This window comes from Lampetra planeri, chromosome 12, assembly GCF_965212315.1.
Source record: "Lampetra planeri chromosome 12, kcLamPlan1.2.h2, whole genome shotgun sequence".
NCBI lineage: Eukaryota > Metazoa > Chordata > Hyperoartia > Petromyzontiformes > Petromyzontidae > Lampetra > Lampetra planeri.
This window is the reverse complement of record NC_136118.1, coordinates 10473220-10616245: the sequence shown is the minus strand read 5'-3', so window position 1 is coordinate 10616245 and position 143026 is coordinate 10473220. Positions and strand designations below refer to the sequence as shown.

At 43.1% G+C, this 143026-nt stretch overlaps 3 protein-coding genes across 9 annotated transcripts; 2 read left to right on the top strand and 1 right to left on the bottom strand.

Annotated features, from left to right (window-relative positions):
* The first annotated feature begins 34088 nt into the window (after window positions 1-34088).
* Window positions 34089-42944, top strand: LOC144721674 (uncharacterized). The gene is made up of 3 exons (XM_078599508.1): window positions 34089-34475; window positions 37250-37354; window positions 39396-42944. Exons 1-3 carry the CDS (start codon window positions 34438-34440, stop codon window positions 39619-39621), a joined length of 369 nt encoding a protein of 122 aa, XP_078455634.1. The 5' UTR covers window positions 34089-34437; the 3' UTR covers window positions 39622-42944.
* Window positions 42945-67271: 24327 nt separating this feature from the next.
* Window positions 67272-88625, top strand: LOC144721673 (lactosylceramide alpha-2,3-sialyltransferase-like). 6 transcript variants are annotated; one of them, XM_078599505.1, is made up of 8 exons: window positions 67272-67384; window positions 67951-68025; window positions 80065-80202; window positions 81956-82079; window positions 82586-82959; window positions 83169-83355; window positions 84672-84830; window positions 85690-88625. In XM_078599505.1, the coding sequence occupies exons 3-8, from the start codon at window positions 80174-80176 to the stop codon at window positions 85975-85977; spliced, it is 1161 nt and encodes a 386-aa protein (XP_078455631.1). In that variant the 5' UTR covers window positions 67272-67384; window positions 67951-68025; window positions 80065-80173; the 3' UTR covers window positions 85978-88625. The 6 variants fall into 6 exon arrangements, with proteins under 6 accessions (XP_078455631.1, XP_078455632.1, XP_078455630.1 ...); XM_078599506.1 differs by lacking the exon at window positions 67951-68025 and having other exon boundaries at window positions 67289-67920; XM_078599504.1 differs by lacking the exon at window positions 67272-67384 and having other exon boundaries at window positions 67927-68025.
* A 15572-nt stretch (window positions 88626-104197) lies between these two features.
* Window positions 104198-142539, bottom strand: LOC144721672 (fibroblast growth factor receptor-like 1). 2 transcript variants are annotated; one of them, XM_078599499.1, is made up of 7 exons: window positions 141818-142539; window positions 140391-140542; window positions 122079-122351; window positions 110475-110615; window positions 109540-109905; window positions 108274-108627; window positions 104198-107637 (listed from the first exon to the last, which is right to left on the bottom strand). In XM_078599499.1, the coding sequence occupies exons 2-7, from the start codon at window positions 140464-140466 to the stop codon at window positions 107081-107083; spliced, it is 1767 nt and encodes a 588-aa protein (XP_078455625.1). In that variant the 5' UTR covers window positions 140467-140542; window positions 141818-142539; the 3' UTR covers window positions 104198-107080. The 2 variants fall into 2 exon arrangements, with proteins under 2 accessions (XP_078455625.1, XP_078455626.1); XM_078599500.1 differs by having other exon boundaries at window positions 110526-110615.
* Between the last annotated feature and the right edge of the window lie 487 nt (window positions 142540-143026).

The following is a 143026-nucleotide window of genomic DNA, read 5'->3' as shown; positions in this document are numbered from 1 at the left end:
TAAACATCGCCACTAGGTAGACAAAGGCGGCCGGGCGTGGTGTTGGGCACCCGCCCCCTCGTGTGCTGTGCCTGCCTTTATAGGTGCTCCCTAACAGCACTTGCCCATATAGTATGTTAAGGCTATACAGGGGGTCTTTGTATGTATGTTGCACGATACGTAGCTAACTGTGCTAATCGGAGGTGGCTCAAATTAACCCGCAAAGAGACGGGCAGAATTGTACTTGTACTTCGCCCACAATAGCAATGAGATTAGTATACAATTTAGTTTTATTATTTTTACAGGGACTCGTCGTTTAGGCGGAGTGCTCTTGCCAACAATGTTTGACACCCAGTATCATTTAAAAAAACAATTCCAGTGCAGTAATAAGAAATGCGCGTGACATATCATACATACAGTAAGTTTGTAACCTTATTTCGTATTCCTGCGCACAAACACGCATGCATACAGAGGTTACAGTCGCTGTGTGTGTGTCTGTGTGTGTGTCTGTGTGTGTGTGTCTGTGTGTGTGTCTGTGTGTCTGTGTGTGTGTGTCTGTGTGTGTGTGTCTGTGTGTGTGTGTGTCTGTGTGTGTGTGTCTGTGTGTGTGTCTGTGTGTCTGTGTGTGTGTGTGTCTGTGTGTGTGTGTGTCTGTGTGTGTGTCTGTGTGTGCATGGTGCGGCAAGGTGGGGAGCACAGATTGAGATGGGGATGTATGTACAGTTATGGTGAACTTCTTTCATACCGTACGTAGCCAATCGTACAAGTCGGAAGGTGCTGGGGAAGGACAACAAACTAAACACAAAAAGCAGTTCTAAAGAAATGAGCTTTCAATCTGCCAGCGCAGGACTACAAGCCTTTTCTCAGGTTGGCTGACAAGGCGATGTTGAATAATTCATCGTTGGCAGGACCTTTCCCGGCATGCTGTGGAGGGAGAAACCCCAGTAGCTGTTACGATCAGTGTGTCACACATCCCCCGTATAGCCTTGGGCAGCCTGTGAGGGCAAGTGCCGTCAGCGAGCACCTAAGAAGGTACACGAGGGGGTGAGTGGTCAGCACTACGCCCGACCGCCTTTGTCTCCCCAGTAGCGATGCTTAGACAACGCACGAGGTACTCATTTGAGGCTGAGTCGACCTACGGGAAGTCCCAAGACCGGCTCATTACCACGCAAAGACACTTGAGAAATTACATACTCGCATTAATATATACACACAATCACATTGGCATTATAAAAAACAAATATTAACAAATATACAACTTATTTCAGCCACAGAATGGCCTCTTGCATGGGGGTTGTTTCCCTGGCAGCTGATTGGCTGGAGTAGCGGGAGCGATTATCTAAGGTCCAGCAATGTGCCTGATTAACTAAGTCCGAGCGTAGGCCCGGCTATCTGCACACGTTTAAACTATTTACTCAAGGGGATCTGACCAATATATCACCGACTTGTAACGTGAACACACTGGGGCATGACTCGGCTCGCAGATAGAGCGCTCCTCTGCCCTCACTCACTACTACACAGAAGGACCACGCGTTGTGAATCTTGCATCGTTTTACACACCGCAAAATAATGTTCGTAAATTCATCAAATATTCACCATTTCAGCTTTGATCGCTTTAATTGTGTTAAAGAAGATGCACGCGTGATTCGCATTATCTTATCATTCAGGATGGTTCGACATTTCAATGTCAAATGTCGGAGCAACCTCGTGCACGCGAATCGACGTCACAGTACCCCACGTGGTTCCGAGCTGTGAGTCACGTGTTGCCCGTCCGAAGCGAACCACGACCAAGCGGTGACCCCCCCCCCCCATTCGATTCTCTAAAACATCGAATTTTAGTTTTTTTTTTAAGTAAAGCTTGTTTCAAAAAGAAATTAATATTAAAAGCAATAGACAAATGTTAGGGTTCAATTAATTGGGGGTGAAAAGGTATCCGGAACCGCTCTGTACAAGTTGTGTTTGATATTTGCTGCAGACGTGCAATACCGAAACACTCATCAGCTAGAGGGCGCGATCATCCGCGCGATTTACACCGAACACAACCACACGCGTTCCGTACGATAATAGCGGTGGTGCCGCAAGTTACTTTTTAATGGGAATATAAACACACCCGCACAAACGTACACAAATACACAGCGAGCCACGCACACTTTTAAACGATGTTTTTATACTGTGAGTTGGCCTGTTGTGGACGAGTGAGTCAGTCAGTCTGGGAAAAAAAACTGGCAGGGCATCTTGGCGTTTGTAGAGTTTGTACGCTGGCCAATTCTACGTTTTAAAAAAGAAAGGAAATTATTTTAACATATGTGGGTGTAGGTATTGGTTACTTAAATCAAGTTAAACATTTCTAACTTGATTTGGCCCATGGAATCCCCTCCCACCCACCACCGTGCAGTTCGGTGAGCAACAAAAGCACATTACTTAGACTGGGACCTTTCTTGATACTCGCAAAAAGCTATCCCATGACAAAGCTGGTCACCCCGAGTTACACATTCTCTGATGCATGCAATGTCGTTGTGCCGTTCGCCTTTTGGCCTTCTCTGGTCTGACACTGGTGAGACTCGACCACGAAGAAGGTTGTCTCTGGTGTAGGCCAAACAGTTTCAAAGACAATATTATCAGAGCATGTTTGTTCGCATGTTCACCACAAGAACGTGTGGTTGATGCAGACTTGATTCCTTGCAAAGGGTATCTATTTGGCGTTTGAACATCTTAACACTTGTTTCATTGCCAGAAACGGTAAACACTATTCTTATTTTTCATATTCTTTAGACTCACAGCATTGCAACGTACGGGTGGTAAGGAGGCTGGACAGCTCCCTTAGAACAAGTTATGGTTTAGAGGGACAGCGATTCTCAATGATTAAATCAGAGACCACATATTTGACCACGATGGATGAGGTTGTAGGCTTCAGCGGTGACATCAGCTACTGTCTGAAACCTGTGGTTTAGCAATGCTGGGTTGTTTTTTGTGCAACATTCCTGGGCTGCGTCTGAATTGAGACCACAGTTATGTAACTGTGTGGAGAGTTTTCCTCCCCACCACCCCCAGGGGATATTATTGTTTGTCAATTCCTCAGGAGCCGCAGCTTAATTACAACAATCACGGCTATTGTTCAGTTCCTCCCTTGGAGGGATGCCTTAATTAGATGACTGTTAACTTCGAAGGGCAAAGTATACGGGAGGGAAAGAGTTGCATTGCACGCTGGACGGTAGTTGTCAACGTTGAGCTCACGTTTGTTGAATGATGGATTGGTGGCCCGCGCATAGTTTGTCAATTACAGCCTCTACGCTCATCCTCTCTGCGTCCCCCATTAAAAAGGAATGTACAACACTTTAAATTGTTCCTTTCACTTGCCTTGTTCACGACCGAATGGTGACGACCATTTGACTTAGACTCAAGTGTTCTCGCGTTATAGCTTGCTTGTAAAATCCGTAAAAATGTTATTCGTACGTTTATCTATCATGTATTAACACATTGTAAGAAATACATTATGGTGAATTTTGTATATTATTTATTTGAATACTATTCACAAAATTAGTAGCATTTAAATGTTGATATCATTCGACTTATTTTAATAACAATAAAATAATAGATCGTACGTACTGTATTGATGTAAACACCTAGAATTTGTTGAGCATGTGGTTACCCATTAAACTTAAAAATATTGGCGTATAACCATTTGTAATTCTGAGTTAATGTGTGCTACGACCGATGTGCAAAGCTCATTTCACTTGTTGGTGCTTCAGGACTTGTTTGTATACTCGTGTGAAGCGTAATATCAAGTCATGAATGACGACGACGACGATGATGAAAATAATTTGGTAGCTGCGTGTAACAAAATCTGAGAAGCCGTGCAATGCACCGCATGCGTGCAAATCGGAGGAAAGCGGCTCTCTCTGCCTTAGCCGGCGTGACGCACAGAATCGCGGCAGGTGTTCGGTGTGGCCGTGACCTCGCGTCGTGACGAGTGCAACGTACACAGAAACGGACAAACATTCGCTGAGAATTAGTGCCGACCATTTGGGTCTGGCATGCGGTGGGAACCGCGCTTCGGCAGGCCGGGGGGTGGGTGGGTGGGTGGTGGGGGTGAGATAGTCGGAACTCCTCCGGGGACCTCATAGTTCTGCACAGGGCCCACTTGAGAGACGGGTCACCTTGAGCGAGTCTCAGAGAAGTGTGGGACTCGCTGCTCATGGGCTGGTGGCACGCGGGGGGACAAATCTGTCTCCACTCCGAGCGTCCACCGCTCTCTCTCCTTTGCTCGACTCCGCAATTGTTGGCATATTTGTAACTTGAGCCCTTTGTTGGGACTTAAGGAGTGGGTTGTACCCGAAGAGTCGCGCGCACGTGCACGCGTCTCTCCGTGTTGTCGTTGTTGTTGTTAACGCCACGTGTTCACGAGGCGGCGATAGAGAGTCGTTGCATGGGCATTTGTTTCCACATATGAATGAAATATATTATCGGCCTATTGGCTTTCCAGTGCAATAGTATTCAATCTTGATTTTCAGCTTTCGTGACTGCAGGAATCCATACTCTTTGATTCTATCGGTAAAGTCACGTAGGTATAAAATAAAATAGATCACGACGTTTCGGGCGCAACACAAGCGTCCGTCATCAGGTGGGAAAGCTTGGTCTGCTAAAAGGTTTGAAATGGGTGTAGCCCAAGGGTCATAAAGAAGTGGCTGTGGCTAGTGATGTTAATGCAATAGTAATCGGCAACGGTTGTTGCCGAAAGCAAAACCACCGACTGGTTTGACCCTTCTGAGTCTAACCGGCAGATTCAGGCTTGTAAAAAAATTGCTGCCGAATTGTTGGATGTTATTGGCAGGAGCGCTCTGTAGAATGTATGGGATCCCATTCAACGCAAAAGCAAAACAACGTATAGTTTGTGTATAATATTGGAATTGCTGGAACCAGGAAGTATTTAACAGTCTTTGGAAAGTGCGCCATGAAACAATGAAAAAAAGTATTAAGTTGCAAAAACGATTTCAAAGAATATCATCATCAGCCAAAATCAATCCACTGCTGGTAGGAGACATCCCCAGGCCATCACGAGCACACACGGTCGCGCCAATTCCGTAATCCGTTCGTGCACGAGCTCATCGCATCGCTCCGTCTCCGCGAAGGTCGTTCTCTTGGGCGCTCTCCTTCATTTGGCGATTCCGTCACCAGCCTTGTTCGTCAGCCATCGTGCTTCCTCACTCAATTTGCTTGACACGTCTCCAATGTGCTCTTGCGTCCTGGTCCGCTTGCTCCTCTTTCCTTCCCTCAGTACAATTCCATGCCTCCATAATGTAGGGGTTTTGTTTGGGTTAGATCGCGTATTTCACCCTAAAAAAAAACTATATTACGGATGATATCGGTCGCGAAAGCCTACGTGTTAAAATTCCATGCCTATGTGTGCACTTTTCAGCTTCCATTACCTTTCTAAGTTACATTTTTTATGCTCCATATACCATTGCTGGCATTTGTGCAAAACTTAAAGCGTTCCTATTCCTGCACAATGATTTGCTGTTTTTCATTTTCAGCGACATTCAAATTTATATAAATATACCACCCTGCTCTCCCCCCCCCCCCCTCTTTATATTGATGTGGATTATCACAGGAGCATAAACATCTACGCCATTGCCTTCACTTACTGGACTGTCAACTATTGTACGACCAGATGATATTCGCCGCAATGCAGCAGCAGCAACACTTCACGAACTGCACCGATCAGCTGTCGACCCAAACCTGCCAATAAACGATGATCTCAACAACATGGCACATGATCTCAACAACATGGCACGTGGTCTCAACAACATGGCACATGGCACATGTTGTTGAGATCACGTGGCACAGACTCTGCGTGACGCGACTTTGGGCATCGAAACGGTGCGAACCAATTCGTGGGATTTAATCGAATGTGCCCCTTTAAATACCGGCGCAGCGACCCCATCACCACACTACACTGCCCGGCTTCCATCTTCCACGAAAAACACGGACAGCTCTGAACTGGAATCAACGCACAAGTGGAGAATAATTTAGATTATCTCCTTTTTGCGACTGTGGCTATGAACACCAAACCATGGACTGCATCTAACTGCACATTACCCCAAGTAAATATATGCAAGGCGGTTGATCTGCAATTCCCCAACTCTCAGACAAAGCAATTGTATGGCTAAATCACTTGGAACTGAATCTCCAATCGTTGCTCTTTCATCGGCCACACGAAATTAATATCATAATTTTTGTATAATTTGTCTGCATCATTGCATGTCCATTGTGTATCCAGCTGCACTTGTGTACAACATCCAGAACAGCAGTGTGTACAGCCTCTCAGAGTGTTCAGCAAAGTAATCACCAATAATAACATAATAAAAATAAAACATAATAAAATAATATTATTTTATTATATAATATTAAAATATTATTTTATTATGTTTTATTTTATTTATTTTATTATTTCCATTCTACGTGACTTTACCGAAAGAACCAAGAAGATGAATCCCTGCAGTCACGAAAGCTTTAAATCGAAATTTAATCACCAATAGTTCGGGTTCGATAAAGTGAAATACATTGTGATTAAAACCATGATCAATAAAATATAAAGTAGCTTACATGGGAGCCAAATAAATGCAACGTACATCCATTTGCGCGTGTAAGAGTCAACGTTTTACTCACGTTACATTTATGGTAATGGCGCAAGCAGAAAACCTAGAAATGTGACGAAATAAAGACAAAATACAAACGAGACGGTAAAAAAACAAGACGAAAAAGAACAGATCCTTGAATCAAAACACGGTCTTGAATCATGACAATGTGTCGAATCGCCAGGGCAAGTGAGGGGCGCAGTGGAGGCGGTCGGTGTGTGGTAAATGCTGACAGCTTCAGCATCCACCATCAAAACCATCGCTGCAGAAATATAATTCCACCCACGAATCGAAGGATAACAGCTCCGGTCTCGATAATCCACCTCTATCCTCTCTGATCCTGGTCCTGTTACACAAGGCTGGGGAGCCTGGCACCCCCCTCTGCTCTGAGACCACTCATCAATACCCTCCCCTTGGGCTCTCTTTGTAGACACTCTTTGCACTCCGGCATCCTAACCACCAGTGGGGTCACGTAGTCCCTGCTCTCTGGTAAACAGGCTACGTCTCCCCGGCACACGCTGGCTCGTTGGGTTGCCCCACAACAGCTGTACCCGCTGGAACAGCTGTAGTGTTCAACTAGACAGTCCACGACGGGTCCAGGGCTACACATGATACTCTTGCAACACGGGTCTGTTGTTGGTACACGCTTATTGTGACTCTCAGTGCACCGCGTGATCCTCGCACATTCAGCAGTTATCCCCGTCGTTATAATAAAGGGTAAGCTAAAAGGAAACTGTTTTTTTTAAATATATGTTTTATCAGGTAAGGCCCACTGAGCTATTCAGCTCTTTTTCAGAAGTGGCCTGGCCACAAATGATAGCTCAACGAAGTAGCTTATCGTGTGGAAATGTACAGCAGCCAAAAACTAAATGCATGTTTCTAAATGTGGAGGGAAAAATCAGAGGACCCGGAGACAAATCCACGCGACCACCGGGACAGAGAGAGAGAGATGTCCAAACTCCAAATATACAGCAGGCGTCAGTTTCGGGATTGAACCCACGACCTCCTGTAGACCAGGCGAGGTATTTAACATCTCGCCACCGTGGCGCCCTGATCCAGGTGTTTGTCTTTCAGTCTCTCGGTATAATTCTCAGCACGCACCTCTCCTTGCTCCTTTGCGTGCTTGTCAGCTTGTCCACATGCATTGTAGCAGATTCTAGAAAAGACAATTGAGTTCAAAATATTACCATGTCTGGTTTTGTAGACTATGAGAAAGCACTTGATTCAGTTAAAAATATGGAGCCATCTAAGCGCTCACAAACGTTGACCCGAATAGAAATATACCGATATTATCAGACTAATTTATAAACCTGGAACAGCTACACTGAGACTGCAAAAAGAAAATAACAACATTGAATCAGAAGTCGGGAACAAAGAGATAGACTCACTGAGTTATTCACAGTGACACTTGAATATTTTCTGAAACGTATGTTGTCGAAATGAAGGTGTAAAAATAATTGGTAAAAGTACCGACTAACTCAGATTCATTGATGCTATTGTCATTGTAAACCCAATGATAAATGCAGTTACAGGATCTTTTTTCAGAATGCAGAAAGCTGTAGAGTTGGGATAATGATAAACACGAGCAAAATTAACGTCACATACAACTGAGAACACGTTCATTGAGAACAAAACCAAATTTTGGAGGGACACAACTGCAAAACACTGCAATTAATATATCTAGTGCAGTTATTAAGTTGGTGGGGCTCAACATTCTGAAAATAAAGAAGAGTCCTTTGTAGAAAAAATATTCTTGGTTCTTTCAATAAAGTCACATAGAAAATAAAATACAATTAAAATATAAATACAAAATAAAACCAATAAAACCACGACGTTTCGATCGCAACACAAGCGGTCTTCATCAGGCGGAGAGAAGATGAAGACCGCTTGTGTTGCGATCGAAACGTCGTGGTTTTTTGCTTTAATTTTGATTAAAAAAATTATTGAAATTGTATTTTAAATTTTCTATCTACGTGACTTTACCGAAAGAACCAAGAATATGAATTCCTGCAGTAACGAAAGTTTTAAGTAAAAAAAAACATTTGAAAATGAGAAACAATATTTCAATGTGCCTAAAAAACAAAGCTTTCCATCACTGCATATTACCTGCCATGACATATGGATCAGAAACATGGACTCTTGACATGAACATAAAACACAACATGAATATACATATCATGAACGTTAACATTTAAAAAAATGGTTTTGTTTCACCAGCCAATCTCTTAGAGTAGCAACAATTTAGTACAAATCTTATATAACGCACTATACTGGATAGGTAACGAATAATCCCACTCACAAGCCCCTGCTCAACTCCCGAGCCCGCCGTGTAAGTAGACGTTACAGCAGCAGCACTGCCACGGGCGATATCCCAAATCGAATTAAGATACATTTGCCATCTTGCTAATGCCGGCACACTTATCATTCTTGGCTGTCTTGTTTGGCTTAGCCGGCCAGACTTTGTTTTCACCCTGCGCACATTACGGTGCTTTTAATTTCAGAGCCATTCCACCCCCACCACTCGAAGGCCAAAGCCCGTCTAGCCCCCCCCATCCCCCCCCACACTCCCACCTCTAAGGGACGTCGTTCCCCATCCGCAAACCCAAACGAAGAACCGCCGGCAAATCACGTGAACATCTGGCGTTGAACACAAAGGGGGTTTTCACACGCTCTCCCCAGGTCTGCATGTAGGGTTATTTCAAAACGGGGTAAGATGAATCCGTGCGCTCTACCCCCCCGTCCCCTCCTTTGACAACCCATCTTCCCAAACCAATGCAAACCGCAGGCAGTGCACTAAATAAAGTAGCCCCCACTGCTCGTGCTCTAACCGCAAACGCGTCACTTGCCATGTGTTATGTTTTATGTGTGGACACTTGTGCTAGCGTGCGTCCCGTGCGTTGGCACGTGTGTGTGTGCGTGTGCACGTGTGTGCACGTTTGTGTGTGCACGTGTGTGTGTGTGCGTGCGCATTGGTGTGTGGGAAGCGGCAGCGTGGCGGTCGGCACGCTGCGCTCAAACCCGACCACCCGAGTACGATTCCCGCTCACGATTAACACCAGTGACGAGTATATAAAACAGTGCTGGGCCTCCCCTAGGTTGTCTCAGCCTTAAAAAAATTAGTACCTGGTTCGGTGTGAAAATATCAGCACTGGGGTGACAAATACGACCGGGGCCGTGCTCGCTAAGAGTACTTGCCCCATCACTCTGTTAAGGATATACGGGGGATCTTTGCATTGATGTGCTGCATGCGTTTTTGAGTACGTGCCGCGCCGTATGAGTGCGCGTGTGTGTGTGCGCGCGTGTGTGTGTGCGCGCGCGTGTGTGTACGCGTGTGTGTGTGTGCGCGTGTGTGTGTGTGCGCGCGTGTGTGTGTGCGCGCGTGTGTGTGTGTGCGCGTGTGTGTGTGTGCGCGCGTGTGTGTGTGTGCGCGTGTGTGTACGCGTTTGTGTGTGTGCGCGCGTGTGTGTGTGCGCGCGTGTGTGTGTGCGCGCGCGTGTGTGTGCGCGTGTGTGTGCGCGCGTGTGTGTGCGTGCGCGTGTGTGTGCGCGCGTGTGTGTGTGTGTGCGCGCGCGCGCGTGCGTGCGCGTGCGAGAGCGTGTGAGTGCGTGCATGTGTGTGTGTACATGTGTGTGTGTGTGTGCGCGCGCGCGTGTGGGGAGCGTTGGTGTAGCGGTTAGCGCTACGCTGCGCTACGAAACCGGAGGCCCGAGTTCGATTCCCGCTTACGGCCATCACCAGTAACGATTATCTAAACCGGTCCTGGGTCTCCCCTAGGTCGACTCAGCCTCAAATGAGTACCTGGCGCGATGCGTAAATATCGCCACTAGGGAGACAAAGGCGGCCGGTCGTGGTGCTGGCCACCCACCGCCTCGTGTGCCGTGCCGGCCTTCATAGGTGCTGCTCGCTAACAGCACTTGCCCCAACAGTCTGTTAAGGCTACACGGGGGATCTTTGTCTTGTCTTGCACGATTGGGAAAGGGCTGCAGAGAGGACGCAGCTGTCTCGGTGCCGCAAACAGCAGCAGATGCGGCCGTCAATCGTCAAATATATTTCTTTTTGAAATATTCAGAAAGCCAGTGCCTGCGAGAGAACGTCAGACAGCCCACGCGTGCCTGCCACCAAAGTGCTATACGCCAATAATATACATTTGTTTGTAGATGCTTGAATGCGTAAGGAAAGTTCATTTAAAGTCCCCCGTGTGTAAACTGTTTTGACAATTTCCCACGACCCCCTGTTGTACTGCCGTGAGATGAAGAAGACTCATAGATGGACGACAGGTCACGTTTACAGAATAAGAGGGACTACAATTAAAGTTTTACGAGGATATCTTTGAAGATTTTTTTTTCTCTCTCCAAAATGTGGTGCACATCGTGCACCTCCATGTATTGCACAATCTAATTGAAAGTTGGGACTTGTTTAGCTTCAGACAGCATTTACATATCACTATCAGTCATCACAAGGCCACGAATTACACAAATGCATTAATAATGTATTTAGTATTTACTATATGACGTGTGTGTGCAGCATGATCACACCATTCACGGGTATTTCAAAACGTTGTGTTGTTAACTGCGATGGGATAAAGTTCAGGATAAGTAACATTTGTTTTATTGAGTATTGTAACAATTTTTTTTGAAACAATAATTTAGCTCTGATCCGCACATTAATACAAGTAGTCAATCTATTACTGTTTTTATTTCGTATAATTATACATTACATCCCTTGTTAAATAAATATTTATCACTCTTTGCACATGAAAGCTAAAGTATTTTTATGCAAACCATCGGCCGCACGGTCTTCTGGAAGTGCATAATTTCAGCAGCATTGATTCAAATGCAAGAAAACCTTCGACAAAGTTCTGACATTCATTATCTCATCGTTAGAGACAGCCTTGCTTGAATTAATTCTGCAGAATTCACAGATGTTATAGGCAAGGACCCTCTCCTTTGAACGAGAGAGATTATTTCACTATCTTAGCACGGGGATGTTTCGCCAAAGTTACGGTCGTCCATAAGTCCAGTGTGGACATTTATATGATAGTATCACTTTTAGTGACAAAGTGTGAGTGGTACCATGTTATTTACTTCATCAGTAAAAGTGGATTGTGTGATACATTTTCAAATGAGTGAACTATCTCTTGAATTAATTATGTTGCCCATTAAATACATCTGTAGCACTAAAGTTTTGTCAATTCAGGCGGTACCAGTTTTTGCTCTGGTCCCGAAACCCGACTTCGTAACAGCATTTGCAAATATAGCTCCAAATGTGACCATAACACCAGCATGTAATAGCTGGTTGCCACAAATATTGCCATTGGAGCTTCTATATTACAACCGCACAATTTAACAGATGGCATGCCTTATTTGATCATTTTTCCACAGCACAGAGCAAAGTGACTGTGGTTGAATTTGACCCTCTGAACTCTGAACACAAATCCAAATGGATTAACTGGTGGGCCACATCGTTGACTTTACACGTCGTACGTACATTATGTTTAAGACGACACGGCATTACACCGCAGTCCAAAAATGAAGCCACTATAATATTATCAATGTCGGAGTGGTGGCACAGCGGTTGGCAACGCTGCAGGGAGTTTTTGATTCCGTGGCAAACATCTTTGGCGAGTAATATCGGAATCAACCCTGGACTGGCCCTTCACCGACTCACGATCGCCTGCGTGGTGAAGTATGCATAGACAATTCTAGATTTGAAGCTTTCGTGACTGCAAGGATTCATATTCTTAGGTTTTTTTCGGTAAAGTCACGTAGGTAAAAAATTAAAATTAATAAAAGTAAAATAAAATAAAAATCACGACGTTTCGGAGGCAACACAAGCTTCCGTCTTCAGGTAATCTCTCATTTACTTGATACAGCTGTCGTGACTGTGACGGTTCCACCTGAAGACAGAAGCTTGTGTTGCCTCCGAAACGTCGTGATTTTTATTTTATTTTACTTTTATTAATTTAAATTTTTTACCTACGTGACTTTACCGAAAAAACCTAAGAATATGCATAAACAACCCCAGTCATTGACATAACATAGCGTGGCCTTCATCCAGCAGTGGATTGACAAAGGGATGTAAACTTGCACTGTCATGAATAACACAACTGTTACTCAAAATAATGGTTCTATTTTATATGCTGTATATTAGTAGTGGTTTGTTTATAAAAGTGCACACTTATTTCTCAACAAATTAAAACCAGCGCTCTCCCAAAAGCACAGTAATTTTCTCGGGCACACCACAGCTTCACACTAACTCTTTAGAAGTTTATCATCTGAAGCTGCCTAAATATAAACTATTTGGCTTTTGAAGTGAAACAAAAAAAAAACCTACTGTTCTGTATATATGGACAGTTTAAATGAAAGGGCCATTTTTTTGTTCTGATCACTTTGAAAAGGACATCAGAAGTGGCTCACTGTTTTCATGGTCAAGTAAACAATGCCCCCTTTGATGTTACAGCTCAGCAGGCAGATTAGAGAAGTACCCAAGCGTGTGCCAAGCATGCCAGTCCAGGCTTAGCCGGGGATTTCTCGAGCTCTATAGGGTGATCGGTGACACGGCACATACCGTATACCTTTATACACAGAGTAGATGCAATCATCGCAGCAATATCTTCTTGGTTCTTTCGGTAAAGTCACGCAGAAGGGAAATAATAAAATAATACAAATAAAACATTATAAAATTTTATTATGTTTTATAATCATCATATTATGTTTCATTTTCATTATTTTATTATTTCCCTTCTACGTGACTTTACCGAAAGAACCAAGAAGATGAATCCCTGCAGTCACGAAAGCTTTAAATAAAAATCGTAGCAATAGTTTCATGAGAGACAAACTCCTGAAAAGTGCTGAACTGAAAACCACAACCAACCTTTTTTTATATCCATAATAGGGCTTTTTGGGTTAGATCACGTTAATATATAAATGTGTCGTTAAACCCGCCACCACCCGACATAGCCAATTAATAGGTTTTGTCACGTAAAAAACATGTCAATTTGTTACTAGTACAGCACACCGGTGTGTTGGAGAGTAAACTCACAACATTTACAATTCGAGGACGACGTTTCGCCAGTAATTACAACTCACATCATCAGACGACAGGCAGAGTTGTGGAGAAATCCTCCTCTTTCGGACTTAAATTTTGATAAGCTCACAATGATTCAGTGAAGACTTGGATTGAGTCATATATACAAGGTCAGATTGAAATCTATAAATATATACTTCTTTAAAATAATAATCATCATCAGACATGGTCTGTACGCTGCTGGATGAATTCATTCCCATGTCATTGCTATCCCTCATAGTCTTGTAATGTCACGATACATTTGACTCCTGCACATAAGGTGATCTCATCCTTACATCCCCCCAGTGATCATGCTTTTGGGCGCATTTTCATATTTTGCTGCCATTACCAGTCTCGTTCTTCAACCGTCACACCCCTTCCAGCGATGGAAAAACGAAACAATTTTTTTTAATTCTGCCAGATAAGGTCCCAACTGAGCTATGTGGCTCTTTTTCAGAAGCGCGCTGGCCACAAATGATAGCGCAACGAAGTGGCTTATCGTGTGGAAATCTATCGCCGCCAAATACTCTAAGCGTATGCTTCTAAATGCGGAGGGAAAAACCGGAGGACTCGGGAAAAAAAGCCACGTGACCACGAGGAGAGAGACACGCAAACTCCAAATATACAGCAGCAGGCGTTACAGTCACGATCGAGCCCACGGCTCCTGCATGCCAGGCAAGCGAGCCTATTTACCTTATTTGGCAATCAATATGTCTCTGATCATTGTTTTTTTACCCTTTTATCTGGCAACAAAACTGACACCTTTTTTTACAAGGAGTCATGTTTGAATTGACCACAATACCTGCGGTCGGAATGCAAACAAAAAACACAACTCTGATAATGTATGCAACTGATAATGTATATAAAAAAGTGTCAGTTTTGTTGCCAGATAAAAGGGTAAAAAACCAATTATCATATTTTGCTACTGGCAAAGGAGGTTCCAATGGAATATTTCTCTGATTTGCTTTTGTTACCTGATTCAGTGTAGAAGAAACGCTCTATCCTGCTCTTAATCTCATATTTATCTGATCATTTTGGTAACAGTCTGCCTTCATTAATATTCTATTTATCAGTTGTATCCCTTCAACAATAATTGTCTTTGCTTGTAAAAACTATATTACATTACTCTATTTTGCTTTGTGATTACATTGAGCCCATCATTTCCTGTCGGTCACTGTAATTGTTTGTTATAACGACGATGTCGTTAGCATATCTGAGATTGTTTATACAAGGTGCTTCAAAAAAATGTTGGTGCTTAAAAAAAATGTTTTTAATGAAAAAAGAACGGATAATACACCGTCACATGATACTAAATGTATGTTAATAGCTTGAAAAGGTCAGAGTCTCCACTTGTTCGCCATCATTGTCAGAACATGCCTGGAATCTTCTCCAGGTGGTCTCTGGAGCCCGGAGGTATGTTTATTGTGGTTATTGTTGCTAATTCTCAGAAGTGTAAAAAAAAATTTAAGCACCCTGTATATTCAAGATTTACGTATATGCTTTGATTTTTACAATATTTTTTGGGAAAATGTCTTTTAATGTCACCTTGATCAGCTTTGGTCTATATATAAATCCTGCCTGACTCATCTTCTGACTTGTATTTTGTTACTTGCTTCATGTCATCTCATTGTCGCTGTATAATCTGGATATATGGTTTGAATTATGACCATATTTTTTAAGGCCTTGGTTTGTGATCATAATCCTCATCGGCCATGGTCAATCCACTGCTGGATGAAGGCCTCCCCAAGTCATCTTCACCTCTCACGATCCCGCAATGCGTTCCATTCCTTGGCTCCATTATAATGTTTTTGTATTCATCCTCACCATTGTCCATCGTTCCCTTTTAGCGACGTTTCCAAGCCCAATTTTCTTCATAACTTGCATGATATCGTTAACATGCATATCTTCTAGATTTGAAGTTTTCGTGACTGCAAGGATCCATACTCTTTGGTTTTTTCGGTAAAGTCACGTAGGTGAAAACTAAATAAAATAAAACAACTAAATGAAATCACGACGTTTCGGAAGCAACACAAGCATCCGTCATCAGGTGTGACTGCTCCAGCAAAATTACAGTTGTACACAGTAATTTTGTTTGTGTTGCTTCCGAAACGTCGTGATTTAATTTAGTTGTTTCTTTTTTTATTTTATTTTGTTTTCACCTACGTGACTTTACCGAAAACAAGTATAACCCGTAAAAACAAAGTTTTTCACTGTAAATCCTTCATATGCGTGGCGGCTAGAGTCCTTTCGTCCTCTGGCTTGAGATGGCTGCCACCTATGGGTCAGATGATTGCATTGCACCATTAAGCAATTGGTAATTAAATATAATATTTTTGTCATAAAAAGTGTAAAATTTTGGAAAAAAATTTTCACGAACATTAATTGTCACGCACAACGAGTCTGTGTGCAAAATGTCAGCTCGATTGGATCACGGGAAGTGGGTTAAAAAACGACCGAAAGATTTGCACGGTCGTAAGCAAGCAAGCGAACTTAATATAAAGGATTTAAAAACAAAGAGTATGCATATCTTCTTCGATTTAAAGCTTTCGTGACTGCAGAGATTCATCTTCTTGGTTCTTTCGGTAAAGTCACGTAGAAGGGAAGTTGTATTTGTATTATTTTATTACTTCCCTTCTACGTGACTTTACCGAAAGAACCAAGAAGATATGCATATCTTCTTTCATACATGTGTTCCTCTCTCTCTAAATGTAACTCCACAAACTGTTTGCATCACTCCGTGCTGCTTTGCACACTTCTCAGTTTTTGGTCTCTTGTTTTTGTTTGTTAATTACCGTATTCCTGAACTATTCGTCATAGCAAGTAATATACACCAATCAAGCGCGTTCTTCTTGAGGCAACTTTTCTCTTCATTATCAAGTCAGATGTATAGCATCACTCGAACCTGCTCCCATTCACCCTTTTATTTATAGTGTTTTTTGTGTATCGCAGTTCACTATTTAAACGTCGCAGTTCAATATATAAACTTCAAATCTAGAAGTAATATCGCAGTTCGCGTTCAATAAATACCCCACGTGTACATAATACGCCCTATATAAAGTTGACGTAGCCACTACAACAGCCAACGGAATCAACAACGGCAAATGACAGAACTCAATAGAGAAGGGTGCAACGTGGAGCTTAACGAGAGGAACAATAAGGTGACGTGCACGTCCGCGAAAACAATCGATGCTCCATTCAATCGCACAACGAAATAGTTGGATAACTTCAGCTGGAAAGAGAGTTCTGATTAAAAAAAAAATGTTTGTAAACGTTAAATATTGACGAGACACTTGAATGTATCAAACGTATTTATTATGCAATGGAATATGACCTCTTTGAAAACTAAATATATCTCTTATATAACTTACTCCTGTGTGAATATACAGCAATAGCTGTTTTATTGCTCGCAGTATATTATCTCATATACATTTATCATATATACTGTACATAGCTTTCATGGTGACCCATCATTTAACTTTTGGATATCGTTCTTACAGAATGGCCGATACATCTGTTGCGTTAAACCACGTGCATTCCGGCCTAACTTATGTTTTGAAAATGACCAACCTTAACATCAACTCGTCTCAGCTTGCCAAAAGCAAACCCTCCCGCGTTCATCAAGAACTGTTATCATCGTATCATTCTCTACCCACTGCTAGACAAAGCTCTCGCAACGTCGGCGCCTTTGCCACTGGTCGCTTGCAGCTGTAACTCGCCTTGTCGCGGCGCGGGTTGAACTCTACACGCGCACCCTCTCGGCTCTGTGCAATCGGAGTGTGCGCATTTTTTGTACGTGCAGAATGTGAACTATCTGTATGTTACTATCTATGAGCTGTGAAAAGAGAAAGGGTTGCTGTGAGGTGGGGGCGGGCTGGGGGAGATGTGTGTGTGGGGGGGGGCTGCATGACCTGCACGTGACCTGTTGTAGTGGAAGGGGGGGGGCACTTTGGGTGGAGGGGGCGAACGAGTCTGAAATAGAAGGCACTGAAGGAACAAAATATGGTGGAGTGTTATTTATTTATTTATGTCCTTCATTACTCTCTCATATTTTTTATTCGTCTGACTGGCAAAAGGGGGGGGGAGGCGGCAGTGACGGGGGAGGGGGGGGGCAGTAATGTAACCCACACCGAGCCCTGACGCGTTTGGCAGCTAAAGATAGCAGCAATTAGAAGCCTCACCCCTGCCACTCACCCGTCTGTGGAATTTAGACTGTGGACAAGAGGGCCCTCTGTGTCTGTGGCGGGGTTGGGAGCGTGGGGTGCGTGTGGAGGGCTGGTGGCTGGCTGGCTGGCTGGGAGGGATGTTTACCGTGTGGGCTTGGTGAAATTGGCCAGGTCGCTGAAAATGTACGGACGTGTTTCGTCGGGGGGGTGTGGGTGGGGGGGCTTTCATATTGTTACGTTATATTTAAATAATTAAGACAATTACCAATGCAATGTATTATTCGATTGAGCAGCAGCATTGGTAGCCTAATCGTTTATATTCTTGGGTCTTTCGGTAAAGTCACGTAGATAGGTTCAAAGAAAATAACCAAAAATAACAGAAAACTACGACGTTTCGATCGCAACACAAGACGATCGAAACGTCGTAGTTTTTTGTTATTTTTTGTTATTTTCTTTGAACCTATCTACGTGACTTTACCGAAAGACCCAATAATATGAATTCCTGCAGTCACGAAAGCTTTAAGTCAAGATTTAGCCGAATCGTTCTTAAGTAATAATGATGCAAGATATATATTTGAAAACGCTTTACGGACCTTTGTCAAGCATCTGCTCGTTAAGGTCCCTCCCATGCTGTGTTGCTATGAGGGTTGTTTGACATACTTCACCACACTGGCAAGTGCAGGATATCACTCACGTTCGATGCTACCTGTGATTGGGAATCGAGCTCCATTCCACTCGAATGATGTTAATCCAGCGACTCGTATCCACGTCTTGCCGCATTGGGGCAATGTTGACTTAGCTCCTTTTAGTAATATTTAACAAATCAGATAAATTCAACAAGTTAGTGGTGTTACGTATACATTTTTGTATCATGGTGTAACCTATTGCAATCTGGCAAAAAGTAACGTATTCATAGGCATGTACAAACATGATTTAATTTCACCCTATTGGTGATGTCATTGCATGCAGTCGACTGTCACAACTAGTATTTTTTGCAAAAGCTCATCAAAATCATTCAAGTTTTGGGTGATGGCCCTTCTTATAAATAGGAAGTGTTATTCAAGAATGTGTTGAGTTAAAAATATATATAATTTGTGCGTGTGGCACCACTGCAGTATCACAAAATATATATATTTTTACAGGGTACGTCATTTTACGAGTCGTTGCCATGTGCCAAGTGAAATTTTCACTATTATAAAATCATCATCATCATCACCATCAAAAGAAAGAACACGACACTGTGGACAAAGGCATTTATCCCTTCGCTCGAACCAACATTTGCCAAACAGATTTGTCACGTGGCTCAGCGGAACGCCGGGTGACCGGAGCGCACACGGGGAAGGTTTGCGAACTCAAATCCTGATTGGAGGTTGACTCAGCCCCATCGTTCCTCCCAAGTCAACACAATGAGCACCGCTCTGCGGGGGGGAAATGTCGATGGTCGTGCTACAGCGATACTTGCTCTCCACCCCCTCCGCCCCCCGCCATAGCAATGTGGAATTTCCACCACTGTATCAGGGGCTGTAAGCGGGAGATGAGCGCCGTGTTCGTGATCATTTGAGCACGAAAATCACTTCGACTTCTTGACTATTTTGACCCCAAAATGAAACCTCAGAAAAAGGGCGTTCGCAGCGCACCGATACAATAACACCGCGCGCTGTGCGGGTGCGCGAAAGGCGGAGGACGTCGAACAAATCGCGTTGAACAACTCCGAGGCGCGGGATTGACCGTGAATATCTTGGGCGTCTGACGGTGGTTCCTGGCTGTGTCTGGGCCTCGGGTGGGGCCCAGCGAACGTCTGAATGCAAACAGCAGCTGTTTGTGCGTGGGAGTGCGGGATTGACTTCCTGCACAAGTGTCCGCTATTTTGGAAGAGCTGCACCGAGTCTGGCTCAGGTTTCCCAACCCTCCCCAGCTCAAAAGATGTGGAAAAGTTGTCGTCCCCTCCCTGTGCAATGTCCCACACACGGGCCGCTGTACTTCGTCCTAGGCACGTAGGTAGATAAGTGTGAATGTTGTTGTTGTTGTCAATTAATCGAGCCTTTGACTGCGTGTCTCCAACACCGATTTGGGTACACGCGATCCGGAAACGCTGTGGGGTAACTTAGAAATGCCGAACATATTCACGTGTGAACATGGTGTTTTGTTACAATTGATTATCACTCGAACAATGCCTCTTAAATACTTAATGTACAGGTTCTACAAAAAAAAATGTTCTTAAGAGGTGGAAGGTTTTTCCCTCTCACAGAATTATCACAAGTCATAATATGATTCAGCACGCGTAGAATTACATTTATATACATTAAGAGGAACACGTGGGTTAGAGAACATGCCCAGGTTATAAACAATTCAAAGTGTCAAGAAAGGCAAGTTGGCTTGGGCAGGTTACATCGCTGTGAGGGTGTATGGTTGATGGTTAATATTAATGATGGAGTGTCAGCCAAGAGATGAAATGAGTCACAGAGGATGCCCGTTGTTGGGACAGAGTGATGGAATCTGCCCCTGTGCAGGTACGAGGTGCATTGTGGAATCGCAGGGCCATGAGGGATGGTGGTGGCTTATGGAGGCCTTCATCCAACGATGGATTGACCATTATATATTTATTATCACGCTTGTTTATCCGGGAAAGGCTTACTGGGTCCTAGATTTGAAGCTTTCGTGACTGCAAGGATTCATATTCTTAGGTTTTTTCGGTAAAGTCACGTAGGTAAAAAATGTAAATTAATACAAGTAAAATACAACAAAATAAAAAATCACGACGTTTCGGAAGCAACACAAGCCTCCGTCTTCAGGTAAAACGGTCACAGCCACGACAGCTGTATCAAGTACTTCCGAAACGTCGTGATTTTTTATTTTTTTTATTTTACTTTTATTAATTAACATTTTTTACCTACGTGACTTTACCGAAAAAACCTAAGAATATGGCTTACTGGGTCTTAAGACTCTATGTTTGGGAGGACCCTGCCAAGTTTCTACAGTAGGGGGCGACATCGATATCTGTCATCCTCATTGAGTAATTTTCAGGTAATAATTCTAAGCATCCGGATTTTTTTTGCCCAATACCAGTTACATTTTATGATTGTTTTAGTTTAGCTGTGGTTAGAAGACCGGAGAATCTGAAGGAAACCCATGCGGAAACAGTGGGGGTTGAAACCAGGCACCTTTTTGCTGTAAGGCACAAATATAACCACTGTGCTGCCTTGCCGACCAAAATAAGTTACCGTTGCTACTGCTGCTGATGGTTTGATTCAAAAAATGTTTTTTGATGTATGGTGATTAAAGGAGACTATCTGGTGGCTGAAGGGTTTTTGTCAACACATTCTATGGAAATAGAGGATGTTTACGCCTGTGAAAAGATGCACGTGTCCTTAACTTGAGAATCAATATTTATTAATTAATATATATCGAAACGTCGTATTCTATTATTTAATTTAATTTATTATTTTATCTTTAGACGTGACTTAACCGAAAGAAACAAATAATAATTCCTGCAGTCACGAAAGTTCTAAAATTAAGATTGAACCACTTCTACGGGGAAGTTTTAAGCTTATCTTTTTTCTCTCTCTCTGGCGACTTGTTTTCTCTGCCTGTCCTCTCTTTAGATTGTTCACACTTAAATTCTAACTTAGCAATCTTTGAAATACGTAATCAACCAGGCTATGCGTTAATTGTGTGTTGACCGACCCTCTGTGTTGTATTACATTACATTTCGATATTTTACTAGGTTATTTAATTTTAGTGTGTCCTTCTGATTTTCAGGCTTGCTTGCCGTGCCATCGCATTCGCAGCACCACGTCTGTTGACCACTCATTGATATGCTAATTTTTTCTCTAACCCTCCTCCCTCTCTCTGCCTCCGCCCCCCCCTCTGTCTATTTAAGGCCACCACACAGAGACGATCACCCCTCTCTGTTACCTGTGTTGCTCTCGCTATGTATCTTGGTGATATCTGTCTGCTAATATGTCTGTCTATAGTTTTCTGGTTAGATTTTATGTCGCTATTTCATTATACCTGATGATGATTGCTTGTGTTGCAATCGAAACGTCGTATTCTATTATTTAATTTAATTTATTATTTTATCTTTAGACGTGACTTAACCGAAAGAAACAAATAATAATTCCTGCAGTCACGAAAGTTCTAAAATTAAGATTGAACCACTTCTACGGGGAAGTTTTAAGCTTATCTTTTTTCTCTCTCTCTGGCGACTTGTTTTCTCTGCCTGTCCTCTCTTTAGATTGTTCACACTTAAATTCTAACTTAGCAATCTTTGAAATACGTAATCAACCAGGCTATGCGTTAATTGTGTGTTGACCGACCCTCTGTGTTGTATTACATTACATTTCGATATTTTACTAGGTTATTTAATTTTAGTGTGTCCTTCTGATTTTCAGGCTTGCTTGCCGTGCCATCGCATTCGCAGCACCACGTCTGTTGACCACTCATTGATATGCTAATTTTTTCTCTAACCCTCCTCCCTCTCTCTGCCTCCGCCCCCCCCTCTGTCTATTTAAGGCCACCACACAGAGACGATCACCCCTCTCTGTTACCTGTGTTGCTCTCGCTATGTATCTTGGTGATATCTGTCTGCTAATATGTCTGTCTATAGTTTTCTGGTTAGATTTTATGTCGCTATTTCATTATACCTGATGATGATTGCTTGTGTTGCAATCGAAACGTCGTATTCTATTATTTAATTTAATTTATTATTTTATCTTTAGACGTGACTTAACCGAAATAAACAAATAATAATTCCTGCAGTCACGAAAGTTCTAAAATTAAGATTGAACCACTTCTACGGGGAAGTTTTAAGCTTATCTTTTTTCTCTCTCTCTGGCGACTTGTTTTCTCTGCCTGTCCTCTCTTTAGATTGTTCACACTTAAATTCTAACTTAGCAATCTTTGAAATACGTAATCAACCAGGCTATGCGTTAATTGTGTGTTGACCGACCCTCTGTGTTGTATTACATTACATTTCGATATTTTACTAGGTTATTTAATTTTAGTGTGTCCTTCTGATTTTCAGGCTTGCTTGCCGTGCCATCGCATTCGCAGCACCACGTCTGTTGACCACTCATTGATATGCTAATTTTTTCTCTAACCCTCCTCCCTCTCTCTGCCTCCGCCCCCCCCTCTGTCTATTTAAGGCCACCACACAGAGACGATCACCCCTCTCTGTTACCTGTGTTGCTCTCGCTATGTATCTTGGTGATATCTGTCTGCTAATATGTCTGTCTATAGTTTTCTGGTTAGATTTTATGTCGCTATTTCATTATACCTGATGATGATTGCTTGTGTTGCAATCGAAACGTCGTATTCTATTATTTAATTTAATTTATTATTTTATCTTTAGACGTGACTTAACCGAAAGAAACAAATAATAATTCCTGCAGTCACGAAAGTTCTAAAATTAAGAATTAATATATACATATTGGTCGCGAAAGCCTACGTGTTAAACTGATTATATGCATTGTTACAACCACAATTGTTACGATTGTAGTTCATTTATTAAACACAATTTACAGCCATATTGACATGTTTAAGACCAAATGTATACATAGTGCTAATGAAAGAGAGATGTTTTAATGCTGCAAGCGAATTTAATGTAAATATTACTAATAATGCTAGTTTCTGCAACGTGGTCAAGATGCAAGTTACGATAATTAGCAGGGAAACGTATTTTATGTTACATTGACACCATGAAACAACAAAGTGTTTAGAAAGAGTAGTATGAGTCCTGGGTGCTGCCGTGACTTCTTATGACCCCTGTAAAGCCCCTTCATGACCCCATCTGAGGTCAGGACCCAGGAGAGCTCTTTCAGTCAGCAGTGCAATGGGCTTACAACTGTGTACCCGTGTTCTGATGTTGCCTCTTCCTCCAGCGCGTTCTGTTCTAATGTTTTCTGTTCATTCGTATGCATCACTTTGATGTTATTGCTCTTGTTCTGTGCTGATGCAGGACGGATCTCCCTTGCAAATTATCTTGGTAACTGCCTAGATGGGATTTTCCATGTAACAAGCGTTGAATCTGAATGTCATTGAAACATTGGACTCATTCCTTGCGGGTGTCGAGGTGCCATAACCTGCTTGTGTTGAATCTATGCTGCTTAAATCATTTACTCCAAGAAGGCCTTGCCGCTGGTGGGATATCTAAAAAAAATGCATTTGTTTTACGGGAGCGAGGGAAGGTGTCTCGTCTGCTTATTTGTTCAGTTACTTAAATCTTCCACAATAACGCTAATGATTATTTTGTCTGAACTAATGTGTGGGGCCAGTCTCCCTACAGAACAGCCCATGTGGTGACCACAACGGTGGTTGTTCTATGGGGCAGCCACCATTGTCTCTACTCTGCATTTAACTCACTTGATGATCACTTTGGTAAATCGGCAGTTAAGTAATTTATCCAACGAAACACTGCTTTTAATTCACTATACCACGGAAGACAACGTATATAAAGGATTCGGGCGCTATGGTGGCGAGATGTTAACTACCTCGCCTGGTATACAGGATGTCGTAGGTTCGATACCGACCCTGACGCCTGCCGTATATTTGGAGTTTGCGGTGTTTCTCTCTCTTTGTCATCATCATCACGGTGGCTATGAGATGTTAACTACCTCGCCTGGTATACAGGAGGTCGTGGGTCCAATCCCGACTCTGACGCCTGCTGTATATTTGGAGTTTGTGGTGTCTCTCATCATCACCACGGTGGCTATGAGATGTTAACTACCTCGCCTGGTATACAGGAGGTCGTGGGTTCAATCCCGACCCTGACGCCTGCTGCTGTATGTTTGGAGTTTGTGGTGTCTCTCTCTCTCATCATCATCATCACGGTGGCTAGGAGATGTTAACTACCTCGGCTGGTCTACAGGAGGTCGTGGGTTCAATCCCGTCCCTGACGCCTGCTATATATTTGGAGTTTGCGGTGTCTCTCTCTCTCTCATCATCATCATCACGGTGGCTAGGAGATGTTAACTACCTCGCCTGGTCTACAGGAGGTCGTGGGTTCAATCCCGTCCCTGACGCCTGCTGTATATTTGGAGTTTGCGGTGTCTCTCTCTCTCTCTCTTTCTCATCATCATCATCATCACGGTGGCTAGGAGATGTTGACAACCTCGCCTGGTCTACAGGAGGTTGTGGGTTCAATCCCGACCCTGACGCCTGCTGTATATTTGGAGTTTGCGGTGTCTCTCTCTCTCTCTCATCATCACCACGGTGGCTAGGAGATGTTAACTACCTCGCCTGGTCTACAGGAGGTCGTGGGTTCAATCCCGACCCTGACGCCTGCTGTATATTTGGAGTTTGCGGTGTCTCTCTCTCTTTCTCATCATCATCATCATCACGGTGGCTAGGAGATGTTAACTACCTCGCCTGGTCTACAGGAGGTCGTGGGTTCGATGCCGACCCTGACGCCTGCTGCTGTGTACCTGGAGTTTGCGTGTCTCTCTCCCCGTGATCGTTTGGATATTTCTCTGGCGCCTACGGTATTCCCTCCACATTTAGAATCAACGTGCATTCAGATTATTTGGCTGCTAAAATATGTCCACGTGATGATAAGCCACTTCGTCGAGCTATCATTTGTGGCCAGGTCGCTTCTGAAAAAGTGCTATGTAGCTCAGTGGGCCTCACCTGGTAAAATAAAAAATAGTTTAGTAGTTTATAGACTACACTGGTAAGTTCCTTTATTGTGTTTTCCCCTTCAGGGTTAATATACATTTTAATGCATATGCCAGTATTTCCCATTGCAATGTGCTCAAACGGCGGCCGAGTCGCACGTGTTTTGCCGCGTGCCTGTTCAGTCAACTGCACACAGATGCGATCTGAAGCAGCAGCACTCCGAGTGAGTCATCTAGGAGACAATTGGGCACTGGGCTACCAGAGGGAGGGGTGACATCACCAGACAGGCACACCGCCTCGCCTTGGGGTGACTCATGCAGAGAGCTCTTGGTCAAACATTGCACCAACAAAAAACTCTCACGATAAAATATTTTTTTTCTCATACTTTACATAGCGTCTAGAAATGGGATTACATAATACGGGGCGTTTGTTCTAACAGGAATTATACAGCGATAATTATTAATTCGGCTGATTTAAATATTTTTTCTATTCGTGAAATAATCGGAAAAATAATTAGTTTAACAATCTGCGTATAGAATAGATTTAAATCAATATTGTTTGAATACCAAAATGTGAATTCCAACTGAAATTAACATACCTGTCAACTCCTTATCAGTGCCTATCTTATTACAGACCAATTCAGACCTTATTGGTCACCTCGGGCCCTTATAAATCTCAACGGTCATCCTACAAAATCCCATCACAAGGGAGAAACACAAACAGACACAAAAAATGTGCCCGTATTGAAACGGCTTTACGCCGTATGGACCTGAAAACTCAATTTCCCTGTGCACAAATACGGGGTAAACCGTATGGGTTGACAGGTATGAATTTACCGCTGTTCTCTGAAATCGTCATACGTTCGAACTTTAAATTATAATTACATGTCCACAAAATATTTGAAACGTTGAAGCTAAAACGGGATTACATTTTGAACGTTTTTCTTATCTCCCCGCCAATATCTTAAGCCCTACTTATGACTACGTAAGTGCCTCTTTGAGGTCTTTTTCTGAAGTACTGCTGAGATCTGGGGGGAAAAATGATTGTTTTTTTTATTAACATGGTACATGAAGTCATAGTTTAAATCTCGTTGTTGCTGCAGTAAAGAGTACACACGGAAAATCACTTGGGAGTTTTGTGTTTGAGCAGCACCAAACTTACAGAGTGCAGTGTCAATGAAGGCATGCGTGTTAAATTGCAATACACTTTAGTTTCTCACTATAATAAGTGATTCACAACCTTAAATCTGTCTGCTTCACCTGGCCACCATCATTTGAATCTACTCCACTGCATTATTAACAAACAAAAAAACTTAACACACTCGTCAACACTGCCTTTTTAAAAATGTGTTTTCATATACTTAATTGGCAATGTTTTGTGGCATTATTCATAGCATTTGACGAGTTTCCCAATGTTTAGCTAAATATTTTATTGGAATATTTGTAATCTGAGAAGATTTTGTGACAAAAATAAATGGATTTACCGTCATGTAAGTAATATGACTCTTCAAAAGGCACATGGATATATGTCCGCTATATCTTGAAACATCATATTTACTTCATTAATATTGTAATATTGACATTAGGGGGCTATTTTAAGTGTTTGTCTGTCACACTATACAAACTTATCACGAAATACTTCTGGCTTCCTCTCTCATTCATACAAGTGACGAAGCACAGTTATAGTGTTTATGTTGTAATGGTTTAAATTGGGCATGAGTACTGCACGACTATTCTGCAAACCGGCGAAACACTACTTGAAGAAATTGATGTATGCTTGGCAAAGCACCTTCCCAAAGACCAATTACTATAAAAGCAGGCAAAGACTGCTTACTTATCTTAATTAAAATTCACTAATGTTGAACAAGCCAACTCTTCCCTTCTCCTGGGAATGGGTCCAATTTTGCAAGGCAGGTTGTAAAAGTGAAGGGAGACAGACGTGTATTCCCACTAGCTGCTCTGGAACGAAAACATATATATTTTGCCAAACGATGATGCTGATGAAATTCATAATCATCGTCGTCAGCCGTGGCCTCAATGTCCAAAATGTCTTTCCGTGGTGGTCGTCCTTTCTGGAATGATGTCTCCTTTGGCAGGCATTCCAAACTAAACACATTTTAGTTTATTTTACCAGGTAAGGCCCACTGAGTTACGTAGCTCTTTTTCAGAAGCGACCTGGCCACAAATGACAGCTCAACGAAGTGGCTTCTCATCACGTGCACATTTATAGCAGCCAAATACTCTGAACGCACGTTTCTAAATGTAGACGGAAAAACTGGAGGGCCCGGAGAAAAATCCACGCAACCACAGGTAGAACATGAAAACTACGAATATACAGCAGGCATCAGGGTCGGGATCGAACACATGACCTCCTGTATACCAAACTAGGTTAGTTAACATCTCGATCATTGGCCAGTTCTGCTGCCTAAACCGAGGTTTGTGCACCAACGAGGAATGCAAAGGCCAATGGCTGTTTCACTAAACCACCCAAAAAATTAACGATGCATAAATGTAACTGCTGATAAGTATGTGGTGTTATTGATATTTAGGGGCGCCCTCATCAGATTAGACTCTTATTTATCTGTCTACACTAGAGGTCAGAATGATTTGGAAATTATATTTGTCCGAGCAGCTTAAGCATTGCAATACTGAAGCTGGCAAAGGGCCCTCACTTGACATCATCTTCCTGGCATGCTGCCACTCGCACGTGGGCGTAGCCAGCACATCCATCAAAGCGATTGGCTTATTTTAAACAAACACACACAAAAACACACACACTGATGGTGCTGCAGTGATGGACTGTGGACAACTACGATTTATGCAACACGCACTCTATATTCGGCGAACACCGTATTTCCACTTTTCGAACCCCAATACTCGTTTTTACCAGGTACATTGGCTCCTAATTCATGGTCCCAGCTGCGGGGTTTGTGTGCAAATGTTTGATTTCCTTGATTCACACACAAGTGTGGACGGATGGAGGGCGGACAGACATATGGAAGGGCAGGTCTGATGCAACGATTGCAAATGTCACAGCCCTACGTAATATTGTAGCGGATGCCAGCGAGACAGGATGCTATGGAAAGAAAACATGAATTATTATTCTCATGCTGAAAGGACACTTTCCAACTATTTGGTAGATGGCTATGATAATGTCTCAGAATGTGTGGCTGGCTGAACAATGTATAACACGGAGCTTGCCGTTGATTCCGCTACAGATATGTTTAAAATATAAATATCCCAAAGGATTGTTTGTGTGCGTGTAATTAAATAGTTCACATTTCTCTACCAACATGCCTTTTTTTCAGGGATAATTTAATTTTGTATTTATTTGCCAGCAATTTGGAAATCATGACGGAATCGCTTTGGCTTCCGAGTCACTTGTAGTTCAATCAAATAACCCAGCGTAAACATTCCATCCACAGTGTAGACACTTTATTTTTCCATTGTTCAAGGGCTTTTTTCGGCAGCTGGCGTCTGATGTCATCATGACCTCACCAACCTCCCCAACCTTCCCAACCTCCCCCCCAGCAGCGAGTAACTTTTGCAGGTGCAGAGGACCCGAAGGGGGTTATGGAGAGAATCCAAGTTGACCCGGCTTGACATTTCCCAACTACAGCTTCGTGTAAAACAACCCCTAAAGCACATTAGCTAATCCTTCAATTAATTTGTAACATGATTTTGATTGTTTTTTTAAAGCATATTTAACAAACATTTCTGAATAAGATATAACATTTAAAAAAATACAGCACTGTATTATAATACATTTAAATCCTTGTTTTTAAGGCATATTCTTTTATGTTATAACTAACTTGTTTTTATCATTATCATCCCCCATGAACTATTCAATGCTGGCGGAAAGCCTCCCCCAAGTCATTACAATGCAACAATCAATCTATCTCCTTCACACAAGCTGACTTCATCACACGGTCAACATACTCACAGGTTTGGCTGTTTTTATACCGTGATCCTTCAGTGAGGGGTTGTTTGACCATACTTCACCACGCTGGTCAGTGTGAGTTAATTGATGGCGTAGGCTAGGTGATATCACCAGGGCCGGATTAAGGTGCTTGTAGGCACTTCTGTTTCGTGGGCCTTCAGTGATAATTCTCTAAAGTTGATACTGCTGCTGCAGCCCCGTGTGACTGCTATCACTGCTGTCACTCGCTGGTTTTGACGCGTAGGACAACAACGCCGCCTTTGTCTTCCCGTGCACCGCTCTCTTTTGAGAATGAGATCGTGCAAAAAGCACCATTTGAAGATTGTTATTGGTAATTTTGCGATGAAAATCAATCTGGAAAAGTTCATCTCCGGTGTTAATTTCTCTCACCTTTTGAAAAGAAACCTATTGTCATTGACATGAACTCTGCCTATTTGTATATGCACTGTGCCTATCCTTGCTCTGTAAATATATTTATTCAAGAAGATATCTTGGTTGAAAAATAATTATCATACATACAAACAAAAAAAACATGGCAAAATATTGTTTTCGTAGACCCTGGATATCACTCACTACTGATGAAAGTCATGGCCGGGAATCAAACTCAGGTCGCTGGTTTTTTTTTAATGCCGCAGTGCAATATCCACTGCGCCACCACATAAATATAAAACATAACTCTTAAACCTTTATCTATCCTTTACCGCGGTGCATTTGTCAATACGTTACAGGTTGGTGTGTAGAGTAGAGACGATAAAAAAATCACGTAGCAATACTGCAACTCATGCCTGCTGTTGCGCAATCATCAGTGCAATGTTTGCCTGGATGCCTGAGGTTTACGCCTTATTGGAAGTTCGGAAGAATGTGAAGAACCCCCCCCCCCCCAAAGCGCACCAGGCGACCATCTAGCAAGTGCCACGCGCCGTAACAGGAGATGTGGTGGGGTGGGGTCGTCTGACTCCTGTGTGTAATGCACGATTTTCTTGAAAGGAAAAGACTGCTGCCCTGGAATGATATCCTGCTGGATAAAAACAATTACTTCTTGCGGACGTAGGAAATGACAGCGGATTACTGACGATGGGGTTTTTTCTGTAAAGGATGACACCCCCTACCCCTCTGGAATGTGCACGTGTCAAGCGTTCGTGTTAAAAACAATGGAAGAATTAACGTAAGCAACAAAAATCAAATCCGGATACCGGGGATATGGGTCATTTCAGACAACATTTGTGACAATTTGTTTGCAGTTTTTGTGTGACACCCTCAATACTGCGGGTGTTTATATATTATTCTTTGTTGTTGTTTATAATGCATTTCAACTCGTCCACGTTTCTGATCCGTGCCACAGCTGTCAATATCCAGTTATTGAAAATGTTTCTCCCTTCGGACACAGTGGCACAGTATAACTGCTTTTCACCGTCGTCATAACTCAGTTTTCCGAAAGCACTCGACCGCGCTCTTGTTTGCATCTTCGTATCGTCATATTTCGTGGCGTTAATAAAATAAGGGAATGCATCCAAAACCAGAGACATCACGTTTTGACTCCTGTATTAAGTAAAGTAAGTATGCTGAGACGGCGCACGTCACTTGAGAAAGGGATGACGACCGACGGACGAGGCCGGTGATGGAATGACATTCAAAGCAGAGAATGAACCTGAGATGACTACAACCACGAAGAAGACGCAATTGAGATGACTTTATGGACAGGGCCACAAGGGATAGCGACTGCATGGGAAAGGCCTACATCCATCAGTGGATCAACAACGGATGATGACGATGATGATGGAATAGGTGGTTCTACCCTGGGACTGTTGTTTTCGCTGTCGTGTCTTTTTTTCGCACAGACACTGGATTACCCTTTGACTCTGGAATAAAACAAAAAATCTTACCAGCATTCAAAACAGTCAGGACGTGTTTACTTTGTAAAAGTCCATAATCATAAAAGATGCATATAGTATTTACATTAATGTGCACTTTAATGCTTGACTTGGTTTAAAAGGTGAGCCTCAATCCGTGCTTACAGACCCTACCGATCCGCTACTCTCTTAAATATTGCATTGTGCAAATATTGACTTTGATATTGAACAAATGTACGATAGCTGTTTACAGTCCTGTTGTTTCTAAGCCGGCGATGTCTAATGTACCACACATCATCTTTCATCTCCGAAGAAAGTTAATCACAATTCCATACGTTCGTAGGTTATGCAACAACTCGTTCGAGTAATGCCTTAATAATAGTCTACACATTATACACGTTGCCCCGTGGAATTTACACACTTTTATTTAATGAATTCGTTTAAAGTCTTGTTTGTTTCGTGATGTTCACTGTCAAGCAGGCTCGTGGTAATGGGATAAAATTAGGTCGATGATAAATACAAATTAAAACGCAGCTCACGCAAGACCTTTAAAATACGTTCACTTCCAGCTGCTTATATATACACTGCTGAGGATTGCGAAGAGACTGCACACACATTTTAGATGATGGAATGCGAAGTCAGGTACTGAACTAAATCATATACCCATCCGATTTTTGAACAAGAGCACCTTCTTTATACGTTTTTGTATGCGCGGCGTGGAATTATTCTCAATGCTGTTTGCAACTCGCAGTTATTGTTTGGAAGATTAATTCCGCACTTTCGTTTGTGCATTAAAAATACGATGTCTCTAATTTGCAAGGCCATTTACGTTTTTTTACACTCAATATGATTTAACCTGCTTATGCCCCCTAAGCCACGTGTTCCTTTGTCTATTTCGCAGTGAAATTCCAAGCATGCAACTTTCCATGCTTCTTTGATGATTTTTTAGCATTTGTTCCATTTTCTTTGCCAGTGCCCATATTTCCATCCATATGTTATAACAGCTAGTATACACTCCTGCAATAGTAACCGTCCTTCTTAAGATACATTTTCATTGTCAGCTTCGCCTTTCCAAAAGCACTCCAACTTCCTCTGAATAGCGTCTTGATATCATCACATTGGTGCCGGTCTGCCTTCAATGATTGTCAAAGGTACATACGGTCAGTTCGCCTGCAGGAGCAGAGTGGATTGTTGCATCACCAGACTGGGTGATGGCGACGGCTTGGGGAGGGGCCTTCATCTTGCAGTGGACAGATCATGGATGATGATCATTTGTACGGTATAACATTTCTGGTAGTCTTGTGTGGCTTTAAAACAGACGGAAACAACGATTTTTAAAAAATAGTTTGTTTAGCCTTACAAAAAGCCAAACATTTAAATATTTATTCTATCCGTTTTTGAAGACGTGTTACAATCGCAAGCAGACAGGACACGCATAAACACATAGGACTCACCCAACTACAGTTGGTGCTGAATATGGCTGTTAAAGGGGCTCTGTTACTATGTATATTTACTTCTTACGGCACCTGCAAAAAATGGAGCGATGTGATACTTGACAGAAAGCGAAGGACGTGGTGGTTTATCCTCTGTGTTAAATGCAGTACGAATACCACCGTGCAGACATAATGCATCACATGACACTTTTTATAGCAGCTTCACGTTTCTCCTGGGCTACTTGATGCATTCATGAAGAGTTGTATCATTTGTTTTTCTACCATGATCCTTCAGTGAGGGAATCAATATATACATTATAATCACGGCTGGGATATAACTCAGTTGATCGAGGAGTAGATTTATCAGTAGTCAAATCGTGAGTTCAAATTATGGTCATTGGCAACTCGGCACAAGATCCCTGTTGACTGATGAAATGCAGTGCCGGATTATCCTCGTAGCACAAGTAGCTACATATGCTACGGGCCCCGCACTTTTAAGGGCCCCGCGCTAAATGCTTTCAAGCTATCAATTCCGGTTCAGTGATTCTGCACTTGCTCTATTACTATAGTACTATACTGCCTTCAACTTTTATGAACGACTGGGTGTTTAACGTGAGCGATTTGTCGTATTATCTGACTGTATAGCAAATGAAAAAATACAATTACTTTACTATGCAAGTAAAAAAATGCGTTTTAATATGAATGTGTTTTATTTTATTTAGGGCCCATTTATAACATATGCTACAGGCCCCGCACTAGCTTCATCTGGCACTGATTGAAATGCCTACCAACGGGTAAAGCTTTACCACATGGTGGGCATCCACAGTGAGTGTCTTACGAATATCATGGCACCCACCATAGGAATGTGGAATTTCCACTACTATCTCTGAAGCACCAATGAAGACCCTTGCCATTTGAGTATCGAGACACTGACCTTATTAAGTTAAATACACTGTGAACTTTACAGCCTTTAACATTAATTTACATGAATTAGTTTAATTAACACCGTGTTAATAAATACCCGTTAATTAAAGAGTTTCAGTCAGTGGCTGGAATTGCGAAGTGGTGTATAATTATGGCTGGTGTGGCGTATCAAATACCGGATAGTGAAACGCCGGGGGAAGCTTTCTCTGACCAAGCATTACCTAACACCAGCGCACCATCATGTCCCAAGCCCCCTCCTAGATTCAGGTGGTGACATCACCCCGTAATTCTGAGCGGGTGATGTAAGGGACCAGCTGATTGAGCAATTAGCATAGAGCGGAGAGCTTGGGATGGCTTTAGCGAGCGGAGGGGGCGGCTGAAGGCGATTTGAGAGGGGAGGGCGGGTGCGGTGGATGGGACGAGTGGGTGGGTGGGTGGGTACGTGGGTGGGTGGTGTTGTGGTTTTTCTATGGGGTGGGTCAGGTCGGTGTGGAATTGCAGCTGGCACGGCGCTCACAGCCAGCCCCCCCTTATCCATGCAGACAAAACTCACAGGCAAGTCCCCTGCAGCCTCCAGTGTGAACGCCGTCCTCCTCCCAGGCACGTGTGCCGCATGCTCCCTGCCCGCCTGTGCACGTGGCGAGCTGCCCGCGTTTACCGGCGCGTTCACTTCAGAGTTCGCTTTCTCCCGAGCTCGGCGGTGTGGCCGCTCGACCTAATACCACCTCCCACGCACCTTGCTCAGTCGTGAGATTCCGAAAAATATATATATAGCTTAAGCGTAGAGGAAGCATCCGTCAGTCAGCGTCACCACAACCAAGCTCACCTTCACGCAAGAATGGGTAGCATGAAGTGGAGGGTGAAAGTTAAAAAGAGGTGAGCATTTTTGATCTTTTGTCAATATTTGTCGTGCCCGTTTAACCTCGCACCCTCGCATAACTGCCAACTGACGTTTGCCATACACGGGTTGTTGTTACGCATTGTGCAATGGAAAACCAATTGTGAGATCAATCAGCTGCAACTCAATTGCACTTTGATATTGACATGATCCTGGTACGGTAACGTGATGTAGACTGTAACGAAACGAATGGTATCTTTTTGATGAATGGTATCTTATTTTAAGCGAATGTCAAATATCCGACGTAAGAAAAAACAATATATCAGTGCCTCGTGGTGCATAGTATTTTCTCAATATTTCTGGCCTCTCCATATCTCTGCTATGCAGAAGGCCCTTTGCCAGAAACGTCGCCTGTCATATGCGTGTGTCCTCTCCAGAGATGTGGTGTGGATGAATGTTTGGAATATTTAATCTTTGTACTTTTGCCAATTTAACTGCTGGTGAGAAATGTACGGTTCAATCTGGAAATAAATGTTCTGTTGTCCCGTCGCATGTCCAAAAAGTCTGAATAATTTAATATGAAAATTGTAAATTTTGTTGGGAAATCTAAAATGAAGATATTTAGTGAATTCGCAATCGGTAACACGCTTTGATGGTGCATTACCTCATAGGGTTGGCAAATTGTGTTATTACAAGTATTTAGAAGAGTCGTGTAAAGCTTCATATCAGTGTTGCGTGATAATGTTTTTCTTGATTGTGTTTTAGAGATGAAAGTAAAAGTTCACATTATTTCACGAGTACGTTTCGGAGAAGTAAAATACACTTTGATCATTCAAATACTCTTTTTTTAAACACGAAACACTGTGTTGTATCTCATCCTGGAATACTTGCACGGTATAGTAGCGATGTTAAAAGAGCTTTAAAGACGTTTTAAATACCTGCACACGGTTAATTAAACCCATGCACACTGCAGTAAATGTGTAGACAGATGATTTTACTTTGCTGTGCTATGTAAAGTAAATGTTATTGATCATAATAAAACAACTCTCACATCACATTCACCAAGCGATGTATCCAGTGGTTTCATTTAAATTAAATTGTCGAGTAATTGGATTAATTTAAACATGATTCTTGCTATTGTTTTTGACAAAAGCATCAATATGTAATACAACACGTACTTACTATTGGATGTTTACTTCTAACTTATGTTGTTTAATAAACATGACAGGGATTTTCGAAATTCAGGGTCGGACTTATGTTAAAAAATCTGCCTTATTATCATTGTGGTGAATGCAACGGTCACTTGTAACCTCAGAGGTCACATTAAACCATACGACATGTGAATAAAAATACATTCTCACGCACATCACAAGATTTGTTATCTATTGATTAATCCACATGTATATCAAGTAAATTCCTACTGCCAGTTACGCGCCCCATTGCTGTTACTGGGCAAGTGTCAATTAGTCTCAATGGGCTTTTGCCTGCTCGCAAAAAAGGACTTACTTGACTTTTATGGACCATGAAAAAACCCGTAAAAACCTTGTTCCCTCTCTTTTGAGAGTGAGCGAATACCGTGCGCATGGCAAGTTTTAATGGTTATTGTTAAATAAAGTCTTGTTTAAGCTTCGTGAAGCATTGAAAGTTTGGTAACGGGCACATGTATTTTATAAAGACAGGTTTGTAAACTAAGATAGTGGCAATTGATATCATTAGCACAAGACAATGATGTAGAGTATTTTGTAGATTACGTACAAGGGATTAAAGGGCATCACACAAAATCGAGTAACAGGGTTCACTTCATACTCTTTGTTTTTTTCGGTAAAGTCACTTAGGTAAAAAAAATATATAAAATAAATAAATGAAAAAAATACTAAATTAAATCAATTTTTTGAATATATTTTTTACCTACGTGACTTTACCGAAAAAAACAAAGAGTATGAATCCTTGCAGTCACGAAAACTTCAAATCTAGCAACAGGGTTCACTTCCTCAATGTTTCCTCTGGACATAAGAACTTACATTTAAGAAGGAACTCCAGAGCGTTATTACGTATGAGGACTGCTATGTAAGAAAAAGATGCCTACGATCTGCAGTAATTCCAGGATGATGGTAGCGATGAATGGGATGATGGCTATTGAAAATGTGCAATGATGGCATTTTTCGGGAATCTTTGGTTGACGCATAAATAGTCTACTGGAGAACGTGCGTGGAATTTAGTGAGATAAATCAGCCCAGGGCTCTGGAATCAGTATGACTTATGGAGCAAACACACATAACTCATCATTGGAGGCAAGTGCCATCATACAATACGCAATTACGATGTGTTAATTGTGTTTAAAGAATAAGCCACTTATTTCAATCATTTTTTTCCTGACTTCAATGTGTAAAAAACTTAACTTTAGGGAACATTATTTTGAAACAGCAAATTAATCAGTATGGATACATACTATGCGTAGTCAAATTCATAAAACATTTGCGATAAAACAGAAAATGTTCAACATCTCAGAATGTTTCACTATAAGTAGTGTACATATAAGAATACTCAAGAATTTTTTAAGTAAACTAATACGCTGCATTTAGGAACGTACTATTCAATATCAGTGCCAAAACTTGCACCATCAATGCATTCCAGAAATTATATTGCAATGAGATATTATTCTGTAATTAATTGATTATATAAACCTCAAATTTACACGTGCATGCGACCATGTTTATGAAAATTTAGTTAACAACGTAAAAATATTAAAAATATATGCGCAGAAATGATATTGGTAGAATGTTAATTTCTTTGGCGTTTCACTTGGTTTCAGAATATGCAAGAACTCAACCAATGAAGAGCACGTGATTATGCAGAAACTTAAAGAAAGAACGCCTCCAAATATGGAAATAGAGAAAAACAAGATGAAGAAAAAAAGGTGCTGTCATCATACACAGACACAAACACATCTTTGGAAGTGCATTTCTCGATACACTTCCAACATACAGGCTCACAGTCAGCAGTAATAAACACGTTGGGCAAGTCATTGATGTAATATGTAATTACCCCTTTTGTCAATCCGCTTCTGGATTAAGGCCTCCCTCACATCGCGTTATTGTTTGACCATACTTCACCACACTGGTCAATTCTGGTTGGTGAAGAGGAGGGGCTCCAAGCCCCTTTCAGATATTCACTCAATACTGATGTTAGCCGTGGCCGAGAATCACTTCACCTCAGTTCAATATAATTGAACTTGAACGTCTTCATAGACAAATAAAGAACTTGGTTCCCGTTGTTTCCGTGATCTGCATCATGGGCAGCGATGGTTGACGTTTTGGATATGTAGTCATTCAGCATGTTTTCGCTGTGTTTGCAAGGCTTAAACCATGAGGCTAATAAAACACAGCAATAAATACAACTGATCTGATTTGATGAACCAACAATTCTGGAACACGACACACACAGCATCTGTGGAATGGCCGAATCTGAGTGACTGTTGAAAATAAAAAGGTAGTCTCCTATTCACTTAGTTTTCCTTGAATATCGATAGATGGAAGATGTATACACTGCAACAGATTGTAAACTGATTACAAAGGCTTTAAAAAAAGTATCGTTAATTCTCAGAAAGTTTTGATTTTATAATTAAATAGTCCAATATCCAGAAAGAAAATATGAAAATAATAATTTACAGCCCTTTAATTCTAGATTTGAAGTTTTCGTGACTGCAAGGATTCATACTCATTGGTTTTTTCGGTAAAGTCAAGTCGGTAAAAAATTAAAATAAATTAAATCACGACGTTTCGGGTGCAACACAAGCGTCCTTCAGGTGGGGATTTAATTTATTTTAATTTTTTTTACCGACGTGACATTACCGAAAAAAACAAAGAGTATGTTACAGCCTTTTGTGAAATCACGGCTGGATGAAGATCTCCCCACATTGTGTCTGTCACTCACGGATAGTCTTTGGCCATACTTCACCATGCTGGTAAATTTGGAATGGTGAAAGTGAAGGGCCCGGGACTGGTTCAGGAAATGACCATTTGATGTTGTTACCTGCGGCCGGGAGTCAAACACAGCCTACACAGGTCTCCCGATTCACACCGTCATGGGCCAACCACTACTCTGCAGTTCCACCTCGCATACAGTACCGCAATCGTTTTAAAAAATATAGTTTTGGCCACATTTCTGTGTATTCACTTTAAAAGATTTACCAGTAATGTTGCTGTGTACCGTATCGTTGTTCTTTATATATATTAGCATTACTACATATTGTATTGTCTTAACAAGACATTGCAGCGTGCATTTAAGTGTCACTCACAGATCGTAGTTCCATTTCATAATAACGTTAACTCATGACGTAATGCTGTTTTTCCACTACATGGATACAAAAATATTACTGTCGTATAGAATAATTGCACAATTTAAGTTACAGACAATACAAGCTCACAAATCCAATAACAACGGTCAAGTTCCTTACATCCTCCCCGCCTCTGTCCACCCAGCAGTATAAATAGGTACAGCACATACTCCTTGGTTCTTTCGGTAAAGTCATGACTTTACCGAAAGAACCAAGGAGTATGGATTCCTGCAGTCACGAAAGCTTCAAATCAAGATGGGTACAGCACATTTTAGTCGTTCGGCACGTGGAATGTGGTGGGTGAAAGTGTGGGTGAAACAGCCTCTTCCAAGCATCGACAGGGAGGCTAAAATACCCTTTCGTGTGGCCCTGTCGAGCTTCCTCTAGCCACCACCGTAAATGAGCAAGTAATTTTAGGGCGGCACATTTACCCCAACATCTCGTATCACCCATTACCCATTAAAATATTCTTACATAGCAGCGTCCATTTTTTTTGTTGCTATCTCAAAGTCTGAACGTCCATTTTTTTTTCTTCTGCTCCTCAAATTATAACGCATACAACCGTCTGGTACAAAAACAACAAACTAATCGGCGTGCATTGTCGCATCCTCCGCGGTGCCAGATTCATAGTGAGAATCAAACGGAGAAGACGGCAGAGCCAGGAGCAGCCGCCCCCTCCTGCCCGGCCCGCGGGGGTCGACCCGAGCGAGAGGAACGGCCGTGCCCAGCAGGGCCTCTCACTCTTCCTTCGCATCCTTGCCTCGCTCGTCACCCGGATGCCTCCTAACGCTGGCGCCTTTCCAAGCCCCCCGGCCTCCCGTGCTCGCTTGTCCCGGAATAGGGGCTAGTGCAACGCGCCGTCGACAGACTCGCGCAGAACAACAACAACAACAAAAATATCAACGCACGTACAAGTACCGTAGCTGTAAGGGTGTGGGAGCAGTGTCAGTGTGGTCAACAAAATTGACATCGTGTGCCCAACAATGTATTTGCCAGGAAAACATGGCAAATGAGCTGGTTCGTTGAAAGTGTTCACCCCTAAGTCAAATACTCAGTCTCTCCTATGCGAATGCGGTGTCCCACTTTAGGATTAAAATAAATTACGTTTAATTTATTTTGTAAGCACTGCAGCGCCCGCCATGACACTGAGAGGTCAAAGGCATAGATATTTCTGGAGTGTTAATGATCTATGAAATTAGTGGCCAAGGACTACTGATTAACTCATAACAGGAAATACATACTTAAGATATACCGTAGTATTCTTTGGGTCTTTCGGTGAAGTCACGTAGATAGGTTCAAAGAAAATAACAAAACATTACAAAAAACTATGACGTTTCGATTGCAACACAAGCGTTCTTCCTGATGACAAACGCTTGTGTTGCGGTCGAAACGTCGTAGTTTTTTTCTTTGAACCAATCTACGTGACTTTACCGAAAGACCCAAATAATATGAATTCCTGCAGTCGCGAAAGCTTTAAGTCAAGATTTACATACCGTAGTGTTATGGTTAAAACATTGAATGGACAACGTTTACGAATTACCATTTTGTGAGGGTAAATCATAAGAATGCTACGTTGCATTTCCATTTGAAAAAAAGTTGAAACATTTCATAAACACATATATAGAACCATAATAACAACAACATTTGAATAAATAATTGTACAAAAAGCCTATCTTGCCATTTTAGTATCATAATGTATATGTAATACCGTTCATAAAATGTTCTACACAGACAATTTCTAACAATAGCTGGTTTCTCTTGTAATATAGTGCCCAGAAAATATAGCTACGTTCATGGGTTTGACATGCACATAGCTTAGAAAGTATTGTATAGTAAATGAGTATTTGATCAAGGCTGGCACTTGATCCTAGCTAAAATCTAAATTAAATAATTTTATTAGAGTAGTGTTCGTGAACGATTACATCTGATGATGTGGAAGAAGGGCTTGTGATAACGGTGCAAATGCCTCTTGAAGACAATGGGCAGTTAGCACACACTGTTTCACACCTCTTGAAAATACATCTCATCAAGTAAGATGTGAGGCATGCAGTAACCCTGGGGGTGCCTTGTCTTTTCAAATTACTTTTAAGCTTAATATGTGAGTAATGTGAAATAAAATAAACTATATGTGCTTGGTGCTCGTTGTATAAAAACCCCCTTGTATAGTAATGTAATGTGGTTGACTTGAACTGCATTCTGAGGTGGGATGTCAGCGGAAATGGCCCTGCTTGCATGAATTCATCTGAACGCGATGCAGCCTCTCGCATTCACACATCAACAACGCGGTGTTTGACTTCTGCCAGTGGCTCTTATCTCGAGATCTTGGTCGCTAAATCAGGTTTCGCACATCCGTCAACCAGCGGACGTCTGAAGAGTTTAAATCGACGTATAAATGCACTGTTTTAGCTCGTAAATATAAGAGGTGGTCGAAGTTAACTAATTGAAAAACTAATTTCTTAAGCACTGATTTTTGTCATTGTCCTTCCCCCGCATCTCCGATTAGCGTTGGTTGGCTACGTACGGTGCGAAAGAAGTTTTAACATGTATAATTACGAAGTGAAATGGTTCTACAGTATTGAGTGTAATTCCTACTCTAGGCAACACGATTTAAATGTATATAATAGCGTAATACACCACAGGAGTTGAGGAACCTCTTTGGCACGTACACTGCATTAGAATGCAGTCAATTCTTTGTCTCGAGCAATTTCGTGTCCATCTCAAACCAACTGATCGGGTGAAGCAGTGCGCCCGACATGACCACCCATAGCACGTTTTTAAAACGTAACAAATTGCGCAATTTTCGTCAATGTTGATTGTAAAGCCCCGTCTCTCGTTACATGTTACTGCCAGCGGGCCGACCACTGTAAAAATATATCTATATATATACCAGAACACACACACGGTGTGCTCTGGTCACTACCAGAACCATTTACCAACCATGAAAATATTAGCTTTAAGAACAGATGCATAATAACCGATATAATGACTGACGGAGCATCTGTGTATACATCACACGTTCGAAACACCGCCCCAAACGTCCAGTTTGTAGATGCCGCTCATGCAAGACACCAGAGGCTGTACACTATACGGGGGCCCCACCGTGCATCAAATAAAATTGATATTTGCAGTGGCTACTGTAGGCATAGAGAGAATGCCGCGGGCTTTTATATGGGTACGCTTAGACTGTGGTTACATTGAGTCCCCTAAACATATGTAAATCCGTTTTTGGAGTGATTATGGACTCATCTTAAATGTGGTGTACGTTTTCACGTAGTGCATGACTTTTGTTCTGAAAAATATATTTGAAGTAATCATATCAGTTCAACATTGTCATTGTATGTTACTCATTAATGTGCATTGCAATAGTAATTCTCATTAGAAATGTTCAAAGGCACGGTTCAACTTTAAAATCACGGTACTCTACTGTGGAGGTGTTTAGCGTTTGTGCTGTCTAGCTCCCCGAAGCGTTTTCGAGTTGTACCACGTGCTGTTCGACATGCTGTCCGACGTTTCGCACCACATTCTGGGGCCTTCAAGAACTGACGCTCATACCTGTCAACCCCTTATCAGAGCCGATCTTATTATAGACCAATTCAGACCTTATTGGTCACCCCGTGCCCTTATAAATCTCAACGTTCATCCTACAAACTCCCATCACAAGGGAGAAACACAAACAAGTCTATTTTTTGCCCGTATTGAAACGGCTGTATGCCGTATGGACCTGAAAACTACATTTCCCTGTACAAGAATACAGGTAAACCGTATGGGTTGATAGGTGTGCAAGCTCCCAGCATGTGGCGCTGAGAGCGTCAGTGTTGTTCGGTATAACGTATCGGATGTCCACCTGAAACTACTTTGGAGAACGACGCTTACCTGTCTTCTGACAATTGCTACGGCTCCCACAAACGGATATTTTTAAAACGCAAAACAAACCCAGTGCTCAGCCTTTTCCTTCATTTGTTTTGACAAAAGTAAAATCTGTACATTTCTACCGGGCCTTCGTATGTTGGGTTGTACAACGACGCGATTAGAACTGCATGTAATCTGCCATGTGTGTGTTTGACGGACATGCAAACATCATGAAGCAGGCTTCCTGATCAGTTTTTTTAATATTTAATTTTATTACAACAAGTCATGATTATATGGTAAACAATAAAGTTTCTATATGCAATATCACGTTTTATTGACGTTTTTTGTCCTGTTGTTTGGTTCTCATTAACTTTATTCAGATATTTGCCTTACATTTGTAAATGACATTATCTGCAATCTACTCTACACACAATGCAAAACTGTTAAAACTACTGTACATATTTGCCCTGTTAGTTTCGATATTTATGAAGGATATCACGATGATCCTCTGCATTTTCTGTAAAAATTGAGATTAACAAAACTACTGTCAAGCAATAAAATGTGTTAAAAGGAAATGCACACACATATACCTGCATCCCTGATGGTTGTGCAACTTAAACTTTATAACTATCACTGCATGAAGGAACAAAAACCCTAAATACATTTTCAAATAGTGGAATTGAATTCATAAAACGTTAATGTACTCCATCTTTGAAAAAAATCCCCCTTATACATCTGACAAAGATATATTTTGCCTTTCAATTTATAACCGATGCACTTAGCTGAGCATATCACGCAAACTCACACCTGAACAATAGCCAAGCCGTTTAGGGGCGACGTGCCAACCCGAACTACATGATGAGATTTGTTTCCAGTTATTACGATCGGAATTTGACCGTGTTATATTTAACAGCTGCGCGCCCCAGACAGCCAGTCTCGGCGCACAGAAGGCGACTGACCGGCTCCGCTAATCTCACAGTCTTCGGGCCCCCAGCTCCATCCATCGGTAACTGAGCCAGAATATTGAGTTACGAGACGTTCTGCTGGGCCGGAGCCAAGAAATGTTGGATGGGTTGCGAGCCTTCTTTTCCCCTGTTTGCTTTCGCTCGGCTTCCGTCGCGAACGCCAGCATTGTTGGCAGTTTCCTTTTTTTTGCTGTTGAAGCCTTTAACTTTGTGAACATAAACCTTTGCAGTGGATGTCATGAAGTTATTCCCAAAGAGCTTTTATTATTATTGTTGTGGGGAGGTGTGTGCTGTACACGAGACTCCCTGGAGAAGGATGGCAACATGCAGAAAGAGTTTAATAATAATTCGACTTGTCAATCACTTTTGCTTTTCAGGCCAGCTTTGTGTCCACTGTGACCAGTAGTCTCTTTTTTTCTTTTCGGCTTTGGGTCTTTGACTAGGAATCTTTGAGGCTCTTCTCACGAAGCTTCTCTTCGAATGTCGTCTGTTTGTAGGAGCATTCGTTTTCCCAGGCGGACCTGGGTACTGACGGGGGTGCGGTTTGAACACTGATCCAAATAAGAACCTCGTTACTACCCCCACACAGCAGACCCCTGGTTTTATCCCCGCCCCCCCCCCCCAGGAAGAAGTGGTCCACCCTCAACAGGTTCAGGACCGGTCACGGCCCATGCCTCGCCAACCTCCACCGATGGGGCATAAGAGCAAGCCCTGCTATGTGCCTGTGGAGTGGAGAAAAACATGCAGCACATCCTAGATGGCTGCTCAATCCACAAACGCAGCGGAGGCTGACTCACCCTCAACACAGCAGGACCGGTAGTAACCGCTTGGCTTAGGGACTTTGTATTTGCTAAATAAAATGTTGTGTTGTTGAACGGAGACTAGGGCAAATACATCGTACACGAACAGCAAAAAGTTTCTAGTGCCAAAATAAAAAATAAGTAGATTTTTGGTTTAGTTAAAACTCAATAAAACGTAATATACTGGGGGGAAATCCAAAATGCAATGCAAACCACAGTTTCAAATGAAGCATTATTTTATATTTTGAAATGAGGATGTAAAAAACTAACATCATTGACGAGTGATATCTTACACTGGTCCTTAGTCCTATCACCAATCAGCAATTACCAGCGTGGTAAAGTATGGTCCAACAACCACCATGACGAACAACTGGTTGGGTAGGTCCATATCCAGCATTGGACAAATGGTTGTAAAACATTAAATTTAAATACATGTACAATGAAAAAAAGTGATGAGATGATAAATTAGGATCGAATTTCATTATGTATTTACATGTGCATGTACAGCCTCTCTGCCTATCCATTCCTGGCAGGTTCATGGGAGTTGTTTGACCATACGTGGCCACACTGGTAAGTATTGGTTAAAAGAGGAATCCCCAGGACCGGTTCATATATCACTAACCACTTACGTTGGCATTGGCCAGAAATCCAACTCAGGTCGCTGGGTTCATAGTGGAGTGCAGAAATCGTTTCGCTTATGCGGTGTGCTTTCGTTAAGTTGTCCCCACCTGAAGAAGGACGCTTGCGTTGCGCCCGAAACGTCGTGATTTAATTTATTTTATTTTTTTACCTCCCCACCCAGCCCCTCCTCACCCTCTCTCCCCACCCAGCCCCTCCCCACCCTCCCCTCCCCACCAGCCCCACCCCACCCTCCCCTCCCCACCCAGCCCCTCCCTCCCCACCCAGCCCCTCCCTTCACGACGGACGGAGGGACACAATAATCCCCTGTGGGCTGGTGTAACCAGGAGGTTCCTACCAGTATTATTTCCCTTGTACGTGACTTTACCGACAAAATCCAAAGAGTATGAAACAAAAGCCTAACAACACTTTCAGTGCACTGAAAAGATAAAAAAACGACTCGGAGAAAAAGGCCATTGCGTCAAATGTAGGCCATTATGTACTTGAATTGTTGAATGTGTTGAGGGTTTTTTGTTATCAAAAGATCGTTTGACGATTGGGAACACTTGGGCAAAATTGCCGAGAGAGACGAGGTTACCGCATTTGCTTTCGAGACAACTCGGTCAGGATAGCGTAAAGTGAGACGTGTGGAGTTTAAATTATCACGTCTGTTCAGCAGAGGGTATTATCCTGAGCTGAGACATTAAGCAGATTGTATTCTCGACAGTTGCACAACACAGCAAGCTGTTTATGTTGTATCTCAGTAGATTCAATGCTTGCCACATGCTCTACAGTGAAGTCGTATTTCAAGAATGTACATATACGCTTGGCTAGATGACGTAGTCGTTTGTAAATAACGTAATTTATTTGAAACATGTACTATTAGCCACACGAGGCGCTGGTAATGGACAACACTCAAATGAACCCGAACTGTAATCTTACTTTAAGGATCGAACTATTTTTTACATTAATGTACACATTTCTTTATCGTAAGGTTAAACGCCACCGAATGTTGTAAAACTATTTATATCATACATTGTTAAAAAAAATTTCCCCCTCGAGATTGTTTCTCAGAGCTGTAAAAGACGTTTTTATTACTTAAAGAAAAATGCATTGTAAATTATTGTATGTAGCATTCTTTAATTTAATCTTTACTTTGCTTGACGAACAAGAAAAACGCATGATTGTGAATTACAAATAACCTTAAACTGAGTACTTGAATAGGGTTTAAAAAAAAGTGTCCACAGCAGTGTTTCGTTCTCCTGGTCGTTTCACAAAATTGCCCCTGGTGTCCAGAAGATGAATGCAGGCAATGATGAATGGGCATTGACATCAGCTTCTTTTTCTGTGATGTGAAATCACCGCAGTGTAATGATGCTCAGCTATTTCCACGTGACACACGACATTAACCCATGCCTTGCCTTGCAATCTGTGCATGTTTTACTGGTGCACAGGAAACACGAGGCACACACGCACTGGTTTGTATGATTATTCATATTTATAACAAATCGAGTAACGTCATTAAAATAATTACTACACTGGCCAACCAATAGGCAACGCTCCAAGTAGTTATTTTTGTTGATTGTCTTGAACCATTCTATAACATCGAGTGAAAAACATCTTCTTGCTTCCATAAATAAGCTTACAAACTACAAAATTCATCACATTTACCCACTTCCTAAGTGAACTGAAGGCACTGGATCACGTGATCACTTCACGTCAGTCTGTCCATTTTGCACAATAAATGAGGCTTTGGGGAGTGAGGAATGTGGAGGACAATATGTGAAATCTGTGAATAAAGCGAACGCAAACGTTGGGTACAACACGGATGATTAGCATTGGGCCAATTATTAATGTCACGGGCATTACTCAGTGACACCTTAAAGCAGTAATGATGAAGATGAAGCACTCGTAAGCTCAGGATGGAGGCCATTAGCATGCCTGATTCGTGCAGGTTGAGTGACCCCTTTTTAAAATGAGGGAAAAAAGGACTCTGCATTACTGAAAACAAGTGTAGCTCATTTAACATCTCCACAGGCCTATTATCGAACTGTCAAGACAATGTAATGGAAATGAAATTCTGGAGAACGGTTCAATTTGATTGTCGATGATCATTGACAGAGAACGGCTTGACGACGACGTCAGAGATTGGTGACAAAAAAGATGTGGCACAACTTGAGTCCAGTGGCACAAGACAGAGGAAAGTGGAAACAAATGACGACATTTGCACAGGACACCTATGGGGTTATTTGCCCATGGATTGTGATGATGATGACAGGTGCGGAGTGGATTTTCACATCGCAGAACCAAAAGATGGCGAATGCTGGCGGAGGACTTCATGCAGCAGTGGATTATGGCTCGTGATGATGATATTAGACACACGCATGGTAATTTTAATTGCCACTTTCATTTGAGGCCAGTGGAAAAAATGGGTTACAAAGTAAGCAGAAAATCAGATGAATCAAAAGCAATATCACGATACATGTCACAACCTGACATTATTTTGACTCCGCATACAACATTAATAAACTGTATGTACAATAATGTCGATATTGTAGTTACAGGTAACTGGCAGTTGGTCATGCGTCGTGGCCTGTGATCTGCAGAAATCATTCATTCCACAAGGGGGCGATACATACCCACCATTCAATGCGCCAATAAGTCAACGCTTCACTCTTGTGTGCCCGAAAATGACTCATTAATTATTATTGTGTTAAAATGAGACGGGGAGAGAGTTGACACTTCATGAGCGTATTGTGCCATGGAACCTTGCCACCTGGGTTCGATTCCCAATGAGCTACATCAGAACCGGTCATGCCCCTATGCCGTACTGAAGTAATACCGAACAACCTCCATCACCGACGGTGTAGGGGAACCCTTCAGCCAGCACTGCATTGGCATGGTTTGTAAGTTATGATACGATTTGGAAGAAAAAAATCCTTTCCGTCATTGTTATTCAAACACTGTATAATTTCAACAATGATGGCTTCCAATGAGCTGTTTGTCTTAGGCATGCCTTCGGCATTGAGGCTGGACACTGGGTTCCGAATATTACATCTATTAAGGTCGCCACGGCCACGAGGGGTGGTGAGTCATGTCAAAATATGATAATTTAGTGAACGCCATGCACGGTTCAGTACATACCAAGGCCGTAATTGTAATATATTCAAATATTCAAACATGCTCAAAATGTCCCCCCCCCCCCAATATATTGCTATAAAATAGATTTATGTTTATATGATTGTGGTTATGGTTGCACTTTATTAATCCCTCACCTCTGCCATTACACAAAATGAAACAAGAAAAGGTATAGAAGAAAAAACAGAACAATGTAATACAATACACTATTTGACATTATTGTAAAAAATAAAAAGTCCATCCTGTGTGTTAGTGAATGTTTTGGTTTTTAGGCAGGAAATTCGTTTTCAAATTTAGATTTTTTTTTTCTGGGGGTGACCCTCAGACCCCCTGGAAGATTTGCCCCCCCCCCCCCCCCCCCAATGTTGACTCCATGGCTATGGCCTTGGTACATACCGTACTCCGTATGCGTTACAATTAGTTGAACAATACATTTGACGTTGAATCGTAGGGTATTTATTAACATAGCCCGAAACTACACTTCGGGTATTTGGCAAATTATATGCTATAAGATTTACGCGTTATAACCCAAACAACCTCTATTATAGATTATATTGGTCGCGAAAACCTACGTGTTAAACCGCAATAAGATTTATTGGAGGCTCAAGGCTCAACCGGGGGGGTGTGGTGGGGCACATTTTGCGAGCTCGAAGCAACCCAAACATCCGTCATCCACGCCCAAGTTTTGCTGAACAACGCTCACAACTCAACCGCTCCAGCCCCATCCACAGCAAGTGTGGCCTTCTCGCACTCTACGACCCGGGCCCTGCACGCTGGCCAAGGAAGCCCTTGCCCATTTGCTCAATGTCACGAGTCAAGTGGATGCAAAAAGAAAAAAACGGACAAATTATTCGAGACACCAGGATGGCCTATCTGAAAGCGGGACTATGCAGGACCAATGGAGATTACTTGGTAGCCTCGGATAATAGAATTCGTTTACTATGGCATAGTGCCGCTCTCCAATGCATAACTTAAAGTAATCATTAATGCCATTGTAGTTACCCTATATAACACAATATATTAGCAGACATTACGTTTCCTTCATGTATCTATCTCCACATATATATTGGAGTAACTCTTTCAGCAGCAATGATTCAGTACAACCAAACGTACTGAAATGGATGATCTTTTCCGTATAGCAAACTACCGTTATAAGACATGCTATGGGTGAATCATTCACAGTTTATGCTCACAAGTGCTGGTCATATGAATGCACCACCAACGTTTGCCACCAAAAGGGCACTTTAAAAATGCTGGCTGTATTTAAACTATATTTAAAAAAAAACTAAAAACGATGTTTTATTTAACTAGGTAAGACCGACTGAGCTATATAGCTCTTTTTCAGAAGCGACCTGGCCTCAACGAAGTGGCTTGTCACGTGGGAATGTATAGCAGCCATTCACTCGAAACACCAGTGGACCTGGAGAAAAATCCACACGACCACGGGGAGAATATGCAAACTGCAAATATGCAGGTGTCAGGATCGTACCCAAAACCTCCTGTATACCAGGCAAGGTAGTTAACATCTTTGAACCGTGGCACCCCTGTATATTTCGTGCACTGTATTGGTTGTGCATGTTCACATGAACATAAAGAATGTTCAAATTGTTTATATAATTAATTAATTTAAGGTACGATTATAATAGTGATTGGACTGTAGTGAACTGAATAGTTTACAGTGCAAAAACATATTAATGTTATGCCCTTTGTCAATCCGATTGCTGGATGATATACTTCCTATTCTGTGGTGGTTACTACGGTGGTTTGACCGACCATACCGAAAACCATGCTGGTCAATGCATGTTGAAGGTGGGTGGCAGGTAAGGCGTGGTGGGGAATACAAATCAAAAGGCCAGGTTTATAGCAGTGCACTAAAAACTATGTCCATGTAACTGCAGTACACATAAGTAGCATGCACGAGTAAATGCTGTATTGTGAGACTATTCTCTGAAATATAACGCAAACTAATCTTGGGAAAGAGACAAGATTACTACTACCTGCTTTACTCTTTGGGTCTTTCAGTAAAGTCACGTCGTTTCGATCGCAACACACCTGCTACACCTCCCATAAAGGACGTAAAAAGCATTCTCTTTGAAGATATCCGTACAAGGCCATATCATGGTGAGCAGCTTCATGTTTGTCTGAAACACACCCAGTTATATAATATGGATTTCCATTGGTATTTCTCAAGAGTGTTTAAATATTACCGAAGTAACCTCTAGAGCATGAATGTCGCAACGTTCAAATTACAACACGTGTTTTTTTTTAAGTACGACACGCCATAAAAACATTGACAATGCTGATAGGCAACATTTCAGTTTTTATTTATTAATTTCAGTATTTAGTTAATCCCAAACGAAGGCCTCCTCATGGCCACGTAGAGGGTAACGGAGTTGTTTCATAATTATTTCCTTAGGCTAGTCGAATGTGGGTTGGTGAAGGTGTGTCGGTTGGGACTGGTTCAGGTTTAGCCGTAGCCAGTGAACAAGCTAAGGTGACAACGGGTATTATAGCAATACGGGTCACATCTGTTGCATGAGAAACCACAACTACAAACTAAAACTAAACGATGCCAGGTACCAGCCAACTGAACCATAGAGTATTTTTTTTTAATCAGAAGCGACCTGGCCACAAATGATAGCCCAACGAAGTGGCTTATCGTGTGGAAATGTATAGAAGCCAAACTAACGTGAACGGCAATGTGGATGTACGTCACTTCACTTGCAATGTGTTCACAATAAAGCGACTCACGGAAGGTCACGCACAGAACTATAGCTCTAATTGCTATTTTAAACAATAGTTCATAAACAGATACGATAGTTCATGTATAGTTACACAGTTTGACCTTCGCATTGACCACGAGGTTATTATACAGTCGACTTTGACTCCCGTATTATTTCCTCCACGGATGAAAATACAGGGCAATGTACTGCAGTACAAGAAAGTACATACTGTCTGTTACGTCTTTAATGTAGGCGGATGAAGTACTGCACAGCACGTTATTACAGTTACAAGTATACAGCATTGTAGATTAATAGAATGGGTCGTCCATAAATGACGTCACGCGATTTTGGACGATTTTTGACCCCCCCCCCCCTCGTCACACGGCGTCACAAAAAGTCAGAGCCCCCTTCAAATATGACGTCACAAAGCTCTGCTCCCCCCCAAAAAAATGCTTCAAATCGCTTTAAACTATTGTCATTGTAGTGCGTATTTAATGTGGCGCTGCACTCTGATGTTGTAGGATAATTTTTTTTATCAAAAAGTATATTTAATTAAGTAGAACGTGTTGTCTATATTTATTTAAAGTTGCGCATTTTGATGTGACGTCACATTTCTCAACCCTCCCCCCCCCCCCAGGTGCGTGACGTCATTTATGGACGGCCCCTAAACCAATCGCTCTTTAAGAACCTGAAATAAGATCGTTCTTACCTAGGCTGACCTTTGAGAAATATTAAAGTAATTTTCCGATTACAGTTTTGCAATCATTTATAGAATGCACCATTACCCTCCATGGAGAATATTAACAAAAATGTTTTTTTTTCACACCAGTCCCTGAATATAGCAGCATGCGGGAACACCTTTCGTGCAGCAGCACTTTTCCATTCATCTGCTTGACAATGGCGAACCTATGAGCCTATGGGAAAAGCTTCTCTAAAGTGAAGTGTTATTTCGTGTTACTCATGGAAATTTAGTTTTTTTTTTACTCTCCGTGAATCTGCAAGAGAGTATATTCCTAGGTTTTTTCGGTAAAGTCACGTAGGTAAAACATCAAAATTAATAAAAATAAAATAAAATAAAAAATCACGACGTTTCGGAGGCAACACAAGTCTCCGTCATCAGGTGGGACCGTCACAGCCGGATTAGCTGCATCACGGTCCCACCTGATGACGGAGACTTGTGTTGCCTCCGAAACGTCGTGATTTTTTATTTTATTTTTTATTAATTTTGATGTTTTACCTACGTGACTTTACCGAAAAAACCTAAGAATATGAATCCTTGCAGTCACGAAAGCTTCAAAACTAGAACTGCAAGAGAGTAACGATGAATCAGCAGAAAATGTCCCCACCAAGGACCGCACATAAATAGTGTCTCGTTGGTGAATTACCTCACTGGCTAGGGTAGACACTTAAACAACCAAAGCTTTGTTGCAAAAGTGTTTGTATTGTTATCGAGATACCCATGGCATAAGATACCGGTGAACATGTCTCAGACATTCTAAAAACAATCGTTGGCTTCCTTAACAAGAGCTTAAGTTAACATTTGACGTTCCGATCCATTACATAACTTTGTATCTTTTGCAGTGTTTGTTTTATCGGCCCTTAGGTGTGCCTCTTTGGATTTTTTCCACTGCTTAGTCAGGCAGCGAGGATAATATAGATAATAAAAATGTGTACATTCTTGATCAGCTAAGAAAGGGAATGCTGGGGTGACACTATTACAGCAGTTGAGATTGGATCATAAACACAAACGTGCAACGAAAAATCAATTACGAAACCCATGAGTATGAAATCATTTCCCAGAAGCTAAATATTGATGGAAAAGCAAAGACATATTAATTGTGCGGAAACATTTGTTGCTCCCTTGACATGACATTGCTTTAAAACAAGCTCGTGCTGATTGTGGTGACAATATCCAGGTGGTAAGGGAGTTCCAACGGAAGCATGAATTGGCACAGCAGGCAGATTGCTTCCTGTGCTTAATTGGCCATCAGGAAAAGCTATCAATGTGAGTCAAATGTATGGCGTGATATTTGTTGCTACGTTTGATTTCGTATGCCGCATATGTTTGATTGTCGACAATATATTTTCAGCGCATCGTCAATCATCACAGCACATTACGTAACGTCTTGAATACTTTGTCGACGACTGAGGCTGGATATTGAAATTTTGACGGAAACCACACGTGGAACAGCAACTCCATTGTTCCAAACACCACGAACACTTGCAGGGCACGAACACAGTGTAGACGACCAGCCTTTTGTCACACATCTATCCTCCTCCCCCCTCTCCTCTTTCACGCCAATATCAATTTTCTTGCACCCCCCCCGCCGCCCTCGGCGCTGCAATATCTCCTTTTCCACAACTTCATTGCCAGCAACCCTTCTGGAACGATTCGTCTTGGCGTGGGCCCCCTCGTCCTTGTGTCGTGTCCCTCCCGCACGAACTGCCACACGCACACACGGAACACGAGAATCTTGTTTATAGCCGAAACGCGCATTTTTGTTTTTTTAAACAGCGTTTGGCAATGTGTGGACTTTGCTGTGTATAACTAATAAAACGCAGCAATTATTGGTTCGCGATAGTTAGTTGCGGCTGTGTGCTCTGTGCCACACCGCAGCAAGGCAATCGATGGCACACGATAGCCAACCAGACTTTAACACACACGTTCTAGATTTGAAGCTTTCGTGACTGCAAGGATTCATACTCTTAGTTTTTTCGGTAAAGTCACGTAGGTGAAAAAATGAAATAAAAATTAATAAAAAATAAAATAATAAAAATCACGACTTTTCGGAGGCAACACAAGTCTCCTGATGACGGAGACTTGTGTTGCCTCCGAAAAGTGGTGATTTTTATTATTTTATTTTTTATTTTATTTTAATTTAATTTTTTTACCTACGTGACTTTACCGAAAAAACTAAGAGTATTTAACACACACACACGTGTACAACAGTGGCGTGCGTTGTGTTGTCGAGTCTCAAGGCGCACGATAAGTAGCAGGGCGCCCACAACATTGCTCCTGCAGAATGTCGAGTGGTTTTAAGGGGTACAGGGGAAGAAGAAGAATGAGAAGGGGCTGCAGGAACGAGTTGCCCGGTGCCCTGCAGCCTCAAGCCCGTGATATCAGTCGAGTTTTCCCTTTCTCCATGATGGGGTTAGCTAATCAACAGCGGTGGCAGAGCGTGGTAATCAATGCGCCTTCCTTGCTGGCCGTGCGATGCCGTTGTATTGATCACACAGGCGTTGGCTTTCAGGGTACGTGTGTACCGTATTGATCACACAGGTGTTGGCTTTCAGAGTACGTGTGTACCGTATTGATCACACAGGTGGTGGCTTTCAGGGTACGTGTGTACTGTATTTACATTCGCTGAAAGGCGGGGCAAAATGACACAATATTTTGACACAGTATTTATTTTCAAAATAACCCGATCTACCCTTTGTCACGAGGAATGCGAAATACTATGCGTGGAAAAATGATTGAGTGTTTGCCGAATAAAAGCTTGTTTCATAACTTTTTAGGCCCTGTTGTATTGTTTCAAAAGGGTCTGTCTGGGATGAATACAAAAGAGCGAACAATTGTGCCCTTTGGTGCTGTGGCCATTCCTCTGAGGATGCCTTTTGGAATTCTGTCCAAATTCCTCACCGGCAAATGTTGGGCCTGCAGAGCAAATTAAGTTCTCACATTCTCAGTGAAATCAATCCGAGCGGTTTGTGTGTGGGGTGGTGGGGGGAGGTGTCACCTACCAGTAATGTTTTTTAATGATGGGAATAACGTGTATTCTTGGCAAACATTTGTCCGTAATAAAAGTGGCGCTTAACGTGTAATGATGCGCACGCGATCCTTTTGTTGACGTACACGCGGCGGCTGTCACGTGCCAGGTTCGGTGTCCACTCTGGTTTCATGCAGAGTGGCAACGCTGCAATCATAAACCAGTAGGCAAGTATATATATAATATTATTAAATAATAACACTCCAAAAAGACTACGCTCCATAAATGAAACACGATTCGTCTATAAAGAGCAGCACAGTAGAAGGGAAATAATAAAATAATACAAATTTTACATAATAAAATACAATTCTCACGGCGTTTCGGCCACAACGCAAGCAGCCGTCCTCCGGTGAAGAACAGGGCTGTCGGAAAGACAGCGTCTGAATGCCTTTCCGACAGCCCTGTTCTTCACCTGAGGACGGCTGCTTGCGTTGTGGCCGAAACTTCGTGAGAATTGTATTTATTTGTATTATTTTATTATTTCCCTTCTACGTGACTTTACCAAAAGAACCAAGAAGATGAATCCCTGCAGTCACGAAAGCTTTAAATCGAAATTTAGCAGCACCGTACTAACGTCTGCAAAATACAGCAGTGGCAATGCTGCGGTGGTATAATCTCGATTGGTGGTATAATGGTTATCTCACTAGATTTGCAACCCAGAGCTCGCCGATAATTTCAACAATGGACATTTGTCGTCAAAACACCCCGCCTGAGTCTACCCAACAGTATAGTTGAGTACACACAGTTATACTATCAGCAGGTCGTGTGTGGTGGGGTTACGTGTGGGTTCTCCCCTTCTCCCCAAGTCGTTTGGCCAGCATGGCAGTGAAGGCGAACGTACCCTTTGAGGAGCTTTCCTGGAGCAGAGGGCCCTTTCTGTCCGCAGAGAGGACTGGGAGAGTGACAGAGAGGCACAGAGAGAGAGAGAGAGAGCCATAGAGAGACATTGACACAGACATAGAAAGACACAGACAGGCATGAAGAGACACGCGGAGAGGTGAATTCCTCTCCCTCATCCTTGTCCTGTGTGCAAGACTGTGTCTTGGGCAGCCCCCCTCATTAGTCGATGAAAACGGAAGAATAGTCTTTCTTTACCTTTTCTGCTCAGCTGCCAATGTGTAAAGAGTTTGACGAGGTACAGATATGAATTGCCTGTAAGCGACCACTTTTGAGCGTTTTTTTTACACTTCGTTTCTTATTGATGCTGTGTTTGTTTTATTCCACAAAATAACACCATCGTTTTTTTGGCCATATCTGCATTGCAATTTATTTGGCAGATTAAAATTAGTATTTTTTTTATAAAGCTGGCTAGTCGTTTTTAATTAAAAACAATTTCAAACGGCGATTATAATTTGCTATTTTTTATTTCGCTCATCTCGTCTTGTTTATTATTGATGTATTTTACTGTGACTTGTTGCGTATATTGGTGAAGCGGAGGTGTTGTAATTGCTGTTGATAAAACCCGAATTAAGAGCGTATTGGCTCACAGGGTAATTCAAAATAAACTGAGCTGAGTAACTGAATAACTGAACTGACAATTAAACAGGTGATAAAGAGGTTCAACGACCACATAGATTCCTCTCAAACATGTTTTATACTGGAAAAAGGCCTCCCTCCTTGTGATCAGACGTACCTCGTGTTGTTTAATACCTAAAGAGAAGGTTTTATGATCCTGAATAGGATTATAATTTAATAGTCTACAAGGAACACTTTTTTTTGTATTTAGGGTTATGTTTGCATGTCCGAGAATGACTATGGAGCATTACAAAATCTTCAATCGCAAATTCACCTTTGCGGATTACAAAACAACAACAACAAATAAGGCAAATATTAATAATGATGGGCTCAGAGAGATTAAAACAACCATTAGAGTAGACTGTGGTCACAGGAGGACTAATCTACATGCCCATTTAGGCATGAAGTTTGCCCCTTGCTTCCATCCACTCCATGGCAACGTGCACTCTCATGTGGCTGTTAACCAGTCACGCGGTCTCCTCCTATTGGCTAATTGACGCAGCGATACTGTGGTCAACAGGGGCGGATTTAAAGGCCAGAATCAATTTAGCCCATGCCCTGTGCCATTCATTCAAATTTATTGCAGCAGATAAATTAGAATGGCAGACCAAAATAGGGTGCCGAACAACACACAAATAATAGTAATACGTATACCCTCGCACATGTTATATTCAGTAGATCTAAAACCCAATCGTTTTACGTTTGTATTACATGTTTAAATACTGTACTCTATACCTAGAATGGTACAAACAAATACACCAAATACACACATATGCATTTACGTCAGGTAATGTAATGCAAACATGACAAAGCCTTATATATATATCATCAAACGGGCACTGACACAGGTTGGTTTAACGATTAATGTCCATGTTTACACTTTTGTGACTTCTTATTTGTCACATGGGTTAACCAATAACTATTGTTGCTGTGGTGCACTGTTCTGTCTAGGATACAGCCTTTAAACATATATATATATACTTTTTCCCATATGTACTGTGTAAGTTACACAGTGTAACCATAAATTATATGAGTGTGAATGGATTCAATTGCTATTTTTATGTAGGTAAAGGTTTAAGTGCTGTACTTTATTCCGATTTGATGTGCAGGAGTGATATGAAGTCCAGTATATGAATCCTAACACTGTACACTATTTACGATTATCCATGCTAATGGATTGTTTTTAGCTGCCAATAAACGTGGATCATGCAACACAACTTGTACTGTTTTGTGCATACCGAGGACACGATCAATATCTCAGGTTATTGGTAATTTTCAATACACCATACACAATTGTGACCACTTAATATGTATGCTGCCCTTGCCACGCAATACTTCTCGAGACACCCTGGTGGAAGCTGTCCTTCTGTGGCACACGGTGAACACAGAACCGGTCAGCAAGAAGGCAACACGTCTGCCAGTAGCAGGCGATGTTGCGAAGTAGCTTCCAAATTAAATACAGTCATTTGCAAGTAATGACGCTGGCACATGTGGCCTAAATTTAGATTTAAAGCTTTCGTGACTGCAGGGATTCATCTTCTTGGTTCTTTCGGTATAGTCACGTAAAATGGAAATAATAAAAATTAAATTAAAACATAATAAAATGGAAATAACAAGAGGCCGCTACATTCACCACTATGGTAAAAAGAGGAAGGATTAATTATTCAATTGTATGGTGTTCAGTGAATTGTAGAAATTAATTGAATGACCAAAAAGGTGGTGAAGTGAGGCGGTGGTAATCAAATAGTTTCACCACTAATATTCCGAAACTAATTCCATGCTCTCAAGAAGGCGCTATTAAAAAATATATATGTGTAGTACATGAGCGCAAGTTTGATGTTTTTCGCACAATTTGTGCACATCCCAAGTGAAACAAATTTTGTGCAAAAAGTGGAAAAGGAAAAAAACGCGAACAAAATAAAAAAAATCAGGCCTCTCGGTTGGCAGGCCCTCAAGGTTAACATTTTCCATCGGCAAATTTGCAACCACAATTAACGTTGGGGCTAAATTTAGTCCACACGTTTTATTGTCGATGACCTTTTTTTCCCCCTTCAGAATAGACTACTGTACGAATTTTGCACACGGTGTACATATATACGGGATGTCTGTTACATAATACAGTCCGGTACGTGCATTGCTATACTATGTTACACGTGCATAAGAGTACAGTCGTCAGTTGTATCACAATTAATATACAGCCTTTTGGTAATCCACTGGTGGAAGAAGGAATCCCAACCACACTTCATCATTTTCTGGCCATGATTAACGTAGGTGGTAATATCCAAAGTCGTCCTGGGCTCCCACCAACACCAACCTACCACGATGTTGTATGGTGAAAAATACCCCCCTTGGCAACAGAGCATTGGGGAGACCTTCATCCACGCATTAACAAAGGAGTGGAAATGAATTGTAAGTTGAATTCACTTCAGGTTACCATATAGTGCGGGGCTTAATTTCAGCTGGAGCTGTCGAGGAATAGGCTCTGGAAAATAATTCCCTCTTGCCCTCCATGGCGTTGCTGTCTGGTCCAGGGGCATGGGGGAAGAGGGTGGAGGGGACATATCCTATGAAAGATGAAGCCCTGCCCATAGCAGATATTCCAAGTACATTCTTGATGTTTAAACGTGCTGGTCATAGAGCAAGTCAGCCAATTACACAGTAGTGTAGAAATGATCAGGTTAACAGCAGATACAAAGTAACTTTTTTTCGTATCCAATTGCCATAAAACATTTAAAGACATCCGAGTAGTGTTGTTTGAAGACTTTCAAGACAGAAACTCATGAATATTTACACCAGCAAGGTCAAACAATCGTGCCAGCTTGTGTATATGCTCGGACATTACTAACTTTAAATACACGTAAACCTTATCCTGCTGTGTGCCCATGCACTATTCAATGATAAACACAGGTTATGGACATTCAAACTGGCTTATTTAGAAATTTGATTCATAGATTAAATATTACTTTCCACAAGGTATACTTCTTGTATTTAACTGTATACAATGCAAGCATACGTTTTGCAGAAAGCAGATCTTATTTTATGCCACGTGTGACATTTACAAGGCAAATTTGTATTCGTAAAGTGTATATTACCTACTATAGTCTAGGGTAAATACGTAAACCTTGGGTATACATACATAGCAAATAGACATTTTACATTTTCTAAAGGCAAATTGCAGAGGAAAAACTGATCTGATACTTTATTATCCGAAGTCCACCTGAAATAAAGTTTATTATAGCTTGACATCGAAATACTTTTTAAGCAGCGAAATAAAACTTGCAAAAGCAATATCCAGCTTATAACTAACAACAACTAATGGTCACAGGTGTGGATTTGTAAATGTGTGTGGGTACATGCCATTTGTCCAGTCACTCAGGGCCATGGGGGAGTATTTGTCCTTAAACCGTGCGGGTCAGTGCAGGTGAGTCAAGCATAGCAGGTGCAGTAGTCGTTTACAATTACTGTGGGTGTTTCATGAGCCGATGATAATCATTTAGTTTTTGTCTAATACACGAGTGGAAATGACACTACACAGTACAAATATCGTTTTGTTATTGGAATCAATTAATGAACCAGGGGGATTACGTTTCGTGGCTTTAGCGTTTTCATGACAGCCAAGGCGTTGCCAAACAAGCTTAGTTGCGGTTGCACCCGATTCAAGAGCCGAATGGCTCACAGGGCTATACCTAATAAATGAACTTTGAACATAGTGCGCCAAAGCGCTCGCTCACTATTTTAAGGGCTTGCATAGGGGGGCATTTAAGCGCGCGACTAAATATTGCACGTCCAGATTTCCTCTATTCCGTGGCCCTTTTATCCGTGGTAGCTGTAGGATCAACGAAACACTCCTTTCGTACGTGAACCCTATTCTTTTTAACACGTAGGCTAATAAAGTATCAGATCAGTTTTTCCTCTGCCCGATGATGCTGGATGCAATTACCAGCGAAACGTCGTACTCAAAAATTGTAAATGTTGTGGTTTCACGCTTCAACACACCGGTGGGCTAAAGCAGTCAACTATTTGTCTTTTGTCAACATGACACTTTTTTACTGATTGGCCGTGTCGGGTGGTGGAGGGTTACGACACATTTATAAATAACGCGATCTAAATCCAAAAACGTTGATTATGAACCGTATTCTTCTTGATTTATGTGACTTTTCTCAGAAGTCTTTAGCAAAATGGCATCTCGTTCCACTATTGTTTACCCCCGCGGATAAGAGGCATACAAATCGCAGGAGACGCCGTGGATTTTTAGGATCTGCGATATTCCCCCCCCCCCCCCCCCCATATAACCACAGATAAGTGGAGTTCTCCCGTACTGTTATAGGTATAGTTAATGTAAAGCCCTTTCACAACTCTCGCTGTCGCCTGATGATGCTGGTTGTAATTACTGGCAAAACATCACAGTACTTGCAGTGTAAACGTTGTGGGTTTTTATCTCCAACACACCCAGTAACGAATTTTTATGTTTTGTTTACGTGGCAAACATTACTAATTTGCTGTGTCGGGTGATGACGGTTTAACGACACGTAAAAAAACCTTATATCATGGTCTACAGCCCTTTGTCAATCTACTGCTGCAATAAGACCATGCCGTGTCGGTCATAGTTGCTCAACCAGAGCTATGAATGCTGTCTGGTTGACACTGGTGAGACTGGGCCATACAGAAGGCTGTCTCTGGCATAGGCCAAACAGTTTCAAAGACCATCGGTATATTATGAGCGCATGTGTGTTTGCATGTTCACCACAAGTACGTGTGGTTAATGCAGACTTCATTTCTTGCAAAAGGCATTCATTTGGTGTTTGAACATCGTATCACCTGTTTTATTGTCATATAAGGGGTAAAAGCTGTTCTCATTGTTCATACTTTGATACTGCCAAAAAAAGGTCCACTTATAATTCTTGACCATGCTTCGCAACACGTGCTGCTGAAGGAAGGAACCTGGCAACTAGACCGGGTATCACTCGCCACTGCCTTAAGCTATGGTCAGGAATCAAACTCAGCTAATAATGTTCAGTAAACTGCAGGAAGCAGTATAAAACGTCGTTATTGACGCCAAAACTCGAATACTTTCTCAAGAGGTGTGCCGATTCAGCCTCCTGTCTATTTGATTAATTGTAGTGATTGTTTTTTTTTCCGATACGAGAATGTAATAGCTAAATCACAATCCATAAACCTTTTATTATAATTAATTAAGGGGTCTTAAAGTGAGGAACCAATAATCATTTTCAGTGGAATTGTAGAAATGAAATTGACTAATTGGCATGCAGCAACGTCCAAACGCGATGCATTTGCCCTTGTTTCTCAGTCAAAGGTTATATTCGACCATTGTGTTGTGATCTGTGCCCACACCCGTGTGGAGATGGGGGGGGGTAACTGTAGGGGGGATATAAAGGGGGAAACCGGTTAATCAGACATATGGACACACACCCAAGCTCAAACAATGCAGCGCCTGCCGTGGTGGTGACGTAATCCGTGAATACGGCAGCTTCATCTAAAATCGGAGTCATCCGGGGATGGCTCTCTGCCTATATAAGGGGGCTGGCCAAGATATTAATAGTCTCTTGTGCGGGGTTGGGGAATGGGTGAGCCTTTCCCTTGGGCGTAGCTGAGCATTAAATCTAGATTTGAAGCTTTCGTGACTGCAAAGATTCATATTCTTAGGTTTTTTTCAGTAAAGTCACGTAGGTATAAAATAAATCATAAAAGATACATAATAGAAGCTTGTGTTGCCTCCGAAACGTCGTGATCTATTATTTTATTTCTATTATTTCTTCTATTATTTTTATTATTTATCTTTTATTATTTTACCTACGTGACTTTACCGAAAAAACCCAAGAGTACGTAGCTGAGCAGTTATCTGCAGTATTTTATGCTGCTTTTATGATGCTTTTATGATGAATTTTACATTATCTTCTTGGTTCTTTCGGTAAAGTCACGTAGAAGGGAAATAATAAAATGATAAAAATAAAACATAATAAAATACAATTCTCACGACGTTTCGGCCACAACGCAAGACCGCGTCTTTCTGACAGACCTGTTCTTCACCTGAGGACGGCTGCTTGCGTAGTGGCCGAAACGTCGTGAGAATTGTATTTTATTTTGTTTTATTTTTATCATTTTAGTATTTCCCTTCTACGTGACTTTACCGAAAGAACCAAGAAGATGAATCCCTGCAGTCACGAAAGCTTTAAATCGAAATTTTACATTAGTTTTATCAAGATTACATGATGGTCACCGAACCTGCTGTGGCCACTCCGATGGATTCTCGAGTCCCAGCACCTGATGACGTCTGCGTAACCCGGGTCCTCCTCATTTCGCTCTCTTCAGGCCGTACTCTCGCCGAGACGACAGGGGGGGAGGAGAGAGTGTGTTGCTAAAAATTGGGGGAGCTCGATGTTACTCTGCGTTGTCGTCTGCTCACCCCTAAGCGACGTGCGATTAACTACTAAATGTAAATATGATTTGTACAACGGCACTCGGGGAAACTCTGTAGATGGGGCGCCACGGTGGTGAGATGTTAACTACCTCGCCTGGTATACAGGGGATCGTGGGTCCAATCCTGACCCTGACGCCTGTATATTTGGAGTCTGCGTGTCTCTCTCCCCGTGGTCGCGTGGATTTTTCTCCGGGTCCTCCGGTTTTTATCCCTCCAAATTTAAAAACATGCGTTTAGAGTATTTGGCTGCTATAGATGTCCACGTGATAAGACACTTCGCTGGGCTACCATGTGTGGCCTGGTCGCTTCTGAAAAATAGCTGCATAGGTCTGTGGGCATTACCTGGATAAAAATATACATTGCGTTGCGGTACCGGTCCGTGGCCTGTTAGGAACCGGGCCGCACAGCAGCAGGAGGTGAGAGCGGTGAGTCCGCGCGTGGAACCCGCCACCATTGTTTTATTGCCCACTTCCGTCCGCGCCTGTTTCCCGCACTGCGCACTTGTCACAGTTTTGTTAAGCACACAAGCTGCTAACCCCTAGTAGCCAAAATGAGTAAAAAAACAAACGTCGCTGGAGAGCTTCTTTGAAAAGAGGGAACGACCCAATGATGACCCCCCCCCCCCCGGTTCGTGAAAAAAATCTTCCACGAAACCGGTCCCTGGTGCCAAAAAGGTTGGGGATCGCTGCTTTCGAGGGTACTTGGCCTACTCTTCCACGCTGACCAGACGTCCTGGAAGTGGTGGGTGTACCCACACTTTACCCCACTGCACGCGAAGTGTCGTTTGACATACTGGTGTACCCATTTATTTTGCTGAGTGGATGGAGACGAGGAATTAATTGAAGGCACAATTGTTTAAAATGCCACGCCTTGAGTTGAAATCAAACCAGAGACATCTCGATGGCCACTGTGCTCACCATTGTGCCATATCAGTTTCCTTTTTTTTCTTATTTCAAAAGGTAGCAATCTGTTTATTAGTCTAAACATTTCGATATGGGCAGCAAACCGCATCTCTGATTAGCACGTTTGGCCTCGCACGGTGAAATAAAAGTTCAACAACCTACAAACCGGGGTATACCGTTTTTTTTATAAGGTTGCGGATAATTTTAACCCTCGTAATAACCCACAGACGACTGGGTTTCGTTAAATTGCCTCTCCTTTACACTGCCTCGTTTGTGCGGTTTCATTTGAACTAATCTTGTTCCGCTTCGTTTTCATTGTCACATTGTACCATCTCGCACCTTTCACTAACCTCAAGGTGATGTTGGGATATAATTTATACTACTAACATTTTTGAGACGATGGAGAGAGCGGCACTAGTAAAAATCGGGCTTTAATGCTGATAGACTTAGTTTCGGGGCCCACTCTATACTCTACAGACTAAAATTGGCCATCTCGCATAAGAAGGCAAACTTGTTATCCAGGGAGATCACTGCTACTCGCTGTTGACAGACTCAGCTTTTTTTCTCAGAGTTGAAGGAATGTGCCACCTAGCCTGCCTGCAGTCTCAAAGAGTACTGTCACAGAATACACGTGATGAGTTTGCTTGATTCTTTGCAGATAAAGCGGCATGAGATCCAAAATTAGCACAGCTCGCTCAACATGATTCGGTGGTTTTCGGTGAGAGGCTGCAGTCCCTCAGTTGTGTCACTTTGGCTGGTTGGCAATCACGGATATTGTGAAGATTTCAGGTTGGTTTACTGGCCTTTGAAGGCCTTACACGATCAGGGACCATGTCTTTTTTTGCAAGACCTTCTTCACCGCTACTGCTCCCTCTGTGTTTTTTGTTTCTGGCGAGAGATTACTGGAACAGTGCTTCCCAGCATTGTTTTTCATTCCGCTGCATACTGTCCAGCTCGCACGATCTTCGCGGCACAGCACCGAGCGCAATAACAAAAAAAATAATCGGGTCCGACGAATAATTACCACCAAGTGCCACAAAGTACCGCAGAGTGCTGCGAACAAAGAAGACCCTCAACAAAGGGGCCTCCCCCTTCTCCGCCGGCTGGGTTCGTGCGCTCTCCCCACTCCACCCCTGGGGTGCCAATCTCGAACGTGCGTTGCTCGGTGAGCGGCATGGAGCAGGGTGCGCGGGTGAAGGGTCATGGTGGTGGGAGGGTGGTGGGTGGTGGGAGGGTGGTGGGTGGTGGGAGGGTGGTGGGTGGTGGGAGGGTGGGAGGGTGGTGGGGGGGGGGCACTTGAGGGCCTCTTCGTTCCTGTTTGGTTCGTTGCCACTTCATAATCAACGTTTTTGGGATAGATCGCGTTATTTATAAATGTGTCGTAACCCTCCACAACCCGACACGGGCAATAAGCAAAAAGTGTCACGTTGACAAAAGACAAATAGTTCACTGCTTTAGACCACCGGAGTGTTGAAGCATGAAACCACAACATTTACAAAATGTGACTACATTTACAAAATTTTGTGGTTTCACGCTTCAACACACTGGTGGGCTAAAGCAGTGAACTATTTGTCTTTTGTCAACGTGACAATTTTGCTGATTGGCCGTGTCGGGTGGTGGAGAGTTACGACACATTTATAAATAACGCGATCTAACCCAAAAACGTTGATTATGAATAATATTGGTCGCGAAAGCCTACGTGTTAAACTTCTTTGCCACCATTGTTTGCTCGTGGTTCTTGTCCACCGCACACCAGAAGCGTCGCGTTAGAGGTCCCGAGGGTCCGTGCGAAGGCTTCGGATGCTCGTGCTTTTGTGTTTGTGGCCGCTACCCTGTGGAACTTACAACCTCGTCATATGAGTGAGAGAGAGAGAGCAAGGGCTTGTCCGTGATATGTTTTAAAATCTGCGCTATTTTAGCGAATGCTTTTATGCGTGACTTTTACACAATTAGAGCACCAGATACTCAATAAAAATAGCTAATAAAAAAATAACATAGACCGTATTTATCAATGTTATATGTGAGTGGACGTCAGCGCACGTCGTCACAGAGCCACGTGACAGCCTCCTCGGCTCGTGCAAGGGCAACCAGTCCGCCTGGCACGCCCTGACGCACTTCACATCGGGAGACGATCCCTGCCATGGTCCCCTGCTGCCCGCATTCACACAGCGGTGCTCGAGACACACCTTTTTTAAATCCTTTATATTAAGTTCACTTGCTTGCTTGCTTGCGCGCTTACGACCGTGCAAATCTTTCGGTCGTTTTTTAACCCACTTCCCGTGATCCAATCGAGCTGACATTTTGCACACAAACTCGTTGTGCGTGACAATTTATTTTCGTGAAAATTTTTTTCAAAAATTTTCCACTTTTTAGAAAAATGTTTTTTTCATATTTAATTTAAAATACCAATGCGATAAAAATGAAACTCTTACTCAAGAAAAACAGAAATGAATAATACAATAAAACCGATGCCACGCATATAAAGGATTTATAGTGAAAAACTTAGTTTTTACAGGTGAATTTTTTACCCTTGCTTTTGTCGAGTCGGTATAGTTCAGAGGTCGGCAACCTGCGGCCCCGGGGCTGCATGCGGCTCTTCAAGTGACTGCTTCGTGACCGTTATTTTTTACGAACCGTCTCGTGTTCACGTGGCATTGAGAGCACTTGAAATGTTGCGTTTTTATTTGACCGAATTCGAAAAAAAATGCCCCTTCTTGTCATTTTGATTGCCGACCCCTGGTATAGTTGATACGTATATCTTAAACGTATTGTATGTATTATAAAAAAAAAACATTTTAATGTAAAAGCGTTTTGATACACTGTGAATTACGCTTTTCAAGAAATGAATATTGATTGAAAAGCACATTAAAGAAGAATATGTGGAACATTGCAGTTCGGTGCAGTATATCTGATGAGTAAGCTCGGAGCAAGAGGTTAAGAAGAGTAACGAAGGATGGCAGCCAAGGGATGGAACGTGTCCGAGCGCATGTGGAGATGGCCCAATGGCATCAGTTCGTGCAGGTGAAATATTCTATGGGATTACAGGAATGAATTAGTACATCACAGGATCGAAGGAGATGGCGGCGGAATGAGGAGACCTTCATTCAACAGTGGATTATTCGTGCACGCCACGAGAAATGGATCGAGACTCATAACAGCTTTCCAGTGGTACAAAAATATTCCCGTAATTCAAAAGCAATTTTTTTCATAGTGTTCACTGGTTTTAGTTCAGTATTGCACATATGCAGCTCATTTGTCAATGCACTGTCGGATGAGGGCCTCGCCCCCACCCCGTGCAGACAGGGTTATTTGACCACACTTCACCATGCTGCTCAATGCGTGTTGGTGATTGTTGGGGAGGTACAGGATGGATTTTTCTGCACTGCCGTGTGTTCCAGCAGCGCCTTCCACGCAATCATTTTGTGTATGGTGATCACTACCCAGGCTCAATGTGTTCCCTTCTCAGCTTCCAATTTATCATATGTAGTAAGTGTTTGAGTTTAATATTTGCGACATTCAAATACGGATCGAACTTTATTAAGTTGGCTTGCACGTGTCACCACGTCTCTAGGAGGGACGATGTCCGACTTAGAAAAATAATTCCAAGTGGCAGCTGAGGAATGTGATGCTCCCGAGATTACATCCACCGCGGAGATGGAGCGATAAAATCATCTCGTACGCAGTTTGCGAGGTGGAATAATACATTTGAAGGGTAGTGAGAGATTAACGATGGCTTGGGGGTGACCTTCAGCCACCAGTTGATTGCGCATGGCTGATGATTGAACTTCCACATGCTGTCTGTCATTGAGACGTGTGTCATTGCCAAACAAACACGTGCTGCGTTGTGCAAGGATTCAAGCATATTTCACCGTGACGACACCTGTAATTGTTGCAGGTACGTTTCAACAAGCACACACACACGCCCGCAGTGGGTTACATGTGGGGTCCAGAGATATTTAAAGCACTTGCACAAGTCGTTGACTTACACGTTGTGTAACTTATATCCACGACATATTGCTTACAAGTCAACCGGAATATACTCAAAACTAATTTCAGTCTATTGTTGACAGGACACGTGTTATTCAACGTCCTGGTGGCACGCGAGCCACTAAAATGCAGTTTGCATCCTTGCAAACAGTTGCCGAATCGTTTTTGCCGATTTCATAATTTACACCGTAACAGGAAATGCGAGTTTCGTGTCGACAACGGTCAGCTTCCCACTTAAAAAAAAAGTTTAATAAAAAAAAACACCTGTGTATGAGTTAACTCGCAACACACAGAATTACTGTACCTCAATACATAATCGCGAAACCGCAACAAATTTGCGACAGCTAAAGACGCGAGAGAGCAAGGCGTTGCTGTTGTACGGCACTGGCACACGTAACGTGGGCTGCGAATTCCCGTGAGCTCAACGTTGCGGTATTGTGCGCGGTGAGTAACGTGTGTGCGTGATTGAGAAAGCAGTGGAGCAGAGCTGGTCAGAGCAGAGTTGGTCGGCGAATGTGGCAACTAAAGTATTCGACCCTTACGGAGCTGGTAAGTCGTTCTCATCCCGCGTCTGTTTCTCTCATTGCACCTATTCACTGACATCTCATCGCCTCGCCACTGTAAAACTCTCGTTTGTTTTTCCCTTTCCAGTTTGCATTGTCTCTTGCCCTATCTCTTCCCTTGTATCCTGTGCACTGTGTATATACGTTCAACTTTTCTGTCCACATAACGGAAAATAAATTACAATTTTCATCATCTACCTTTCTGTGTGTATCATTCGCATCTCGTCTCGAATGCTTTAACATAGTGCCCAATCACTGGAAACTGCCATTTGTAATACCACTAAAGTGTACAATGGCTGTTATGTAAAGAACCAAATAACTACTGTACTATAGGTTGTCTTGAGCAATCAAAAGCTCTTGACGTACGATCGCCTTATCTTATTTTATAGATTGCCAACTTGTGTTTACGCAGTAAAGTGGTGCCCTGTATTGTAAATAATTTATAGGGAATGATTGTAGATTATTAACCAGCAATTCATCAGACATTTTAGGAGTGTTCCTCAAGTTTCAATGCTTTTTCGATTTAAAGCTTTCGTGGCTGCAGAGATTCATATTCTTGGTTCTTTCGATAAAGTCACGTAGAAGGGAAATAATACTGGTAGGAACCTCCTGGTTACACCAGCCCACATGGGATTATTGTGTCCGTCCGTCCGTCGTGAAGGGAGGGGCTGGGTGGGGAGGGAGGGGCTGGGTGGGGAGGGGAGGGTGGGAAGGGGCTGTGATCATAGAGAATAATACGATTGGTGATATGTGTATGTTAGGTTAAATTGAGGCTGTCTGTTTTGTCACAGTTGATCGCTTTTGAATGCAATTCCTGTGTTGTTACCTACATTTTGTTGACATGACATTTTTTAAACGATCTATTATGAACGAAACTGTAGAGTAATTGGTTAATGGGGTGCAGCGGCGAGAGAAATCGGCCACCCGAGTTTGATTCGTGGTGATTTCTCACATCAGTGGTGGGGGATATCTTTCCTGATCCTGACCTCACCTATATTACTCTGCACGAACCAGAGTGGTGAAGTATGGTCAAACAACCCCCACGACTGACGTGGGGAAGAGTCTCCCCATGCCATCTCTTCAGCAATGGATTGACATCAGGCTGTTATTTATTTTATGATTTAGTAGATATTTGGTCATGTTGGCAGCTCGTGTCTTTCTTATGCGGATGTACTGTATAAAGAAGTCACATTGCATCGTGCTGACATTTTTTTTAAATCCAAATAGTATGCACATTTTCTATTTCATTGGAAAAATCTGACGCTATAGAAGACACTCTGGTCTTTAAAAAAATACTCATTGTTACTATCACCAGAAAAGAATACAATACTCGAGTATGTGTTGCATATGTGTGTGCCTGCAATCATTGCCCAATACATTTCGGACTGAATTCTGCCATTGAATGCCCTGTGCACAAAGTGTTTTAACAAGAAATGTCTTGCCTTCCAAAGACTTTCAGACCACGGCGTCACAACAGCATGCATTGTACCGCGACGTTTAAAACGAGGGCCGGTCTCCGAGGCAATTACATTTCTCACGAGTGTAGCCTATTTTCTCTGCGAAGTTTCAAGTGGCGCACAAAACATCTTTGTAGAAGGCCTGGTGGTAGAAACCAAATATGCATTTTAATCCCACCCCCCTATTTAAACTTTAATGACCGGCTAGCCAATAACAAGGCGAGTATATAGAGTGAATATACGGTCATATACACACAATTGTTAATCGTTACGAAATGATGTAATTTGGTAATGATGATGACATTGGTGTATATTTCTGTTTGCCGCTATTTCATGGCATCCATATTCCAGACCAACTCCAGGATTTGTCCTTGCCCTCTTCAAGATCCTATATGGCAACCCATGCTTATCTCTTAGTAACTCAGCTTCTCTACTGCCTTAGTCATCCATTCGGTCGACTACCACCCTGCCTTTGTTTAACTGTTTCAAACCCCTTTCTCGTCTCTGCCGATGACTCCATGGTGTGCAAGCGAGTTTTTTGTCCTCAGCATTACCACCAGGGACAGCAAAAACCCCTTTAATATTAATTTTGGTTTTACACTCGACATGGTAATTCTCACGACAGTGTACATTCCAAAGTCCGCCCCCACACTTGTGGAAGTGTAAATGGTACAATGGTCACTTGAATTAGCTTTTTGAAAATGTCCTGGGGGCGAAAAAATATCTTGCGCACAGTCCATTCTCTGACACGTTGGGGCATTCCGTTCCGTGAGAATTCGCAATGAATCGTTTGTCTCATGACACGATAAATGTTAAAATTGAAAAAAAAAGACGAAAGAATAACGTGCAACCACCATCTTCACTCGCTGCCTTTCTGTCTTACATAACGCCGAAACAGCCTCTCCACTAAATACAGTGCGTAATCCTCCGTCGGCCCCCTCGCATTAATTCAGCAAAACTCCCACCTCCAGAACACCCTTAACTCAACGCGCTGTCATCTGTTAGTGAAGTCCCACACCAGACCCTTCACGTTCACTCGGCCTCAATATAACCTCGTTATTCCTTCAGCCACGAAACAGTTACCACCATCAACCCCCCCCCCACAATCAACCCCTCACACCCCCCCCCCCACCATCAACCCCAAACTCCACCACACCCCCCCCCACACCCTCACCCCCCATCAACCCCTCACACCCCCCCACCACAATCAACCCCTCACACCCCCCCCCCCACAATCAACCCCTCACACCCCCCCCCCCACAATCAACCCCTCACACCCCCCCCCCCACCATCAACCCCAAACCCCACCACACTCCCCCCACCATCAACCCCTCACCCCCCCATCAACCCCTCACCCCACCACACCCACCATCAACCCCTCACCCCAACACAACCCCCCACCATCAACCCCTCACCCCATTAACCCCCCCCCCCCACATTAACTCCCCCCTCACCCCATTACCCCCCCCGCCACATTAACCCCCCCTCAACCCCTCACCCCATTACCCCCCCCCCCCCCACATTAACCCCCCCACCATAAACCCTTCCCCGTCTCCTCGCCCCTGACCCCGTCTCGGGACACTCCGGCAGGTGGGGGGGGGTGGTCTCTAGGAGCCCGCAGGGGATTGGTGGAATTGCCGGCGTGGCTGAGCCCACCGCCAATGACAGCCCCGCGTTACCCCCCCCCCGCCCCCCCCCCCCCTTATCCTGCCCCGTGGAATAACGGCACCCCGGTCCCGGCTTGGGTGTTGCCAGTGGACGACGAGAAGGATGAGGAGGAAGTTACCTTGGGGGGGGGGGGAAGGGGATGAGTGGTGGTGGTGAGCGATGTGTGTGTGTGGGGGGGGGTAGTTGCTGGGGACTTGTGCCCGCCGGGGGTGAGGGGAGGAGGCAGGGAGGGAGGAGGGGAGGGGCTGATGGACGTGTGTGCACGCGTAATGAGACGTGCGCCGGAGCGCTTATCGCCGCCGTCCGTGTGCCGCTGTGCGTCTCTCTTCCACGTGCGCCGTTCAATGTGGAAACGGCAGTGGGGGGGGGAGGTGGGGGGTAAAGATGAAGGCCTGCGACTGCGTGGTTCTCGCCTCGTGCCCCACGTTTGCGGTCTGAACGAGGGCTGCTCGCTAATGGCACCATAGTCCCAAGGCTGCGCGCGATTTCGCTGTGTTTTGTGTGCTGTGAGCGAACACACACCCACATTCACTGGACACCATTCACCCAACAGTCAGAGGTGGGACAAAGTCATTGTTATGCAAGTCCAAGTCGAGTCGCAAGTCATCAAATTCATGACTCGAGTCTGACTCGAGTCCAAGTCACATGACTCGAGTCCACATCTCATAGGTGGGACAAAGTCATTGTTATGCAAGTCCAAGTCGAGTCGCAAGTCATCAAATTCATGACTCGAGTCTGACTCGAGTCCAAGTCACATGACTCGAGTCCACATCTCATAGGTGGGACACAGTCATTGTTATGCAAGTCCAAGTCGAGTCGCAAGTCATCAAATTCATGACTCGAGTCTGACTCGAGTCCAAGTCACATGACTCGAGTCCACATCTCATAGGTGGGACAAAGTCATTGTTATGCAAGTCCAAGTCGAGTCGCAAGTCATCAAATTCATGACTCGAGTCTGACTCGAGTCCAAGTCACATGACTCGAGTCCACATCTCATAGGTGGGACAAAGTCATTGTTATGCAAGTCCAAGTCGAGTCGCAAGTCATCAAATTCATGACTCGAGTCTGACTCGAGTCCAAGTCACATGACTCGAGTCCACATCTCATAGGTGGGACAAAGTCATTGTTATGCAAGTCCAAGTCGAGTCGCAAGTCATCAAATTCATGACTCGAGTCTGACTCGAGTCCAAGTCACATGACTCGAGTCCACATCTCATAGGTGGGACAAAGTCATTGTTATGCAAGTCCAAGTCGAGTCGCAAGTCATCAAATTCATGACTCGAGTCTGACTCGAGTCCAAGTCACATGACTCGAGTCCACATCTCATAGGTGGGACAAAGTCATTGTTATGCAAGTCCAAGTCGAGTCGCAAGTCATCAAATTCATGACTCGAGTCTGACTCGAGTCCAAGTCACATGACTCGAGTCCACACCTCTGCCAACAGTCTAGTAAGGTGACACGGGATCTGTGTGTGTGTGCCGCATGTGTGTACGCGTGGGGAGCGGTGGCGCAGTGGTTAGTGCACCGCGATGCAAACCTGACTCCCACTCACGAAATATTTGAACCGGACCGAGGTGTTCCCCTACGTCGACTCAGCCTCAAACGAGTGCCTGGTGCTGTGTGTGTGAGCACCAAGGAGACAAAGGCGGTCGGGCGTGGTGCTGGCCACCCAGTCCCTCGTCTCGTGTACGTTGAACTTCTTTCGCGCCGTACTCATCGGAGGTGCCACGGTGCCAGCCCTTCGTAGGCGATGCTCGCTAACAGCACTTGCCCCGACATTCTGTTAAGCCTACACAGTGGGGGAGGGGGCTTTGTCTTGTGCGAGCACTGCCCCCCACTCCAATGGTCACTGCCCCTCACTGCAATGAGCACAGCCCCCCACTGCAATGAGCACAGCCCACTGCATTCTGCACTGCAATGAGCACCACCTACCACTGCAATGAGCACAGCGCATTGCAGTGAGCATTGTCCACTGCAATGACAACTGCCCACTGCGATTATCACTGCCCACTGCGATTATCACTGCCCACCACTGCAATGAGCGCTGCCCACTGCAACGAGGACTGCAATGATCACAATGATCACTGCCCACCACCGCAATGAGCACTGCCCTCTGCAGCGGCAGCAGCAGCATCATCACAGGGTCCGTTGTTTGAGCTCGGGGCGAACCACGCGTATTGTGTGTGCGGTGGTGGTGGTGGGGGGGTCATCTGAGACAAGCCGTACGCGCACCATCACGGGGTTCCTTTGTTCACACACACGCACCCACGCGTCACTCTGTGTGTGTGTGGTGTGTGCAAATACGTCGTGTCGTTAGCAATGAGGGTGTTACTCTTGGTGTGTGTGTGTGGTGGTGGTGGTGGGGGGGAGCTACGTCCGCTGGTCGGCTGAGTTGAATAATTAAGAGCGCGGCGAAAGGCAGCGAGCGCAGCGCCGCAACGAATGCTCGCGACTGCCCCTTGCCTTGTCGGCATTGCGACGGGCAGAGGAAGGGGCCGTGGCTGATTGCACGGACACCACCCGCAACAGCATCAGCAGCAGCGGTAGCAGCAGCGGCGGTGGCAACATCATCGTCGTCGTCGTGGATTAATAATCCTCCTCCTCCGTCGTCGTTCTGTTCAATTTGCTGCGGAGGCGCACGGCTTCACGTCGTTTTTTTCTTTCAGGGAACGCGTGATGGCTGCGGTACGTTTGTTGGTACATGTACATCCCTTGTGTTAATCTACTGCGTGACGGTTCTGTGTGTACATTGTGTGTTGGTACATGTTTAGCCCTTGTGTTTGTCCACTGCTGGATGGTTCTATATGTGCGTGTGTTGGTACACGTGCAGCCATTCTGCTAATCCACTTATGGTTCTTTATTTACATGTGCAACCCTCTTGTCAATCCACTGCTTGTTCAATGTGTACATGTGTGATGGTACACGTGCATCGCTTGTGTTTATCCACTGCTGGATGGTTCTATACGTGTGTGTGTGTGTGATGGTTCACGTGCAAGCCCTCGTCTATCCACTGCCGGATGTGACTGTGTCGCTTTGTGAGTAGCCATCGTGAGTCTAATGCACGTATATAGAGGGTGTTCTTTTCAAGAGATTACTTTGGCGACGCAGCGTTCGTTGAAGGTGGGTCGCACAAAGAGAAGTAAAACAAACTCGACGCGTCACGTCGCTAACCGCCGTGTCGAAAGGGAACGTGATACATAAATGGCAGGTGACGTTTACGGGAAGCATGCCTTTTTTCATTCATTGCATACATCTTCATGAAGGAGGAGCTGGCTGGCAGCACTTGCTCCTGCTGCCAGCAGGTAACGGACGAGGGCCATCAGGTTTAAAAGGGATGGCATGACTTAAAACAATGATTAGTCGTTTCGCGTGGTCATGTGTTTCACGAAGAGTTTCCAATACGGCGCAGTACATACAATACATGAACCCTCTCTTATTTGCGTCTGAACGTATTATTTATCAGTGTGTTCGTAATGCTTTAGTAATTTTTTTTAAACACGTGCAACATTTAACATGCGTCCGTGCACGTGTTTGCGGTACTTTCATCAACGTAATGGGCGTCTGCTGTGGGTTCGTGGTCACGTTTTACATGCACGGTATATGTGGGCCCCCTCTCTCCTAGGTCGACTCAGCCTAAAAAATTAATTGTCGATGCCGGCCTGGTCGCTACCGTAACGGTTACTTGCGGGCACACTCGGGATTCAACAGACACCTCACCGGCTTAATGCTGTAAATGTTGCTCACTGTGATGCTGAATTGCAATTGGGGAGGGGACATTTTCTTTATTTATTCGTGTGGGATTTTACGCGACATTCGAGCGTGCAATTTGTATGCGCGCGCAGTCATCCAATTAATCTGGGGTTACGCATTTCCTCTTGCCGTCAATCTCGGTTTACGGCATTGTTAGCGAAGTGGCCTTCACTCTGTCATAACGCCCTGTTGTCATCGGTTCGAATGTCACAAATGTACACAATTCAGGCATAGTGTACAGTCCATGTATTCTTGATTGCAATGTGTGCGTAATTTAGGTAACATTTCAGTAAGATAACATCTGCTTTGAAGGGTCATTATTACCCATAATAATGATAATTCCATGTATATACCAATTTTCATCACAGCAGCAGCAGACACTCAGCATAAACATTTACCAAATTAACTTAAAGTTTAAAAAGCGAAAGCTTCTAAATAGGTTTTAAGGCGCATTTTTAAATCGTCCACAGACTCGGAGATCCTGATGTCTCGTGGAAGAGTGTTCCATAGCCTGGGAGCTACACGGGAAAAAATCTCGGTCACCCATAGACCGGAACCTCGACCTGGGAATACAGAGAGGATCTGCATCTCCCAGATTTTAGGGACCTTGAGGGGACATATGGGTGCAGCATGTCAATGATGTAGGCTGGGGCAAGATGGTTCACTGCTTTCGAAGTTGACAATAGTGATGTTGGGGTGTCAGGGGAAGGATTCCCACCAATATGAGGGGGAGTGGGACGGTGACAGGAGAAGGGGGAGGAGCAAGTGAGGAGATACAAGGGAGAGAACGGGCAGGAAGAGGGGTTGGTTGGCGAGATTGGGACGGCTGGGGACAGCTGTGGATAGGAGAAAAGGAATAAAAGATGAACCCCCTGCAACCTTGGGTCGGCTCTCCTTTACAGTATTTTAAACTGTATTCTATGTGAATCAGGAAGCCAGTGCAGGAAGGCCAAAACGGGTTTAATCTGATGTGGTATTCTGGTAAGCAGCAGAAGACAATGGGTGTTGAGGTTTCACTTGTTTTTTTATTTGAGAGGATGTCCATTCGTTTGAACATTTTCCTGCATGACTGCTGCAAAGGTCACATCCTGTAAACGACAGAGAGCGCCTGTGAAGCGTTGGTGGCATCTGCAATTGACGGTGGTCATTCGTACCTGTCAACCCCTCCCTTATTACTGACAAACTCAGACCGTATTGGTCACTCCGTGCCCTTCTAAATCTCAAAGTCCATCCTACAAAGTCCCATCACAAGAGATAAACACATACAAATAGACAAGAAAACATTCGTTTGCCCGTATTGAAACGGCTGTACGCCGAATGAACCTGAAAACGAAGTTTCCCTTTACAGGCTTACAGGTAAACCGTATGGGTTTACCTGTATCGTTCTGGAGGTGGGAGAGTTTTGTCTTTCTGATCGGCAAAGCCGGTGGAGGGGTGCCCCCTTGTCCTTTGTACCCGCGACTCTGCATTGTCCTGTCAGCTGCTGAAACCATCTCATGTCGAAGTCCCCGTGCGTGCTCATCGGATTATAACATTTGGGTTTGAGAATGTACGAGAAAACATATCTGGCAGGGGAATAAATATCTGTCTGGGTAGCCTAGTGGTTGGAGCCTGCCTGCAGCTTGTGATTTAAAAGTTCATCCATTGATGGAAAGTCTTCTCACGGCATGTCTGTCATGGAGGTTGTTTGACGATACTAGTGGGGAGCGGTGGTGCAGCGGTTAGCGCGCTGCGCTACGAAACCAGCGACCCCGGGTTCGACTCCCACTCACGGCTAACACTATCAATAACGAGTATCTGAACCGGTCTTGGGCCTCCCCTAGGTCGACTCAGCCTCATGAGGTTCTTGGTACGGTGTGTAAAGAAACATCGCCACTGGGGAGACAAAGGCGGCCGGGGGTGGTGCTGGCCACCCACCCCTCATGTGCCATACCGGCCTTAATAGGTGCTCGCTAACAGCACTTGCCCCAATAGTCTATTACAGTCTATACTTCACCACACAGGTCAGTATGTAGAGCGTGAAATGGGACAAAATTCTTTAAATAGCTAACCACCTTTACAGCAATATTAAAAACAAGTTACAGATATACTGTATAATATGTATTCATCGGTGACCTTTGGTTAGATTGTGTGAGTAAAATGCTCGTGTGTGTGTGTGATCCACCCTCTATTCTCCCCGCCACAGCCAAGTGAATTAAGTTGGCACGTGAACAAACATGTGGCAATGTCTTGTTTATTGCTTCAGCGCATCAGTATGTCGGAGAAGATTCCAGATTGTGAAATGTTGTTAGATGCTGTCCAACATACCGCGTGCTGAAGTTATAATAAATACATTGGTATGTTTTGTCACGTGGTACATTTATCTGGCTGTTGGGTAGAGGCTTCACGACACACAGGAGATTTTTACTCGCACGACCTGACCCAAACGTCAATTGTGAAAGCCTACGTGTTAAAAAATATAGTTTACAAGTATCCCATTGATAGCTCATTGTCAAACGACAGATAAAACTTGCCAAAATATATCAAATCTGCATCATCAGCGTACTCCGGGTCTCCAAGTTATGTTGATACACTGTGATCTGTCGATGTTTTGCTGTCTGTGGCATGCGTGGTTTGAGTGAACACATGACAAAGCTAAATATAGAGCAAAGTGGGTGTCTACATCCTTCTCTTCTTAACCCTGGTTCTCAAGCCTTTCTGAAGTTTCTCCTTGTGTGCAAAAGCTTATTTTACGGCATTACATTATTGTGTATGTGGCGTATGGTGCACAGTACTGTATACGCTCTATGGAAACTCCTTTTCACACGTGTGTTAGCCACACGTGGCTTTCATATTTTTTATATTCTAAATATGGCATTGTGAGTTGTTCCTTCTCGTTATTCTATTGCATACCTTGAATTAATGTTATGAACATGTAAGAACATCTTTTGTGGCCTTAGATTGATGGTACAGTAGTTGACATTGGGTGCCTGTTACACCTTATCGCTCTCCCAGTAGACACTGGGGCTGTCAGCGCAGTTTGTCTTTACCTGTACGCATACATTTTTTCGCTTCACGTGATATGAGCAGTCAGTTTTAAAGTAGCTGCGTTAAAAATATTATTGTCCTATGGCTGAATTAAAACTCGACTTACGTTACACATCTGTCTGGGTAGCATAATGGTTAGTCTGCAACTTGCAAGTGGAATGTTGTAAATTAAAATTCCTGTTAAATGTCACATTTCTTTCCTCTGGGGTTGTTCACATGTGTCGACCTTCCACCTGCACAGCTGAGCAGGTCTAGACTCGATTAAGAGGACCATCTTTCTATACTCTTTGGTTCTTTCGGTAAAGTCACGTAGGTATAAAATAAAATAAATCACGACGTTTCGGGCGCAACACAAGCATCCGTCATCAGGTGGGAAAGCCGAATGTTGAAACCAATGTTAACCTTGTTGTGGTATGGACAATTGAAGTTCATTTTAGAAGGTATGGAATCAATACAGTACAGTTACTATCAATTGTTACTAACACCTGTACTAACAACTGTACATACTACTAATTTGAACTTCAGAATGTGTAAAGGATAAATATAGTAGTCTACCTTTTTACAATATAAGTCACTGTATGATCTCTGCCACTGATCAATCCCCACCAACTTTGGTCCATACACGAAGCCCTTCACCATCCTGGTTCATAGATTTCCCTGCGTGACCACCACACTGATTATTCCCTAACCACAAATCTCTATCTATTTGGAAAAAAATTACCAGCATTACGCCCACCATTAGGACATACATCTCTGCCTTTCAAGATCAACCAACGAATATTCCAACTTTCCCACCACCTTCTTCACTTCTCACACCCCAGCCTTGTCCTCGACCCAAATTTCTGCCTTTTTGTCATTTTGGTTTACCATTCAGGTCCCTCTATGGAGACTGCTTTAGCCAAGACATATTTGCCCATGTTTCCAGCTCCATCATCACATTGGCTCGGCTCGACATCTCCACTGCATTTTGACATCATCAACAAGTACTGAACCCTTGAAAGTGCCTGGAGACTCACTTCTCCATCAACGGCATTGCGCTTATGTCGATGCACCTTCATTAAAATGTGGAAAACATCGTATCAGCAGTCTTCACAACCACTGATGGGGTCGCATAGCGAATCTTTACTTAGTCCTTTGCTTTTTCTCTACTTACATCTCACCTCATTGACTGTCTCATTGACAGTTATGGCATCAATATCACGTGTGCTGACAATGTTCTACACAGATGTATCTCTGGTTCATGGTTCTTCAATTCTGCACAACTGCACAACAGATTTACAATGCTGGTTTTAGTCTTATGACCTAAATGCATCCAAGTCGGATGCCCTATTTCTGGGCCGCAGACCATCCGAGTCTGCTCATTTCTGATTCTCTCATCCCTGTCAGGCCGTCTCACCGTCAATCCCACTTTATGAATGGACAATTATAATTAAGCCATGTAATAACCATCTTAGCTCCTAACACTTCCAGCCATTCCTGATTCCCACTGTCGCAACTGCCGTCGTAGTTTGCAGTATTGTCAGCTCTCGTCTTTACTGCTGTAACACCACTCTTGTGAGGGCGTTAGCCAGAAACTTAAACCTCAGAGACTGACCTGGCATGCGCCGTTCCTAGGTATCTGCCAAGTTCACACAAAGCCATCTTACAAGCTCAGATACTTAGACTGGCTCCCCATGAGTCTAGTGATTGAGTTCAAGATTGCTGTCCTTCGTCATCACGCTGCAATCCATGGCCTTCCACATTATCTGGCCATTCTGCAAAAAACACTGGCTTCAGTCAATCCCCGGACATGAAGGACCTCGTTCCTCAACTTGCTGCCTGTCTTCCAAACCATGACTGTCCTGGCAGAGTGCCGTTTTTCCATGGCTGCTTAAATAATTAGGAATTGCAACCTGCTACACATACGCAGCATAATTTTTAAGAGACCCTTGAAGGCTCATCTGGTGGGATATTTGTGACCGTGATATACAGTATAGTAGTTCAATCAGAGTCTGAGTAATGTTTTACAATTGTGTACTTGAACAATATGCTTTTATCCTGGCAGATTTCATGTTAATACGCCAGTGAAATGTGCGTGTTAATGTGATCTCTCTGTGCGTTTTCTATTCCCTGTTTCACCGAAGATGTCTAAAATTAGGTTACACTGAAGCCGTGAGAATGTGAACACACTTTTCACAAGACGCTATTTTCCTTTGTGCGAGCACAACCTGACACCCCAACTCTGCCGTTACAATGCTGAGCCGTCCGATTCTGTGTCGCAGGTGAGTAACTTAGCGTGTGTTGGTCCATCAGTCAAGGCCACAGGGTCGTTTAAAATCCTGGCATGAAAATAGCACAGTTACCAGTGGTGGACTTTGTCTTGAGGACCATTACTGGAAAACCATCGACCAGATTGTATTACCTTTAGAAAAACTGTAGATTTATGTTTTTACAGCGTTTAAAACATTTCAATAGAAATTACAAAATGTTAATCTACCATAATTATATTTCAAAGTTAGCTGATTGGCAGGATGCGTATTGTGGGGTAAACGTGTGGGTAATCCCACCTCTTCCAAGACGTCTGGACATGGAAGAGTAGACCAAACTGCCTCTGGCGAGGCTCTCTGGAGCTCCCTCTCGTGGAAGCCCTTCCACCAGCAGTTGTGTGAGCAAGGAATTGTAGGGCTGCACCTTCACCTTTACAGGTTTAAAACTAGATTCCTTAACGATGAATTGCTGCAACAAATGCACGCGCGTACGATAGTGGCATCTGTGTGGATATCAATCGCAAGTTGTTAATTCAATCATAATTTGGACTATCGGCCTATTGGCCATCTGACGAGAGGGGGGTGGCATCGGACGGTGCGGATTGAATGGGTATTGCTATCTTGAGCCTGAGCCAGTTTTGCAACAGACTTAAAATAGTGTTATTCTAAAGAGCTTACTACTCCATTCGTGATGGATTGGACTCGCGAGAGTAGGGCATGAGACAAATGTGCGAATCTTATTCAAATTGTGTGAAACTTTAAAGATTGTAATTTCATGGTGAATGCTATTATGCTGCACATGCTACTGAAAATGCAAATTTGTATTAGTCCGTTTAGGTAAAAAAAAAGTTAGTCCTACTGTTCAACAATGTGGGATTTACTGTTTTTGAAAACAACATTTGAGAATTCAATAAAAAAAAAGTTCCATTTAACCACAGTAATGAATACATTGACGGCCATACATTCCAACGTGGTTTATAAGGCGCCACATGACTCGCCAGTGACTGTTGTTGTTACCTTGTTGCCCTGGACATGCTCTTGGCTACCAGGGGGGAGAGAATAAGAGAAAAAGCCAAGACGGTTTGGCTGCCACACGACCCATGGTGGCTCGTATTGCAGCCAACGTGTTAACGTTGTTTCTAATTATGAAATATTCTCTACCTTAATATACCATTATGTCTGCCACCATTTGGTAATTAAGGTTATGTATCCTTAATAGAGTTTTTTTTTGTTAGATCGCGTAAATATAAATGTTTTGTTAAACCTGCCACCACCCGACATAGCCAATTAGTAAGGTTTGTCACGTGAACAAAACATGCCAATTTACTAATTTAGCACAACGGTGTGTTGGAGAGTAAACCCACAACATTTCCAATTGTAAACCCACAAGATTTGTTTACTCTTCGACACACCGGCATGCTGAACTACTAACGGATTGGCATGTTTTGTTGACGTAACAAACCTTACTAATTGGCTGTGTTGGGTGGTGGCAGGTCCAACATCGCATTTAAATTTAAGTGATCTCACCAAAAAACCTCTTATGGATAATATTGGTCGCGAAAGCCGACGTGTTAAACTAAAGTTGTGTATTTTCAATGTTTTTACGGATATACTTTTCTGGATTAACAACCTGTGATCGTTTGAGCATGTAAAACTACTACAAACGGTGTCACCTATAAAGTGGCGTGAACTCTAGGTGTAAATGCGCAATATATAACTTCTTTATGACTGGTGTGATTTTAATATCATTCATAATTTACTTTACCAGGTTCCCAGGTCTGGTGACTGCTGGGTGCCTCGTCTGCTTTTTCTACGTTACTTTAATCCAGCAATCAAAGTACATCCAGACAGATATCTGGGACAACTACAAGATTGATACAAGACAGTTAGAGGTATGTTTAAGACGTATGCTTTCGCTACCAATATCATCCATAATACAAGGGGGTTTTTGTTTGGGATAGATTGCGTAAATATATAAATGTGTCGTTAAACGCGCCACCACCCGACAGCCAATTAGTAAGGTTTGTCACGTGTGCATGTAGTTTTACAGATACCAAATAACACTGATGGACGAGATTCCACTTAACAACTAGAATTGTAGCAGCACATGTTAATAGCCGCACATCCACTTCACAGCAAACCCTGTTATTTCACACACAATAACACAAGTATAACATCCAACGTGGCACAACACAGTCTTAAGAGATCAACCTTACAATAAGCATGCAAAAGTTGCACTTTACCATTCAGAAGATGAGCAGATATTGGGCGTCGTCATGTCAAAATATATATTCAAATGCATTCAAGTGTGATGGGCATTGCATGATCTTCAAGTCATGCACATTTTAAGTGCATGTTATTCGATACAATTGACTGTTATCCTGAATGTGTTTTGTAGGTGTTGCACTCATTCACAAAACGAGTGCTGGATGAGCCCTGCAGGCCAGGCTTTGCCCGTGGTCTCATGACACAGCTTTTCCCGGGGCGCTACCACCCCGAGCTGCTCCCCTTCATCAGCAAGAACCTTTCTGAGATGCAGAGTGAAGAGGCCACAGGCCTGCGCTACGATCCACCCTTTGGATTTCGAGGGCAGCGAGACAGCCTAGAGGCAATCTTGGGCCTGATGCCAGAGACTGGTCTTCCCGTGGTGGGGGCGGAAAAAGGGGATGTGCCCCCTAAAGTGTGCCGTCGCTGCGTGGTGGTTGGTAGCGGTGGAAATCTGCGAGGGACGGGTCTGGGTCCACTCCTCGATAACTTTGACGTCGTGATTCGGTATGATGGTGGTCCCGTTGGTGATCTGTGTGTGAAGGTGCCTCATTTGGATGTCGACAATGTTGACTTTTATATAGGGCTTTTTATGACTCACATGGTGCAATAGACTGATGTTTGCAGAAGGACAATAATGCCGTAACCCTTACCAGAATGAATAACATAAATGTTTTACCAGAATGATTAACTAGAACATTACATTTGTGTTCCAGATTAAACAATGCACCTATAATAAAGTTTGAAAATGACGTTGGAAGCAAAACAACTGTCCGGATCACGTATCCAGAGGGTGCACCAAAGTCGATGGAAGAGTATAAACCAGATTCAATATTTGCTGCTGTGATGTACAAAGGAGTGGACTTCAAGTGGCTTGAGTCCATTATCAAGAAAGAGCACGTGGTAGGTTCTGTGTCATTTGGTAAAAAAAAACATGACGTGACATGTAATTTCATGCCATTGCAGATGTCTCGTTCATACAGAATACAGAAGTATTATTCGCACCCTTATTGAAGCACCACATGTGTGTGCTTATGCGCAAACACACGGTGGTGCTTAAACAATGCCCGCAATGCTTAAAAAAGTTTTATCACCGGCGATTTTTTTCGCCGATAAAGAGGAGTCACGCGAAAATAAATTTTATCTCCAGGTTATCGTGGATAATATAACCACAACAGCCGCAATATAACCACAACCATCATCACAACAGCCGCATAACCACATTCCAACCACAAACAGAAGCACATTATAGTCACATTCATAACTCGTAGGTTATTTCGGTAAAGTCACGTATAAAGAGAAAATAACAAATTAAATAATAGCATACGACGTTTCGATTGCAACACAAGCAATCATCATCAGGTATAAATGAAATAGAAAACAAACCTAGTATACTTAAATATAATGCAATATAACACAGAGAGTCGGCTAACATAACAGTCAACACCCTATTATTTTATCTTTATACGTGACTTTACCGAAAGAACCAAAGAGTAATTCCTGCAGTCACGAAAGCTCCAAGTTTTCACATTCATAACCACTACCAAGGCGTGTGTGTGTGCGTGCATGCAACGGAAGCTTGTGCGATTACACATTTCCCCCACCCGGCTGTCCCCACTTAATCTGGACCATTCCACCTAAGCAGAAGAAGAGGCACCAGATGCAAGCTGCCTGCCAGACAGATCTCATTATTTTTTTTGCATGTTTAAGCAGTAATAAACAATTATAAGGGAATGTTATATATGTTAGATATTTTTGCAGAACGTTTAAACAATTGTCTGTATGTTTTCTTCCCATGTACCGTTTGGAAGATGTAGAGTGGACAGATGGACAGACACTTATTAATTTTATAGGTAAAGATACCAATTTGTCCCTTAAATTATTGGTGAGCCCTTGAGTTGCCTTTACTGGAATTACTTGTCAGCTAATAATACATGTCAAAAGGCACTACTTGCCAACCATCTAGGGATTCTATATTCATAAGGTGTAGATAGCATATTTATAGACTCTGGTATATTGCTGTTTATGCCATAATAACTAAAGTGGTTGGCTTCTGTTATGAAGTGCACTTTACGAGCAAGTTACACACATTAATTGAGCAACATTTTACAGGCCACAACAAATCCATTTTCCCTGGCCGTACTTGAACAAGTGGAAGCCAACCACAGATGTTAGATATGCATATCCGCATTTATTCGAAGCTTGATGTTTGTGCGCAGAGCCTCTGGACCAAACTTTGGTTCTGGCAGTCGGTGGCGGATGGAGTTCCCTTGGGACCATCGCAGTTCCGCATCCTGAACCTCGAGATTATTGGTGAGACCTCCATGGATCTACTGGGATATCCAAAACCCAGAAAGAGGATCTGGGGTTGGGACAAGGTAAAATGACCTCTTGTGATCCAGATCGGTCAACTTTTTTTTTTGCATTCTTTGACAATGATCATATGCATGTGGAAGAAAAAACATGAACACTTAAGTAATATTCTTCAACTAAAGTGTGTAAAATATTTCACCGTGCGTACATTTGAAAGAATGGGCGAGCTTCAGAAATGCACGTGCTTTTGTCCACCCAGCAGTATAAATTGACACACCACAATGGATCGTCAAATCGCGTGTGGTGAGATAAGCGTCAGTACTCCCTCTTCGAAGAAGTCTGGCCAGTGTGTAAGAGTAGGCCGAAATGCCCAATAGAGTGGCTCTCTTGAGCTCCCTCTAATGGATGCACTTCTGCCAACAGCGGCATGAGCAAGCAATTGAAGGGCTACACCTTTGCATAACTATGCCTCATAATCAACGTTTTTGGGGTTTAGATCGCGTTATTTATAAATATGTCGTAACCCTCCACCACCCGACACGGCCAATCAGTAAAAAGTGTCACGTTGACAAAAGACAAATAGTTCACTGCTTTAGCCCACCGGTGTGTTGAAGCGTGAAACCACAACATTTACAATTTTTTGAGTACGACGTTTCGCTGGTAATTGCATCCAGCATCATCGGCCAATTCGCCAGAATGGTGAGGCTCTGCTCTGGCTCCCGGTCTTATATATTGGTCACGAAAGCCTACGTGTTAAAATAACTATGCCTATTCAATTTCATACGAAAGATAATAAAAGTTGGCTCTGAAATGTTAAATACCGTGAGAGACATTTTAATGTCACAATTTACTTTACGGAATAAATAAGAATGTTTAAAATCAACCCAATTGTACTTTCTCTTGACTTTATTTTTTTGGTGGCAGAACATCCCAACGCTCGGCGTGTCAGCGGTGGTTTTCGCCACGCACTTATGCGACGAGGTGAGCCTGGCTGGCTTCGGCTATGACCTCAGCCGGCCGGATGCGCCGCTGCATTACTACGAGAACGTGCGCATGGACGCCATGAAGGCACAACCCATGCATAACGTGGACGGAGAGAAGCTCTTCCTTGCCGGGCTTATAAACGCCGGTGTCATCAGCGACTTGACGGGTGGCGTGCAGTGCACTTTCTGCCAAAAGCGAGACAGTGGTGGTGGCAGCAATAGAACATAGTGCTTGCTAGCCGGACACTTGGCGTTGACTTCTGTTTGGCGAGTGCACAGGCAGGCAGAGGGTCTGGCTGCAGAGGAGTGGAACTGAGAGCCTGCTGGATGTCAATATTTCAAATAGAGTTTGTCGAAAACCAACTATGTTCTTTTGCAGAAAGAGAACAGAAAAACGTCCTGCTTTAGTCTTCCGTATACGTTCATTAAGCACTTTCCAACCCTGTTAGTATTTTATTCCTCACTGTATGCTGTCAGAATAGACAGCACCTCATATATTGGTCTTTTGAGCAGCATATGAGATGCATGTGTAAATAGATTGAGCAAGACAGATTTACTGCTTTTTATATATTTTGTAATAGTACGAGGTGGAAATCACAACATGTGCTTAAAATGTACAGAATGCCATACTTGTGTGATTGGGATACAATTGTGTAGGACAATTTCCGAACGACATTCTGTTCATATACTGGATACATAACACTTTATTAACATACATAAACTGATGTATTCAAGTAACCAGATGTTTATTGAAGGATGCCTACCTCTGCATCCATGTAATTGTGATGCGTGACGCCATGCACATTATAACAAGGCCAGAAAATATCGGTCTGCCTTTGTGAAGCCCCATGAATAACCTCCAGATTAATCTGCTTTTGCTATGGGGTTTTTTGAGTTTCAAAATCAAGTACACAACTTACGTGACCACAAACGAAGGGCTTCAGTTATTTGGAGGTGACACTTGGAACACTACAAACCCATGAGTGGAGTTACGTGTATCTGGATACATTCCTGCTTGTCGTGCATACACATAAAAACTGCATTTAATTATGTAATTGAGCACTACATTTTTCCTGTATCGAGTTTACATGTTTCAAACCAGGATTACCAATGATGGGCAAACTAACATGGCACACTTTCTGAAATGAACACTGTTGAAAAACAGATATAGTGTGAGCAGAAAGGTTTAGCAATATAAGAAATAGAAATTTAAAAATAATAAAGAGAAAAGCGTTTGTTTCGCCTACTGACCAATGTCCAGCAGCATTTGTTTAAACAGCAAAACCAGTTAAAACTGAAATGGTGTGAGCCTTATGAGTCTATTGATCGGTGTGCCTTGTTAAATGCTGCTGGATTGCCTGACGTTATAGGCAGTAAACACCTTTGGGCCCGTTTAGCACATTACCGTCCAGCAAAATTGTACAACAATAGGCAACCATCTTGGTCATGGCTCAACATCGTATATTGAAAATAGAATGGAAAAAAATACATTTCGATATTGAATAAAATGTCATTTGTATTTAAAATATGCATTTGCCAACAAATGTAAAAACAATACATTGCAAACAACGATATAATAAATTAGTACAATAGCATTTCAGTACAATATCAATTCTTAAGCCTTGTAATTGTAATGCATATGCTGCATATGTATTCTTACTCTTTATATAGATTGTGTAAATATGGGTATTTATATTCACTGCGCATTCAGATATAGTGTATGCAGTATATTGACAGTATGTGTGAACTCATTATGGTATGATTTTATACTGTATACTAGCATAAGTACCCGGCATTGCCCGGGTGAAAAATATATTTCTTAATAACCTTACATATATACACAGATGGGCTGCTACCCCTGTCCCCCCCCCCAGCCACGATCTCCTGGGCCGCTGTGCAGTAATATGTACGGCCTATAGTGTGGTGGGGTGTCGAGGCCTAGTACCGTGCAGAGCCTCCGGCCTCGCCTAAATTGCCCACCTGGCTGAGGCTGGGTACAGGGGCCGTTACCCCCCCACGCGCTACAATAATACTGTCTAATCACTATAATTTTATTATCTACCGACCCTATAATAGTAATTGCACACATTGTGGTGGGGGGGGGAGTGAAGAGGACGTGAAACTTTGATGAATTTACCTCAGAGTCGCGTGTTAATGCGTGCGCATATTTTTAACGGGAATTAAAAATGGCGTCCACCCCGCAGCGAATGCGTCGCTACCCGTTGCCAGGGGCAACCGCCGTCCAATGAAACTGCGTATGGTCCGGCGACACACAGACAAACAGACACACACACAGACAGACAGACACACACACAGACAGACAGACGGACAGACAGACAGATTTGCGATTTTATATATATAGATGTACACTCAAGTATTTAGAGCAGAATGTCATTAGCACTGAAAAATGTAAGTGTTACAATAAATAAGCGATTGTCAATGGCACTGCTTTTGTATACTGTAATGCGGTATTTCAATGTTTATTAACCTCGATTTCTCATGATGACTGCTTATTTACCTGTGTAATTAATTGCTGTACAACACTGTAATAAGCGTTTAAGTTTGTACTAATCATTCACTTGTGTACATGTCTGAATACGACGCATTTCTCCTGAATGTTTATGTTGACAATTAACCTGAGTTAATGCAACGGTTATATGTATTCATTCCAACTCATTCGTGTTTTATTTATTTGCATAAAAAATATTTTACGTGAAATACCTGTTCATTGAATTAATGCAATGTTTATATTACAGTACTGTAGAGTGTATACATTAAGACTGGTAGGTTTTTAATTTGTAATCGAAGGGTATGCAGTATATTGAGTGTATGTTAAATAATATATTAATTAATGTCATTAAAACCACTGCAGTATTGGTTTGTGTAAATGATCTAATTTATTTCATAATATACTTCGTGTAATTATTATCCTGGAGTTTTGATACAAATCGTTCAAAGGTAAAAGCGTAGCCCTGCAATTTCGTGTTTACACCACTTCCAGTTTAATCGCTATACAAAGTCAAAATGTATATTCTACGGTCAAGACCAGGGGTCAGTCACCAACATAACAAGACAGCAATTTTTTTAGAATTGGGTAAAACAAAAAACTTCATATTTCAAAGAGCCGCAATGCACTGTGGTGGTGAATACGAGACGGTGAGTCCTTCATGAATAACGGTCACGAAGCGGTCACTTAGAGAGCCGAAGGTTGCCGACCCCTGGTCGTGACCATGGCCAATCGTGACACCAGAAACACAACACACAGTCGTGGGAAGCGTTCTCCTGAGCCAAGCCACGTGGTCATGTCGCACCCCCCTTCATGAATCCTCCATGCCCCTTCTGGAACCTTCTAAAAAGCTCTCCTCCTTTTCAACAACCCTTGTCCCTTGGTCTCTTACTCCACCTCTAATAATATCATCGTTTTTCTTTCCCACCAAATCGATCTCCAAGGCCTCGGCCAAATCCCACGCTTCATCCCCACTGGCTGTCCCCCTAGACGTCGTTAATTAAGGTGTCCTTTTGTAACCCGTTCCCACCATGGCTAGCTCTTCTTGGCAGTGATCTTTGTAGAGCGCATGGGGGTGGTTCACTTGAAATTAAATAAAACATTTTCTCGTAAACTTGCGTCGTCTTCTCTACTGCTAACATGTGTCTCTTGCCGCCCCTGCAGCACACGAACTTGTTATCTCGGGGGCCACACAGGAAACTTCCAACAGCCAAATGTAGAACTTCAACCATCCGATGTAGAACTTCAACCAGGACGCCTTTAATTGCGCATCCAAAGGGCTCCCAAACAGCACCGGCAATTCCGTCAAAGCCTGCAATGTGACTTTTCCTGTCACGATTCGACCTTGACAGAAACTCTCGCTTCTCCCTTCACTGACTCTGTTCTTTCTCGATCGCTTCCTAGATTCTGGAGCGGTTAAGCCACGTGGCCTCTGAGAACACATGGCCGGGAAGGGCCCGGAGCCCAGAGAGCTACCAAACACTCATTGCAGTATTTGAATTGGCCAAAAATACCGAGGACCCTCCTCAGTAAAATATAGAGACTAAAATATAGAGATTCTTTTCAAATGTACCTAACTTTTTCTGGTACCCCTTGCACTCATATCTGCACTTTATTGTTCGCATGTGTGTTGTATGCGACCATTAAATGCCTGCTTTGTTAGTTGTGCAATATTCCCTCAGGACCCTGTACTTGTTCTGTGCAATATTTAAGTTTTTTTGTGTTTTTCTGCTCTTGCTGTGATAATGCACCGCGGATCTCCCTTTTAAAATAGCTGGGAAACTCGCTAAACGGGGTCATCCGTCTAAACAAATATAATAAATTCAAACCCCTGATAAATATGTCCAGTGAGGCTTTTTCCCCACAGGGTAAAATGTATTCCATTTGAAAGTGCATATCACACATTAAGGCAGTATCGCCTTTCTCTGTTGTGATGAGTTGTGTTCGGGGCCGTCCATAAATGACGTCACGCACCTGGGGGGGGGGGGGGGTCAGACATTTGTGACGATGTGTGACGAGGGGGGGGGGGTTGAGAAATGTGATGTCACATCAAAACGCGCACCTTTTAATAAATATAGACAACACGTTCTACTTACTTAAATAGACTTTTTGATAAATGTTTTCTCCTACAACATCAGAATGCAGCGTCACATTAAATACGCACTACAATGACAATAGTTTACAGCGATTTGAAGCGTGTTCTTTTTTTGGGGGGGGGGGGGGGCAGAGCTTTGTGACGTCATATTTGAGAGGGGGGGGGGCTGACTTTTTGTGACGCCGTGTGACGAGGGGGGGGGGGAGTCAAAAATCGTCCAAAATCGCTTGACGTCATTTATGGACGGCCTCTTCAGTTACTTGCTCATCCATTGACAAATAACTGCTATCTTACACCGTTCTTAATACTGGTCGGTGAAAGCCTCTCCGTTTCATCACTACAAATCGCTGGGTATCGCCATTGTCAAAACTATATGTACATTACTGATTTGTAGAAGGAAAGCAAGCGGAGAGACGGGCCACATTAAACAGTCGACAGCCGTAAAGGATACACCTTGCACCGCTATTCTTTTAAATATTATACAACACGGTCCATTGATGGATACCCTACTGCTTTCCATGACCCTCTTGCTCAAGCGGCTCTTTTCCATCCCTGCTTATTGCAATATCTTTAGGAACAAAATGCCAACGTTGAGGTCTGCTCGCCACGAGAGGGCTTCAGGAGAGAGTTCCCTGTAGTTTTGATATTCCTCCGCTGAGGGAGTGCAGTTTACAATCATTTTTACCACGTGGTCTATAGTTTGGGGTTGTATAGTCACAGTCGCACTGTGGCTTGTCTTAAGTGTTCCATTCATCAAGGAGATTTTGCACATCCGCCTGTTGATGTTCCGATGCAGGTTGATGGTCAAACCGGCGTCTTCAATGAGGAATTTCAAAACCAGGAGGTGCTTTGGGTGGGTATCAAATTCAGTGTTTATTCTGGTGTTTAAATATTATGAAAACGATGGCTCCACATTTGACAGAACGAGTTACTGTAAGCGTGCATTGTGAATTCGTCTGAGACATGGAGACTTAGAGGCTTATAAGGAAATAGCTGTTTTCTCTATACAGGCACATGTACAATCCTGTAATTTCCCCCTGTTATCTTAGTGGGGTATCTATAGACGGATCGTCCTGTACTTGCTGTATAGAGCGCAAGTGCCCTCTGCTGAACCAAATGCAAAGTGGCTCAAACTGCATAGAGCCATGAACACGAATATATTGTGTTTTAAAGAGAGGGTCATTGTCAATAACATCTGGCAGTTCACCATCATTGGTTCAAGCCAGCCGAACTCTTTGGGTGAGACACTGTATGTCGAAACCGGTCCAGAGTTTGCTTGCATTCGATACATTTTCCTGAAATTATCCACTCCCAGAAGGTCTTATGGTTGACAGGAAGTGAAAGCAAGACTTTTGCTTTTTTTATGTGGAGAGACAGGGAAATGAGGGAGAAGATATAACCGATTGGGAAGTATTGTCTGCTTATTTATGTTCTAAATAATGAAAGTAGGGCTGGCCAGGCTGCTGCCCAGAAGCCATTTAAGCCAAATCAGACTTTGACAATTCAAACACATTCCTGCGGAGGGAGCTGGTAGGAACGTTGGGTTGCTCGGTCACTGGCCAGGGTCAACGGCGGCGTGGTGTATTCCGCAAATATGCCCGACTGTGAGGGCGGGCACAAGCCGGCGTGAGTAGGTTAAACGTTGAGTTTTATAAGGGCACCACGGGGTGACCACCCACTCCCCACCCAGCCCCACCCCTCCCACCCCCACCCAGCCCCACCCTCCCCACCCAGCCCCACCCTCCCCACCCAGCCCCTCCCCACCCTCCCCACCCAGCCCCTCCCCACCCTCCCCTCCACACCCAGCCCCACCCTCCCCACCCAGCCCCTCCCCATCCTCCCCTCCCCACCCAGCCCCTCCCTCCCCACCCAGCCCCTCCCTGCACGACGGACACAATAATCCCCTGTGGGTTGGTGTAACCAGGAGGTTCCTACCAGTAAAATGTTGCGCTTGGGAGGCTGAGTGGAGCTGGAGCGAGATTGGAGCCGAGGGTCACTGGAGCCAAAGTGGCATCTGGAGCTGAAGTTCTGGAGCAGCTCCACAATTTCCTGCCTATACTGCGATCTAACACAACATTTACCTCAGTAAAAGTAGTTTATTTTAAAGATTAAACAAAACTCCAACTGCATGTATGTATATACAAATAATTCATATATCCAAATTTAAGTTATACATTACTTTACTGCACTAAATGTATTCGTTACAGGACTTAATTGGCAATGGTGCTCAAGCACAAACATAAATGGCTAAAAAAAACATACAGAGACTGTACTGTATATTATTAACATATAGGGTACATTCTAAAAGGCTGTTCGTTTGCGCAGTGGTCCGTATGTGCTAGACTATCACTCACCGTCAGCATCACTTTCAGCATCTTCAGTTTGAAATGTCACTTTACACCTGCGGTTCTTAATCTTTACTGCAGCCTTGCTCTTCTCAATAGTTAAAAGAGGTTTCATGAAACAGAGTAGTCGCACTTTAGAGCAAACCGCACCACAGCGCCGTGTGTAATCCATCACGAGTCGGGAGGGGTAAGAGCCCTGGTACAGAACACGTACAACCACATTCGCCACCAGATGGCCAATGTGCCCCACACTCAACAGGACCAAGGAGCAATTGTACTGGTAGGAACCCACTGGTTCCACCAGCCCACAGGGGATTATTGTTTCCGTCCGTCGTGCAGGGGGTGGGTGGGGAGGGAGGGGCTGGGTGGGGAGGGTGGGGAGGGGCTGGATGGGGAGGGTGGGGAGGGGCTGGATGGGGAGGGTGGGGCTGGGTGGGGAGGGATGGGGGGGAGGGGCTGGGTGGGGAGGGTGGGGCTGGCTGGGTGGGGAAGGAAGGGTGTGGAGGGGCTGGGTGGGGAGGGGAGGGTGGGGAGGGGCTGGATGGGGAGGATGGGGAGGGTGGGGAGGGGCAGGGTGGGGAGGGTGGGGCTGGGTGGGGGATGGGAGCGGTGGGGCTGGGTGGGGAGGGGAGGGGCTGGTCACCCCGTGGTGCCCTTATAAAACTAAATGTTTAACCTACTCACGCCGGCTTGTGCCCACCTTCACAGTCGGCCATATTTGCGGAATACAACACGCCGCCGTTGACCCTGGCCATTGACCGAGCAACCCTACGTTCCTACCAGCTCCCTCCGCAGGAATGTGTTTTTTACCCCACAATTATTTTCTTATAAATCAGTGGTGCTTATAATTTTCACTGCAGCTTTGCACCCTTGGGTTCTCAATCGTAAAACAAAATGTATAATGCCAATAAATACATAAGTCTGATGAAACAAAGTAGTTGTGCTTAATAGTGCCCGTGCTTAATTTGTGTTTCGATGATTGGCCTTAACAAATATCTGCCCCATGTCTCGCACCCCCGGGAGGGCATCTCGTGATGCACCCCAGGTAAAAGAACCACTGCTTTACACTCTAGGGCCCCCATTGGATTACTGGCCACAACATTAGTTTAATGTGTTCTTTACTTCAATGAGGCAGTAATTAATTATACATGCTTGTTCATGCATTTTTTGTTCAAATGTGATATGTAAGGAAAATTAATCTTCCGTGAAGAAAAATAAAATACATGCTTTCTTCTAACAAAATAAGACAATGTCTTCCTCGCATATCGGTTTCTCCACATAAATTAAATATAATGTCTTACACATCCCATCATGACCTTCTGGGAGTGCAATCATTTAAGCTTTGACTATTTAAAAAAGGCGTCACCCTTTCTGGCATAAATACAAGCGTTAGTATGTTCGAATACTAGAAATTCAATGACCGTTTTCATGCAATTGCCCTAAATGTCGCTTATTATATATTTGACTTTTAAGGCAGTGTCATTGTCAAATGCGTTGAGTTTTTAAAAATGTTATTTTCCTGTATTTTGACGAGGTTTTTCAATTCACATGCGCGCCAGCAGAGGGCGGTATATGCGTTGAGTAAATTTCTCGATTTATTTCGACCAGCAATGAGGGGGCAGTCGTCTTCTTCCTGATGGCTCAAGTTTGTGGTTTGCACGTACGGACAAGACGATGACCATCACCAAGGACGCCTGCGTCGCGTCAAAGGCGAGGCGCAAAATTGGATTCGAGAAATCACTTGAAGAGACACAATTGGAGAATGTCAAACTTTTTGTTATCGTTGATGACATAGGCGTTGTATCAAGAACCACTGGTAAACAAACTACGCAACCAGCTTATTGAACATGCATTGAAACTGTTATGGTTGAGCGGGGAAATTGAGGTCGCACATAGGGACCTATTTCACGCAGCCAAAGTTAACCCACGAACGTCGCAGACTATCGAGGGGACCCATTGTGTACAGATTGTCTCCCACGTCCAAAAGTTGGAGGTTCTGCTCTTCTACCGCTGCATTGTTCCATGCCCACACCCCCTTAGCATTTTAGGATAAAGTTTTGAAAAAACGGTAGAATGTGTGTATGTGTCATTTGAGTGACTTTTCAAAAGTCTATTCAGTTGTCCAACTTGAGTTCGCAGTTGTTAGCATCGGCGTGGCTGTGACACATCGATTTTCCAGCGGAGGTGCATCAAAACAGCACAGTGCAAGAGCGGCTACTGTTTAAAATGACAGGTACTTTTCTTCCGAAACTTTAGCAAGTGTTCGAAACGGATTTTGATCTGGTGTGCAGCGACCTTCGTGTAAATAGTCATGGAATTCTAAACATCTGCAGGCACAGAAGAGACAGGATCGACTTGCCCATCTGTGGACGATGGCACGCGTTTTTGTGATGTCGTGCGTGATCTCACTACACTGCGATTACAAATGGATACGCGCTGTCTCCGTCCAGAATACGGACGGGCACAGATAAATTGGACTTTGAGCATTCATAACACAGGTCTGTTCTATCCATTCATGCCATCACAGACAACAGACACGTGGCTGAGTGTAGTACAGGTGACGGGCTGCCTGTGAGTGCTTGCAGATGGAAAGCGGTTAGAGGCAAGACTTTCCATCACTCCGGCCTTTGTAATGCTCCTTTTATCTTGCCCTGCCACAACCGCTCCTAATTAGGAGGATTACAATGTGATGGACAGATCTATATGCCGTATATCATCCTCCACATCCTCGTACACTGCAGATCTATCCCCGTTCGCACTGCAGAGACATGCCGTCCACCTGAGTTGATTGACACTCCAAAATCAAACAGCATCCCAGTTTTATAGAATATTTGATGTGCATAGTGCAGTGCCATTACCGTTACCTCATTGGAGAACCATTACCTCATTGGAGACTGTGTCTCTTTGTCTCCAATGAGGTCTCTTTTTTCCTAATGATACTTTCTGAATCTAGCTTTTACATGGTCACAACAAGACACAGCGTCATCAGCAGCCATGAATTGCGGGATGAAATCCTCCCTAAGTTATCACCGTCTCTCTCGGTTTCGTTACGCACCAATCCATCTCGTCCGATTGCTGAAGCCCCACTTACCTTTCAAAGACGTTAAATCATTTGCGTATGTTTTCACATCCACGTGTTCGTTTCTCTTTCTGTCTGTCCGCGTAATTCGAAGTATGCACCTCCCCAAGTTTATTTGCAGATTTGTTGAGCAATATTACATCTTCTTTGTTAATGTCAATGTGTATGATGATGCGTATGTCATTGCAGGTAATATACAATGATTAAAAACACCGTGTTGCTTTTCATTGTTAAGTTCGGTTATTCAAAAGCACTTCTCCGTGCTTTTGTCAACCTCTTTATAAATATATTTTTGAATATCTCAGTCTGCCTTAAACGACTGGCCAAAGTATATTACGCGCTGGGATGCGTTTTCCAGTTGTGTCCCTCCAACAGGTAACTTCGATCGTTTCAAGAACTCGTTGGCCGCAACCTTTTCTCACATTTATCTCAAGAACAACTTTGCAGCGCTCCTTATTTAATTCTTCAGTGGATTCTGGTCGTTCATTTATATTGGTTGTGATAATGATCATGTCATCAGCAAACAAACTGAAATGGTTCATATTTCTCCATTCACGTCTGCACCTTTATTTCTCCAATCCAATGTGCCTCTCGCCTACTTAGGCTTTGACGCGACACGGACGTCCTCCGTGATGATTCTATACATACAACCGGGACTCCGTTATTGACATCATGTTATTGTTGTTTGTGTCACCCAGTACTAGAACGCATACGAGAAGGGGAATTTAGAAAAATTATATACGTTTTTATTTTTGCAAAAGCTTTTCACAGCCAAATTAAAACACACACTGAAACATATGTGATAAGGAATGCTCTGGCACCTTCAAACGGTCCAAAATAGCGAGGCACATATGGTGTCCTTGACTCCTCTCTGAGCAATATTCCGTCAACAACCCACCAAGCCCACTGAGTTATGTTCTGTGGCAGAACGGCTGACACATAGAGGAGTCTAAGGAGTCTAATCACCATGGATAATTGGAGGTTTTTTGTGGACACAACAATTGACGTGTGAAAGGGTCGCAGATACGCAGAGTTGTTAATGTGGGTAGCGGATAGGTAGAGTTATTTATTAGTGTGATGGAGAAGTCATCTCCACACTGCAAAAAAAGCTCTGTCATTCATAGAATAACAACCACTCCCTACTTTGTTTAACAGCATTCAAGATCATTTCAACTCGTGAACGAGACATTATCTGTATCGCAGTCCCAGTGGTCACACTTGGAATATGAAGGACTGTAACTGTTTCCTTGATAATTGCACATCACGAATGAGCACCATCGTGGAATGGACAAAATTGTACTCCCTGCCAGTCATCGTGACAGAAGTGAAATTCGATAAACGGGGGAGGAAGCCAGCGTGTGACTCCAGTACTGCATCGTTTGACACGGGACTATTTAAACGCTACTTGTCTACATCATTTCTGCTTCTTGCCCGAGGAGGCTTTTCTAATTGTGTAATTGAGGTGTGGGTAAGAACCTCAATGACTTACAAAGTGCAGCCACATTGTGGGTTTTTTTCGTGGGCCAGCGGCTGAAAGCTGAGAATGGGATTCTGCCACTCAGGCAGTGGCCACAGTGTTGCGAACATTTCACTTATTCCACAGCTTACTTAACTTACTTAAACGTTCCCAAGTCAATACGGTTGAACAATATTGTGATAAATTTGTGCTCTATTTAAGTGCATAACAGTACTTGTGCGTGAGACTCTGTTTTTTTTACAAGACCGAAATATGAACCTGGAGAGACATACTGTCCACAGAGAGTTATATTCTGCAAATAGCCCAGCATATTAAAACGTCGTTTGGCCACAAGACAATTTGCAGCAATATAAATATTTTATATATACAGTCCTGTATGGATGTTTTATCCCCCCCCGCCTCGAAACATTTAAACAAATGACAAGACCTCCCTTTTTTATTTGAATGACTTCAGAATAACCCAGGGAAAAGTGGCACTGTGCCATCCACTCTTAGTGATGTTTTTAATCTGGTTTGATGCACACTGCTTTGGTGGCCTGTATTGTGTTTTTTAAATAGATAAATGTATTTGTGTATGTACTACAATCTGCAGGGTGTTCCAGATGTCTTGTGACCCTCAATGAATTGACCTCGAACATTGCTTCCCCTCTGCATATTAATTTCTGTTTGAAACAATCCTTACAAAACTGTTTGTTTCTAGTGAATTAAATGGGGGGGGGGGGGGGCGTCACAAGACATACGGATCACGCTGTACTGTAGGGAGGGATGAAAAGACGAGACCCAAACTGGAACTGGCTCAGTGCGGGCATAATCATGCACGCCATCAAGCCACGGGGCGCCCCGAACCTGACGTCAATTGTCTAGAAGGGGCCACCCGACGCCAGGTTCCCTGCAGGCTAACCTGACTCATGCTCGATGTGCATGCAGTTGCTGTAGTTTGAATTTGAGTGCAATTTCAGGATATGTAAAGAGTTTAATTCACATTCAAATGAAGCACAAATACCTTGGTGATCTCGTCAAGGAACGTAAATGCCATCACGCCGAACTCCGGTCATCTTCGAAGCAGCGGCTTCTGGTTCGCCACGGAACAAAGACGGCCGCTTTCAGACGCGTCTGGAACGTTCTTCAATCCGACATCAGGACGCCACTGAAGCAATGCACTTTTAAATCATCTCCATTGAAAACGCATATCTTTTTGCGTCGATCGCACCTACGATTAGCGCGTTTGGCTACGTACGGTGCGAGAGAAGTTCAACGTACATACATAGTCACCATTTGCAACAACTAAACAGGGTCATAAAGTACGATCACAATGCAGAAACAATGCAATAGTTATCTCATTCTCTTTGCTGAATATAAATGATTTTTGGCATCGACGAATTAGAAATGATTCCTTGTAAACCGTTTTTATGGGTACATAATATCTACCGTCATAAACAAGGAAAGCAATACAGTATTACATTAACTCATTGCCCTTTTACAGCCTTTTAGGCTGCAAAAACAAAAGTGTATTTAAAATAAAAAAAACAATCGGTTCGCTTTCGGTGCTTACATCGAATTCTATATTTTAAAATAACCAACCCAGAAAACCTTCACTTGCAGCGGAGATCTTAATTTGGAGCTTTCGTGACTGCAGGAATTACTCATTGGTTATTTCGGTAACGTCACGTATAAAGATAAAATAATAAATTAAATAATAGCATACTACGACGTTTCGATTGCAACACAAGCAATCATCATCAGGTATAAAAGAAAGAAATAGCAACAAAAATCTAACCAGAAAACTATAGACAGACATATAAGCAGACAGATATCACAAAGATACATAGAAATATATCTGTCTGCTTATATGTCTGTCTATAGTTTTCTGGTTAGATTTTTGTTGCTATTTCTTTCTTTTATACCTGATGATGATTGCTTGTGTTGCAATCGAAACGTCGTAGGATGCTATTATTTAATTTATTATTTTATCTTTATACGTCACTTTACCGAAAGAACCAAAGAGTTGCAGCGGAGACTTGATAAGTTGTTGCCGAATCGAGGGAGCGCCTCGATCCCTTATAGTGGTGGGGGAATGGCAGTAACAATTCCTAATCTGGTAACCTCTTTGCAGGCACACTGATCCCAGCGGAGCTCACATGTGGATTTTGTTAGACGACTCCGCGTGCTCCCCCGACCCTTTCCTCTCGATACATCTGCATCTCATAGCGACACAAAGCAGGTAACCTTGTCTCACGATGGCCTGGCGCATGTCCAGGTGCACTTGCTTGGTATGTATAACTTCAACAACAACAACAACAACAAAAAGATCATAAGGGAAATAATAGAAGTTTGCAGGTTTCGGGTTTGCCTTGGTTTGCACCTTGCCGCTGCTGCCAGGATCGGCAATACCATCGGGAGTGAATACTTCTCACCGCACGCACCGCACACAGAGCTTTGGAGATCAGCATCGAACCTGCCTTGTGCTCCAATTACACTGCACAGGCCACAAGCAGACGGATTGTCAGAGGAAACGTATGAGGAGTCCCAAGATCCTACTTTGAAGGTGATACGTGTGATGGCAATAGTTTTCCATCAGACGATTTAGGAATGAAGGACATATGAATCAATCGATGTTACCCGTGGAACGACGACATGCAAGCAAATTATTTATTGACATCTCAAATAAAGCATAGCCACGTCTATGTATCACCTTCTTCAGTAAAGCTTAGATAATGTCACAACGTCCAACATGTTCTGTAGACAATAAGGATTTCACAACAAGCTTTTTAAGAGAATGCTACCATGAGATGTTACCAAACTCTTAGGTTTTGCGGTAGAGTCACGTAGGTAAAAAATAATAAAAATCAAATAAAATAATAATAAATGAAAATAACTAAGTTGATACAGTAAATTTGGCTGTGACGGTCCCACCTGTAGACGGAGACTTGTGTTGCCTCCGAGACGTCGTGATTTATTATTTTATTATTATTTTTATCATTTTGTACCTACGTGACTTTACCGAAAAACCCTGAGAGTATGAATCCTTGCAGTCACGAAAGCTTCAAATCTATGTTACCAAACCGCATATTTTTCAACGGCAAAAAAGTGCATATATATTTTTTTTATGTCATTATTTCACATATAAACGTACTTTCAGAACTCAATGAGCACCATCACGGTGTATCATTTAAAGCTAATGAAATGAACAAGCTAGTACTGTACGGTGCTTTATTAATCCACTCTTGGATGAAGGCCTCGCCATTCAATGGGCGTAACGGGGATTAATTTATCATACTTCACACCAATTAATGTGGGTTGATGAAGGTGGCGAACGTAAGCATGGGAGCATAGAAGTTCACTACATGGATGGATCGATGGACCTATAACATAGCCCTGCAGCCAGCAATAGCACCTGCTATGCATGGTGGCAGCCTTTACAAACACTATCCAGGCTCAATGCTGCTTAGCTTCCAGGATCTGAACAGGTCAAGCACATTCCAGGTGATTTGGTCGTAGGCAGGCTAGTCCACTAAAAAACACAACGGAATGTTGCTATTTGTCTTTGAAAAAATGTCATCCATCTTATGCTGGAGGCTCCATCTATTCGACAACTGAGAGTGCGCATGTGTCCTTAATTCATTGGTGGCCTTTTCTTCTCCACCCCCCCCCCCCCCCCACTAAATGGAGCCTTGCCCCATTGCGTGCCCTCATTTTTTTCACAACCTCTGGATCTGAACCACTGCAGCTCTCAATAATTATGCGCAGAAGAATACTGAGCCGAGCTGACGTCCCCAGCTGCTTTCCACAGCACCCTTTAATGTGAAACACCTTTACAAAGCAATGCTGGACAGCTCTTTGAATCCAAGCATTGGCACGAGTGCGGGGTGTAAACAGACAGCAACCTAAATCTCTAATGAATTTGCAAAGTGATCACATAATTGCCCTCATCAGCGCATTGCTGCTCAAAGAATGCAATTGTAAGGAATTGAAATATTGATTGCACAGTGGCCTTTATTTCAAGGCAACATTACATTTCATCCTACTCAAACATTTCATGAAATGTTGTTTTGGACTTTAGTAATATAAGCAAATCTTCTGTTTAAAAATATGTGCGAAGTTAGGTTCAAATATTTTCTTAGGCCATAACAATGTTTCTTTTTAAATCCTTTATATTAAGTTCACTTGCTTGCGCGCTTACGACCGTGCAAATCTTTCGGTCGTTTTTTAACCCACTTCCCGTGATCCAATCGAGCTGACATTTTGCACACAGACTCGTTGTGCGTGACAATTTATTTTCGAGAAAATTTTTTTTAAAAAAATTTCCACTTTTAGGAAAAAAAAAAATTCATATTTAATTTAAAATACCAATGTGATAAAAATGAAACTCTTACTCAAGAAAAACAGAAATGAATAATAAAATAAAACCGATGCCACGCATATAAAGGATTTATAGTGAAAAACTTTGTTTTTACGGGTTACTTTGTTTTCCATTTCCAAAATAAACACAAGCGCCACAACACCCACAACAGGATGTATAATTTCCACATTGTTGTTTTCATTTTTCTCCATTTGTTTATATTTGAAAATACATCACCTTGCTCCGTACTGTATATGTTTTTGACGATTTCAATATGGAAGAAAGCACCAGAAACAATACAGAAAACAGCAGCAACAAAAACCCACGAGGAAAGATTATATGGTGTGGCAAACCACTCAGAGCAAACCGTGCAATTATTGAGGCATAAGTGTAATTTCTTTTTTAAGTCCCTGGGTAGGGAATTGGCTACAATAGTTATCAAGCGCTGGACTCACATCAAATAAGTTCTGCTTTCATCTGGCGACTGGTATGCGGTAAAGTGTGACCCAAAACCCCGGCAAAATGCTGGCGGAGCTTGCGGTTGTTTCCTTTGCTCGCCGGTTCGATTGATGCCGCGAAGCGTTCCCCCCCTCCATCCATCCATCGACGCTCAAGAGGGGCGAAGAGAGATCAGCTCACAGGCAGACCAGACATCACGCACACAGCGTCCCTAAGGGCTATAACTAGCCGTGTTGTGTTAGTGTCAAATGAAACTACCATGATGAATTCGTTTTTGGTTTATTTCATACTTTTACAGACTTTCTCTTCAATGTTTACTTTAGGTCAGCAGTTGGTGCGCGTGTGTGCTTCCCATGAAATCATTATTCTTAAAGTGTAACCGAAGCTTAAGGCTGACCCAAGAAAAAGAAAAGCCCCTTCGTGATGTGGTGGTGTATTATTTTTCCTCCCACCAAAACGTTGAGTGTTGGTTCTCTTTGCGTGTATTCTGTGGGGGTTGGTATGTGACTCGTTGGCATTGACTAATTTAGGCTGCTTGCTGGACAGGTGGGTGCTTGAGCAATGGAGCCAATATCAAGCTCTGTATGCTGTACATGTATGGGATGATAATTATGAACTGCAATCATCTGAGTTCTGTTACAGGTTGTTATTGGCAATTAGCTGAAAATAGGCACTTTAAAATACGTACTGTAATTTGTCAGGAAAACATGTGGCTAGATTTGGAGCACGACCTTTGAGGGCATTGAATTTACCATCATTGAAACAATGTCCAGAGATCTGTCTTACTAGCATGACAAATAGGTTATTCATGCCTCACCCTCAATTTAGTTCGGGGAGCCAACAGGTGTTTTAATATATCCACTTCGCGAGCAAGATTAAATTATGCTTTTCAGTGTGAAAGTGTAACTTAACATAATGTTTTTCTTTTGTATAGCCTAACCTGCCCTGGACATAAAACCAATAGGTTGGTGTATCTGAGAAGACATTTGTATCTGCTTTGTCATGTGCAGTTCTGAATCTTTTTCTGATCCTTTAAAGTCCTCTAGAGACTTGTCCAAGATCAGATATGATGCCAAAGCTTCTTTAAAGTCCTATATAAATCCTTAGCTGAGACAGAATTTGCTTTTCAATTGAACTTTACAATGTTAAAGTCCGCGGGAGACATACGATCAAACATTTAGAATCTATGCATACCTGACATTTTTAGGGTAGATGAAAATATTAGTGTTTTATGTATGTATGTTACTTATTTCGTACCATACGTAGCGAACCATGCTAATCGGAGGTGCGGGGTTGTACTATAGACAAAAATGACAATTGTGATAGTCGAGAAATATGTTTTGAAATTAATATTGGTCTGAGACAAAGATCCCCCGTATAGCCTATAACAGACTGTAGGGGCAAGTGCTGTTAGCGAGCACCTATGAAGGCCGGCACGGCACACGATGGGGTGGGTGGCCAGCCCGACCACCTTTGTCTCCACAGTGCTAGCGATGTTTACTCCACACCGCAGCTTGGGGAGGTCTTAATACAGCAGTGAATCATAACATGGCTGATTATGATGCCGATTAATGCAATTAGGCCATGGAAAGTTGAGTTACCGCTATTTAAATTTTAAAGTGTGAATGAAGGGAGGGATGAGATGTGAGGTTGGACGCTCTTGCATCATGTCAACACACTCCCATGCTGTCTCACTGCAAAGGCAAGGACTCGCGCGCTCACAACGAACAGGATTTTGCTGCTGGGAATGCGATGCTCAATTATGGCAGACACGTGGTGAAGACAATACGCCTCCCATATCTGTCCCTCCACATAAATAATTAAGTAGATCTTATACATCCCATCAGCCACAGAGTCTTCTGAGAGTGCATCATTTCAGTAATATCGGTTGAAAACAAGCAGCTTTGCAAGTTTCAATATTGAGCGTCTCATCAGCAGTCAGACACTTGTGAACTGCCAGATGTGTTGATCAGAATCAGAATATTTATACTGGAGGAATCCGATGAGCTATAAAGCTCTTTTTCACAGATGTCCAGTTTCTAGATAAGGATCTTCTCTGTAATTTTTGCTTTGTAGAGAATAAACAGAGAATTTAACTTTTTTTTTAAACAAGAGAATGTGCATTCAAAGAGAGGACATACCATTTATGTAGTTGACAAAAATGAATTGCGATACTTTATTTATCCATTCAGCACAGATCATTTTGAAAACATTGCAAAGACGTAACATCAAACAAAATATATACCTTTTCATACAAGTTATATGATAGGTTTCATTTATAAAATGATATAATAAACATTTAGAAACAATTCAGTCCAAGAGATGGGATTCAGTCGAATGGAACACGCACGGGAGAATCTTGACACAGGCGATGTTTGATCAATTTTTGTGAGATACTTTTTTTATACTGTACTGAAATGAGCAACCAGCCTTCATACCTTGGAGACATTGTGTATAAGTGTTTTCTTTTAAAGAACATGATATATTCTTAGGGGAGGAAAAGTGGAAACAAAAAACGCTGAAGAAAATATCCTTGAACATTTTAATGTATAAAGCAAATGCTTACTGACGAAATACTGTAACAGACATTAAATAAGGAACCATTCAGATAAAGGTTACAAAAGCACACTTTGGATAGTGCCATTTAGTTTTTTATTTCACATTTCATTTATACACTTACTGGTAAATAGTTTGGATGTGTGTCTCGATGAAGTCTCGAACGTAGATTTCCATGCGAAGCGTTTATTTATGATTTTAATAAACTGTCCAGAAATCTTCAAGTGGAAAAAGCATGGACAATGTTCAGGAAGCTTAGATTATTTTTCCACTACCTTATATTATGTACAGTATCGAAAAAAATAATCTGCATTCTCATCCAAGTGTCTTTAAAAGAAGGGATATCTAAACCTTGCCGAAAAAAAAAAAACACCAGTTGCTTATTAAATCAAATGTGATTTGGTCAAAGCACAAGTGTATCTGTTCGCTGCACATGTCAATTTAGAACAATCGCGTAAGTCATGAGCGATCCATGCCCAACACTTATTTTCCCAATCCTTTATGCTTTATTGGAATAGAACAGGGGTCGGCAACCAAAATAACAAGAAGAGCCATTTCTTTCCAATTCGGTACAAAATTCAATATTTCAAGAGCCGCAATGCATCTATGTACATACTGTACATACGTACATATCGTCAAGAAGCAGCCCGTAAAGAGCCGCATGCGGCTCCGGAGCCGTAGGTTGCCGACCCCTGGAATAGAACAATCTAAGAACTCCAACAAGGGAATGGATTTGGATCACAAGCTTGATGCTCACAAGCTGCACTATGGTCAAACAAAATACATTATTGCGATATAATTTTGAAACAAACTAAAAAATATCTCGCAATTCATTAATTTGAATTGCTACGGATTATTTAAAATATACAGAATAAACTGGATTTTTTTTCATTAATATGATTAAGCTTAATTTTACTGTACACATACATCCACAGAAATATATATAATTTGCGTTCTCAAATATCCCTGATATTTTAAGATGTGTTTTGTTTATTGGAAATGAATGGCTAAATTGTACAACTCAGCTTAAAAATACAACAATAATTATAATGAAAGGCACAATTATTTCGGTCTTAACTACACAAACTCTGACACCATTGTAAAAAGATCTCACGTGACGCACCTGCACACTTTTACAGGTAAACTTTACACAATAAATATATACACAAACGCTGTCATAATGATTAAATACAAATATAGAGGTGTGTGTATAGCAATACAAAAACGTTTCACTTTTAGTTTAACAAGCAGATGTTTTGATATGATTGATTGCGCGCGGGTACAGATTGTCTTTGTGTGCCCGTGATTATCATAAATGATGACATCACTCTGGCGACATTCTAAACGTGGAGGCCCTGTGGATGCACGATTTCCATACCACGGACAGAGAAGACCATTATAACTCGTTTCTATACAATTTGATTTCCATATATTTCTCTCTTCATTTCAACACGTGACAAGTGTTAAAAAAAATACTGTGGACGATGTTACTTGTTATAAAACAAATAAAAAGGGTATTACCACTTTAAAAAGGTAACATTTGATAACCCATAACCTATTTTTTTGTAAAAGTATGTTTCATTTGATAACGTTAAAACTAACTAGAATCTGTAATTTTAATCAGGCAGTAATATATTTATGCACATATGAATTGTAATGATGGTAACCATGTTAGTAACAGGTCATACATGTGCTCTAACGGTACAAACTATTTGAAATGGCCATCTATATATGACTTAAGAGATTTTTTTTAAATGACTACCCTTTTCCTGTGATTTGTATCAAATAAAAATTCCAATAACATATTTTTAAAAAAACATTGCAGACAATCCTTAATTTAGTTTGATGCATAACTCTGTTTACAAATATCTTTTCCTGCATTACAAAAGTCCTTTGATTACGTTTCCTCAAAACAAACGTTTTCAATGGAGAGTAAAAATCACGTAATTATTCAAGGGTACTAATGGCGAACGAAGATTAACAGTAGACCGATACTCAAGTCTTTGTGAGGCATACGTCGCTAGCACGTTAAATAAGATTTCGGCAAATGTTTAGCCATTCCTTTAATTAGCTTTGTTTATCTTCAATCTGACCGCAGCACTCGCTTACAAGTGTTACTCATTAGCTGCCCAAATCGTGGGTCGACCGTTGCCAACATGTGGGAGGGGCAGGGAAGTCTGCGAGACTTCACCCCCGGGTGCGTCACAGGCTGCGTCTCTGGCCTGCTCAAGCAGAACGTCGTGCATTCCTTTGTTTCGCCCCAGTGGTGCTCTAAGGAAAAGACGTTTGCCAGGCCTTACCACCGTGGGTTGCTACGTAATGTTGACTCGGCAACATGAGATGCAGTCAAATTCCCCCCAGGCAAAGGTCTAGACTGATGGGACCTGCCTTCACATCTCTCTCCTTCCGCCCTTTATACAAAGCCAAACAATAAACAGCTCTGGTGCGGAGCTTGAGAAGGAGCGGGGCCCCCTCGCTAACACTTGTAGTGCACGTACTGGTGCTCTTGCACTTTGCCCTCCGCGTGTGCGTGGTAGTGGCTGTGCACGTCCATGTGGTAGAACTTTGACGGCGGGAAAGTCCGCGGAGCGCCGAGCACCACGGGCTGCGTCGGTGTCTGCGCGATGCCAGCGGCCACGGGCAGCGCGCACTCCTCGGGGCCTCCCGCCAGCGAGCTGCCCTCCTTCTCGGAGAGCGTGGCCTGAGCCGAGGCTGCACGCTCCCCACCGCGCTTGCCGTTGATGTGGCCATACTGCAGCTGTTGTTGTTGTTGCTGCTGCTGATGGTGCTGCAGTTGCTGTAGGTGAGGCAGAGCCTGCTGGTGAAATCGCTGGGCGTCAGGTGACCCAGGCAACGGTGCCCCTTGTCCGGCGGGCGATGAAGGTCGACACAGCCGGCATCGATTGTGATGTCGGCAAAGCCAGAATGTCGCCATGGCCAAGAGTAAGCAGACCCCGGTGGGAATACCCACGATGGCTGGCCAGGGCAGGGCGCTCGCAGTTGGTAAGGGCTCTCTCTTCATCTTGGTGGGATCTGATTGAGCAACAAAGCACGGAAAAGTCAACCACGTTTGAAATATTGTAGCCCACAGCTATGCTCTATGTACGTGTGGAATGGATATATATTTTAAAATGTTTTCACTCCTTCACAAATGTCTACCATATGTCAAGAATTGATGGCCTATATATGAGTATTGCTTAGAGCAAAATCTATATAAATACCTTGGTCGCAAACGTTGTGCAATGTAACAATGACAATGGGCAGGCATATTATAATAACAATAATATTTTCAAATAAACGAACATTTCATTATTTTTTTCTCGAGTCAACGCCCCACGGCTACGACCAGGCCTACCACAACCCCTCCGTGACCTCTCCCGCCTCTCGTCCTGAGGTGTCACTGTGACTACACCACCACTTTTAACAACGACCCCACTCTTTATCTCAACCTCCAGTATAAATAAAGATTCCGATCTTACGTGCAATTTACAATCGCTGTAAAGCGACTTGGAATAAGGCTCTACATATAAAATCTATACAATATTAGGAAGGCGTTTAGCGTGCGCGGCTGTGTTCCACTCTGCCGCAAGCGTATACGGTTACGTACACGGTTACGCGCGCGCACTGCGACGTCGCCCCCCCCCCCCCGCGTCTGCAAAGCCAGCGTACCGGACTGCACGGTGAGGAAGGCGCTGCGGAAGCTGTAGCCCATGCTGTTGGCGCCCAGGCAGATGTACATGCCGGCGTCCTCCGCCCGCGCCCTCACGATCACCAGCTTGTTGAGGTAGGAGCCGTCCGGACGCGACCACACCTCGCCCGTGGGCAGCACGGCGAAGCGTTGGCCGCGGACGTCGATGGTGGAGTTGAGCCCGTGCGCGCCGCCCGGCTCCACGCGCTTCAGCCACTGGATGACGGGCTTCACGTCGCTGCGCACCTTGCACTGGAGCGAGGTGGAGCCGCCAAAATCCACCGTGGTATTGACGGGGTGCGTGCCCGTCAGCACCGGCTTGGAGCGCATCCGCTCTGGGTAGGTTGAGAGGCGCACGCGTCAGTTTGTCGGGCGCTTCGGTGTGCGACAATGATAATGGGTCAAATTCGTGTGGCACGAACTTACGGCACCACCCGGCATAGCTGGACAAATGTAAACTGCGGCGTATGCAAGCGTTTGACAAGCCAATCAATGATCTTTGTTTCAGCTCGCCTGTAAATTAAAGTGCAACATTTTTCACAATCAAATATTTATCCTAAATGCTAAATCTGGATGTGAGAGAATTGTTCTTCAGCTTAGCATAATGAGGAATCAAATATGGGTCAATAAATAATAACAACAATGCCCTTTCTTCATCCACAAAAACCTCACTGAGTCTAAGACTCTTATTGTTTTGATAATCCCATTAATTATTGGCATGTGGGAGGAAATCGTAGTCGCTGGAGATAATTATACAAAGGATACCACTCAAAGCTGTGCAGGTTAGATTCAATCCACTGCTGTAACGCTATTATCTGGCCGCCCACATCCCAGTACTTCGAAGTACTGGGCTCCAATTTGCTTAGCCTCCACAATCTGATGACATTGGGTAGAGCCTGATTTGGTCATAGGCAACGTATTTTGAAGTAACGCATTGCCAAGTCAACTCTCCAAAGAAAAGCAAGTGCTTTTAGCGAGCACCTATGAAGGCCGGCACAACACACGAGGGTGTGGGTGGCCCTAGCCACCTTTGTCTCCCTCGTCGTGATGTTTACACACCACACCAGGCACTAATTTGAGGCCGAGTCAACCTCGGGGAGGCCCAGGACTGGTTCCGATAATCGTAATTGGTGTTGGCCGTGAGCTGGAATCGAACTCTGTGGTCCATGGATTTGCAGCGCGCTAACTGCTGCACCACCGCTCCCCACTAACACACACGCACACGGGAGTATTATCAGAATATTCACCGATAACATCGATCTTGTAGGTGGCGCTGATTTCTCCGAACCGGTTGGACACGCGGCACGTGTAGCGCCCCGCGTCCTCTGGCCGCAGGCTCCGCAGGATCAGCGTCCACCTCTTTTTGCCTTGCGCCTTCCGGAGGTCGGGAGGCATCCCGTCGCCGTCACCACGAGCGGCCGCCCTCACGTCCAGCGCCAGGGAAGCCGTGGTGGGCGACGGCCCGGCGTCGCCCAGCACGTGCTCGTCCTTGAACCAGACGACGTCCGGCCGGGGGCTGCCGCCCGCGCTGCACTTGAGGCGGACGGAGCTGCCGACGGGCCTCGCGATCACGCGCCGACGCATCTTGGCCGGCTGCGTGAACCGCGGCTTCACTGAGGAGGCGCGCACAGCACGCACAGCGCACGCGCGCACACACACACACGGACACGCGTGTAAGTACGCGCACGCAACAAAAGACGTAAATGCACTCTTTAGCATTGTAAAGTGTTGGAATGGGCTGCCATTCGTGAACGTCCGTTCAAGGTGATGTTCTCATTTTATTGAGCAGGTCATCCTAGGTAAATTCTCGTATCCCCCATTTCTGAGAAATGCAATGTCATTTATTGGAACATGGATTGGCCTCTGTCAACACTAATGAGTGTTGCCCTGTCCCCATATTCTAATCATAATCGACAGGACAATGGGTAAATCCCGTGGTGCTCACAGCCTTGCAAGCAAACATGGTGTATGTTATACTGTTATCAGAATAATATTGAATGAGCCAGTCACATTACATTACGTTCAGTTGTACATATTGATCTTCTAAATATAAGTATACATGTATTTGCCAAAGTAAGATCCTCTATCACAAACGTGGCAATCTTGCCTAGCGGAAGTGTTGTGTTTGAAACAAAACTGACACTGGAGTATGTATGTTGAACTTCTTTAGTGCCATACGTACTCAACCGTGCTAATCGGAGGTGCGGGAGTTGAGATCCGAGGATGGACTTACTGCCGGCTTTGCCCAAGTGGCCGTCTTCTCCGGTCCTGGCATTGATCACCGATGTTCGCAACGCACCGCTGCTCCCTGTGCTGCCCTCCTCTGCACAGCACGCAAACACACACACACATGGAAAAACTGTTCAGCTGCAGAAAAACGCAATGTGCCACCTCCCCCCCCTCCCCGCTGAATGGCCAATTTATGAATAAACAAGAAGGGGGCATGCAGGATTCATTACTTTGTTCTTGGATGGTTACTAAAACATGTTTCAATTAGTGTTAAAGAAGTGCTTACAGTTCTGCAAAACGAACCATTGCTTTCCCGAGCAAAATTTCTCACAACGACATCATATTTAAGTCCTGCCAGGCTCGCGTATCCAGACGAAGGCGCACGTCCTTTGAGCAAAAGCGGTCGGCTGCCACAAAGAGGTCCCATTGACCACTCCAGTAAGCCGGGGATTACAGCCTTCGCTCGTTACGGACGCCGACTTACGGCGATTAGCATAACGTGGCCAAAGCCGCCTTTGATCTGCGTCCCCCAAAGGCTGAGCGGGCCCCCCCATTCATTTGCTCATAAGTGTGGGGGGGGGGGGCATCGGGGTTGGTCATACACCAGAGTGAGCGAATGTTTTGGAGTGAGGTGAAATCAAAATGTGTAGAGTCTCGCACATCCTGCACATGCATTGCATGTGCAGGATGTAAAACAAAGCTCCCCTTTTAGCTTGGCTGATTGCCTGTCAGGGTAAGTATTGTGAGACCCTATTACGGTCAATGCCGCACATAACCGAGTGGTACGTCAAAAGCACCATGCACATTTGTGCTGACATTGCCCACACCACATGAGATATAGTTCATTTCGGTCTGAGCTGATCTAGGGGAGGTCCAGGATAAGTTAACACTCTTTTCCACTTACCCAATGCAACTAGTGTGTAGTGCCAATCCAGTAATCGAACTTGGAACGCGGGAATCATAGCACAGCTAAACACAAACAGTATACTACACTAACTGGTCCTTCACACACACACACACCTATGCAATATACGTGTCAAATATACCACTGCAAGTAATATATTTCTGAACATTTCTTTAAAAAAATGTACAGACTTTTTTGAGGCAACGCACCAAGCTGCCCTGGCTCTCCCAGAGCTGCAGGCGACGAGCTGTCGACCTCTCGATAAACCATTCTGAAGTCAGCTGTGCTCCTTTGTGGCAGCACTTGACCCAAGAATTGCAGCAACCAGCAACGCTTGCAGGAGGCCCACACTTCCCCCCCCCCCCCATCATACAGTAACATTCATAAAGTCAGTGTTTTTGTTTACAGTACATTAGAAAACTCAGAGCTTCAGTGCTTAATGTCACGTGTTAAAATTGTATGTCCTAAAATTTGATTTCATAGACGGGTCACAACACGACTGTCTGTCTAGAATTACAAAGAGCTATTTGCGGTTGCGATAAGTCTGCTGTGCGTGTTTTACCCCCCAAAAATGCCAAAAAGTGCCTTAAGCCAGTAAATTGGACAGTTTGACTGTCGATGCGGGTCACTCTTCAGCCTTTTAACCAGTTCATGCTGTGGGTCTCGAAGAGCAGATGGAGAACGTGAAAGCGCCGGAACACAATCAAATGCCGAAGCTTCTCTCGTCTCAGTGCGAGCAGGGAATGTGGAGGGCCCAAATGGAAAGACTGCAAGGGCTACAATCAAGCGGGAGCCCACATGAAACCACATACGGCCCCTGTGTTTCTATAGGCATTCAGCGGGACTCATTTGGGGTTTCATCAACTTGACGAGACTTGTTGTTCCCAAAACAAGGTCTTTTGTGGGCCTGTCTTGTCCAACAGCCCCCGGGGGCGGGCGTGTGAAAGGGGTGTGTGGGCGATGGATTGATTGGTGCGTGCTGCGTGACAAAACCGCACAAGCCACACCACTGACTGACGGCTTTTGCGAAGGAGAGGCTTGCGCGCATTCAATCGCAAGTAGATGACAATCGCGCCATGCCGCCAAGGTGGCGATGAGCTCCAGAACTCGCTCAGGAAGATCGCTCGTGCCGTTTCCCGCCGGTGCGTCTTTGCAAGAAAAAAAAACGCTTTATATCCAGAGGTGGCACACCATCGCCGAAGTCTGCTGAAAAGTGGAGCCTCCACTCCTCGGCATTGATAATAACTAGACGTGCACATTTACGCACAAAAACAACGCCGGTGGAAAAAAAACAAAATTGCCGTCGCGCGACAACAAACATCCAAACCGGTGACTGATCTCAAAAAAAATATTACGTTTGTTGTAATTTATCAGATAAGCAGTGGCGCTGCGTACTGCCTGGAGGCAGATTGAGTCGTGGTTGTAAAACACGTCTGAATGTGCAGGCTCAGTCAGTCAGGCGTGCGCCTGTGAGGCCCAGGGGCAGCACACTCTTACCTGGGTTCAAGGGTCGTCCAGCAAGTGACGTCCAGTGTGTGGTAGTGCTTGCAACCGCCGACAGTAAATCGAGCAAGGGCACAGCATCCAAAAGTATGCCATCTCGAGAAAGCCTGATATCCTGCCTGTCAGTGGCTGACGGGCAGTTTCTAGACTGCAAGGTTTAAAAGAACGCGAATCTAAACTTAATGGTATTCTGGGTGGTCACTCACACTCCTCATCGGGACCATATCTCATCTGTGGTCATGGCTCTGCATTGGCTTCCAGTTCAAAACCGCATTGAGTTTGAACATCTCCTTAATTGGGATTGCTTGCTTTAAATCGGCTTGCTCCATCATAAATTGGAAACGCATTTCTTTAGAACTGCTTTTTGTGTGCAGTTTGTTGTCCTTCCCCTGCACCTCCGATTAGCACGGTTGGCTACGTACGGTGCGAAAGAAGTTCAAGATACATACGTGTATATATATATCCACGAGTCAATTCGGCCACACACTCCACTGAGATCTACCGATCGTGGCCTTACTCGGCGTAACTGGGCTCCAGGCTTCGAACCTGGGCTGACCACCGAGCTTTTGTCTGCACGGCACCCAGTCTCTGGAGTTCCCAGCCCTTGGAGATCAGAAACTCGCAGTCGATGGAGACTGAACACCCCACCATCTGTTTAAAATGCCCGTAGTCTTTCTCTCCCAAGTCACTTCTCACTAATTCTCCTTTTTATGCACGGTGGTTGGAGATCCATTGTTTATGAGTGTCTTAGAAATACATATTATTGGGATTCAAAACAAGTGGTATACAAAATAAATTATTTTATGAGTTCAAAAAAATATTAACATTTTACAATGGTATAATTACAGATTCTTAGAAGAACTTAAACAAGCACTGAATCACAGTTCTTATGATTACTGTTGTTACATTGTTTTTATAGCTTTATTTTGGTGATTTCGAAAACATATGGTTAAGCCATGTTTCTTGCGAAAGTGCGGAGTTGGCCTGATAACTTTAATCTAAATTGTCTTATGGTTGTTATTGTTTGACTTGCATCACACTGGGATTTTTGCACACAGCGTTGTAATATGGTGTTTTGTTTTTTTGGAAGATTTGCTGATTTATCCAGGATGTTTCTATTGCACGTCGTCGCTTTAAGATATTCTCTGTTCATATTTTGTTTGTTGCAGTTGCACCCGACTCAAGAGCCGCATTGCTCACAGGGCTATACCTAATAAATGAAACTTGAAACTTGTATGTTGTTAACTTACCGAGTTCTTCACGAAATGTATTACAATTTTAATCTGGCGTACATTGATGGAAACCAAATGTCGCTTATCCTTGAGATTCATGAAACAACATGAAGCAACACTGCAAGCGTGCTGGCATGAAACATAACAAAATCTGTGGCTAGGGGGATAACATACCTAAAATAAGATAAAAATTGAATAGCAAAAAAGGATAAGTGAATAGGGAGGAGATGTTAACAAGTGCAGGTTCCGTGATAACAGTGGGAACAGCACAGAGTGAGTCTTTGGGACAAATCTCCGGAGTGAAATGTGATCCAGAGGAGATTGGCAATGGAGATCCTCTCCGTAAATATGGGGCGCCGTTTGGAATGACAGCTGGGATTACATTTCCAAAACCCCGGCGGGTTTCGTGTTTAAGGGGCTCCGGGAGTTTCAGTTGGGCTGTAAGCTCTCCGCTGCGTACGCTGCTGTATAGGACAGCGCCGATGATTTGTTATGACTATGCGGCCACAGCACGTGCCCGTCTCTGGAAGCACCTGCCAAGAATTGGAAATCATCATTTTAAACAATGTAAATGTAAATATTGAGGTAAGACACTATTTGAAATAAATATCGTTCTCACCTTTGATGGAAAATCATAATGCCATTGTACAGGAACAATAATGCTGAATTATGCTTCAAATGTTGAATACGCTCGTATACATTGCTTTAGTTAAAACAATTTGTTTTAAAAACAAGACCACTCTGGAGATAAAACGTCAAAGATCAGGGGTACCTTTCCTGACGAAACATGCGATACGTGCGTTTAAAATAACAATCAAATGAAATCGCTCAGGTTTTCATGTATTTGTGTTTCTTACAAAAATTAACGTGCAAACGTCCGCCTCTGATGCCGTCACCCAACTTTGAACAAGCAAACACTAGTCAGGGCAATTCCCTGCATGTAAGCATTATTGAGCAGAAGCAACGGGCTAATGGGCAAACCCTGAGCAAATTAACCGGCCCATAGCAGCCGTATTTAGTGGCCAAAAGCTGCAAAGGCAAACACTCCAGGAGGCCTATTTCACCACATAGGGCTCTTTTTTTTTATTTTGCCCTTACATTCTGCACACCCCTGCAGTCCTGTAACAGCCTCCCCTCTAAAATAGCTTTGGGCCAAGAGCTGCCCCTCTTCACAGTAACAAGTGGGGGCACTCCTTCGTGCTCTGCACTGCAGCTGGAGATGGTATTTTTGAAAGGCTGCCTTCCGCCGTAGTGGTGATGTCACCTCCTACAATGGCTAATGAAGTGTGCAGTGCCAAGGAATATGACTAAAGAGACATAGGCCCTACCACCTAAAGCGCACCATACAAATGCAATCCTAGCTTTAGTCTACGTTGCAACAATGCAATACATCACCGTTTGTGTTCATGGCAATTACACGTAAGTAGAACAGCATGTTTTTTTTTACATTTCAAGCGAATGTTCATATCAAATTCAAGCAAGTGCAGATGTATTTACTTACCGATTTTTTTAATATATAAATAACGCTTTGAACCACAAACTATACACTTTTACAAGGGATATGCGATCCACAAACAATTGGCATTGAATCTGAGATGTCACGCACAACTGGGAACAAACCAATGGAAGGCCCAAGGAGTGAATGCACAAACATAATTCTATGTAATTGGGATTTTTTTTTTGCATCGTACTTTGAAGTGTAATGCTGTGATGAAATACTATTCTCTGTTTTACATTTATAAACGCGTCTACTTTTCCACGTGATCGACAAGCATCGCCGCGAAGTACGGTCAAACAATTAACATTGGCTGGCACTGTGCGGGGAAGTCGTCATCCAGCAGTGGATTTTAAAAGAGCTGTACATTATAAAAGTATTAGTATTATTTTTGTTGTACATGCAGCAACACAAGCCACTGAACCAAAAGCAAATAAACAAAAACTCCCGCTGGCCAACATTGCCTTGAAATAAATCAGATATATATACCGTGTATAATCGGAGATGTTTCGGGCAACAGCCCTTGTTCAATGTACACGAGCAAACTACAGGTTTGTCTCGATTTAAAGTTTTTGTGACTGCAGGGATTCATCTTCTTGGTTCTTTCGGAAAATCACGTAGAAGGGAAATAATAAAATAATAAAATTCAGACGCTGTCTTTCCGACAGACCTGTTCTTCACCTGAGGACGGCTGCTTGCGTTGTGGCCGAAATGTCGTGAGAATTGTATTTTATTATGTTTTATTTTAATTATTTTATTATTTCCCTTCTACGTGACTTTACCGAAAGAACCAAGAAGATACATGTTTTTGTCATTGGAGGCTGTTGATAGAAAAAGCAGCATATTCAATTGTACGTCAGGTCTTTGGCCGCATGTGTTTTACCTCGAATGTTCCGTGGCTACGTACAAATAGTTTTAGTGGAGGTGTGGGGGGCTGTGGGGGCCGTGGGGGGCGTGGGGTGGAAAGGCGGTCAAGGACCGGTTCAAATATCACTCAACTGATGCTACCCGCAGCCAGGAATCGAACTCAGGTCACCGAGTTCATCGTGATGCGTCTTAACCACCGTGCAATCACTCCCCCAAGAATAATATAGTATATTTAAAATAATACCTTGACCAAGCAGTGGATTGACAAGGGTTTGGTGAATTATTCATTCAAAAAAATAATATAAATGGTATAAAACACGTGACTAGCAGGGGATACAATAAAGTCCTGCCTAGATCTTGGACTCTGCCCTGCCCGTTCAGAACATTCACAAATCCTGGCCATCCAGGGTTTACGGGAGCTTTGACGTGCTCTTGAATGGAGGAATTCAAAACAAACTGCATTTGTTCATTGTGCTTTAGAAGTGTAATGGGGAAAAACGGGACCAGCAACTGGTCTCTCCTGAAGCAGAACAAGGAATTTCCTGTCAATGCAGCATTATTGTATATATATACTGTATTCAGCAAGCAACGATAAACCTGGCGTGTTCCATAATTTGTAAGGCACGCCATATTTCTATGGGCATGAAAAAAAGTCGATTATTCTATATTGCAGAATGTTTCATGGCAGCCTTGGAAATAAACAATATATTCTACACAATTTACCAAAGGTCAAAACTAAAAATAAAAACCCCGGACCTTATTTGCAGAAATGTAAAAGTTTGCCGGGAACAACAATGAGCTTCTTGGAGAGTTGTTTAACCTATTGACATTTGCATACTTGCGTTGGGCTCTCGCAAGCGTTTGTGAAATTCCTCGCTGAAATGCATATAACGAGTTCACTTGACATGAAACAAATCCCCGGCAGAAAATTTGCAGCCAAACTCGTCTCCTTGTAAGTGCTTTTTTATGGATCAAGTCTTAATTATATTTCTTCTGGTGGTGCTTTAGCATGTGGATTTGGTTAAACATCATAGGCAGTATTTTCAATAAGCATGAAATAAGATCATTAATGTAAAGCATTTTCACAAGCCAGGCCGACACAATGCGCCCCAAACAAAATTACATGGCTTGGTGGCACGTCGCATTGCAGTGAACAGAAACGTCTTAGAAAAATCTATTTTTAAAATGGCATTAAGCTGTTTGATGCACGATAAACCACTGTGTTGCCAGTATTGTGTATTAAGTAGATGCTAAATACTGACGCACATAAAAAAAAATCTACATTTGTTTTTTGCTTCACGCTGCATTTCAGCGTATACACGCAACGTATTGCGCTTTGGGGCAGTTTGTCCCAGACATGTTTGTGGAAGCCCAGTACAGTTTCAGTTTCTCATAATGTAACATATATTCATTGAGTACACTCGGTCTTTATTATTCGTATTATTATTATTATGTTTATACTTGTAAAAGCCTCACCGAGTCTCAACTCTTTTAAGTTTTCACAGTAGATGGGCGATATTGCAGCTGTGTCTAATCCCATTGGAGGCATTTGCAGGTACATATTCAGCATTGGGATGTTTGTCCGATAGCAGTTCAATTACACGATTATTATATAAAATATTTTATGCAAATTGTAAAACTAATTATTTACACTGACAGTCGCGCATAAAACGGCCACATCGTTACGCACGATTGGCTACAAAACGGGACAATGCTCACTTAGGAGCACACAAAAAAATACTCGAGTTGCCCACTCCCATCCTTGAGCTGCACGCCACCCCCCACCCGTGTTTACACTGCGCAGCCTGCACCACGACTTGGAATCTCACAAGATGTTTCTCCTGTGCAGGGGGAGATGGGGGGGCTTCCTCCTCTGCTCTGCTGCCCCCACGCCCCGCTTTCGAAAATCACATTTTCAGTCAATACGCACCAAGCCAGGTGAGCCACAGGGCCGAATTGAGACAAGTTTTCCCATGATCTCGAAATACAATACTTCTATGTTTTTCAGGTTTAACAAATATGGTGTAGCTCTTCTTGGTTCTTTCGGTAAAGTCACGTAGAAGGGAAGTAATAAAACAATAAAAATAAAACATAATAAAATAATTATCACGACGTTTCGGCCACAACGCAAGCAGCCGTCCTCAGGTGACGGGCATGGTCTTCACCTGAGGACGGCTGCTTGCGTTGTGGCCGAAACGTCGTGAGAATTATTTTATGATGTTTTATTTTTATTATTTTATTACTTCCCTTCTATGTGACTTTACCGAAAGAACCAAGAAGATGAATACCTGCAGTCACGAAAGCTTTAAATCGAAATTTATGGTGTAGCTGTAAAGAAATGCGAGGCCCCCACTTAATTACCGCGCACATGTTCGAGTATAGATGGGAAATGGAACAATCATTATTATTTTTACAAAGTCACTTTCACTTGAGCCTTTCTGGAAACAAAACACATTTCCCTTTCCGATTTTCTGCTCTAATAAATTAACATTGCTGCAAAGAAAGTTTAGACTCTATGCGATTTGTGAATGTTTGTTTAAATATTAAAACAGATCTCAAATGGGTAGGAAGATAAATAAAGTAAACCGTGACGCAGTACGTACCTGCTTTCAATTAACTTATGCTGTGTACACATTTATATTGATAGCATAGCTTTTGAAGTCCTGCAATGATAACCTGTGTGGCCATTTTTACATGGTTCTTCTTCCTAATATTATATAAGGTAGTCATGTAACAATTTATACTGGCAAAGCAATTATACAGCAATAATCTGGTGTAGAGTGTAGCGGTGACACAGTGGTTAGCGCACTGCATTAGGAATCCACCAATATAATTTAATGCCCTGTCACAGCAAAACACCCACGGTGCCTTAACTTCACCAACTCGTACGAACCAGCATGGCGAAGTATGATGAACCAACCCCGATAGCCTTTAGTGTGAGGAAGTCTTCATCCAGCGGTGGATTGACAAAGATCAGGGAGATAAGGGGGTATAGTGATGTTGGCCTAAAGTGAAGTGTAATGACTTTGTCATTGCGTGTCAGTTACAAACACCACCAAAAACGCAATTTCATAACCACAGATGAGAGCATCATCTCAAACGAGACGGGAACCAGTCTGGCCAATACCGCGAGCAAGCGTGTGACATGCCCTTTGCGGTGTGCATTGCGTGCGCGTGCACGGATACCTGCACTTTGACAGAAGAGGCAGGCTCTCTGGGCTCACACCGGTTGCGACGATCGACATGCACGACGGCAAAGAGAGAATTGTGGGAAAGAGGACGCGACCGTGTTTAGACTTCACCGACAGGTGCGGCGTCTCTGTTTAACGTCGAAGAATTTCCTCTCGCCCCATCGTCAATTTCTGGGTGGACACGTGTTTTGCATTGTGGGGCTACAAAGAAGAACCTGCCACCCCAACTTGTGGCCACTCTGTCACAGTTGGGTTTCGGGAGTTGTGCAGGCAGATTCCACGGAGATAGAAAAATCATGTGAGATGTTATTTTTCGAAGAAATGTTCATTGGACGATGGGAGACTGAGGTGTCTCCCTATGCACCCGCACTGCCGAATTCTGAATTTTTTTTGCCGTGTAAATTTAGTCCCAGTCTCGTGAGCTGCTGGATTTACGATGTCGCTGAGGAGTTTTTTTTCGTGGGTTTCAGGCACTGCCGCATAAAAAAAAAATTGCCGCCACATCGATCAAATTTGACATTGGAATTTTCTCTTTCTTCTGTTACACCATGATCTGCGATGACTTAATGGTTTGCTCATATTGCTCATCTCCCGCGTGTTTATGAAAGTGTGGAGAAAGTAAGGATGCACTCATGACTCTGGCTTACAAAAAAATTGTCAATTTCATTACAGTGCTTGTTATCTCAAGGCCTCGTATATGGACAGGAAAACATATACCTCTATTTTTATACTCGTCCCTGTGTGTAGCATTAAAAGCTATTTTTATGATGTTGAGGACTTGCTACTGTGATGGAGAGACTTTGACCGAAAAGTTCCCACTGCTCACTAGACATCAGGGTTCCAAAATAAAGGTAGAAAATACTCTGAGCCAAAGAGACACACTGGCACGGAACCTAATGTATTGAAATGGGGCCTTTTTGGGGCTACGTCAAGTCCGTTTCTGATTTAATGTTTGTATCCATGTGCGAACGTGTGTTTATATACAAATGTTGACTGCCGGAAAATAAAAAAAGTGATTTTTTTTGGCAGGCACTACGAGACTTAATTTACTTCTCACTGGTGTTAAAAGTTTGGCCACGGTAAGACAAGGGATTGCAGAGGAAATGATACGTGTGTTTCAACAAAACATACACCGATGCCCCGTTTAGCCCTTTGGATTGTTGGGGAAAGTGATGTTTGCGGGCATGTATTACGCCTGGCTGTAAAAAGCACCATGGGATGAGGTGGGCAGCAGAATGCCGACTACTTTCGTTTCCCAAACTGCTTCTTCTTTCGCACGGCTAATGTAGATGCAGAGCAACAGCTATCATTTCATATTCAGGTGTGCGAGCCAGATGATCGCGTCAGGAGCAGCGAAGTGTCACACTGTGGTGTCCCCTTTGTAACGTAAGCGCTGATGTTGACGCACTGCACCAGGTATATATCTCTCAATTTCCAGGCCCAGTTGGCCTAAAGGAGACCTAGGCTGGGTTCGTATTCAGATTTCCACTGGTATTGTCTATGTGTAGGAAATTATTGTATCTCAATGTGGGTAACCACGACACCACTGCTCATCACACAAGCATGCAATCGCACTCAAATAGATACTGTACAAGATTCCATATAATAAATAAATGCATTATGTTAGTGCAGCTTCTTCATGCGGCTGTGAACTGAACACCAATACGAAAAAGAACAAAAAAATTAAAGTGACAGAGATTGGGCTATGGGTAATGGGAGGGTTACTTCAAGTGGCTGGTCAGCTGGATGGTTAAGGTTAGGGCTAGCAGCTCGAGGCTGATGACTAAATTAATCATAATTTATAGGCCTTTGACAATCTACTGGTGGAAGAAGGCCTCTCCAGACCATGTCGGTTCTTTTACTCTCAGCTTTTGTTACATTGTTTTACATTTTCTATTTCAATAAAAATTGTCCAACAAGTATTAGTTGGTGAAAGGGAGACCAAGAACCATATCAGATATCACTTGGCATTGATGTTATCATCATGCATTATGTTCGTTTACCCAGTAAATCCTCACTGAGTCACAAGAGTCATTCCCAAGGGGGTCCTTTAGCCATGGCCAGATATGAAACTCTGTTGGCCTGTTTATGGTGCAGTGCATTAATCATAGTACCACCACTCCATCCTCATGTAACACCTCCGACTGGCATGGTTGGCTATGTACGGTGCGAAAGAAGTTCAACGTACATACATAGTTTAAAAAAATCTTTCCCCACTTTTGCGTTTCCGTTGTTCACATTCTCTGAATCACGAGCACCGCCCCGTGCAGCAGAGTAACAAAGTAGGCCGTCTCTGCCCCCTTTGCGCCCCCCCCCCCGCCCCCCCTCCGTCGCGGACGTTCCCCTCAACCTCAGCGGGTCTCACCGATGACGGCGAGCGAGTAGTTGATGGTGACGCTGCCGAAGCCGTTGGTGGCCTGGCAGGTGAAGACGCCGGCGTCGTCAGGCTCCAGCTCCGTGACGCGCAGGCCGTCCCGCAGCACGCGGTAGCGCATCCAGCCACTGTGGATGTTGCGCCCGTCCTTGCTCCACATGATGAGGGGCGGTGGGTCGCCCTCCACAGGGCACGACAGCTTGAGCGTGCGCCCCACCCGTGCCAGCACGCGGTCGCTCACCCGCTCGGACACCCGCGGGGGGCCTAAATGAAAGACAACGCCAAGCCTCGTCAAGGGGAGTAAACCATCGTGCAGACTCCGGTCACCCTCGCAGCGGCGTCTTCTGGCTGGCCGTCGAACAAAGACGGTCGCCGCATCGCGCGCTTTCCAGATGCGCTTCTAGTTTGAAAACTCAATTCTTTAGAACTGCTTCATGTGCTTCGTTTATTGTCCTCCCCCCGCACACTTCTGATCAGCACAGTTGGCTACATACGGTGTGAAAGAAGTTCAACATATATACAAACAAACAAGCCAACTCCTGTGATTGGTGTGAAGTTTAAGATATCGGTAAAATTCAAAGATACAGATGAAGCCAAAGATTGCCTTCAGAGCTTGTTGTGATATTTGCTATTTAGAGAACATCTATTCAGTGTCGTAGAGAGGGGAGGCAGGTTTGTCGTTTTGCCGTGGGACTCAGGTTGTCGACAAATTGACGACTCAGGTTATCAACGACTTGACGACTCAGGTTATCAACGACTCAGGTTGTCGACGAATCAGGTTGTCAACAACTCGACGACTCAGGTTATCAATGACACAGGTTGTCGACAACTTGACGAATCAGTTTGTCGACAACTTGACGAATCAGGTTGTTGACAACTTTACGACTCAGGTTGTCGACGACTCAGGTTGTCAACAACTTGACGACTCAGGTTGTCGACGAATTAGGTTGTCAACAACTCGACGACTCAAGTTGTTGACAACTTGACGACTCAGGTTGTTGACAACTTGACGAATCAGGTTGTCGACGACCAAGGGAAAGACGAAAGACCTGCTGTACAGCAGCTACGGAATATGGCACAAGGTAGAAAGCATTGGTAAGATTTGGCTTCAGCAGGTCAAGGATGCTGCCGTGGACTAGCGAGAGGTTGCCGCCGGTTCGATCTCCCAGCAATGGGCAACTATTTTTTTAAAATTCCACCCCCCTCCCTCTACGCCTCTGTTCACCGAGCAGTAGAAATGGGTTCACAACAGTTCGTGGATCAGCAGGTCAGAGGCCAAAAAACCCTGTAGCGGGACTCTCTAGAGCTCTCTCTCGTGGAGGTCCTTCCAACGGCAGTGACGTGAGCAAAACAATGCAGGGCTGCCCCTTTACCCGCTGTCTTATGGCAGTTCAATCGCAGGTTACGGCTATAATACACAGAAAGTTCATGTGAAACCGTTTCGATTTAAAGCTTTCGTGACTGCAGGGATTCATCTTCTTGGTTCTTTCGGTAAAGTCATGTAGAATGGAAATAATAAAATAATAAAAATATTAATAAAACATAATAAAATAATTATGTTTTATTTTTATTATTTTATTATTTGCGTTCTACGTGACTTTACCGAAAGAACCAAGAAGATGAAACGGATTCTTTATATACCATGCCGCACATTGTTTTAGGAGTACATTTAAGTGTATGTACAGCATTAAAGTTACATGTTTCTATAAAATAATGCAAAATAAACACACACACGCTGAGGTTGAAGAATGTAAACTGCGCAAAGTTCATCTCGGAAATTACCGCCCGTACGTTTATACTATTGCATTAAATATTAGCACATAGCAAGACAAATTGAATGTTAACACATGAATAAAAAATATGAAACAAACTGATTTTATTATTTTACAAAAAAAATGTTTGGGAGGAACGGTAGCTCCTAAACATCTGGAAATGTTAGGAGTTCAATTGTGCAACATACATGTGTATCTGTATTTATATATACTGCAATACAAGACGCTTTTAATTTCCACGTTTCACAAACTGAAATATTTGCTGAGATTTATGGCGAGTGAAATGTACATTAAAATGGGGCGTTGGAGGGTGAACTTGGTTGTGTTACAAGCTTACAATACGGCAATAAAAGCCACCTTTGCATTACCATATCCTTTTTATCGATAAGATATTGTATGTCTGGCTTTCACCCAAGATAGTGAATCATTAATACGTTTTAATAACTAACGTTATACACGGGATCAAAGTGAGCAGACTGGACTTTGCAAACCCTGATGGTGGCTATGTTACATTCAAAGCCTTAGATATAAATTGTTTTTTTGTGTGGCTGATTTTTTACAATTACTGATCAACAGAATGCTTCTATTAGTTGAATGAATCAGCTCTCCAAACACATTTGCGGTTTTAACTGAGAAAAATGTTTTCATAACCCAGCTAACAATTCTAATTGTGATATTCCAAAACACAAAAAAATCGATTTGGAAGCCCATGGACTGAAATTATAAATCCTGCTGTGATAACAGTTCAAGTAGTTGGTGCCACTTTAACATAAAACTCACTTTATATAAATAACATAGATCCAAAAAGCTATGTTTTAATAAGTCATAATTACTATTGTATCATAATACATTGATGATCAGAGCCACATGACTTTAGGTTTCTAATTAAATACCAATTTTAAAAAATGTTTTGGAACATGAAAATACTTTAGTCTCCACCAAGTTGTTCTTCTTAACCAGTTTCAGATGTCTTTGCTTTCTTAAAAAACATGATTACATTTTAACACTCTTTGAAGATCCTGCCATTCCGCATACCTTTCAGCTCGCTCTCTCTCCCATTCAGCTCTCCCATTCCCCATTTATCTGACGAGAATTATAATTTGATTATTCCAGGACCTACCATGGAGGAGGGCAAGATGAGAGTGAAATGACCTTCAAGGTGCAATATATATTCCATGAATGTAAAACATAAAAGGAAAATACAATTGCACCTTGAAGACAATCTTGCAAGGCATAGAAAGCAACAACACAATTGCAATGTTTGTTTAGTCTAAACGAAGAGGGGTATCAAGGATAACAACCATGATCTCCCTTGAAAATAAATTTGTTCGGAACTGGCTGAAGTAAAAGAATGTGTGGACAGAAGTGTTAATATATATGGTAAAATGGGCAGTGAAAAGGTTTTGAGAATGATATATATAACATGTGCATAACACAAATTAGCTGTTCTTTATGCAGTTAACATAATCATGAGGTTGTGTTATATTTCACATGATTAATATTGTATGTTCCAGATAAAGTTATAAAAAGTTTATAATATAAATAATACCATATAATATAAATCATGTATCATATTTAAGTGACATTTAAAGGTGTAATTTTCTCCAAAATTGTTGATCACTGCTCATATAAAGATGTTATTTTCAATGCTTGTTAAATATCTGTCATGATAAAAAAATTACTATTTTATGAAACCAAAAAGACTGAAGAAAATGTAAGCAGCTCAATGGATAAAAAAATAACAACAAAAACATGAACCCCCCAAGTGTCTCTTGAGCCTTATGTCCATAATGATTGAGGGCTGCTGTCAAGGAAACAGTGTTTTTTCTGTCTCCTGGTTACACACAAACTTTGCCAACAGTTTAGCGTATGACCGTTAAGACCCCGAGTGAAAAATCTGAAGGTCCCGTGATTTTGGCCACATGTGCGGAACCTAAAATTCGGAGAGCGAACATCATTCCAACTTTGCTGATCTCCTCCAGACAACTTTTCTCTAATCTATTTAACAATCCCCGATGTATATTATGCAGCGGTGAATGATTGCCAGCCTTGAGAGGCACACACACACACACCGAGCCACATGCTGCCAGTGCAATGCCAAAATAATCCTGCATTAAATTACTGTAATTTCAGAAAGTGCTGGTCTTAACTCGACTTAAAAACCTTTAGACAGATTCCTGTGCAATAGCTGTAATTCAGCTTCATCTTGGCACGCTGACAGTTATAGTGCAATGGCAAAGCCACTTGAACTAATTTTTAAATCACGGCTAAGTGTTGCCCAACTCCAATTATTTTCCGAAAGCTTAAGAATACTTCTTGCTTTAATTCATTCGTATTAAGGATAATTTGGTATGTGCCGTGAATACCGTTTTTGGATGCGTTTGTGTTGATGTGCAGACATACTCGAGATGCGGAAGGGACACACTGTTATTCTTAATATTGGTAAATCAATACTATAATGAAAGAGAACAAGACTCAAGACACTGAAGGGTATTGAATTACGTAGTTTATGTGTAATCGCTCGAGTGACTGACATATATATAAATACACCAAGAACAGTAGTGGTGATTTCGTGTTTCTAATCACACTGTTTATTTAACATAGAGTTACTCAAGGTGGGCGCATTACGTACATACGGACTTCCAAAATGAGCACAAGTTGAAGGCGTACATGCATATATATACATATTATGCATATATACATATTATCATTACTACAGCCTTCAAATATTGACCACGATTTTTCTAAAAACGTGGTTTAAACGCGATCCATTTTTACAATGCTGCACGCGGATGTTCATAACAAAAAAATAGATCAAGAGAACTCAGCCGCAGCGTGGCGCACAGCCAATTTACAACACGTGGCCAACGAACTATGCGCGTTATTGCGCTTCGATAATTTTTCAAAAGCACCGCATACTTTCGCCAAACCCCCTCTCCTCCCCTCCCCACCTTCCCCAAAATCAATTTTTTAAATCCTAAATTGTGGCCCAGGGTGGTCCAGGAGCCGGCCTAATTTTGGTAATCGCTGCACGGTCCGGCCACTTACAGCTCTCCGGAAATCCCAGTGCCCTTTTGCCAAACCTCGACAATCATAATCGAGGCTCCAGCTGGCACAGGTCAACACGACTTGTACTCTGCGGCATTTTTGTGGCACAACTACAGAAACGCAGCACAGCGGCGGCAAACGTGTTAAAGTCGTGACTCAATGAAGACATACATATGGAGAGGAAAGGATCTCGTCATGAAGTGAAGAACAAAATACTTGAGCGTTTGAAGAGAAATCGTTCGCGAAATGTTTCATTTTTTGCAAACATTTTATGTTGACAATGATATCTATAATATACATGTTTGAGTTTGACCGTGTAGATATAAATGTGCCGTTAAACCGGCCACCACCCGACACAGCCAATTAATACGGTTTGTCGTTACTAGTTGAGCACACCGGTGTGTTAGGGGAGTAAACCCACCACATCTAAAATTCGAGTTTGACGTTTCGCCGGTAAAAAAACACAGCATCGTTACGCAACCAAACCCAAAAGCCTCCCCATGCCGTGTTAGTCATGGAAGTTGTTTGACCATACTTCACCACACTGGTGAGTGTGGGCTGATGAAGAGATCTCGGCGGGCCTCAGATCGCTTTCGAGATCACTTGCCACGCTTGTTCGCAGTGCTCTGGAAGTGAACTCAGGTGGCCAGGTTGATGTTGCTGTGCGAGTACCCCCCCCCCCACACACACAGTCCTTTAAGATCAATCATTTGCATTAAAAACTAAAGTAAGTAATATATCTGGGTTGAATATTTATCCACATCTATGTGATAAGTATTTTTGGTATGGCTTTTGAAAACAATTCCACTCAGTAATATGGTCGCAAAACATATTTGCACTCCATTCATGTTTTGTTTATTTTGAAATTCAGATGTTACCTGCAGCAATAATCATCATCTTTAGGATGTTATTATCATCTGATGCTATGAATTGCCACAGAACACTGAGAACCAAAGTAACAAGTATTACAATGAAAACAATCTGACTTTCAAATATGCTATATAATGCACTGCAGGAAATAAAAACACCGTTTTAAATGATAATTGCTTTTGCAGCACATTATAAAAAAAACGGCTTAATTTAAAACATTGACACCTAACGCGTCACAGCGTTGCTCAGTATTATTGCGCTCCAATGCCGCACCATCACTAGAGCTGCAAGCAGAACGCACTCCGAATCTACTTGAGGTCCGTAAACTGCATACACATGCACTAGACTTCTAGCTGGGAAGTGCCACTTTTCAACAGAGCGCAGATAAAGCTACCACGGATCATAAACAAACCCACCAGTACTGAGTAAATAAATGATGTGCGCCCTTTTCAAACTCTGTGCATGATTGAGCTGTGAAACAACGCCACTCGCTGTGCCCATTCTACAGACTGACCCCTTCAAAATGGTTTATTTATCCTGCAAAGACCTCTGCAAACCCTGACCAAACAGTCAAGCATTAAACCAAAGGCAGGTCCATTCTGCTTCATTTGCCACAGAATGCGTGGGGAAAATTTCAAACATTTCTGCGGGGTTGTGAACACCGTCTGTGCCAATAGAAGCGTCCCACCGTTTTTAATAACTTCAAAAGGACTCCCGTGTTTGTGCAATTCCATCTCACACAGGCATTAGCACGCAAGAGCACTCTGCCACTTGGTCCTGGGAAAAAGCCAGCGTGTAGTGCAAATTTAAAACAATTCCGAATGTCTGGGGAGCCGTAGCTCTGTGCTCTGCTTACAACCAAATAGTAATTCACGGGACACATGGCAAAGCTACTGTCAGTTTACACTTGCACATGTACAATGTATACACATACACCAAACATGCTTGTTTATCATCATTTAACCAATGCGATGCCAAAACATTTTCCGAGATACAGTGCACCGTAGAATTCTCAATTCACAGCTCTGCAGTGTGCTTTGGGTTGCGCACTCCACGGCATTGTCCGACACGATGCGATACGTTTCGCTCTTTAAGTGCTGGGAGTTTCCTGAGGAATTCAAGAAGCTTGCAGCTGAAGAAGCTCCCAACTTCAAACATCACGCCCGAACAACATGCGGCACGACCCCGAAAAACACACACACACACCGGAGAGCTTTATACGGTAAAGTCGCGTAGAAGGGAATTAAAAAAATAATAAAGAAATAAAACAGAATAAAATAATAATTGAGAATTGTATCTTATTATGTTTCATTTTTTTTTTCCCTTCTACGTGACTTTACCGAAAGAACCAAGAAGACGAATCCCTGCAGTCACGAAAGCTTTAAATCGAAATTTAGCTTTATACGGCTCAACCGCGAAAACATTACGCGGGAGCATTCTGATATCGCAACATAAAACGATTGCAATACCACCGACAGATATTCTTTGGCGGCGCTTGAACAATACACATCATCGATGGAACTTGCGGGCAAGTTGACTTGCGCGCGCGCGCGCGATCAGAGTCGCCGCGGCAGATGCGACAGCTGCCCTGCTCCGAGGATGCCCGACAAAGCCCTCGTGAGCGTGCGCGTGCACGTGGAAACAAGTGGGCGAGTGCACGCGTGCGTAGCTACGTAGGAGTGGAGTGGGAAGGGGGAGGGGGGTGGACGGTAAAGACTGGATCGCCTAATTGGGAAAAAAACGGTCAGGAAGAAAGAGAAAAAAAACAGGCAAGGAATCTGGGATGGGTCGGGAAAAGATGGGGGATTGAGGTAGACGTTTGGGAAGGACAATGTAATCCCGCCACAGCTTAGTGTAAAAGAGGGGGGGGAGGGGGGGGGGCCCGCGAGCGAGCGCTTTAGACTTTTGAACAGCGCGCTGCATGCCCGATCCCGCACGCCCCTTTACAAATGGAAATGAGTCTTGTGCTAAGAAGCAAATGTGGCAGCCGTTAAGCCATCCCCACAAAGGGGCACAATCAACTGTCGTTTAATCTCTCCCCCTGCCCGGGACAAACGAAGTTCCCCGTCTTAATAAACCTGATAAAACAGCTGCCACTGAGCATTGTGAGTAATTAAACCACAATAAGTAACGTACCGTTGTTTTTACATAGCAGTCTTTGGCTATGAATGGCATAACGTTTCCACTTCAGTGAGCCTATGCAATGAATAACAAGTTAATTATAATTACAAAGAGAAAAGAAAAATCTCAACATTTTGGCCAATCGGGTTATTAATGTACATTTTGTAACCGAGTGGCGGTGTAGTGTTTGGTGCATTATTCAACGAACCTGGCTACCTGAGTTTATTTCAGGATATCAGTAACATCTCACCCACCTGGGTTACAGGCACCGCCCCTCACGTTCACATATGCCCCATGATAAATTTTGCGTGGGAAGGCCTTCGTTCATTCGTGGATTGACACAGGGCTCAAAATATATTTTTATATGTATTATATTTGTTGCACAAGACTTTTCAAGTGCTAAAAAAAAAGTGGCCCTTTCGGCGCGTCTATGTCATAAATCACTTTTAGCGGTCTTAAAGTCTCTTATTTCCACCTTGGGAAGGGCACCCATCACACTGCACACTTCTGCCATATGCAGTTGTTTAATCTGAATCGCAATCGCACAGCCGTCGCCTCGCACATACCACAGCGATGCCCCTTGAGTGCGCACGCCTGAGGGTAACGGGCAGGAACGGTGATATGTCACGAGCGTGCGTCTCCGTTTGATTTGCGACTTTCACTCGTCACACGGGATCTGCACCCTCAAGGAGCAGCTACAAATGACCAAATTACATATTATAGCTGCCCAAAGGGGGTCACTCGAAATTGCAACGGATTTTTATCGTGACGCTGGTGGACAAACTGCCGCAGGTTGGGCAACACACACCCAGACAAGCACGTAAGAACATCACCCCAGGAGGAACATGTTACCTAACAACAACAATCTATGTATGAGAGTGGCAGAGTGCAGAGAGAGAAGGAGACAGAAGATGGAGAGGTTGTGGGGCGGAATAGGCAGTGCTCAGCTGCTCGTTCTGCTACATGCCCGCACGTCCCTTGCCTTGCTTGAGGGACTTTGATTTTAGATTTGAAGCTTTCGTGACTGCAAGGATTCATATTCTTAGGTTTTTTTCGATAAAGTCACGTAGGTAAAAATTTTTATTTTACTTTTATTAATTTTTATTTTTTACCTACGTGACTTTACCGAAAAAACCTAATAATTTGGACTTTGATTTCCCATGTCACCCCTGCACACTGCCGTGCAACGTGGGCTCGCAGCTGCGCAGGTCTCCGCAATGAGGTGAGGGGGAGCTGAGGGATGGGGGGGCGGTTAATTTAGGAGCGTGTGCGTCGCTGTGCCGGGGTGACTTGGGATAATTGGTGCCCTTCTGGGAACCAAAACGGCTCTCCACCAGCCCCCCCCCCCACCGTACGGCCCCCATCCAGCAGGCCTTTGTCAATAAAACGTTCAGTCTAATCAAACTTAATTGAATAGACGTGGCGCTATGTGAAATTGCTGCGTGTTCCGATTCAAGTGTAAGTAGTGGGGAAAGAAACACAACAAATATCGTGCAAGGATTTTGAAACGTAGCTTGTTCAAGCATCTCGACAAATACGTCTATAGCTGTTTATACCTTGTTAATACACATATGTTTGTTATCATAAAAGGTATATTTGATTAACAAATGTAAAACGATATAACAAAGCTGACCAGCAAAGCAGCAGTTATAACTGATTTTTTTTCATGAATACAATTTCAGTATGGAAACATATTGTATTAGTTTTGGCTTTATTACTCACCGATGGGGCTATATAAGCAGGGCAACACTTAAAATCCAAATGTACTTTTAAATTCCTCTGATGATAGAGGTCTATTTTAAACCATGTGCTGTGGAAAAGCAATACAATAATAAAATACTCCAAACCTCAAAGCACATGGCCATTTTTTTTGTTTAAAACCTTCATAATGAATGCCACTTTAAATAAAAAATAAAACGATACAAAAATAAATTGAAACTTTTTATACTTTATGTTGACACGTTTGCAGACTTTGAAGCGTTTGCAATGAATACACATGTTAACAAAGATTGTAATTTATATCTACAAGGAAAACAAAGGACATGCCAACATTGCTGTGTATCGCTTCCATACACGACAAGTTAGTCAATTGGCAGGTCTCGTGCCGTGCGACAAAACGTGGGTACCCCCCCCCCCACCTTTTCCAAAATGTTCGGCCAGCCTGGCAGAGTCGACCACAACATACCTTTTATAGGGGATCTACATCGCTACCTCTAGTGCAGTGGTTCTTGACCTTTACTGCAGCCTGCACACCTTTGGTTCTCAGAAAGGGCATCTCGCACCCCCAGGGGGTGCGTGCACCCCAGGTTAATAACCACTGCTCTCGTGAAAGCCCTTTTGCCAGCAGTGGCATTCGCAAGCTATTTGCTGACCCTTGGCTTTCCCCATGTTTATCAATGTTGAAGGTGACGGGCACTTCACCGGCGTGACATTGCCTGGCCCCAAGACAGCTTTTGCTTTAGTCACAAGTTCATCAATGTGCACGTATCCGCACAGGTGACCTTCACGCGGTTATCTCGTGGAACAATTTGTGCGAGGCTCTTGCATTCCTGACGAAATCCCTTTCCCTGTCGAGCACAGCCCCTGCAACGGCACCAGCCTAACCCGGCCTCCCTCTCAAGCCTTTCATTTGGGGATTGTGAGCGCCAAGCACATGGCATAGCTGCGGTCAAAATGCTCTCTTAAGCACTTTGCGGTTCATGGGGATTAGCCACGCAACAGCAGGTGAGTTCATGCAAGCAGACCTAATGGGAGGAGGAGGGGGGGGGGGACTTCATCCAGCAGTGACTCATAATGGTGTGGCGGCTTCAGTCTGCTTTATGACATCCAAATGGGCCGGGATCAATGCTGCGTGGATACAAAGTGATTGTATAAGTATTTTTTTTTCTTTCTGTGCGAGCCCAAAAAAACAAATCGCATCTGAAACATTGCGAGGCGTAGGGGTTGACATGCATTAGTGGCGCAGTGTAGTTGGCACGGGCTCTGGTGCGCTAATTGAAATGGTGGTCCCCTGTCCAATTTCCCACCCTATTTGTGGCCCAACAACTGGGCCCCCCTTTGGCCCATGAGCCCCAGTGCAGTTGCACTACCTGCACACTCAATGGCTATGTCAACGGTATGTGTTACGGCAATAACAAGATGACATTTGCAGCTTTATTTTAAGCAAAATGACAACAGCTACATTATTACGAGTGCAGTGTCAAAGGACTGGTTTCCTTCGAGAAAATGATCTGACCCTGGTACACGCACGGTGATCTATCATTGCAATACGCACTTAGTACATTAATATCTGCACGCAACTATAATGGATGGTGTAATATAATCCTCATAAACAATGCATCGGATGTAATGTCTGATGCACAGTGCTTTGAAAGAAATTGCACGTGAAGCAGATATTGAGCCTACGCTTGCTCGCGATCTACGGCACCTTCATAATGACATCGCGGCAGAAGTTTTTACGGCGACAGTGCTACATCATGGGACCTCCTTTGTCAGTACCAAAATATACTAATAGGGTTTTTCCCCTTTTTTCTGGCAACAAAACTGACACCTTTTGCAAGGAATCATGTCTACATTAACCGCAATACTTGCAAACAAAAAACAATACTTTGGTAATTTATGCATTGTCTTTGAAACTGGACCAACTGGACCAATCAGTTTCAAAGACAATGCATAAATTATCAGAGTATTGTTTTTTGTTTGCATTTGACTGCAAGTATTGCGGTTAATGTAGACATGATTCCTTGCAAAAGGTGTCAGTTTTGTTGCCATAAAAAAGGGAAAAACCTTATTAGGCGACAATGCTAACGGCGTTCTTGTCGACTTTGAAATCTATCTCCATTCAATGCCAATTTCATGAAATGGTCTACGTTTGATTTGGTGAATAAATTATATCTCACTGCCCACAAGGCAGGAACGGCCATTACTGATTCTACTAAAAGTTGTTACTTTACAAGGGCTCAGGCATGTGGAAACGATGAGGTCCTCTCCGTTGTGCCAGAATCTCTCCATAAACACCACATACCCAAGAGAGCTTATGCAGATAAAGCCACCAGCAAGCGTGCCCATGCACAATCCATGAAATGTACAATTAGGCAGGTGGCCACGGCAGATGAAAGAGGACCAACCTGAGAAATCCAAACAGCATGAAGGAAAAAAAGGGACGTTCTGGCTAGACCAGTTTTTACAAAAGGGCAGGTTAAAGCTGTGACCCACTACGACGGAAAATAAAAAGGAGGGGGGAAAAAATATCGCGACAGAAGCAGCCGCTTTGAATTGTGCATTTTCATCACCGTTCCCTTCTCTTGGCGCTACGATGTATGGGCCCACGATAGTGGCCTTTACTTGGCTGACCTCTGCATGGTCACCGCACCCGCACCCCCTGAGCATCAAGCCCCACAGCACACGGTGCACTCTCTGCACAGACAATGGGAACGCGTCAAACTGGCGCAGGCACCGAAAAGGACACACACAGGGGGGCCCAATTTGTGTGCTCGCTGAACCCATCACTTAGCAGAATAGGGAAGAAATGACCGAAGCGCTGCTTTTGATGTTATCGACATGTCAGAGCAAAGCCTTCATTAAGGGGGTTGACTGTAGTGGGTGCGCGAGGATATTGTTCAAATAATAGACTCGGGGCAAAGAGGGGGGTGGGGGTGGGTGATGTGTATTGTTTTTAAAAGCATGCGGGATATTCCTGTGACAGTGCAATACCGGGATCAAAGAAGCCAATCTCAGAACGACAGAGCCAGCCACGATGGCAATTCATATTCAAACCTCTACCAGGCAGAGACAACCTCCAAAACATGAAGACAAAATGGCAAGAACGTAGTACTTGCATGAATGATACCAGTAATTTGGAAAATAAAATTAACTTCACAATCTTGTTTATCCACTTGCATTCACATTTTCTCCTTTCCTATGACTGCATTTTTTTATAGTATGGCTCAATCATTGTTTTCCTGCACTCACAGTTATTATGTACACACTTGCCTACATTCTCGAGTGCCTTTAGTGCTGTGATGGGATTATCTATCCCAGGACATGCCGACAATATGCAAACCAGAGAGAACAGGACTGAAGTAGGTCAACGAAAATCTATATTTACATTTTTGGTGGGTTTTTCATTCAGCAAATGATAAATGAATTCAAATTACCTGCGACATGTTTATATTTTACAATGTTAGTATACATTGAGACATGGCCTTTCTTTAGTAAGGGAGACCAACTGGGTATATGAATCGAATTATGTGTTGTCTTAAAAATATATAGTATCGTAGCATTGGATATGATAATGCTTTGATACAGGGTGTCCATTAGGTGTAATAATTCTTATTAGATAGCACTTAAAGCTAGGTCGATAACAGTACACACATACACTTGGCGGTATGAAAATGTGATTCGAAGAGTCTCGTCGCTTTAAACATTCACATGTCAATCATGGTGTTGGTGACATACTTAAGATCAGATTTAAGAGTAGCACGTGTTTATACTCTTAGGTTTTTTCGGTAAAGTCACGTAGGTAAAAAATAAAATTAAAATTAATAAAAGTAATAAAATAAATAAAATAATAAAATAATTTTTTAAAATCACGACGTTTCGGAGGCAACACAAGTCTCCGTCATCAGGTGGGACCGTCACAGCTAGATTTGCTGTATCAAGTGAGCAGGTGTTTGGCCAACACTGGATGTGATTGCTTCGAATGCTTCTGTTATGTGCTGCTGAACATCACCCAACTTTACCATGGTCGTTATCACCCATTGTTAATCTACTGCTGTGACGAATGGCTCTCCGTGCTATTGCCTTTCACGCGATTTTTCAATGTATCCATCTAACCCACTCCTACTAATGAGGTGGTCTCATCACTCTATCTCTGTGGTAGGGATGGTCATCCTCCTCTCTGTCGTGTATTCTCCATTGACTGCCATTCCGTCATCATCATCATCAGTCTCAGCTGATCAATGTGTCCCTCTGCCTGCCCCTCTGTTTAATCCAAGCATGCATTTTCCATATTTCCTTTTCGTACTTGTCAATTTTTGTTCCATTTCGTTTGTTCGTGTCCACGTTTCTGATTCATATGTTACGGTGGACGAAAACTTTCTTCTTCAAGCACACTGGTATCTTTTACTTTTAATTCACAAATTCAGTTTCCCCTAGGTGTTACATCCTGTCCTCATTCACCTCTTCTGTCCAGAAGTTAATCTCAATCGGTTTTTATTTCATTTTGTTTCTCAAACTTATTGTATGTGACTTTTGGTTCACTCATTTATCAGGATCCTTAAATGTGTAGCCTCTTTTGTTAGGCCCTTCAGTAATTTCCTGTAGTCAATTTTCATTGGTGCTTCTAATCGCTGTGTTTCATCAGATATAAGATGGCTAATCCTCTATCCATTCATATTTATGCCTTTATTTCCTCAAACCATTGTTCAGAAAATATTGCAAAGTTGCTGTGAGTAGCCTAGATGAGTGTGTATCTTCTTGTCCGACTCCTGGTTTGTAATTCGTTATATTATTTGTATAATCTGAGTGTGGCTTTCGATCTAAAGCTTTCGTGACTGCAGGGATTCATCTTCCTGGTTCATTCGGTAAAGTCACGTAGAAGGGAAATAATAAAATAATCAAAATAAAACATAATAAAATAAGAATTCTCACGACGTTTTGGCCACAACACAAGCAGCCGTCCATCAATGTGCTTAATTCCAGTATTGATATGTAAACTCCTCTGTCAAGGCGCTGCCAAGCTTGGCGGTGTTCATTGGGACGCTGTCTTTCCGACGGCTCTGTTTCTTCACCTGAGGACGGCTGCTTGTGTTGTGGCCGAAACGTCGTGAGAATTTTTATTTTATTATGTTTTATTTTTATTATGTTAATATTTCCCTTCTACGTGACTTTACCGAAAGAACCAAGAAGTTGAGTGTGGCTGTTCCATCTTCATGATAAATGGTTTTGGTAATATGTATTAATTAACTCATTGATTTGTGATAGCTTATACGATTGTGTTATTTCCTACTGAATCAAATTCCCTTTTAATAATCCAGAAATACCAGGAATAATGATGTTCAACATGGTATAAAATTATTAAAAATACCAATACCAAAGGTCACTTAAGCTTTTCAGTAAAAACAACCTTAAATATAAAACGAAAATGTTGTCAACATTTCAACCTCGTCGTTCAAGCTGCTGTCTAACGATACTTATGAATAACTGATTATACCCTCCGTCGATACTTTATGTATGAACGTAACAAAAAAGGAATGGAAATATTTTCTAAGGCAAAAATCTTCCGCAATAAGCAAGTACACCGACAAATTCACTAATCGTGATATCTGTCACCAACACACACTGAAAGCTATTGTTCACAACTAATTTTTATTATTTTTCGGACAATGTTTTTGTTGTTTTGTACTCCCAATAGTAATACAAATATTATGATAAGAGTGGGAATTAGTTTTCATATTGCAACGTCAGTAAAAATGCAACACAAATACCTCGTGTAAAGTAACGTAAACACATACATATTTCGTGGTGCAAAGCAGTGTAAAACCATCATCCAATACAGAATTAATTGGCAAAGATAGTGTCATAATTGTATATACATGTACATTTATTGACACCTGACGCCAATGGCTCATTTCGCATCACAGAGTTGAAAGGTGCTGCTTTATTAATCCAAACGCAACTGTGGCTTTTAATAATGTAAGTACAGCAAAACACGCGATGGAACAAGAGCATCTCATTCAGAAGGAGTGGGGGCGAATGGCAGAACACAACAAGCATTCCTACACGTGCCTCGTATGATAGAAAAACACAAAGGCCACCACCAGCAGGAGACTAGAACAAGTCAAAGCGAACCTCAATAATACCGAGCATCGTCTAGACTGCGTTCTGCTGGTTTGGAGGCGAACGCGAGCCCTTTCCCAAGCAGATGGTTCTCTCACGCACGCGCGTTTTACCAAAAAGATGCGTGGCATACCGTCATGCTGACCCATTGTATAAGCCACATCTGGAGACCTTGTGGCCTACGCGAGATTCACGTGTAGATAAAAGTGATGAAAATAAAAGATCAAAGGCACGTTTTTACAAAATAATGTCAAAAACTCTTTTCATCCCCAATTTAAATCGTTGTACGGTATTATCTAAAAAGTAGAACCACATGGTGGTTTATTTATTTCCCAAAATAATACGCCGCTACTTTTTTTGGAAGTAATTCTTCAACCTGATGTTCTGGAGTGCGCAGCGCGTACATTCCCAACGAAGGTGTTGGTATGACAAGTGCCCCTGGCCCATTGCAGCCTCCAACTCTGATTATCCACGAAATCTGTCTGGCATCTCTATTTATGCGTTATGGGGAAGGGCCTTTGCCCAAAACGTCACCCAATATGTTTTCCTTTTAAGGCCACAGTATTTCTTGACGAATGTGTTGACTTGTTCTGTGTGTGGCGCTTAACGCAGCAGCAGCAGCAGCAACAACAACACCCCCAAATAATTTGTTTTTATTCTGAGCCATTGAAAGATAATTTCCCGCCAAAGGATGCGAGTTCCGAGTGACAGAGTTGCCATTCTCCAGCATGTGCTCAAAACATTTGTGTTTGTGGATCAATGGGCTGGTGCTGGCAGCCTGGAATGTCTGCCACCAGCACACGTGGCAAGCATTCGCAAACTCTTTGACCACACAAGCTGCGGGCCCAATGATGTAGGTTAAAGCCAGCCTCTAAATACAATACTATAATCTAACTTCTTTTCCCGGTGAGATTGATTTTTATTTGGTCCAAAGAAATTGGCATTCCAGAAATTATGACCTTAGGTATATGTTACTTCAGGAAAGTAGTCATATTTGTAAATCATAATACAGGCTTGATAAAGATGTAAATTATGCACACACATCTATATGTTTTTCAATTGACATGCCTGCTTCAAGTCTTGTACTGTATGTGTATATACACTGCATGTCTACATTTTAAATGCTATTAACACCTGCCAGAATGATCTTGTCGATAGAATTTGGGGCTTTGGTTCCCTCAATAGTGTCCCTTTTCCACAACCGCCTCTCTTTTTGTATCTGTCATCGCCATCATCATCGGCCATGATCAATTCACTGCTGGATTAAGGCTTCCCCATGTCTTTCAGTCACGGTGGGGGGGGGGCGTTGACCATACTTCAGCACGTTCGTCAATGCAAGTTGGTGAAGGGGGTGAACCAGGACCGGTTCAGGTACCACTCGCTGGCCAGGTCACTAGGTCAGGTCACTCGGTCAGATCACTGGGTTAAAAGCACAATGCGCTAATCACAGTGCCACCGCTCCTCCCCATCATCACCATCATCTTTTATTGTGACTGTGTGTATATTTTAAAAATATCATTAATGGTCAGAGGGATGAAAGAAAAACGTGATATTTTATGTACAGGGTGGTCCAGATAGCTTGTGACCCCCCCCCCCTCCTCACCTTTAATTCTCTGAAACTTCATTTTTATTTTCATTTAATGTGTATTTTAAATAGGAATGAATATGCAAAGGAAAAACATTTTAGGGGTCAATTAATGCGTGGATCACGAGACACCTGGACCACCCTGTACAGTATACACAACTCAAATTGCACCTCGTCTTTCATACGGGCAAGGCCACTGTAAATCTGGCACAGCTTCCACCTGACGCCTATGGCTCATTTCGCATAACAGAGTTGTCAATGAATTCCGTCATGCCACGGCGAAGGAAATAAATGTTACAGACCAGTTGAAGCCATGCGGAAGATCATATGCAGTTGTGTTTACTGGAACGGCAAGCGCCTTACGACTTTTCAAACGAAGTTTCAGAGGTCTTAACGTCTCTGCACGGTATGCAAGGCTGAACAATGCGGGTTGGTTTCAGTCGGATTTTGTATTAGTTTATTTCTAGAATGTATAACAATGGTTTAAAGTACTTAATGCAACAATGTGGGGGGGGGGGCACAATTTGAAGTGCAGTACTTTAATATATTTATGCGCATTCGTGATGGCACAAACTCATTAGAGTGCGCAATATCAAATGGTCTTACTTCAGATTTGAAAACCAAAACCAATGTGCTATTTGTATTTGAATAGCAAATACGAAGCAAATTATATTAATACCATTAAACACAAGATGGCATGCAGTATTACATCACCCATTCTGATTTAATGATTTAATACTGAATTTGTATTAAACATTTTCCATCTCAATGGCTCCCTTTATGCTCATGATTAATTTGAGCAGACGCAAAGAAATGTATATTTTAAAAAAACACAGCAAAGTGCCTACAAATGTTGCTTGCACCCCACGTGATATGGAAGCTTCTTCATGACCTGAAATAGGTGTCCAAGCATGTGGGGCGAAACGTTGGACATCGTGCCGGAAAACACACGGTACAACCCGAAAACTCATCGGAGGGCCGTACAGCACAAGCGTGAAATTCTACGCAGTGGTATCACAACAACAACAAAAACATAAACAGGGACGTTATATTTGTTGAAGCTCTCACCTTTAGCATTCACAGCGTGCAGGCGAATGCAGCACAGCGCCAGCAACAGCAGCAGCGCACGAAGGTGGTAGCTCATGACGCCTTCTTGCGAATTCGAGGCTAAGCGGCGGCGGTGGTGGTCGTGCTGGTGACTGCCCAACTGCACAGCCAATCTGAGACGAAAAGCATCGACTACAATCAACATCTTTGTGTGCAGAGCAAATAAATCACCTTGGCTCTATGCAAACCAAATTACTCGCCAATTGGATGGAGGTGGGGGTGTGATATGTAGTGTGTTTACTTATGCATACCAGAACAAATACAAAAGTGTGCATTGTGTGTGTGTTTTTTACTTGTCCTGCCGTCTAAAGTGACACTACTGTGTGCGTATCCAATGAGCTACACACGAGCCTTCTGAATTGGGCTCTCCACACGGGCACACTAATTAACTTTGATTATCCCGGCTCACACTGGGGGCTATTGTCAGCTATTAGCGCGTGCTAATTTGCGCGACAAATACCAGCATGCGAGCCCCCGAGGCAAGGTGTAAACCACACGTGCTGGCCGGACCAGTGACCCTTTACGTTTCACCCGAACGGCCCAAGCAGGTGAATATTATACCGGCAATGCGAGTTAGCGAATAAGAGATTCCCGTGGAGTCGTTTCGTTAAAGGAATCTGCAGAGTCACACAGGTGTAGCGATAAGTCAGTGGTTGTTAACCTGGGGGCGTGAGATGCCCCTTCTGGGGGTGCGAAACATTAAAATAATCGAAACACAAATTAATCACGGGAACGTAAGTACAACTACTTTGTTTCATCAACGCTGTGTAATTATTAACCTTGTAAAAAAGAATTTGCGATTGATAACCAAAGGGGTGCAAGGCTGCAGTAAAATATACACTGCTGTAAGTGATGACGTTCTATAGAATATATATACCGACACCCTCAATTCCATTTCTACCTGTTACAACGTCATTATACTTAGACAATTGGCATTTGTCATGGCATCTGCACTCCACATCTACCAACGGGACATTTTTAACATTGTCCAGTAAGTAATATGAACACATTAAAATAGATTCACATACAAGCAATACTGCACAAAGCAGCATCGTATGAGTGTTTGCTGGCCTCATATTCACGTACAATAATACAGCCCCCCCCCCGCCCATAACGACCAGAAAATATACCTTACCAGAAGAACATGGCATTGTGTGTGGACGTCTAGGTAAGAGCTTCAATTATAGATTATAGCAGGAGTTTGTAATCAAGTGTTGCTTGCGCAATTGTAACGAACGGCACTCATCTTCGTAAGCAGTTCGTTTTACCTATGCGGATTACTGAATTTTATAACATCCTTTGATAGTCATGAACTCGTGCTATCATTTATAACATGTGTGTTTATTTTACGACAGTTTAGACTGGTAACAAACATAAAAACATCTTACCTGTTCCAATAATCTGTCGGATTTTTTTCTGTTGAGCGATGCTCGTTCCAGGAATCCAACACAGGTTATGTGTTCCTGGCGGCCAGTAGTGTCCACGAAAATTTCATTTTATTAAGTTCTTCAGTAACGTCCACAAGTCCCCTTTCCTTTTTCATGAGTGTTTTCAGTATGCACACGTGACTCTTAACACGAATAACAGTGCAAAAAAAAAGGTACAATTAATATTGCCCTTGAAATCAACTAGCGTAAATAATTAAATTGTGTTCAACGGTTATCTATATACATGTTGAAAATAAATACCCAGCGAAGGCGTTCTTGTAAGCGTAAACCGAAAGAGTTCTATATTTATAATTTTCAAAAGTTCTCTCCACTGGTCTCTCGCTCGTCCACTCCACGATCACTGCCTTAAAACGTCTCCGAAGTTCGGGGAATTCGAACGCAGCAAAAAAGGGGAGAAAGAAAAAAAAACAGACGATCGAATATCCAGAAGAGCTCGAACGAAACACCGTTAAAGAGTGTCCGATTCCCGTAAAAAGTTCTGGCGGGACATACACCGCGACGGCAACTTATAGGCGGGCAAAGCTGAAATTATGAAAAGGTAACAGGAGTCTCCTTCAAGGCTTTCCCCACTGTTATGTGGAAAGCGTCTCGGAGCGTGGCAAGCGGTGTTAGCTCCCACGTCTATCTGCTTCTCACCCGAGGGCCGTCTCCACGTCCTCCTCCCCCACACTCTGACTTAAGCACTCACACCCACCCCTTCTTCCACCCCCCACCACCACCCCCCATCTTTACAACACCCACTCACCCTCCCTCCCTCCCTAGCCTGCATCTTTTACCTCCCTCCCTGTCTGCTTGCCTGCCTGCCTGCCCAGTCATCAATAAGAATGGATGGAGCTCCACGGTGTTGAGTTACAGATGGGGAGGTGTGATAAGCTTTCCTCTCCGCACGCTCCTCCAATCTTGGCAATTGGAAAGGAGGCAGGAACTCTCTTGCCTATTTGCCGCAGTATAAACAAGCCGAGCTCAGCTCAAGTTAATGAAATAACAGCTGATGGCTGCTTTGGAACCTTGCGGTGTTCTTTCCCCAGTGCTTGTTAACATGAATTAGTTTAGCATCCTTACTTCCTCTGCATTTCAGTTGTATGTGAAGGAGTTTTGTATTTACCTTGTTAAAACAATGCAGTGCAGACTTATATGGGCTGTCTGCCT

Excerpts from the sequence above, each read along its gene's own strand:
- LOC144721672 (XM_078599499.1), bottom strand. The coding sequence starts at position 140,466 with ATGAGCTACCACCTTCGTGCGCTGCTGCTGTTGCTGGCGCTGTGCTGC. Across the intron at positions 122,352-140,390 it reads GCACGCTGTGAATGCTAAAG|GCCCCCCGCGGGTGTCCGAG; the intron begins GTGAGAGCTTCA and ends TCTTTCATTTAG. Across the intron at positions 107,638-108,273 it reads CTTCCTCACCGTGCAGTCCG|ATCCCACCAAGATGAAGAGA; the intron begins GTACGCTGGCTT and ends TTGCTCAATCAG.
- LOC144721674 (XM_078599508.1), top strand. The coding sequence starts at position 34,438 with ATGGGTAGCATGAAGTGGAGGGTGAAAGTTAAAAAGAG. Across the intron at positions 34,476-37,249 it reads AGGGTGAAAGTTAAAAAGAG|AATATGCAAGAACTCAACCA; the intron begins GTGAGCATTTTT and ends ACTTGGTTTCAG. Across the intron at positions 37,355-39,395 it reads AACAAGATGAAGAAAAAAAG|ATTCATAGTGAGAATCAAAC; the intron begins GTGCTGTCATCA and ends CCGCGGTGCCAG.
- LOC144721673 (XM_078599505.1), top strand. The coding sequence starts at position 80,174 with ATGCTGAGCCGTCCGATTCTGTGTCGCAG. Across the intron at positions 83,356-84,671 it reads TTATCAAGAAAGAGCACGTG|AGCCTCTGGACCAAACTTTG; the intron begins GTAGGTTCTGTG and ends GTTTGTGCGCAG. Across the intron at positions 84,831-85,689 it reads GGATCTGGGGTTGGGACAAG|AACATCCCAACGCTCGGCGT; the intron begins GTAAAATGACCT and ends TTTTGGTGGCAG.